Below are 102,760 nucleotides of genomic sequence, written 5' to 3'. Positions count from 1 at the left end.
TTGTGGATATGCCATAAATGACTGAAATGTGAATACTCCTCCTTTTAAGTGTAGTTATAGCTAGTTTTGTATAGTAAAACAGCAGTACATGTGAATATAAGGAACTTTAAAACAAAAAAAGTTTAGTACCGTGTTAGCCAGTAGAGCAAAGATTGTTCTCAGTGAGAGAAACCAAGTAATCTTGTAGATATGATACCTTTTTAATGGCTAACAAAAATACATGATGTTACAGCGAGCTTTCAGACCTAAGGATGCATTTATGTGAATACATACACATATGATCACATGGAAGGGCACAAACATGGTAAGATTAATTTGCACTTCAAACGAATCCCGGACAGGATGAGAAGGCACAGGCATGATGTGATTAATCGTACTATGATAAATACCAGAAAGGGATGGGCGGAAGAATAAATACTTAATTAGTCCGATGACAAGGGATGTGAAAGTTTTATGGTCTCTAAATTGATGTTAGAGGGCCACCAGGCCAGAGTGTTACCTCTGCTTTAGATTCTCATATCTCCACTGATGCGAAAAAACACCTCCGAGATTCCCTCCGTTTTCGATAGTACCAAAGATGGTTATAACTTGTATTCCCAAATTTTTCTGTGACATTGGGACTTGAAATTGCCTTTTAAGTATAATACCTTTCATATGTTGTGGCCGTGACTAGAAAAATGCTGGGGCACAGGTAATTCTGTCTTCCTCTGCTTAATTGGGTGGTGGTGAGATCTCATTCTTGTTTTCAGTTTCTGTCCTATTTCTCCAACATAAAGACCCCCAACAAGATATTTACTGTACAGAATCAGATACACAACATTGGACATGGAACATGTGGATATCCCCGGGATCTTTGGATGTCCCCGGGAAACCCTACCCACTAAGGCAGCCTGGAGATAGAATGTACTGTATCTTTATACAGGGAAGAAAAAAGCCCCTGACTTGGGATACTTCTTCAAATTATAAAATAAACACACATAGGGGTCCTACCCACTTGCAATTTTTTTAACACTACGGGTTTTTTTACACAAATGTCAATGGACTTTCTAATGTTAAAAACGCATCGCACAAAAATCGCAAAGCACAAATTTGCGATGCGTTTTTACCATTAGAAAGTCCCATTGACATTTGCGCAAAAAAAAAAACCGCAGCAATATCAGTGTTTAAAAAAAACAAAACAAAACTCAAGTGGGTAGGAGCCCAAAGGGTAAAATGTTGGAAGGGGTGACTTAAAAACTCTAATCTTTGATGACCGTGAATTCTAAATCGGTGCAGGACGACGCTGCTGTGATGAGTGAACAATGTACATGCATTTCTGTAACAGTGAAAACTTTTGTGTTAAGATGAAGCTCTGCTTTAAGACTTTATTCATCTCTGCATTGAGTCTTCTGTTGTGCCAAATCTGTCAAACAATGGACCCCTTTCTATTCGAATCCAGCCCATCAGCCTGCTTTGACGGGATAAATAGCGCTGCATGCTGCAAAAATGACAGATTCTGCGCCAAAGTCTCCAACGTGGATGTGGACAGGGCGTAACCCTTTCACTGCCAGTGGCACCTTCGAGACATACTAGCATTAATAAAATTAAGTAATGAAATCTCCCTTTATATATAATTGCTGATGTACCAGCATGGGGATTCTCTCACCTGCTATCCCTTTGATGCTTATTAGAAACCAAGATGTGTAAAACAACTGAAAATAGCTAGCTGCTATTTCCAAGCCATGGATCCAAACATAATTAAATCAAATTAACTTTTTTTTTACCAGGTTGGTCCTCGGGGGTTTGCCATAGCAAATTGATCCGTAGTTACCCACCTCTGTACCCACTGTAGTTTAGCTCTGTTCTTCTTCTACTCAAGGCCCCATAATTATATGGAAAATTTCAAAAGAAAATCTACACAAAGTCCAACATTATGCTTTAAGGGCCAACAAAAATACCAACATTGAATGCATGAGTTTTGAATGGCATTACTGCTATATTTGCTATGCATATAAACTTGACATTTGAGCAGCTTTCTATTGCCTCCTTTGTGTATGCTCTTGCATTCCAGGCGCAGTATTGTGCACCTACACACATTTATTTCACGCTGTTGAAGCTGGTTTTCTGTATTGTACACAATATTCCATGTGTAGTTAGACTAGTATTGTATATAGAAGCAATATATGATCTTCTCATGACTATCTATGCCTCTTCTGCCACTGGTTGCTAAAGTTAAAGGACTATTCTCATGTTCATCAGTGAACAACTCCATCCCTCCTCGCTATGCCCCGCTGGCCACCTCATCCATGCTGCGAGAGATAGCCAGCTTTATGGAAACAACTGAGTATCCGGTCTTACATCTCTGTATTTTATAAGTCACTGAAATTTTACTGTGCATATACCATTGAGAAGACCTCTAAAGAAAGATACCCATCTTGCAAATCCAAAAATCAAGCACTCACCAGAAGCCCTATTCTGCAAAGAAACAGCTGAGAGCCACGGTAGCTGGGGGCCGGGATGGCATCTATTGCACATGCGCTTCAGAGATCCCGGCCACCCCAGCAGATGGTCATGCGCAGAGTTAGAAACACACAAGCATCAGCCAAGTCCGCTCCATAGCAGAGGTAGTCGGTTACCCTAGTAATGAGCAGGAAAGAACTTCAATCAAGTTTGAGGCTTTTTAAGAAAATGCGCCACTTTTCACACATGCATGTAATTGGTGAATTCTTTATTTTTGAATTTGCACTACATTGGAATGGGGTTCCCTTTCATAGATTGGCCTGTTCCACCTTGTCTTCCACCATTAGATACAGTTTTTTTTTTTTTTAGTAAGACAACATTCTCAGTTTTAAGTTTATCAATTATGTAAGTAAAATATTTTTAGATAATTTACTTTCTTTAATTTTCTCTCTATTTGAAGCGTTGTCATCTAATTTGCCTTATACTTTCTAAATGTCCTAATTCAGTAGGCCAATAGATGTGCAACTGCTCCAAAGATTCCATAAATGTAATCAATATCCTCTCTGATTATTAAGTGGGGGAAAAACCTGATGAAAAACTTCTGGATCATCTCAGCCGCAGATGCCCAACAGGTAGTCCTAGTGATGATCGTTCCTATCCTTTTACACAGGTAAGGTCATCGCTCAAGGAATGGGACGGAGCTGCCCAGGGATCATTCTAGCCCACCTGCCTCCATTCACAGTAAATAGTCATTTGATCATAGATGCACGGGCTGATTGTCGTTCAGTTTTTATACATACATAAACTAAACCATAAGAGAATCAATTGTCATTCATCGCTCCGTCGGTGCATGAAATTACACTGTTTGGACCACAGAAGAATACTGTATATATGTTACAGACAATGTGTGAAAAGCAGGCATTGTATTGAATACCTAGGAAATATCTATAGCATGCCTGAGCTTTTTAGGGTTAGGAAATGTGTTTCGAACACGCTAAAGACACTCATCCATTCCCGACTCGACTACTGCAAGTCGCTGCTCATTAGCGTTTCCCGCACCAGACTCTCTCCTCTCCAATCCATACTAAATGCGGCAGCTAGAATCCTCTTCCTATCCAGCTGCTTCTCAGACGCCAACTGCACTATGTCAGTCGCTGCCCGGGCTGCCCATACACTACAGAACTCAATTCAAACTCCTCACCCTGCCACTGCGACAACGTAAATCACTTCCCTCCTGTCCATACACCGTACGATCTGATCCGCTAACACACTCAGGCTAAACACACCTCTAATACGAATCTCGCGTGCTCGCCTCCAGGACTTCTCTAGAGCAGCACCAATCTTCTGGAATGCTCTACCCCAAAAAATCTGGATAATCCTGAACCGACGGAACTTCAGACTCGCCTTAAAGACGCACCTCTTCAAAGTAGCATACCAAACCTCCTGATCTAGTCCACCACACACACAATTTCCCCCCCCCCTCCTTATGGCTTTCCACTTTTGCCTATCATGTACACTTCCTGACCCACACCTCCTTCCTACCCCCTTTGTGTCCTAAAATCTGTATATCACATGTTATTGTGCATTGCTGTGTTCCCCTTTTCTACCACCTGCCCCTGTATCTTCTATATCACCCCCACCCCCTTCGTTTCCAAATAATAGATTACCGCATGTAACTATTTGTAAATTCTGTGTTTTCCGTATTGTGTGTTCCCCATGTGCCTCGAAAGCTCTGCGGAATAAGTTGGCGCTGTACAAATAAAGGTTATTATGATTATTTAACTTTGCTATATACTTTCCTCAGGTGTTGTATAGAATACCTAGGCCTTATACAGGACAAGTACTATTTAAGTAAAGTACGAAAAGAGAGTCATGAAAAGGCCCTTATTGAAGAAAAAGACACATGGAAATGCAACAAGATATACAAAAGTGAAAGCACAGGCCTTTCTTACTGAAAAAGAAAACTATTGGTCTACCGGCGTGCAGTGCCTATATTTCCAAATCCTTTGGGGCCCCATTGTTGTGGTAAGTGAGCTCTACTCTGTCTCTCTCTTTCTGACTAAATCAGTCAGTAAGTCAAATTGGAAGTGGTGGTAGCCGTGGAGGTGAGGAGCTGGATGAATCCTGACTCCTGTCCTACTGAGCCCTGGTAGCAACCACAGCACTCCAGGAGACACAGGTTCATGTGTTTGCAGAATGGGCACTTAGTGAATTAATCTGAAGAGGCCCCACGTCCTGATACCATGAGCTGGTGGCATCATTTTGATAGAGGGCCAGACTTGCATGTAACCTGCAGGTGCTGTGGTCTGGAGTCTGAGACATTGGAGTCTCAGTGTGAGTACAGTGGAGAAACGAGACAGCTGGGGGCCCGGGTGACTGTGGGACATTGGAAGAAGATGTTGGATTGTGAGTCCTTGAAAGACAATGGGAGTTGAATTGTAGGACATTGAAAGACAATGGGGTTGAGTGTGAGACATTGTAAGAGGATGGGGATTAATGGAGAGAAGGGTGGAATCATATATTTTGGCGTAGGGAAAAAATGGGGTACCTTGGGTGAAAGGGTCCCAGCATAGGTGTAGCGTCAGGGGTCGCAGTGGCAACTTGGCCCCTGAGCTCAGGAGGGCCCAGAGGCCGCCCTCTGCCATATGCATATGCACATTCAGTGCATTACTGGCTTGTTGCTCTGTCTGCCGCACCGCACCGATCATGCAGCAGGCAGAGCGGCCAGCCTGGGAGGAAGCAGAGAAGAGCAGGCGGGGGGAGGAGGAGGGATGCAGCCACACGGGCCAGCAGGGCATAGTGGTGATGTAATCATGTGCTGTCCCTGCTACTGCTGATCGGAAGCTGCTTTGTCTGCCTGTCCTGCTGCTACCACATGGAGGAGAAGTGGTCCGGGCCTCGGGGTATGTGTATATATGTCTGTCTGTCTATCTGTCTGTCTGTCAATCTATCTATCTCCAGTCTCTCTATCTATCTATCTCACCTCATATCTGTCAGTCTGTCTGTCTGGCTACAGCTGGTATAAATTATACATCTCCCTGTGTATATTGTATATAATTTTACACTTTACACACAATTAAAAAACACATCAAAACCACAGGCAGTTTCTAATAGTGTCTGCAGTTCCTTAATAACGTTTGTTGTCTTTAAATGTCGCATGAAGTTTTTTTTTGTGATTTTCTTAATTGTGGTTCTAAAGTACAACAAAAACATGAACCACCCTAAGGCCGCTCTCACACGTACATTCAGAAAATGCAGCTTGAAATCATGGCAATTTTACTGGAATTTTGAGCTGTGTTTTTCAACACATGGTACAGCGTTTGACAGCGCTTCTTAATGCACCCCATCATTGTGATAGGTGATGAGATGTGTTAAAAAAACACACGAAAATGCAAAAATAGAACAGACAGTTCTCGAAAATCGCGGCGTTAGGAACACTGCATTCGAGCGCAGGTTTGAATAATCCCATTATAATCAATGGGAGTATTGTACTGTGGTTAGTACGGCGCTCGGGACACCGCGATAAAAGCGGTAAAAAACAGTGTGTGTGTGAGAGTGACCTGCTGGGCTACAAACAAATTTTCTTGTAGTGCAGGAAATGCATCATGTTTGGAAAGATTACGCTGAAGGGCTAGATTATATATGCAGCACGATCTAGGTATGGGTATGGGGGAGTGTGGGGTGGAGGCCCGGGGGAAAGCCCTGAGCTGAACTTTTGCACCCGGGCCCCTGAGCCTTTAGGTACGCCCCTGGGTCCCAGTACATTGCTACTGTGTTTCCCTGAAAATAAGACACTGTCTTATATTAATTTTTGCCCCAAAAGAGGCACAGTGCTTTATTTTCAGGGGGTGTCTTAAAACTCACCTAGCTGGTGGTGTCTGGGGTCCTTCCCGCTGGGCTGCGGTGCTCTGGCAATCTTCCGTGTAGTCCTCGGCGCTAAGAGGACATTCTCAATGAGCTAATCACAGCCATTCAATGATGCAATTCAATCAATCCCTGTGATTGGTTAAGGAACACCGCCTCAGCCAATCAGAGCCGGCGCTTGATGGTCCAATCACAGCAATCTCTTGCGGAAAGTGGGGTATTCAAGCGCTGAAGACTACACAGAAGCCCGCTGGGACTCAGTGTGACCCGGCTGCCACCTGCTAGGTGAGGTTTTTTTCCATGTAGTGTATTAAGGGCTTATTTTGGGGGGAGAGCTTATATTTTAAGCCCCCCCCCCCCCCACTTCCCCCTGAAAATCAGGGAAGGGCTTATTATCTGTGTAGGTTCTATTTTGGGGGAAACATGGTAGCATGGGGATTTTATACTATGCCAGTTCACCTTTTGGTATTGTACAGAATGTCTATGAAATGTGAGAAATACTCATCATTTCATAGTTTGTTGACTCTTTTTGGACATTCTATGGATTGCCTAAACATTCTATACAATGACTCATTTCACACATTGCCCCTAACATAAACTCTATGATAAAATATATGCTGTGAACCGCCCTATTGGTGACATCAGGAGAATTATAGCTGTCATTGCTACGTTTTCAGTTTATATTTGATGTGTGAAAGGTATTTACCTTTCCTTTCTCCCTCTGCCTGAATTCCAAGAACACCTCACTAGGTAGGACAGGGGTGGGGGGGACCCCTATTCTATAGATACATTCACTGAAAACGGCCATATACTTACTAACACAGGGGGGCAAACGTGCACCACCTCAACATGCAGGCAGCCAAAACTGCCAAAAGAGGGAGCCAACTCACACCTGTGGAGGACACTGATAAGACAGCCACTCACACAACCTCTTAGTATGGAGGGGGGTGGCTGCTTGATGTTTACTCCAGCACAGTGTAGATACAAAGTGTCAGTCCATTCTGGTATATGTAGTGCACCATGCAGACTAGCAACCTATTAATGACGCCATAATACTTCGGCGGGCTGCGCTGCACTTCAAAGTGAACAACATTGGTACTGTCACCCAGGGCTCCCCCAGCATTTTAAATGCCGCATAATACATAATAAATGCTTGAAATGTTTATTTCTCTTTCAATTTTAATTATAGTAAAAAAAACTTCCAGATTTATTGTAGAGTTTTAAAGACTTTTGTATATTATATTCTCTTCAAAGTGTAAATAAGGAAATAAAAAAGGCCTTCAACCCTTTCCAATCCACTGTCTGACGTCTAAAGACATTTGGATTGAAGGCTGTACAGCTTCCGATGTCGTAAGACGTCAAACAGGGTATTCTTACTGTATATTACTGGCTGCTCTGTTGTCAGGGGCCTCTCTGGCATGTCACATACCGCAGTACTGTCTCTAGCCAGCAGATGGTGCCATTGTAAAATGGCAGAACGAGAAAGCCCCCTAGGAAACCCTGAAGCAAAAATTGGATTGCAAAGGGTTAAGTAATTACAATCTAAAACCCAAAAATTTCAACTAGATGCTCTCAGGTGACAAAATAAATGTTTTCCTTTGTAACCCACACTGTCTATCCCTGTATATAAATGGATGCATTGTAATTTTAAAAAATTAAGTACCACGTTTTTATAGAGCATGAAGATATGGCTCAAGCTCCAGCAAAGAGATACAGAGAGAGGCTCAAATGTTTAACTCAAGACACTTCTGAAAAAACCTTCAGCTAAAATATTCTTAAATAAGAATTAAAACTGACCAAAAAGATAAATATCACATGCTGTTCATAAAAAAAAATTACTATTGTTAACCCCTAGATAGATGGCAGGAGAGGAAGACAATAGTGGAACGGCAATATAAAATACATTCCTTGTAAAAAAAAAATTAAAAATCAAGCACTTAGAAAGAGTTTCCGCTTTGCTGAAAAACACGGCATGAAGTTGCATCTCCTGTACATTGCTGTCTGTGTACGGTCTTCTGGCTTTTGTTCAATTCCCAATCAATGTTATAAAGACTTGTATAAAGGGTCTGGGGTTTGGTAGCACTCCCTCATGCAGACCGGCTGTGGTGCAGTGTCCCAGAGTCCCGACGTCCCAGACTCTATAGGTATCAAAAATAAATGGTTTGGACAGCAAAATCTTGTATTTTGAATGCACGTAAAAATTTATTTTTCAGTCCAGATGTTCCCATAAGCTAATTATGGGAACATCTGGACTGGCAAATACATTTTTACGTGTATTCAAAATACAAGTGTGTGCTGTCCAAACCATTTATTTTTGTATAAAGGGTCTGACATTGATTTGCAGAAATACTGTCATTCAATAGGTGGCGCTGCAGAGGTATTGTTCTATCTTACCAATTTGCATATATTTCCCAGAGAAGCTTGCATTGACTTATAGGTCTCCTAACTCACCTTGTCGATGGCCTCCTTAAGGAGAGATGATACCCTTCCCGACACAGACCAGTATAGCGCATACTGCAATTTTCTTCACACAGACTGATGGTGTCAGATCTGAATAGACTAATTGGCTGTGATGGGTCTGTGTACTGTCTACTAAATACATCGACCTGGACAGCTGTATGTGTATGATTTTCTGGCTTTTGGGCAATTCCCAATCATTGTTATATAGATTTCTATAAAGGGTCTGGCATTGATTTGCAGGAATGCTGACATCCAATAAGTGGCGTTGCAGAGGTATTGTTCTATCTTTCTTATTTGCATACTGGTCTCTATCACGGACTAGAATTGGACATGCAATGTTCTCTGACTGTAAATATCAAGCAGCATACACACGTGTGTCTGTGTGCTCTCCGATGCAAGTTGTGCTTGAGATTCTTGGGAGCAGCTCGCATACATCTGTGTGAATGGGCTCTTGGAGCAGCTTGACACACAGTGTAAATGCTGTGGATTTTTCACAGCTGAATCTGCTGTGGAAATCTACAGCATTTACAGTACAAGCCATGTGGAGAAGATAATATAAATACGGCACCAGAACCAAGCTCAGTACATAGTAGCAGCTCCAAATCGAAGATCAATAAAGGGATAAACTGTAAAGTCAAGTTAGCCCCTGTTAGTTAAGTTTATTCGACCTAATAGGACTTGAACTATGGTAAAGTATGATGGGAGTTGTCAGTTCACAAACAGGAATTCTACTACCCATCATCACTCTACAGACAATACAGTGATTACAAGTCTGATCAGACGGCCAGTGGCAGAATAAAAAGCGACATTCTGATATGTGACTCACAAGTCATCTCTAATTAGCATTGTCGTTTTCTTCTCCATCCACTCCAGACCAACATGATAACTTCTCTTAGACACAACTTGTCTCTTCAGAGGTTGCCATACAGATGTCTTTGGCTCTTTGCTTTTTCATATCCTTAATCCCTATGTTAAGATAAACTAATAATAATGTCAAACATGACTTCCCTTAAATACTGTATTAGAGTACAACTCACAGTTCCCCCTGAGGAATCGACAACATGCCGCACTGACCCCCTGTAATAATGTCCCATATAGTAACCATAATGTTCCCTTTAGTAAAAGACATAATGTCCCCTACAAGAATAGCCAGTTTCCTGTAGTAGCCATAATGTCTCCCTGTAGTAATAAATAGCAATATTGATCTTCTGTAGTAATAATTAGCCATAATGTCCCTCTGTAGTAGTAAATAGGCATAATGTCCCATTTAGTAATAGCTATACGGCCTCCTGTAGTACCCCGTTTCCCTGAAAATAAGACATACGCTGAAAATAAGACATAGCATAATTTTCCAGGATTTTTGAGGATGCAAAATGATTTTTAAGGCTTTTTGAGGATGCCTGAAATATAAGCCCTACTCCAAAATTAAGCCCTGCTAACAGTTAATTAAAAAAAGTCAATTTAAATAGTGTCCAGGCAGCTATACATGTAAAAAAGTTAAACCTTTTTTGAACAAAAATTAATATAAGACACTGTCTTATTTTGGGGGAAACACGGTAGTAGCCATAATGTAGAAATAAATTGGCATAATATTCCCTTTAAAAATAACCATACTGCCCTTTCAGTAAGACCTATTATGTCCCGTTTAGGAATAGCTATAATGTCCTCTGTAGTAATAGCAGTACTGTCACCTATTGTAGCATTAATATCCCCTTCCATAGTAGTCATAATGTCCTCCTATAGTAATAAACAGCCATATTGTTCTTTTGTAGTAATAGCCATAATGTCCCCCTATAGTAATAAATCGGCATAATGTCTTTTTTAGTAATAGCCATAGTGTCCCCTCTAGTAGCCATACTATCCCCTTTAGTAGCTATAATGTCCCCTTCAGTAGTAGTCATATTATCCCCTGTAATAGTCATAACATGCCTTTTAGTAATAGCCATAACGTCCCATTCAGTAGTAGCCATAATATCCCCTGCAGTACCTATAATGTCCCGCATATTAAAATAATAAACTTACCTCTCTCATGGTGCCTTCCATCCTCTGCTTAGCTTCTTCTGGTTGACGTTTTGTGGAAGGATGCAGGCAATGTAATAACTAGAGATGAGCGAACGTGTTCGTCCGAGCTTGATATTCGTGCGAATATTAGGGTGTTCGGGATGTTCGTTATTCGTAACGAACACCATGCGGTGTTCGGGTTACTTTCACTTCCTTCCCTGAGACGTTAGCGCGCTTTTCTGGCCAATTGAAAGACAGGGAAGGCATTACAACTTCCCCCTGTGTTGTTCCAGCCCTATACCACCCCCCTGCTGTGAGTGGCTGGGGTGATCAGGTGTCCGCCGAATATAAAAGTCGGCCCCTCCCGCGGCTCGCCTCAGATGCCGTGTGAGTTAGATGAGGGACAGTGCTGTTTGTACCGGAGCTGCTGTAGGGAAAGAATTGGTAGTTAGTGTAGGCTTCAAGACCCCCCAAAGGTCCTTATTAGGGCCACTGATAGCTGTGTGTTGGCTGCTGTTAGCAGTGGCAATTTTTTTTTTCTCAAAATCGCCTCTGCAGAGCGTTGCACCCGGCATTAGGGACAGAAGTGCTGCATAGGCAGGGAGAGTGTTAGGAGTGAGTGTAGCCTTCAAGAACCTCAACGGTCCTTTCTAGGGCCATATTTAACCGTGTGCAGTACTGTGCTGGCTGCTGTTAGCTGTGCTGCATTTTTTTTTTCTTCTCAAAATCGCCTCTACAGAGCATTGCACCCTCCATTGATACTGCAGGGAAAGAATTGTGTAGGCAGGGCCACAACACAGTTATTATTCATTGAATATACGCAGTGCTGCCTTTTGGTGGAAAAAAACTGAAAATAATTCTATTTGTCCTGCCTCTGTCCGTCCTAAGGGCGGTGGACACGTGTCGGCTGCGTGTGCAACGTTTAAAAATCAGACGCACCCAGCTACGTTTTACTCCTGGCTTCGCCATTTGCTTTCCTTAATTGGGAAAAAAAATACCTGCTCTGCCAGAGTTAATAACTCTGCTACCCTCACGTTCTGTGACACATTAGCAGGGACACAGCACAGTTATTAAACTTCTCATGTTCATTGAATATACGCAGTGCTGCCTTTTGGTGGAAAAAAACTGAAAATAATTCTATTTGTCCTGCCTCTGTCCGTCCTAAGGGCGGTGGACACGTGTCGGCTGCGTGTGCAACGTTTAAAAATCAGACGCACCCAGCTACGTTTTACTCCTGGCTTCGCCATTTGCTTTCCTTAATTGGGAAAAAAAATACCTGCTCTGCCAGAGTTAATAACTCTGCTACCCTCACGTTCTGTGCCACATTAGCAGGGCCACAGCACAGTTATTAAACTTCTCATGTTCATTGAATATACGCAGTGCTGCCTTTTGGTGGAAAAAAACTGAAAATAATTCTATTTGTCCTGCCTCTGTCCGTCCTAAGGGCGGTGGACACGTGTCGGCTGCGTGTGCAACGTTTAAAAATCAGACGCACCCAGCTACGTTTTACTCCTGGCTTCGCCATTTGCTTTCCTTAATTGGGAAAAAAAATACCTGCTCTGCCAGAGTTAATAACTCTGCTACCCTCACGTTCTGTGACACATTAGCAGGGCCACAGCACAGTTATTAAACATAGATTATTCATTCACTAGAGGCAGTGGGGCCTTTCGTTTTCAAAAAAGGGAAAAAATTATATTTGGCTGCAGTCTTGCGCAAATTTATTTCCTGCCTGTGAAATCAAATCACTGGTAATACAGCATGCTGAGGGGTAGGGGTAGGCCTAGAGGACGTGGACGCTGCCGAGGACGCGGAGGGCCAAGTCAGGGTGTGGGCACAGGCCGAGCTCCTGATCCAGGTGTGTCGCAGCCGACTGCTGCGCGATTAGGAGAGAGGCACGTTTCTGGCGTCCCCACATTCATCGCCCAATTAATGGGTCCACGCGGGAGACGGTTATTAGAAAATGAGCAGTGTGAGCAGGTCCTGTCCTGGATGGCAGAAAGTGCTTCGAGCAACCTATCGTCAACACGCAGTTCTGCGCTGTCCACTGCTGCAAATCCGAATCCTCTGTCTGCTGCTCCTCCTTCCTCCCAGCCTCCTCACTCCACTACAATGACACCTGCTCAGGAGCGGGAACACTCCCAGGAACTGTTCTCGAGCCCCTGCTTAGATTGGGCAGCAGCGGTTCCTCTCCCACCAGAGGAGTTTATCGTCACTGATGCCCAACCATTCGAAAGTTCCCGGGGTCCGGGGGAAGAGGCTGGGGACTTCCGCCAACTGTCTCAACAACTTTCTGTGGGTGAGGAGGACGATGACGATCAGACACAGTTGTCTTGCAGTGAGGTAGTAGTAAGGGCAGTAAGTCCGAGGGAGCAGCGCACAGAGGATTCGGAGGAAGAGCAGCAGGACGATGAGGTGACTGACCCCACCTGGTGTGCAACGCTTACTCAGGAGGACAGGTCTTCAGAGGGGAAGTCAAGGGCATCAGCAGGGCAGTTGCAAGAGGCAGTGCGGTGGCCAGGGGTAGAGGCAGGGCCAGACCGAATAATCCACCAACTGTTTCCCAAAGCGCCCCCTCGCGCCATGCCACCCTGCAGAGGCCGAGGTGCTCTAAGGTCTGGCAGTTTTTCACAGAGACGCCTGACGACCGACGAACAGTGGTGTGCAACCTTTGTCGCGCAAAGCTCAGCCGGGGAGCCAACACCAACAGCCTCACCACCACCACCATGCGCAGACATATGATGGCCAAGCACCCCACAAGGTGGGACGAAGGCCGTTCAGCGCCTCCGGTTTGCACCACTGCCTCTCCCCCTGTGCCCCAACCTGCCACTGAGATGCAACCCCCCTCTCAGGACACAGGCACTACCACCTCATGGCCTGCACCCACACCCTCATCTCCGCTGTCCTCGGCCCCATCCAGCAGTGTAGTTCAGCGCACCGTCCAGCCGTCGCTTGCGCAACTGTTGGAGCGCAAGCGCAAGTACGCCGCCACGCACCCGCACGCTCAAACGTTAACCGTCCGCATAGCAAAATTCATCAGCCTTGAGATGCTGCCGTATAGGGTTGTGGAAACGGAGTCCTTCAAAAGTATCATGGAGGCGGCGGCCCCGCGCTACTCAGTTCCCAGTCGCCACTACTTTTCCCGATGTGCCGTCCCAGCCCTGCACGACCACGTCTCCCGCAACATTGTACGCGCCCTCACCAACGCGGTTACTGCCACGGTCCACTTAACAACGGACACGTGGACAAGCACAGGCGGGCAGGGCCACTACATCTCCCTGACGGCACATTGGGTGAATTTAGTGGAGGCTGGGACAGAGTCAGAGCCTGGGACCGCTCACGTCCTACCCACCCCCAGAATTGCGGGCCCCAGCTCGGTGGTGGTATCTGCGGAGGTGTATGCTTCCTCCACTAAAGCACCCTCCTCCTCCTCCTCCTCCTCTGTCTCGCAATCAAGATGTGTTAGCAGCAGCATGTCGCCAGCAGTCGGTGTCGCGCGGTGTGGCAGCACAGCGGTGGGCAAGCTTCAGCAGGCCGTGCTGAAACTACTCAGCTTAGGCGATAAGAGGCACACGGCCCACGAACTGCTGCAGGGTCTGACACAGCAGACCGACCGCTGGCTTGCGCCGCTGAGCCTCCAACAGGGCATGGTCGTGTGTGACAACGGCCGTAACCTGGTGGCGGCTCTGCAGCTCGGCAGCCTCACGCACGTGCCATGCCTGGCCCACGTCTTTAATTTGGTGGTTCAGCGCTTTCTGAAAAGCTACCCACGCTTGTCAGACCTGCTCGTAAAGGCGCGCCGGCTCTGCGCACATTTCCGCAAGTCCCACACGGACGCTGCCACCCTGCGCACCCTGCAACATCGGTTTCATCTGCCAGTGCACCGACTGCTGTGCGACGTGCCCACACGGTGGAACTCTACGCTCCACATGTTGGCCAGGCTCTATGAACAACGTAGAGCTATAGTCGAATACCAACTCCAACATGGGCGGCGCAGTGGGAGTCAGCCTCCTCAATTCCTTTCAGAAGAGTGGGCCTGGTTGGCAGACATCTGCCATGTCCTTGGTAATTTTGAGGAGTCTACCCAGGTGGTGAGCGGCGATGCTACAATCATTAGCGTCACCATTCATCTGCTATGCATCTTGAGAAATTCCCTGCAAACCATAAAGGCAGCTGCTTTGCGCTCGGAAACGGGGGCGGGGGAAGACAGTATGCCGCTGGATAGTCAGGGCACCCTCCTGTCTATTTCTCAGCGCGTACAGGAGGAGGAGGAGGAGCATGAGGAGGATGGGAGGAGGGGGAAGAGACAGCTTGGCCCGCTGCTGACGGTACACCGGCTGATTGCCTGTCATCCTTTCAGCGTGTATGGCCTGCGGAGGAGGAGGAGGAGGAGGATACTGAAAGTGATCTTCCTAGTGAAGACAGCCATGTGTTGCGTACTGGTACCCTGGCACACATGGCTGACTTCATGTTAGGATGCCTTTCTCGTGACCCTCGCGTTGCACGCATTCTGGCCACAACGGATTACTGGGTGTACACACTGCTCGACCCACGCTATAAGGAGAACCTGCCCACTCTCATTCCCGAAGAGGAAAGGGGTTCGAGAGTGTTGCTATACCACAGGACCCTTGCGGACAAGCTGATGGTAAAATTCCCAGCCGACAGCGCTAGTGGCAGAAGGCGCAGTACCGAGGGCAAGGTAGCAGGGGAGGTGCGGAGATCGAGCAGCATGTACATCCCAGGCAGTGCAACAGTCTTTAAGGGCCTGGACAGCTTTATGGCTCCCCACCAAGACTGTGTCACCGCTCCCCAGTCAAGGCTGAGTCGGCGGGAGCACTGTAAAAGGATGGTGAGGGAGTACGTAGCCGATCGCACGACCATCCTCGGTGACGCCTCTGCCCCCTACAACTACTGGGTGTCGAAGCTGGACACGTGGCCTGAACTAGCGCTGTATGCCCTGGAGGTGCTTGCTTGTCCTGCGGCTAGCGTCTTGTCGGAGAGGGTGTTTAGTGCGGCTGGGGGAATCATCACAGATAAGCGTAGCCGCTTGTCAACCGACAGTGCCGACAGGCTAACACTCATCAAGATGAACAAAGGCTGGATTTCCCCAGACTTCTGTTCTCCACCAGCGGACAGCAGCGATACGTAAGCAATACGTAGGCTGCACCCACGGATGGAAGCTACGTTCTCTCTCACCATCCAAAACGGGGACATTTCTGCTTCATCAATCTGTGTCTAATATTCCTCCTCCTCCTGCTCCTCCTCCTGAAACCTCACGTAATCACGCTGAACGGGCAATTTTTCTTAGGGCCACAAGGCTCACTCAAATAATTTTTCTGAACAATTTTTATAAGTTTCAATGCGCTTAAAAGCGTTGGAACTGTAACTTGAACCAATTTTTCGTTACACTGGGCTGCCTCCAGGCCTAGTTACCACTTAAGCCACATTAACCAAAGCGATTAATGGGTTTCACCTGCCCTCTTGGCTGGCCATGGCCAATTTTTGGGATGTACATTAGTACTGTTGATACAGCAATTTTTGTGGGCCCTCGCCTACAGTGTAATCAAATTAATTTTTAGCCCACCTGCATTCCAGCTGACGTTACCTCAGCTGTGTTGGGCAATGCAATGGGATATTTCTATGTACTGCCGGTGGCTTCCTGGCACCCACCCAGGCAGTGGGTCCACAGGGAATTATAAATGCATCTGTTTCCACTTGTAAAGAACCCCAGTCTGACTGGGGCATGCAGTGTGGGCCGAAGCCCACCTGTATTACGCACGACATTACTACCTCAGCTGTGTTGGGCAATGCAATGGGATATTTCTATGTACCGCTGGTGGCTTCCTGGCACCCACCCAGGCAGTGGGTCCACAGGGAGTTTAACCTACATGTGTCCACTTGTAAAGAACCCCAGTCTGACTGGGGCATGCAGTGTGGACCGAAGCCCACCTGTATTACGCACGGCATTACTACCTCAGCTGTGTTGGGCAATGCAATGGGATATTTTTGTGTACCGCCGGTGGGTTCCAGGGAGCCACCCATGCTGTAGGTGCACACGGAGTGTAACCTACATGTGTCCACTTGTAAAGAACCCCAGTCTGACTGGGGCATGCAGTGTGGGCCGAAGCCCACCTGTATTACGCACGACATTACTACCTCAGCTGTGTTGGGCAATGCAATGGGATATTTTTGTGTACCGCCGGTGGGTTCCAGGGAGCCACCCATGCTGTCGGTCGACAGGGACTTCACAATAGGGAGTTGTACCTGCCTGTGTCTATGAATTAAAAAGCCCGGTCTAACTGGGGCATGCAGACACCTTGACAGAATGAATAGTGTGTGGCACATAGGTTCCCCATTGCTATGCCCACGTGTGCAGCTCCTGATGGCGGGGGCACAGGATTCTATTTCTCATTGCTTCTGTACAGCATTGTGGGCTATCGCCCCGCCCCTTTTAAAGAGGGTCGCTGCCTAGCCGTGCCAACCCTGTGCAGTGTGTGCCTGCGGTCCCTCGTCATGGCAGACGCACTTCTAAATAGGCATGAGGGTGGTGTGGCATGAGGGCAGCTGAAGGCTGCGCAGGGACACTTTGGTGTGCGCTGTGGGGGGGAGGGGGGGGGGCGGTTGGGCAGCATGTAACCCAGTAGAAGTGGCAGTGGAGTGTCATGCAGGCGGTGATTGTGCTTTGTTGGAGGTAGTGTGGTGCTTAGCAAAGGTATGCCATGCTAATGATGGCTTTTCAGAAGTAAAAGTTGTTGGGAGGGGGGGGGGGCCCACTCTTGCTGGTATTCTGGCTTAATAGTGGGACCTGTGAACTTGAGATGCAGCCCAACACGTAGCCCCTCGCCTGCCCTATCCGTTGCTGTGTCGTTCCCATCACTTTCTTGAATTGGCCAGATTTTCACACATGAAAACCTTAGCGAGCATCGGCGAAATCCAAAAATGCTCTGGTCGCCCATTGACTTCAATGGGGTTCGTTATTCGAAACGAACCCTCGAACATCGCGGGAAGTTCGTTTCGAATAACGAACACCCGAACATTTTGGTGTTCGCTCATCTCTAGTAATAACACTTGCGTCACATAGAAGGTTCCGAGCAGTGGTGCATGGATCTCTCGTGACTTCCAGCACTTGCGCTGCGTCTTGTATCTGCGTCTTGAAGACGCGGATACAATTAACTACAGATTCAGCCGTAGGGGACTACCAGGCAGTGTCGGCAGCCCACAAAGCCCAGGAAGCAGCATAGTCCATTGGGAATCTGCCCGGTTGAGCAGATTGCCAATCTGGCCTTTTAGCGCCCCTTCATTTCAGTGGAGTGATGTGTCCTGTGCAGTCACACAGATCGCACATCCCAAAGGCTGGCCCTTTTTAGATACCCCTACCAACAGAATAGATTGTGTTTTATTAGCATGTCACGTAAGCCATTGCTATGTAAGATGCAGACTCTTGGAGATGTCAGCCAAAGTTTGCAATGGGAACTACACGCTATTAAATATGTGGTTATGCCGCTGCACACAAGCCATCCATCATGAAGTGCAATGCGTCAGCCCATTTACAATGATGTCAGTGGACAGCTGAACAATGGAGACTGTTCTATGGAGTGACAAATTATGCTACTCCATCTCTATTCAGATGGACGTACCTGGGTGTGGAGAATGCTTGGAGAATACCTTTTGCCTAGTGTACTGTGCCAACAGTTAAGTACGCGGAGATTCTGTTACTGTGTGGGGATGTTTTATTTGACATCATCTCAGTCTCAGTTGGTTGTAGTAGCAATGACCACGAATACGGAGATGTACCTTGACGTTCTAGTCAATAATGTGCTGCTGACAATGTGGCAATATTCTGTAAATGGTCAGAAACCCTTCCGACAAGACAAGGCGCCTTGTCACAAATCCAATGCTGTTTTTCGTTGGTTTGAGGATATGGATGTTCCACAATTGGACTGACCTGAACCCTACTGAACATCTTTGGGATAAACTGCAACATTGGGTCAGGAAATATGAACAGTGACCATCTTCTTTGAGAGAACTCATCAGATATTTGTAGGACGAATGCAGGGAAATACCAGCTGAAGTGTATCAGACTTACTAGAAAGTATGCCATGGAGAGTATCCGATGTTATTAGGGCTAAAGGAGCTCTACTAAGTATTAACATATGGAAATAAATACCACTTTTGATTCTTGCTCAGGTGTCCTTTTGGTAGTATAGTGTATTTCAATTTGCAATGAGAGACCCTGAGGAACCCTTTATTATCAATTAGGGGGAAACATGTCAGAATATAGTTTTTGATTATATGGAGGACAATTGATATTGATAACTTTTTTTATAGTGATGAGTCTTTGGATTTTAGGAACGCTCTTTTTAGGGTAAGCACCCTGCTATTAGGTAGGAGCATTGCAGAACTATAATAGGTTTATCCAAAAATCCTATTTTCTTCTTCTTCCTATGTTCATCTGTATCCTTTGTGGGATATGGGGATATTTGGTGTTCTTTCTGAGTATTTTGCAACATTTCTGCAATTGCGTTCTGTGAAGCATTTCCAGCAGTGCCACACTTGTGGACCATATTATGTACCACTTTAAATGAATATTGTATGGTGCTTTTCCCCTATTGTTTGTCTCCTTTGCCATGTATTTACGAGTTAAGGCCAGCTGCACACAAACAGGTCAGATTTTACATGCGGGAGCCCGCATCAGAATCCAACCTTGTGCCCGGCTGGCGTCCGTGCAGAACTCTATTTCTCATTGCAGATAATCCAGACGGCTCACTGTCGGATATGCGCGGTACAGTTTTTGTTTTTGTAATCCCGTGCGGGCACTAGGCAATTACGCGGAGTCCGCAACCTTTTTGCAATGTCAATTGCGGAAGGGCCACTGGTCGGTCGGCTTCCATTGACTTCAGTACAGGCCGTCCGTGCGAATCCATGCAAAAAAAGAACATGCTGCAATTTTTTTCCTATGAGCGGAAATCGCAATCATTGTCCGCTTATGTGAACGAACATGCAAATGTTCTATTTTTGCTAATGGATGCGGAATGCCGTGGATTGTCCACGCAGGTGACGATCACAGATTCCGCAATCCACATCCGGCCATGTGCAGTAGCTCTTGGTTATAAACAAAGTGTGAGATGTATGTTTGTATCAGAGTCTTAACTTTCATTTGATAATATATTTTATGAGATTTTCTTTTTACAGAAATGTTTTAGCAGCTAAATAGCCTGATGAACGGTCGATAATAAGCACCCGAAAGCTCACTATAACATCATGTATTTTTGTTAGCCATTAAAAGGTATCATATCTACAAGATTACTTGGTTTCTCTCACTGAGAAAAATCACACTTTGCTCTACTGGCTAACATGGCACCAAACCTTTTTTTTTCTTCACATGACTTTTGATTAAACTCGGCTGCATGGGTTAATTCCTGTAACCTGCACCCTCTGTTAATTTTGTCATGCGTTTTAACTACTATTTATACTTATAGCTAAAGCCATTTTACCTTGCAACTTTTTATTTGGCCTGTAATAACGCCACTCTGTCACAAGGTGGCACAACATAGTTTCTAGTATGAAAATCTGCCTTGAAGTGCTAAAAGAAAAAATATCCTTATACGATGTTAGCTGGCAGATAGAAAAGAAGAAAAGTGAGAGTCTTTGGTTGTTGATACCTTTAAATGGTTAACTGAAACAATGATGACAAATATTACGTTTTCAAGACTTCTTAGGTCTCTTCATCAAGCAAGCTTGAAAAAGTCACATATGAGGGCATTCATTAAAGATTTCCCCTGACTCACTTCTATTTATCGCAGAATGCTGAAACTGCACATGTGTAATAATATAAGGGTCTATAGCAGTGGCGAAACTTGAAGCTTCCGGGCCCCAATGCAAAACCAGTAACAGGGCCCCCAACTATAAAGCTTTATTCATAGTACTAGGTTCCCTATATTGAGAAGAGAGGCCTTATGGGCCCCCTAAGGCTCCTGGGCCCGGGTGCAGCCGCATCCCCTGCATCCTCTATAGTTACGTCCCTGGTCTATAGGTTATGTGCCAATTTGCAAGTCTGAACTAATAACAGTCTTTCTTTTACAGGTGGTGAAATGGTGCGAGGTGTAATAATGGACCCAGTGGCATACAGAGTCATCAAGTTCCTTTACTTGAAAGGCTGCACACCAAGGGAGACGTTCGATGAGATGAGAGAGGTTTATGGGGAGGATTCCCCATCATATGATGTAGTTAAGAACTAGCATAGTCAATTCATATGTGGTCAGACTTAGGTGGAAAAAGCTCCAATTCCAGGACGACCCCACTCCGCTATTGATGAACACACCATCCAGCAAGTGGAGGCTGCCATTTTGGAAAATCGACGCATAAGCATTCGTGACCTAGCCCAAAATGTCAAGATTAGTGTGGGGTCCGTGGAAAAAATCATCCAAGACTATCTTCATATACATAAGGTAGCCCTTCGTTGGGTTTCCCAGCTGCTCACACCTTTCCAAAAGCAGGAATGAGTCGAATGTTCCCAGGCTCTTTTTACAATGTGCCAAGCAAAGCAGTAGGACTTTTTCGACAGACTGAACACACAGGATGAATGCTGGGTCCATCACTATGATCTCGAGCCTAAAGTCCAGTCAATGCAATGGAAGTATCCAAAGAAGGCACGTGCCCAACCCTCAGCAGGCAAGGTCATGCTCACAGTGTTTTGGGATGAGCATGGAGTAGTCCTGATGGGTTTCCTAGTAAAGGGTACCATGATTACTGGTGCATACTATGCTTCGTTGCTGCAGAAATTGTGGGTGGCCATCAAAACCAAGAGACGTGGCATGCTCACAAAGATGTCCACCTTCTGCAAGACAATGCCCCAGTTCACAACTCACATGTTGCCCGGATAGAAGCACACTGCTGCGGGTATGAAATTCTACCGCATCCCTCATATTCACCCAACCTCGCACCATCCACCTATTTCCAACAATTAAGTTATTTTTAATGGGCAAACATTTTCCAGATGATGAGACTTTGATTTCCGAAGTCACAATGTGGCTTTTTGAGCAACCTGTCGACTTCTACAAGCGAGGTGTCTACAGTTGCATAAAGAAATGTAAGAAGTGCGTGTTCCTTGGTGGCACGTATTTAGAGAAGGACTAATAACTGTGCCAAATTTTATTGCTCTCAGTCCACAAGAAGTAATCACTGTGACAGTAGGGTTCTTTTTAAACTTAATTATTTACACTGGGAAGAGCCCACTAACTAATTTTAAACATAAAATATAACTTTTATTCACTGTTAAAAATTGAGCTCACTGACAAACATACACAGATATATATCAATCTAAATGATCAATTTACGATCAGTAAAGTATCAACACTGTAGTTCCAATATTAATAGATTCTGTTGGTGGACAAAAAGTATATAAATTATGCACGATCAACTTGTTTTTGTGTATCGTGCAGAAATTAATTTAATTTCTGCACGATACACAAAAACAAGTTGATCGTGCATAATTTATATACTTTTTGTCCACCAACAGAATCTATTAATATTGGAACTACAGTGTTGATACTTTACTGATCGTAAATTGATCATTTAGATTGATATATATCTGTGTATGTTTGTCAGTGAGCTCAATTTTTAACAGAGTGAATAAAAGTTATATTTTATGTTTAAAATTAGTTAGTGGGCTCTTCCCAGTGTAAACAGTCCACAAGAAGTGGGTCAGGGGAAATCTTTAATGAGCACCCCTCTTATTTGTATACAAAGGGACATAGGAATAGTGCAGTGAATATTTCTATGTGCTTTTGTGTAGAAACAGTGTATGTGATTCTTCAGAGTTTGTGTTAAACCAAGTCTGATGAAGAGACCTAAGTAAGCTTGTTATTTGTTACCATCTTTTCAGTTAACCATTAGGCCTCCCTCACACAGGCGTTTGCAGAAGCGCAGTGTTTTTCAATGCTGAGTTCACTGCAGTTTCAGCAGCCCCTGCATGCGTTTTAACAGCTTTTTGGCTGCGTTTATTTAGCGCAGCTAAAAACACAGCCAAGAAAGCTGAAAACAAAAAAAAAAACAATACTCATCAAGCAGCCACTGTCCAGGTCTCTCACGCTGCTCTCCGAAGCTCCGGGCAGGCTTTGAAGACCCCGCCTCCAGCAAGAGATTGTTCTGATTGGTTCTTCAAGCGCTGGCTCAGCTAATCAACCATTCATTGAATCGCTGTGATTGGTTCATCGAGCGCTGGCTCTGATTGGCTGAGCCAGCACTTGATGAACCAATCAGAGCAATCTCTTGCTGTAGGTGGGGATTTCAATCCCTATTACCAATAAGAGATGCTTTGTCCGCGCTGACAAGTGCAGGGAAGCCTGCCCAGAGCTCCGGAGAGCAGCTGGAGGGACCCGGATGGCACCTGCTAAGGGAGTATTTCATTTGTTACCATCTAGTGTAGCTAGGGCTGATTTTCAGAGTAGATTTAATATTTCAAGCACCCCCTCTCCCCAAAAAAATCAGGGTGCGTTTAACGCTGCCAAAAAAGAGCTACCAAGTTGTGCCGTGTTTTCAGCAGGGCTGAAACCAATCCCCACTCATTTAAATGGGTGACAAACAGCTGGAGACGGCCAAAAATAGAACATATATCTCTTTTGTTTTGTGAGCAGCCCTATTGAAATGAATGGGAGCATTGTACAGCGTTTAGCGCAGCGCTAAACGCTGTACAAAAACGCCTATTTGAGGAAGGCCTTAGTCTCTCTTAGCTTTTCTTATAACACTAAACATACAAATGCAGCTTTGTCAAATACATTACTTAAAAATAATAGTATTTTTCCTTAAGATGTAAAATGAAAGTTTTAGGTAAATGCCCAGAGCGGATGTTGCCCAGATTTCATGAACTCCAAAATTGCACATCTGTCTAGCCAAGCACTGGTAGATTTCTTAGCATTGGATAACTAGACAGAGTTTGCCATTCATGACTCTGTGAAAGCTCAGTGAGCACTCTTGTTGATCTGTATGCACGGAAAACCTAGGTGCCTCAAGTATAAGCCGGCAACCCCCGCAGTGATTTTCGGGGAAGGACTTTAAATATAAGCTCTTCCCTGAAAATCAACCCTAGTTGTAGTAAAAAAAATTTAAAAAAATCTATACTTGCCTCTCCGCCGCTGCCAGGGCTCAGGCGCATATAGCTGCTTGGGTCCCATCACTGTAATGAAGTTCTTTCAGCAGGCAGGGATTTAAAATCCCTACCTGCTGAAAGGGCTGCACGTGGTTGGCTGAGCGCTCAGCCAATCACAGGCAGCGCTCAGCCTTTCATTGAATGACAGCTGAGCACTGCCTGTGATTGGTTACAGTGCTCAGCCAATCACAGGCAGCGCTCGGCCATTCAATCAATTTACCCATGTGGTGGATTCACTGCCCTATTTTTTTTCCTTCCGCTACTAACATTATTTGTGCTGCGTTTTTTCCCTGACATAAAGGGCTATTTTTTATATCTTTTTTCATTGACTTTTTTCCTGTATTTTAGTCTTATTTTAGTCGTTTTGTTTTAAACATTTTGACAAATAATTTGTATAGTCTTGGATTAAAATGGCAACGGCTTGGTTGGCGTTGGAGGTTGTAATTACACTAGAAAACAGCATTTTTGCATGTAATGTGTGATACATCAATTCTTTTGGGTGTAGAATCCGAATCTGTCTTTAAAAATGATGTGTCACGTAAGGTTTTTATGTAATTTAGATTTTTCAACTTTTTAAAAGGGTTTTTGTGTTTGTGCTCTCCTTTTCTGGTGAATTACGTATATAAAAATTAAGCTAAACTGTTCATTTGTATGTGATATACAGTGGATGAAGTTCTAAAAATGGTCACTACAGAATACTGTAGTTGTGCGGGAAGGGCACCAGCTTTAACCTATAGAGGTTCTACTGTATAGTGTGTGTTGTAACTTGCATGAAGCACTTCTCTTCATTGCTACCTCAGCGTATCAGTATTTTTTACGTTTCTGTTACCCCAGTTTGTGTTTATCTGTGTTTTTTGTGCTCCCTGTGTGAGCTAGTGAAACGTTCTGACATATCAGAGTTATAGTTAGTACTATCGCAACTGGTAAACTTCGTTGGGAAAACCACCCTGACAAATTCTGTTATGTGTAAAAGAATTCAATTTAGTTAAAAAGACTTTGAAACTGTATTTTGATTGTGCTTTTGGGGATCAGGATAAAAGCTTTGCACCTCATATTGCTTGCATCAGCTGCACAACTACTCTAACAGAATGGATAAAAAAGGAAAGCACTGAGCCATACCGTTTGCTGTTCCACTGGTGTGGTGTGGATGCAAGACCGGTAGAAGAGTGCAACCCTGAATCTCATGACAGATCACCTCTTCTCATAGAACAGAAGGAACTGAGTGATTTGGATTGTTGTTTATTTTTGATACTGGAGGCAATTAACCCTTTCCAATCCACTGTCTGACACCTTTAGACATTCTGTTTGAAGGCTGTATAGCTCCGATGTCAGAAGACATCCGGCAGGGTATTCTTACTGTATATTACTGGCCGCTCTGTCATCGGGGGCCTCTCCAGCATGTCCCATACTGCAGTACTGGCTCTAGCCAGCAGATGGCGCCATTGTATAATGGCAGAAAGAGAAATCCCCCTAGGAAACCTTGAATCCAAAATTGAATTGCAAAGGGTTAAACATAAATGTGTGGCAGATATGCTGTGATTTAAAAGTTGGAGCACTGCTTACAGGTTTACATTTTTTACATTCGCACCTTGATTTCTTCCCGGAAAATGTGCGTGCCTTCAGTAATAAACGGGGCGAATGCTTTCACCAAGATATCCTTAGTATAGAGCATTGTTATTAAGGACACTGAGATGATGGGGGATTACTGTTGGCTTCCGGTTAGGGAGACTAATGAAACACCATACAAGAGAAAAGCTTCAGCATTTTATTTTCCCAAACCAAATCAGTTTGTATGTTGCCATATGTAAATCTTAGTGCTTTTGTTCGCCTCACGTTCACAAATACATTACCAGAAAAACATTTGTTCTGAGCGTAATTTTTAAAAAAATGTAAAACCAGTCAATATTTGCCAATAGTGTGTTGTTGTCTCTGTATTAGTACTGCCTATCTCAGAAATGTGACATGATAGATAGAATCTGATTCTTCCACTGAATTCAGCACTCTAAAATTAGGCGCATCCAGCTATTTGCAAACCATATACAGAGAAAAAGTTAATATTTGTTCACTAGTGTTATTTTTTTTATATCTTTGCCCCTCATGACATCATATAAGACCTCTGGGGGTCATTCACATTGTCTTTTTTTTTTTATTTCACACTTATCACTGTAGCTGGGGCATCCATAGGAGCCAAGTTACAAGGGAAAGCATCTCCCTGTTGTGATAATAGCCACTAGCAGATGTGATCTGGGTCTGCTGGGACCCTGCAACTCTGCCATGGCATGGGGCACCCAGCGCTCACGTGATTGTTGAGTCGAATAGCAGAAGTAACACTTCTACTTCCTCCCTTCACTACATCACCCTCATTGAGTGCTATGTAGCCTCAGGAGCCTTGGATGTTAATCACAGCCAAGGATCCAACCTGCTTCTGCTAAATTACATCAGATTAAAGCCCAGGACCAAGCACCGTAAATTTATGGTGCTTGGTCCTTAAAGGGGTTGTCCCGCGCCGAAACGGGTTGTTTTTTTTTGCATAGGCCCCCCGTTCAGCGCAGGACAAACCCAAGGGATGTGTTGAAATTAAAAAAAAAATTTTACTTACCCGAATCCCCTCTCTGCAACTTCTTCCTTCTTTTCCTCCAAGATGGCCACCGGGATCTTCACCCACGATGCACCGCGGGTCTTCTCCCATGGTGCACTGTGGGCTCTGTGCGGTCCATTGCCGATTCCAGCCTCCTGATTGGCTGAAATCGGCACACGTGATGGGGCGGAGCTACGCGTTGATGCGTAGAAGGGGCGGAGCCAGAACGCCGCTCGTGCCCGGACCGACCAGAAGGGAGAAGACCCTTCTGCGCAAGCGCGTCTAATCGGGCGATTAGACGCTGAAATTAGAAGGCACCATGGAGACGGGGACGCCAGCGCAGGGAAGGTGAGTATATAACTTCTGTATGGCACATATTTCATGCACGATGTATATTACAAAGTGCATGTATATGGCCATACAGAAGTGTTTAACTTAACTTGTCATCGCGGGACAACCCCTTTAAGGCTTTAAAACTAAAAGAGACACAAATACACCAGATAGAATGACCAAAATCCAGAATTTATTTTTATAAAATGTACAGATTTATGCAAAATATAATTTTGATGGTCTAAAAATAAAGGATATAAACCACAAAGTATCATGTGACAAGTAATCCATTGTCCCACAGTTCTAGTTTTAAAGCTAAAAAGCACGATGCTCACCAGAATAAGACTATCTTAGTGGTATGGTTAGCAATTCTGAAAATGTGCCTGTTTTTTTTCCAAAGCCACTCATTTTTGGGGATTCCCAATCTTTTCATTGGACATTGACTTTACATGAGCAGCCGTTGATCGCTGGAGTAAAAAACAACCTATTCTCAAGATTGGGAGGCGGAACCTAATGCCCCACCACCAGTGAGACATGTCACTATCAACTATTTGGGTTGTCTGTGCCTTTGCTTACACTTATGGCTTTAGACGATAATTCCGAAAAAGATTTGGTTTTAACAATGGCCAGATCCTTGGGAAGGTGAAGGGAACAGATTGATCATTTCTGTAATAATATTTCAAAGGGAACTTGATGCAGAAATATCTCAGACCTTTTCTGCAGGATGTTTTGCCAAGGATATAGACACTTATACAGAATCATCCCATCAAAGTAAGGCCTAATGCCCATGGCTGGGTCGGATCCTGACCCGGCACCCCCCAGAGACCCTAGACTCACGCATGGTGCGCCAGCACTGGGCTGTGACGCAAATTCCCACGATACTCTGCATGCAGTGCCCACAGTGCAGAATATCGCGGGACGGACGGCTTCCATTGACTGCAATGGAAGCCGTCCATACGATTTTCCGCACAAAATAGAACATGCGACGATTCTCCCCTGTGAGCGGAAATTTGCAGATGATTTCCATTCATGGGCAGGGGAGAATCTTTTACAGAGCATGTCTATGGATGGTCTTTGCTGTGGAATTCATGGCAGGCATCAGGCTGTGAATTCCGCAGCGCTAATCCGTCCGTGGGCATTAGCCCTTAAGATAGAAGATTGCATTGGAGGCTATGTGGGAAAAAGAAAAACATTTCAATAATAGCACCGTGGAAAAATGTAACTTCATCTTCAGTCTGGAGACATGTTCATCTCACATCTTCTTTTAGTCAGTTTTAGTCACCTTAAGTCTCCTTCACTCGGGCAACACGACATCGCTGTGATAATATCGCAGCAGTATCGCATAGCTGGTCCATGCGATATCACTGCGTCTTCTCGCGGCAATACCATGATCTTATAGCGCTTCAAAGTCACACGACTTTGTAGCATCACATGTGAGGATTTTCGGGGGGGCTTGAAATATAAGCCCTACCCCGAAAATAAGCTGTAGTTGAAGAAGAGAGAAAAAAATCCACATACATCACCTTAGACGCGCTGTCAACCCGGCCGCATCTTCTCCCCAGGTCCCGGCACTGATCTTCTTTTCCTGTACTGGCCGGGGATTGAAAAATCCCCACCTTCTGGGAGCGCTGGCTATGATTGGCTGAAGCTTAGCCAATCACAGACAGCACTTGATGAATGGCTGTGATTGAACCAATCTGAGGATTCTGTATAAACTTACTTTGTTATGCAGAACTGCTTCCTTCCTGTTCGCAGTCTGGCACTGCCCAAGTCTTGGTCTTTACTATTATTTTGCTGTTCTACTTATTAACTATATGAATAGTGCAATGGGCTCGGAACTAAGAAGAACAGAGTTTAAAAAGTTTGTGATCAGTCATGTAGTATAAAGCAAGTAACGGTGGGGTCAGCAGCAATAGTCCTAGTTCAGTGTGTAGGTCGCAGGGCAGTGGTCTCCATCCTGTACTTTTCCAGTTGTTGCTAATGAGGTTTAAACTTTTTTGATATATAAATAAAGCTATTTTATAAACCTTGTTTATGTTGTGCACCATTTTTCCCTTCTCCAGATGCAGGCAGCAGTGTAAAGAATGGAGGTTTACTATAATTACTTCCAGGACTATTACCAATCAATGGTTGTGAGATACCATTGAAATAACCTGGTTTAGCCAATAATTATCTTTATTACCCCAGACTCTATTCTATGATACAGTTTCTGGCATGTGCTGGCAGTATTTTATCGTGAAGTGCTGTTCTAAATGCAGTTGGTTATGAGCCACTGCTCTCTGTTATCAGCCTGTCCTCTATTATCACTACTTACATGTTAATGTAAGATATTAGCAGCTGTTTTTGGAGGATTTTTCTTTTGTAATGTGTACTTTAGGTTTATTTGGTCCTCAAAAGAGCATTTCTCTTAAAATCACCAGTAAATATAAGCCCTTCATCTTTTGCGCTGATTTAATGGAAACAAGAGTGACACTCAGAATGGCAGCCAATACTGCAACCTTAGGGCGCCCACCCACTGGCGATTTTTTTTTCCCTGCGAAATTCGCAGCATTTTTTTCTCTGCAGGGGTCTATGGGACTTGTAATGTTAAAATCGCGATCGCGCCCTCAAGGTTGTCACTCAGCTTCACTGGAGTCCTGAATAAAAAAGTCCAACTATCTTGTTTCCCCGAAAATAAGACAGTGTCTTATATTAATTTTTGTTCAAAAATGTTTAACTTTTTTACATGTATAGCTGCCTGGACACTATTTAAATTGACTTTCTAAAATAACTGTTAGCAGGGCTTAATTTTGGAGTAGGGCTTATATTTCAAGCATCCTCAAAAAGCCTGAAAAATCATTTTGCATCCTCAAAAATTCTGGAAAATCATGCTATGTCTTATTTTCAGGGTATGTCATATTTTCAGGGAAACAGGGTAGTAATGTATATTACAGCGCCACACTGCTAAATAATATGGGTGATTTACCCTTAAGGAGTTAACACTGGATGGTAACCCCCTTGAAAGCAGCCATACTGGTTGTCACATATCCACAGCAACTGACTAGAAATTTTAACAACAAGGTACATAACTTAAAAGAGTTTAATTTACTAGTGATATCTTGATTTTAAGAGTATGATCTGTTTGAAAGTAGACCTAGGAATACTAATTGATGACCTATGCTAAGGATAGGCAATTAGTGATTATTCCTAGACTCTACCTTTAGAGACCATCACCATGATATCTACACAAAAAAATAAATAAAAAGAGCTAAACATTTTTGTGTGTAGTTTTACGGGCTCAGTCCAATTCTGAAAAGTTCTCATTGTATATATGCATCATCATAGTCTCATAAATCCCATCCCACTGTACAATAAACACAGACAGACAACTTTAATATCTAGTTTTACATTCTGGAAAAATGTCATTTTAAAATGCAGCTTGGTCCCAACTGCAGCCCATTATGTTATATAATAACCTTCTGATATTTGTCAAATGTAAAGATTTCAACTACAAGCTCGTTTTACAATCATTGTATGTACAACTTGTAGGTACAGAAGTCAACCTTGGCTCCACCTTTTTAACTAATTCCTTGTCTTGATTCCACTTTTTTTAACCAGTGTGCCACTTTGACTCCACCCTTTCAACCAAGGCCCCACGCTGGCTCCGCCTTATCTTGTCACCAACTCATAAACTAAGGTTCTTTTTTGCCAATATTTTCTACATCTCTAATGTAGATCTACAATAATAATCTCCCATTTTAAAATGATACATGTTCCATCTTGAGATTGACATAAAAGCTTATGATCCATGCTTCAAATGTGCAATATAAATTGTCAATGAAGGCCACCATTTGGCTACTTCTCTTTGAAGACATCATCAGTAGTTCTGAAGACTGGACAACTAAATAGAGTTCAACTAGTGCTAACCAGTCCTGTGATGGCTCCAAGCAGCCATAATTTGTTTTTCCCCTCAGCCCTTCGAATAATGAAGGAGGGGACGTTAAGTGGAAGACAATTTAGTGGTAAACAAAGTGACAGAGGAGTCCGAGAGCTTAAACAGGACTCTCCAAACACTTTAGTTTGTCTACGTCAGTGTGACAACTGCGGAGACTCTATAGCTGTCAATATCAAACGGCTGATCTCATCCAGTTTTTTGTCCAGTTGGTCGATCCTCTTCTCCAGGTTTTGGTGTGAAGAGCTAAAGTTGCAGTCAAGGTCGGTCATAATCATCTGCATCTGGAGAACAGAGCATATCATTGAAAGACACCCATACAATCCGGTGTAAAGGACATCGCTATATAGTGGTTACTATCACCCTCCACTCATTACCCAACTTCTGCTTACTTTGGATATGTCGACCATGGCATTGACCTGATCCTTCAAATTTTTGTGCTTTATTCTTCTGCGACGAAATCTGCATAAGTGAATGTATAAGTTATAAAAATTCCATCTACCAAAACCTGTTCAAAGTTAATAATAAAACAACTACATTTGTATGTTAAAAATCCTACATTAATTTCTATTGAAACCCAAGTAAGAAGAAGTTAGCTAAGTCCTCCCTCACTGATGTCTTTACTGAACAACCCAGTTTGTAAAAAGACTTCTAATTTGTTTGGTTATGACTTAGGGCGCTCACCCACTGGCGTTTGCGATTTTCGTGCGTGAAAGACGCAGCGTTTCGGCGCGGTTTCCGCGCGTTTTTCGCGGCATTTTCGCGGCTTTTTCCGTTAATTTCCATTGACATTCATGGGTGCATTAAGAGAAAAATAAGGACACATATGCAACTGACAGTTCCTATGTTAAAAATTGCAACGGACTGAAAAAAAAAACGCCAGTGGACAGGAGTACATTCAAAACTAATTGCTCTTGAGAAAAAACGCAAAACGCAAAGGAAAAAAAATCGCCAGTGGGTGGGCGCCCTAATGGTGAAGGCTCTGGTCTGTTGGACACCTCCTAAATGGACAAATAAACATTTGGTCACTTATCTCAAATCCTGTCTTACACTTTACAGCTATATCTAGTGGTGTACATAGAAGAGGGTGGGCCCTGTAGTAAAGAAAAATTGGCCCCATAATAAAAGTACCAGATTTTGGTGCCCAGAAGAGAAGGGTCTGGCATTTGTTTCCCCTCCACCCCCTTTCCATGACCCATGAGACATTTCCCAAACTCCTTGTTTTTTAGCAAGTCAGTTCCTCTGGAGCCCTGCACTGGTTCCGGCCACCCCGTAGAGAAAGGGGTGGATCTATACATTGCTGGGCCCCCCTCTCCATGTGCTCCATAGCAACTGCATGGTCTGCACTATAGTACATTTGTCCTTGATTATGTCTATAAACAGTGAGAGTGTTTAAAGGGATTGTCTAGTTGTAAACTATCGATGACCTGTCTACAGGCCATGCCATCAAAAAAAGATCGGTGGTTGTCTGCCACACAGAACTCCACCAATCAGCTGTTCACTGGGCTAGTGCGCTTCTGTACTAAGCTGTGTTCTGCAGCAAGAAGACAGCTCTGTTCCCACTACAGTGACCAGGTTTGGTACTGCAGGCTAATTTCTAATTGAAGTGAATGGAAGCTTTACTTGTAATACCAAGCCTGGCAACTGCAGTAGCAACTGCAGAAATCAACTCAGTGCATGAGCACAGCGGCCTATAGAAAAGCTGATTGGCAGGGGTCCCAAGTGGCGGATTCCCACTGATCTACTATTGATGGCCAATCTTGAGGGTGGACCATCAAGAGATTATAACTGGAAAACTCATTTAAAAAGGGAGAGTTTTCTCACTGTAACTGACTGCCAAGGAGATCTGACAGAGTGAGGAGGAGGGTGAGACTTTCTTGATGACCATGTGACAGAGAAATATACCACATGATAACTAATAGTGCTGGCAGTAGTATCTGCCAGACAGCTACTTCCTGTCCCAAAATCCACGCATTGACTTAAGTTATGAACAATATACAGTAGGTTGAGTTTTCCTCCATTTTACACCACTTAGACATTTTTAGAAGTTTTTCAATACATTACATGAAACATTAAATACTGACAATAAAAAGTACTTCTTCCTGGAAAAAAAAAGTCATCATATAGTCCTGTCGATGGAAAAATAAAAAAAGTTATGGCTCTTGGGAGGTAAGAAAGAATACAGGGAAACGAAAAAATCTAAATTGACTGTGTCCTTAAGGGGTTAAGTATTAGACAATCAGATGTTTGTGGGGTTGGACTTACATATGAATAGCTCCCAACAGTTCCCGCTGGTGCAGGTGTATTTTGGCCATGTCCCCCTGCAGAGTGTGTCTGTGGAGCAGCCAGGCCTCTCCCAGTACGTCGGCCGCTGCACGTTTAATCTAAAAGGCAAAGCGAATGTAAACTAGACATACAGTAAGGAAAGAAAAACATCAAAATATAAATAAATACACCTCAACACAAAACAGGAAGAACATAATTACATCCTTCCTCCACGCTTTTCCCATCCTATGCCCAGATGGCATGACCATTACAACCATGGCAGAAACAACAGGCTGTGACTGCCTGAAAGAGGGTTGCCCGCCAAGATTTATCACCTATCCATAATAGGTGATAAATGTATGATTGTTGGGAATGCAAATGCTTGGGAATCCAAGTTGGATTCGCAAGAGGTCAAATCTGGTAAGACTTAGTACTGGCTGATAGACATAAATGCCCCGATATCTCCCCATTGTGAATCTGCTACAACACGATTCATAAAGGTCTCTTTTCCTGTATGGAAATCTTAATTGCTTCCTGTGAGGAAGTTCAAGTCTTCTGACTTAACTATAATAAGAAACTGAAGGTCACTCCCTCTATGCCTCCCTCCCTGTATTGTGTGACTACGAAAGGCACCTTTGGGACCTTGACTGATTTGGAGATGGATAAAACCCTCCATTGCCTGTATGAATAAAATAGCAAGGCCATTATCAGAAGGTCACAATATACACTGTCGCCCTGGGCCGTTTTGGTTGCATAACTTTCCTTAACTACTATACAATTTTACAAGACAATGCTTTGATGTGTATTTTGTGGGTATTTTCTTGTGCAAATCACAGAAAAAGGACATTTCAATTCAAAAAGCACAGAAAGCGGCCATACATACTGACATACTAATACAAAAATAAAAGGACAGGTATAGACACCACATCCTAACAGTGTGTAGACAGGAAAATTGCTATATGGGAGGAGCTTATACAGGTTCAAAATACTGATGAACGACCACTCAAACAAACCACCACATATGTGGCTGCTTAGTATATACATAGCTGAGACATATAAATGGTGCAGGTCCCACCGATATGTGTAGTTCACCACGCAGGCTTACAGCTTATTATTCACACCCCATATGTTAAAGCCTGGCGGTCTATGCACCTCAACAGTGAAACACATGTGTACTGACACTCTGGGCTCCGACAGCTTTTTAAAACCAGACAGCTTATTGCAAAAATTAATGATAAATACGAGGTATTAGTTAATATTTCTAGCAAAATATGCAAGCTCGCAACCCACGTCAAGGGTCCTTGTTATCTTGTAGGTCCCTACATTAACATTACAAACAAATCTACATGTATCCATGGGACTGGCACCTTTTGTATGCCTTATCTATGTGCAAATATAATGCTAAGCAGTCACCCACCTCTTAAAATGTGGAGAGTGTGTCAATGGTTGTTCACCAGTATTTTGCATATAAGCAAGCTTCTCAATACAGCAATTTGCATGTCTTCATGCTGTTGGATGTAGTGTTTTCACCTGCCATTGTATTTTTGTATCTGTATACGAGTATGTAAGTGTATATTGCTATGCTGGGCACAAGAAAGTAACCAGCAGGGTAAATGCCGAGTTTATGTACAGTATTTTTACTGAAATTACGTGTAAGGTTTCTCCTGGAGCTTAGCCTTCATTTTCTGATGAAGGTAGGCACAATGACTGCATAAGCCCAGAAGATGTGAAGACAAGTAGATCCAAGGGGCCCTGAATGGTACTTTTAATCTGGGCACTCTATTGGGAAATATTTGTCTGGGCACCATTTGATACTATTGTTCTTGTTATTGTATGGCATTATTAGGCTGGATACTTTATTATGCTATTGATTTGGGCCCTGTTAAGCACCATAGGTCTTGACATATCCAGGCGCAAGTTGACCAGAAACAAAACAGGAAATTTAAAGAGACACTACAACTGTACTTTATAGTACCATTGATCTGGGCATTCAAAAGAACTATTGGTCCCAGCACTACATTAGCACTGTATTACACTGTGGGACAGAGCTCTTTATAACACTATTGGTCTAGGCATTTCCCAATACAAGGTTGCTTAGAATCAGAAGCAAGGATGGGTAAGTCAAAAGGGAACTGCTTCAGTAATTCACTGCATGACACTATTAATCTGGGCACAGTTGGGTATCCAGGCTCTCTATGGACAATACTTTTTCACTGAACAGTACATTATATGGTATACCTTGGAGGTGTGGCTTATTTATTGTTAGGGTGTGTTTAGAGTACAGAGAGTGAGGATTTGATGATTCTTGATTCCAATTAGTACCCCTTTGGCATTGTAAATGTAATATGTAACAGTGGTTGTATCACAGGATACTGCCACTTACAGCAAGGACTCAATTTCCAATCTGCAGTGCAGTTTTCTGTATGAAGCAGGTAGAGTGTGGTCAACAACCTGCTGGCCGATGAATTTGTTACTGTATTTAGTAAGGTTGTTCCTGCAGATTACGGATCCCACTGGTCCCAGCAACGGATGTATATAGTTTTCTAAGCCCACCACATACAATCTATGCTCAGTATGTTGTTCCAACTATGATCGCTGAGTTCATATCCAAAAGAGCAGAATTTAAAGGTGTTATCCGTCGATTTAAATTTATTTCCTGGAACGCACAGTCAGACCCATCACTTTCGATTGCGTTCTGACAAGAGGTCACACGGTATTGCGGCCTTAATTGTTAGCAATATCATAGGAGAGTGATGGGCTGTCGACTATTAAAATAATTAGGCAAGTCCCTTTTTTCCTACCGCCTATGCAATGATTGAAAGAAGGTCTTGCGTAATAATTTTAATGAGCCGACAGACTGAGGCTATTCTTTAATGTCACCGACAATACAGGTCGCGATACCATATGACGTCTTGTCGGAACAAAACCGGATGTGACAGGGCCGACTCTGGGCATTCTGGTAAGAAATTTAAATCGCCGGATAACCCTTTTAATAGTACACGACTGAAATAAAATTTATAAGAGTTAATGCAATTAAGAGCAGTGCATATGCCCATTGCAATTTTTCATACCGTATAGGAGCAAGGTAGCAAATTGGCAATGTAAAGATGTGTTGCAATTCACTGAAGGCAAGCAAAAAGTTTCAAAATGGTGGCATAACTTCTTTTTAATTACATACTGATTAAAAGGGCTCTTGGAGACTATAACAACATGGCTCATGGCTAATTTTATACAAAAACAAGAGCACCACACCTCCCCATAGGTTCTATGTGGTATTGCAACTAAGCCTTGTTCACTTCAATGTAGCTAGACTGTGGAAAAGACTGGAAAACCCTTCAAAGGGATAGTCTAGAGCAGTGGTTCTCAACCTTTTTTAGCCCAGCGCCCCCTTTAGGTATCGGGATGGTGGCCAGCGCCCCCCAAGCCTTACTAGTTTAAACACAGTCAAAGTTCACCTTGTTTGCAAAGTTAAAAGTACAAATTAAAACAGTGAATTTTTTTTTTGGAAAGTTTGATAGTGTTTAACAGATTAGCATTAGAGATGAGCGAACGTACTCGGTAAGGGCGATTTCGCAATCGAGCACCACGATTTTCGAGTACTTCACTACTCGGGTGAAAAGTACTCGGGTGCGCTGTGGGGCGGGGGGTTGCAGAGGGGAGTGGGGGGTAGCAGCGGGGAACAGGGGGGAGCCCTCTCTCTCTCCCTCTCCCCCCCACTCCCTGCTGCAACCCCCTGCTCACCCACAGCGCACCCGAGTACTTTTCACCCGAGTAGTGAAGTACTCGAAAATTGCGGTGCTCGATTGCGAAATCGCCCTTACCGAGTATGTTCGCTCATCTCTAATTAGCATTAATTGTGAAAACACGTCTCTAAGGATTTTAGTCAGCTAAATTTTAGCTGCTAAAATGTAGGTGATAAATATTTAAAAACAGGTTAATAGTGGATATAATAATAATAATAAATAGTTTTTATTGCAGAAGATAATTTATTTTTGGAAGCAAGCAATAATGCCATCTTTAATTATCATTCGATAGAAACGTACAATGTATAAAGAAAATGCAAGATACACCTTAATCCTTAATGATCAGAAGACTAAAGGCCCATTTACACAGGACGAGTGTTGGGCAAACGATGCCAGACACTCGTCTCTGTGTCTCCGCGCTCCCGTGCTCCTGTACACGAGCTAGCAGGGCTGGCTCGCACATGGAGCGGCCTGCAGGGGGGCGGGGCAGTGCAGGAGATTTTTCTCCTCTCACTCCCCCTTCCCTCTCCATTGAGATAACACAGCAGCCGTTCACTACTGAACAGCCGCTGTTTAAACTGCAAGATGAGCAATGAGCTTCATCGTTCATCTTTTATGCAGCATAAAAGATGAGCGATGAAGCTCATGGCTCATCGTTCAGCTTAAACAGCGGCTGTTCAGTAGTGAACGGCCGCTGTGTTATTTCAATGGAGAGGGGCGGGGGAGCAAGAGGAGAGAAATCTCCTGCACTGCCCCGGCCCCCTGCAGGCCGCTCTGTGAACCAGCCTGCTCAGCTAGCTCTCATGCAGGAGCACGGGAGCACGGAGACACAGAGACAAGTGTCCAGCATCGTTTGCCCAACACTCGTCCTGTGTAAATGGGCCTTAAGTCACTGAAGAGAACCAACAACAAAATAAATATAAAACTTGAACTTTATTATCGTATATACTTGGAAGGCTTAAAAAAAACCCCTCCATACTCACCTCCCAGACGGCATCTGTGTCTCTGGCGGCGGTGCGGCAGGCTGCTTGAATTCTTTCCTCTCTCCATCCGTCCTGTGATACTTCTGAAGCGAGCACTGCAAAAGTATTGGCGGGAAATCGCGCCACACCCAGCATGTTATGCACTGCACTGCACATGCGAGCTGACTCCCCTGCTGAGACACTCGCGGCGGATCTGGGCAGGTGAGTATAGGGTCTCTCCGGGGCGCCGGGTCTGATTCCGCTGCGATATTTCGCAGGCAAAATCCAATCCGGCTGTGGGCAGGAGGCCTAACAGTCCCTAACATCTATACAAATTTATTTATTTAGAAGGGGCGGAGAAGACAGAATTTCATTTATTTTGTCTCTGCCTTTGGTATTTGTAAACCTATTTTTGAGTATCCCTTTCCCCCTGGATAGCTAGAGATCACTCAGATGATTAACTAAGATTAATATTGCATATAAAGCACTTTCTGTCAGATAGAGATTTCTATAAATATCTATATACTTCCTTCCAGAAGGATATTACTGCCTTCCAGCAATTCCTGGTGATCAATTTGTCAGCTATACCCGGTATAAAGTGCTGTAGTGCATGTAATTCAGATAGTCACTTTATATAGACATTCATTTGTCACATGTAAGTCTAATATACAAGTGGGTAAAATTATGCATTCGAGTAGGGCACATTTAATACCCACTTACATTGTGCGCATTATTATATCTAACGCACATGAATGTGGGCAGTATGTATGCAAAGGTAAGTGATTTATTACCAGTTTATGAAATCGTGTTGGATCTCCAAGAAAGCGCATGGATTTATCAGTTAAAATCGTCATATTCATATCTATATATATATGATTTGTAAAACTTGGAGATCTGTCCAAGAATCAAACCCTGTTTTGATGTATACGTTCTTTCTAATGTACTAAACGTATATGTCGAAAAATTGGATGGATTTGTGACATTATGTATTGACCACAAATGGCTCTTCCCTCTACATTTGGATTGGCAGTAAATTTCCTCCATACTGCTGTGCTATATCATCTTTCTTATACTATCTGTATGAGCGGTTATAGTTCAAAAAATGCAATAAGGATATGATAAAAGATTAAAATCAAAACTTTATTGATAGTTCTGAATGAATGTTGTGCAATGAACGCAATATCTGAAATAGGGAATGATCCATCCGACAGCTTCATTAACCAGGTCAGCGGCTGTTTTTTCTGGCTGATGCACTCTGCATTCACGATCCAACATGTCCTTTGTGACTGCTGGTGGTTTGTCTGCAGCATATCTTCTTTTCCGGCCCCCGCTCTCTCCCGTTACAATGCAAAGGCGTCCTCGTTGACGTGACAGTTCGGCCATGGCTCGTGTCTTCTGGCCTAGACCCTCATTGGAGCAAGAAGGACGAGCCCCCAAAGGAGGGGAGATGGAGCTATGGCTTTATAAACCTAGGCAATCCCAATGCCTAGCAGTACACTATCAGTAATGACAAGCCACACATCATGACTGCCCAAATGAAGAGTTGTGTAGCATACAGTTTTCTTATTTGTCCTGATGAATCGCGTAGACATTAGAAAGATAGAAGACTTCAATGATATATATTGGAAAGATAGAGATAGAGAAACGATAGAGAAAGAATAGAAAAAGAACAACTACAGATAGAAAAAGAAAATATAAAGTGGTGAATTTGTCATAAGGCTTGATGCTAGTAGAAGATTCTAATGGATAGAGAGGGGATTAGAAAAGAAAATAATTGAAAAGATCTAGAGATGACCTAGTATCTTAGACACTATAAGGCCTTAGTCAGACGGGCGTTTTTAGCCGCGATTTGCGCATGCGCATGCGTCCGGCGATTTTATAAAACCATTGCTTTGCAATGGTATCGGACACATGAGCGCTTTTTATGCGCTCGTCCGATAAATTATAGAACAGAAATCGCAGATCGCACCTATCTGCGATCTGCGATTCCTGTCCTCTTCTCTATATGCGCTCAATGGGGCCGGCGGCAGCAGCGCCGACCCCATTGAGAACATATAGAAGACAAATCATTCTTCTCTGCCACAGCTGTAACAGCTGTGACAGAGAATAACGATGTTTGCCCATTGAATTCAATGGAGCCGGCAATACAGCCGCTCCATTGAAAGCAATGGGCTGCCGGCGTGCGCGGGGTGAATTGTCGGGAAGGGCTTAAATATATAAGCCCTTCCCTGCAATTCATCCTAAAATGTGTTAAAATAAAAAAAAATTGTATACTCACCTTTCCGCTGCAGCCGGAGTCCAGCCGCGGCCGCTGTCAGTTCTCCTGAACTGTTTCTCGGCACTATTTAGCCGGCGGGGCTTTAAAATCCCCGCCTGCTGAATGATCTGCCTCTGATTGGTCACAGCCCTGACCAATCAGAGGCAGGTTTCACTCACACACCCATTCATGAATTCATGAATGGGTGAGTGACTGCTGCCTCTCAGCGCTGAGCCAATCAGGGGCAGGTCTGACTCACATCCATTCATGAATTCATGAATGGGTGTGAGTGAGACATGCCTCTGATTGGCTCAGCGCTGAGCCAATCAGGGGGCAGGTCTGACTCACACCCCCTTCACACCCACTGCAGGACGGCCGCGCGGAGCTCCGGCTGCCGGGAGAAGGTGAGTATACATATACTTTTTATTTTTACACATTTTAGGATGAATTGCAGGGAAGGGCTTATATATTTAAGCCCTTCCCGACAATTCATCCCGGGCTCGCCCGCAGCGCATTGCTTTAAATGGAGCCGGCTCTATTGCCGTCTCCATTGAATGCAATGCGCTGGACAGCTCCAGCCCGTTTCTAATGAAACGCGGCTAGGAGCAGATTTTCGGGTGATTTGCGGGCGACTTGCGCGCACCGGTCACGCGATTTGCGGATGCGCATCCGTCATGCGATCCGCAAATCGCGTGAAAAAACGCCCGTGTGACTAAGGCCTAAGGAGTCAGCATTGTATGGAGGGTTGAACATTGGAAAGGGTATTTGAAGACCATCACAGTTAGGTCAGAGATAGCTGAACTAAGGTGTTTTTGATCTGGTATACTGGGAGGCAGACGGTATTTGACATTCAGGAAACGGTTATCCCTTGTTATCCCGAAAATATCACTTTTTTAAGTCCATCAGACACGATTTCAAAAACTGGTAATAAATCACTTACCTTTGCATACATACTGCCCACATTCATGTGCGTTACATATATTAATTCACACAATGTAAGTGGGTATTAAATTTGCCCTTCTCGAATGCATCATTTTACCCACTTGTATATTAGACATACATGTGACAAATGAATGTCTATATAAAGTGACTATCTGAATTACATGCACTACAGCACTTTATACCGAGTATATCTGACAAATTGATCACCAGGAATTGCTGGAAGGTAGTAATATCCTTCTGGAAGGAAGGCAGTAATATCCTTCTGGAAGGAAGGCAGTAATATCCTTCTGGAAGGAAGTATACAGATATTTATAGAAATCCCTATCTCACAGAAAGTGCTTTATATGCAATATTAATCTTAGTTAATCATTGTAATCGTCTGAGTGATCTCTAGCAATTCTGGGGGAAATGGATACTCAAAAATAGATTTACAAATACAAAAGGCAGAGACAAAATAAATGAAATTCTGTCTTCTCCGTCCCTTCTAAATAAGTAAATCTATATAGATGCTAGGGCCTGTTAGGGTTCTATGAGGTCTCTGACATAAGATTCAGATTCCTACATAGTATTCTATCTGTAAATATTACTCAGTGAAATAGTATTAAATAAACTGAATGATATATAGTCACATTGAGAGAAACCACCTCCCAGAGATAGGCTCTATGAATATATAGTAGGAAAAAATGGGGAGGAAATAAATGTTTACTCTTTCACCTGTCTCTCCACCTGAGTAAATATCCAGAAGCTTTGGGGGACTACAAGGGCTATATGTATGTCCGTGTTTGTGCTAGCTATGTCTCTATAGAATTTTAATATTAATTATTAAAGTTCAAATTTCATATATATTTTATTGTTGGTTCTCTTCAGTGACTTAGATTTCTGAATTTGAGAACTACACTGTCTCTGTGACTTAATGGTCAGAAGACTAAATAAAATGCAAGAACAATGAAATTTGACTTATAATAATAATAATAATGTTTGCCACAATCAATCTGTGTCATTAATGGCTGACTTGAACCTGATGTGCGGACGCCAATTTCGCGATATCTGGTTATATCTTCATCAACCACAGTCTCAAATGGCCCCTTACATATATCTGAAGTTTGTTTTTCGATTTTGCCTGGAGCTGCTGAACCACTCTGAAGCCCCTCTCTACTAAGTATGTAGATGGAAAAGCTAACATGAACAACTTAACTTCCTGCCACAGGATAGGATAGGAATGCTTCACTTTCACCCCAAAACATTCATAGTCACATTGTTGGAAAAGTGCTTGGGCTTCGCTATCGTGTTTCAAGTCAATCAACTGCTCTTGTAATCTGGGATGAAATTTTCCTGCGTCTGCTGAAAATGGATTGAGTACCCACGTTGGTATTTCAAAGGTACATAGATCAGGAAACCTAGTTTGCATGTCTTCTTTGGCTTGTTTTTAGGTGTGAGCAAAAAAATTTTTTCTTGGAAAAATTGTTCAACTCTTTTCTATATATAGGAGCCTTGCGTTTCGGTGTTTACATTTCTGGTAAACAACAGTTCCTCCACTACCTCATCATTCCGATTAATGAATCGGACGTAAGCTAGCAGCAATGCTTCATTGTGTCTAACCGTTGACTCGTCATTTTGCATTACAAATTCTGTAATACGTCCAAAAGCGTTTCCTCTACATCAGCAGCCATTTCGTCAATCTTGAAATTGTGTCATTACTCAAAAGAATCGATTTCACCAAGGCACATGTGTCAGGCCCCAGCAGAGTACTGACAATCTCTTTAACTGCAGGTAACTCAAGTGTTTCCCCAATAGTATGTAATTTGCCACATTGCGCTATTAATAAAGAGACTTTTTAGGAAGCAAGGAGGCCTTTGACAGCATTAACAGCAGATTTTCCAAATAGTTTGCATACAGTGCTGCGGTTCTCAAACTTTGACTTTAAACCTTGGAAAAATTAAATGGGCTTAGCTACTTTGAATGCATTTTTGCAAGGTGATCACTCTGTCTTGAAGGCTTCATAGCTTCATTCGAAAATGCCTTTTCACAAATGAGGCACCAGGGAAGCCGTCCGTTTGTAGGAGAAGGGATGAATCCATATTTCAAGTATTCATTTGAATATTGACAGCATTTCTTCTCAGCCATTTTTATAAAGTATGCTTCAAGAATGCACAGCTTATGTCTCTCTATCATATAATCATGTATGACTTTTATAACTCTATGACTCCGCTACAGATCAATCACACTGGATAACCTAAAGAACAACCTAAGCCGCTATATTCCATAATGCTGCTGATTGGCTAGAACTTTCAATTATGTTGGTCTCTGGGAGTTATAGTTTATATCAGTGTTCTGAAAAGATACTTGGCATCCACAAGGACTACAACTCCCAGAGACCCGCACAAGTGAAAGTTTGAAGTGGTTCCAGCCAATCAGCGGCATTATGGAATACAGTGGGTTAGGTTGTGCTGTAGGTTATCCAGTGTTATGAAGTGTGATTGATCTGTAGTGTAGTTATGGAGTTATAAAAGTTATACATTATATGCTAGAGGCGCACAAGCTGCACACTACTCCCATTACATGTAAGTAATTCATATGGAAAGAATTGCCTCGGTTTTCGTCGGTTTTGGATTTCCCTGATTGTTTTCGGGCAGATAATTGACAAAAACAGAGGTATCTCTACTAATTTTTAGAAAACTGTGGTTACTAGATAAAAAAAAATCAACAAAGCAAACACAGAACGCTCCCCTACCACCACCTTTATGTTCCAACGTCCCCCTACCAACCCTTTTCATTCCACCGCCCCCTTGGGAATTAAAAACATCTCCCAGGGGACAATAACGCCCACGTTGAGAACCACTGGTCTAAACGGTCTTTATTTTGGCCGTTCCCTCAAGATAGATATAATAAGACTGAACACTCATTCTTTTCCTCCTGATTTGTGGACATGTGGGAGAAATTAATTTCCAAGGACACTATTTTTAAGCTAAATGGGCCCCTGCCCCCTCTTTTAAACAACTGTGTCTTTCCTCCTGGTTGGAATATTGAGGGCTTCCTGTGTTGAAAAGCTGCAAATAATATTAGAATGCACCAGATTGTCCAGGGGTCGTCCCTTCCCTCTTTGTCAGACCTCAGAATGATGTCGCCTGATACTCCGTTGTCATGGTTCTTCTACCTACAGCTCTGCTCATTCAATAAATCTGATAGTCCCACTGACAACTTTTTTGTCCCTTTCACATTGTTGGAGCCAATCCTTGTCTCCTTTTACCCTCAAGCTCAGAGTCTCTCACAACTGTGTGGATTGATACTGGATTCGGTTAATTAAGGAGACTCTGCCTTTGTCAGTGTGTGGGAGAGAGAACGTAATTTCACAATGCATCAAGACAAATCTTTTATCCTGTCCTACAAACTACCGATCGCCTGTGGAGCTCAGGAAAAGAATTCTAAATTACTGACCATATGGGATTGGTGTCCAACTCTGCTTCACCAACTCTATCCCTCGATGCCCTCGGTTTGCTGTATGTGTGGATCAGGTGGTGTGGGGGGAGTATGCTGCATGAGTAGTGGGACTGTCTTATGTTCCAGCCCTTTAAGAGTCAAGTCTTATCTACATACACAAAACTTAGTGGTTGTGACAGCAGACCCATAGATTGTGCTACTTTCGATGCTAACTGAATGTTTAATCATAATTACAAAAGGGCCTTCTTCACCATTTCCTCATGGCTGCCCGTGTTGTCATACTACGACACTGAAAATTTCCTCAAATCCCTTCACTTGTGAAATGGGTCCAGGAAGTGAATAGCCTTATGAGAAAGAGGAACTGGTGGCTGAGGACACAGGTGACCCTTGTAAATTCTATACGATATGGCAGCCCTGGCTCGATTTTAGGACTCTCAAACTTGCAGTCCCTAAGCACATAGGGTATTTTTCACCAGCATTTGTGGTTTCAATCCCCCCCCCCCCCCCCCACATACAGAAATTGCTGCTTCTTTCCTCTCTCCTTTTTTTATTTTTTCCTTTCTTTCTCTCTGTTCTTGTTTCTCCTCACCTCCTCTCCTCCTTGTCCCTTTGGGTTTTTCCCCTCCTGGTTGTGCCATGTGTCTGTTTTTATGTTAGGTGCTTGTCCCTTCCTTGCTTACGGTATATTATAGGTGTTACAGTCTTTAGGGCTGACTTTGACTGTTTATGCTGGTTTTGTGCTCCACTAGTACCTGTTTGTTGGAAGCTGCTATTATGGACATTCAACACGTCTTACGGTGGTTGTGTATTATGCAATGTCCTGTTCCTATGCCTCAGGGGGATATAATGCCCTACATGAAACAGTGGTTTTGTATACCATTGATATGGACTTTCTTTGTGCCTTTCCTGTTATTGTTTTTTCATGGTTTTGTACTTGCTTATACTTTGAAAACTTAATAAAACTTGATTAAACGCAAAGGGGTAGGCTAGAAATGCACAAAATTGTAGGTGTCTACAGCCAGTGAAAAGAAACATCTTAGAATGTAATTAGGATGGATTGATGAGACCTGAGACCAAGGGGAGAAGGGTGAATTTTGTTCATTCCCTAGACAACCCCTTTGAAGGGGTTTTCCGGCCAAAAACTATTGATGACTTATCCTCAGGATAGGTCATTAATAGTAAATTGTTGGGGACCCAATCACCTGATTGCCTTGCTCGGCTGTCAGTGCAGCAGGCTGGACATACATCATAGGAAACAAGGGAGAAAGCGATATAACTGGCTTCAGTCCCACTGAAATCAATGGAAGCTGAAGCAGCTATTAACATGTCCAGCACTTCTGCCTGCAACACAAGGGATGGCCATTGTATCGACAGCCAGGTCAAGAGATCAGGTGATTGTTGGGGATCCTGTACAGCAGGTCCACTGTGATTAACTATTGATGACCTATCCTGAGGATAGGTCATCAATAGTTTTTGCCTCGAAAACCCCTTCAAGGAAGAGCGTCCTCCATAGAGTACACACTTGGTTAGATCATTTGAAAGTAACATCTTTTTAAAGGAATATTAACACTTCAGACATTTATGGCATATCTACAGGCATTGGAAATGAGGTGAAAGCAGCTGATGGGCAGCAGTAGTAGGAATGGAAGTCAATGTGGGTGAAGGTGCAAGGTTTGCTTGTTAAGGCCTCTTAAGGGATGTGTAAGAGAAGTCCAGCTTTTTCTAATCTTCCTATGGAGCCCCCTAGATGATCCAGGAAATGTATTATTCAGTGCTCTGGTGCAGATACCCAGGAAAACAGAATAGCACCCAGTTCTATGTAAAGTTGCAAAATTATGGTTCTACAATGTGATGCTTACCTGTTTTGTATAGTGTATATCCATCATAAAGTTATGTACATGCTTTTCTGCCTTAGTAAATTCCAGTTTCTGAGCAGCTACAGCAACGATCAGAGCTGTACATCCCACTCCCTGCAACAGATGCACAAGTTAAGATCCTACATAGGCACTCTATTCCAAATGGGCCTGTAAAGCTGAGGGTAAGGTAGGGCACAGGGTTGTCAAGAACAAAGGTAAATGGCTTGGCATTTGCAACAAACAATTTTTACCAGCAATCTGGCCACAGGGAAAAACACAGTAAGGCAATATTGTACACAATAATACAAGGATCTGTATGCCAAGTTGGCAGCAGTGGTATCTCTGTTCCGCTGGCATAGTTCTTCAATAATGGTACCAGTGGTTACATAATAATGATGCAATAATGCCTCTACTCTGGCCCTGCTTAGTAGCTGCCCCCTCTGTGGCCCCATTTTGTAAGAGTGCTCTGTCTGTGGCCCTAAGTAACAATAGTGCCCCCTTTGTGGCCCTAAATATTAATAGTGCAATTTCTGTGGCTCTAATTAGAAATAATGCCCCCTTCTGTGGCACCACTCAGTAATGTTGTTCCCTATGTGGCCCTGGCTGCTTCGCCACTCTATGAGGCATATCATCTGACTCCTTCCCCAGCTCCTGTATGTGCTGCACTTTAGAACAGGAGATGAGTGGGAGGAGTTAGGGTATTCTCCCCATATAGCACCTGGACCTTGTGATAGCGTGAGTGAAGAATCTCTGCTTGTTAACTCTTTGCTACCCAGCCAGAAAAGTGGAAGCGAAACCTGGTGAGTCAGAAATGAGATGAGACCATTTGGCCTTTGCTCCATTGCAGCTTAAAGGGGTTGTCCCGCGCCGAAACGGGTTTTTTTTTTGCATAGGCCCCCCGTTCAGCGCAGGACAAACCCAAGGGATGTGTTGAAATAAAAAAAAAAATTTTACTTACCCGAATCCCCTCTCTGCAATTTCTTCCTTCTTATCCTCCAAGATGGCCGCCGGGATCTTCACCCACGATGCACCGTGGGTCTTCTCCCATGGTGCACCATGGGCTCTGTGCGGTCCATTGCCGATTCCAGCCTCCTGATTGGCTGGAACCGGCACACGTGACAGGGCGGAGCTACGCGAAGATGCGTAGAAGGGGCGGAGCCAGAATGCCGCTCGTGCCCGGACCGACCAGAAGGGAGAAGACCCTTCTGCGCAAGCGCGTCTAATCGGGCGATTAGACGCTGAAATTAGACGGAGCCATGGAGACGGGGACGCCAGCAACGGAGGGGGTAAGTGAATAACTTCTGTATGGCTCATATTTAATGCACGATGTATATTACAAAGTGCATTAATATGGCCATACAGAAGTGCTTAACCCCACTTGCTTTCGCGAGACAACCCCTTTAATCGTTTTTTACCAACAATTAATATTGCTGTTAAACAAAAAAATACCACTACCAGCCTCGGGACATAATTACCGCCTGAGCTAGTCATTTACTGTCCGGATGGCAATCCTAAGCATGGTGCCTGTAGCCCAGCCACAGACCTGCACACTCTTCTGCATCACACCCTTCAGACTTTCTCTACAAGTCATTGTATCAGGGCTTTGCCAGAACTACGCCCAGCCAACACAGGGTGGAAGTAGAGCTCTCTTTTTATATCTTGCTCTCGGCATACATGAGCCATGCTCTTTTATACTCACTGTGTCCCAACATTTTCAGTGGATTTCATTTCACCAATTATAACAAATTAAATTGGGCCATATCTTCCCTGCGCCTGATCTACAGGGCTCTACCTTATAAAAGATACCAGCATGCCTTACAATGGAAGCAGTGCTAAAACATAACTCAATAAAACAATTGTTTTCTTTAACAACCATAAGAGGCAGCAAGGAGAGCATTCCCATGGTGGTCTCCTTCCATACCTTACAGGCCCTTACGCTACTCGGTAATTGCTGATAAAAAAAATTGCAAGTTCTAAAAGTGCCGAAAGCAGATTTGCCATTCAGGAGTATAAAAAACATTTGAGGCACACATCCTGGCTGCTGTTTTGGTTTTGCCCAGCTTTCCTAGATACAGATACATCCCATATTCAAATAAAGCAAATAGGGCTAAAATGGAGAAAAAGTCTTATCCAGTGTGGCTTTGGGATATTACTAAAAACCTCTTCTTTTGACAAACAGGAAAGTGTATAATGACATAGCTTGAATTCTATCCAACCCCCCTCTCTTTTGTTCTACAGTTTCCCTGTCCACCGAGAATCTGAGACTTGGTCTTACCATAACTCCAGTGAAAAGGCACAGTATCTTTCCGCAGACAGTTCCAGGTACCATATCCCCATAACCAATAGTTAAAAAGGTGATAGGAATCAGCCACATAGCATTGGTCAGATTAGTCGCCCCGTGTATGTCTCTGAGGAAGTAAACATATATGCTGTTACTTCCATTGCATAATAATATGAATATTTACAGTAAAATTGCCTATGTACAATAATATAACTACAATACTACTGCCCCTATGTGCAAGAATATAACTACTATAATACTGCACCCTATGTACAAGAATATAACTACTATAATACTGCCCCCTATGTACAAGAATATAACTACTATAATACTGCTCCCTATGTACCAAAATATAACTACTATAATACTGCACCCTATGTACAAGAATATAACTACTATAATACTGCCTCCCTATGTACAAGAATATAACTACTATAATACTGCCACCCTATGTACAAGAATATAACTACTATAATACCGCTTCCTATGTACAAGAATATATCTACTATAATACTGCCCCTATGTGCAAGAATATAACTACTATAATACTGCCCCTATGTACAAGAATATAACTACTATAATACTGCTCATATGTACAAGAATATAACTACTACAATACTGCCCCTATGTGCAAGAATGTAACTACTCTAATACTGCCCCTTATGAGCAAGAATAAAACTACTATAATACTGTCTCAAATGTACAAGAATATGACTACTATAATGCTGCCTCCTATGTACAAGTATTGAACTACTGTAATACAGCTCCCTATGTACAAGAATATTACTACTATAATACTGCCCCCTATGTACAAGAATATAACTACTATGATACTGCCTCCTATGTACAAGAATATATCTACTATAATACTGCCTCCTATGTACAAGAATATAACTACTATAATACCATCCCCTATGTACAAGTATATAATTACTATAATACTGCCCTCTTTGTACAAGAATATAACTACTATAAAACTGCCTCCTCTGTACAAGTATATAACTACTATAATACTACTTTCTATGTACAAAAATACACCAGCTATAACACTGCCTCCTGTTTACAAGAATATAATTACTATAATACTGCCCCTATGTACAAGAATATAACTACTATAATACTGCCCCCTATATATAAGAATATAACTACTATAATACTGTATCCTTTGTACAAGTATATTACTACTATAATACTGTCTGAAATGTACAAGAATATAACTACTATACTACTACCTGATATGTACAAAAAATAACTACTATAATACTGCCCCCTATGTACAAAAATATAACTACAATAACAGTGCCCTATGTATAAATATATAATTACTGTAATACTGCCCCCTGTGTACAAGAATTGAACTACTATAATTCTGCCTCCTATGTACAAGTATTGAACTACTGTAATACAGCTCCCTATGTACAAGAATATAACTACTATAATACTGCCCCCTATATATAAGAATATAACTACTATAATACTGTATCCTTTGTACAAGTATATTACTACTATAATACTGTCTGAAATGTACAAGAATATAACTACTATACTACTACCTAATATGTACAAAAAATAACTACTATAATACTGCCCCCTGTGTACAAGAATTGAACTACTATAATTCTGCCTCATATGTACAAGTATTGAACTACTGTAATACAGCTCCCTATGTACAAGAATATAACTACTATAATACTGCTCCCTATGTACAAGAATATAACTACTATGATACTGCTCCTATGTACAAGAATATAACTACTATAATATTGCCTACTATGTACAAGAATATAACTACTATAATACTGCACCTATGTACAAGAATATAACTACTATAATACTGCTCCTATGTACAAGAATATAACTACTATAATATTGCCCCTTATGTACAAGAATATAACTACTATAATACAGCTCCCTATGTACAAGAATATAACTACTATAATATTATCCCCTATGTACAAGACTATAACTACTATAATACTGCCTCCTGTGTACAAGAATATAACTACTATAATATTGCCCCCTATGTACAAGAATATAACTATGATAATACTGCCTCCTATGTACAAGAATATAACTACTATAATACTGCTCCTATATACAAGAATATAGCTACTATAATGCTGCCACCTATGTACAAGAATATAACTACTATAATACTGCCTCCTATGTACAAGAATATAACTACTATAATACTGCCTCCTTTGTACAAGAATATAACTACTATAATACTGCCTCCTATGTACAAGACTATAACTACTATAATATTGTCCCCTATGTACAATAATATAACTACTATAATACTACTCCTATGTACAAGAATATAACTACTATAATACTGTCCCCTATGTACAATAATATAACTACTATAATACTACTCCTATGTACAAGAATATAACTACTATAATACTGCCTCCTATGTACAAGAATATAACTATTATAATACTACCTCCTATGTACAGGAATATAACTAGTATAATACTGCCTCCTATGTACAGGAATATAACTACTATAATACTGCCTCCCATATACAAGAAGGTAACTATAACACTGCCCCAATGTACAAGAATATAACTACTATAGTACTGCCCCTATGTACAAGAATATAACTACTATAATACTGCCCCCTATGTACAAGAATATAACTACTATAATACTGCCCACTATGTACAAGAATATAACTACTATAATACTGTCTCCTATATACAAAAATATAGCTACTACGGTATAATACTGCTCCTATGTACAAGAATATAACTACTATAATACTGCCAGGAATATAACTACTAGTGTTGAGAGAACTTTGCTAAATGTTTGGTCCCGCACAAACCAAACTTTGGTCAGTTCTTCTCATCCAAACCCACCTGTTTTTATGATAATTCACAGAAAAAACCCTACAGAAGGAAAACTTAAAACAAACATTTCATTGATAAATAATTAAAGCCTTGGGGTGTGAAGGAACAAAGACACACACCTAAATACTATGGCAGAGAAGAAACCATAGTACAAAGGTTAACAAAACCGCTAAGATGTACAAAAGGGGATAATAAGGCCCTGATGGATGGTAGGGCCCAGCAAAAGGGGATTATTAGCTGGAAAGACCCCCCACATAAATATTACCAGCCTAGCTAGTACCCTCAGATATTTATCAATAAGACGGTTGTTTTAGGTTTTCCTTTTGTAGGGTTTTTCTCTATGAATTATAATTTAACGTTTTCTTAAGCCTTTCTGCAGGTTTTTATGACATTCGAGGTAAAGTAAAAAGGATATGTTATCTGTATTCAGTGGGTCACTGGGATTATGAGCGCAGACCTATATGCTTTTTTTTGTGCTACGGCTTACAAAATAAAATTAGCTTTCTGACGCCATCTTTTGACTGCAAATGTTTCCTTTTTCTTTGATGGGGTTGATTTTTCCTTTTATGAGGTCTTTTGAAGACTTTTTTTTTTTTGCAAGTTGACCTGTAGTTTTTATTAATGCCACTCCGGGGTACATATGAATCTTTGATCACTTTTAGACAATTTCTTCTTGGAGACGGAGTAACCAAAAAAGCGCAGTTCTGGCACTTTATCAGAGATTAATAATGTAACATTTTAATAAATTGGGCTTTTATGGATGGCATTTTCTTATGACAACTGGGAAGTGGGAGGGATTTTTCAGCTTTTCATTTGTGGGAAAAAAAATTCTTCACTCTGCAGGATGCCAATCCTGTTGTTACTCCCCAAAAAGGGATCATTTTTAGACCCCTTCCATTTCTATTATTAATGTGTAAACAACATTTGCTACCAATAAGGGTTCATTTTTGGACCTTTTTTTACTTTTTAAAATCATAAAAAATCCACTAGTGCAGTTTACAAGCAGTTCACCATCGGCTACCATCCTTTTACCCATAGCCATACATATTGCCATAATTTTGACATTAACTTTGCCTTACAAACAACTCAAAAGTAGTAAAATACACTCCTAGTAGACGTAAGAGTGTTATACAGGCCTTTAATGGGTCTTAGACAGTGTTAGGCTTCATTCACACGAGCGTACATCAGCCTGTTTTCACGAACCCGGGCCGTCTGTACGGGCGCATAAACGGGAGATGAAGCCGTGACTTCGTCATGGCTGCCAGTTTGCTCACGCGATTTTCAGTCACGCTGTGGCCGTGACACGACCGACCGAAAATCCCCTATGCTCATGTAAAAAAGCCCTTAAAGTGCTTTTAGGCATAAAGACCATTGTTAAGAAAAATTGTTCAGTTGAGAGAAAGTAAACAATAATCGTTCGGTCTAAATGAGGGCCAATGACATTGAAGAATTGCTCACTTTTTGTTTGGCGTTCATTTTATGCTGGCATAAAAATCATTGTTGGCTTGCCGCTTATTGTTTGGTTTAATCAGCAATCGTCCAGTTCCTGTATCCACTTACACAGGGACTGAACGATTCTAGGCAGTTCTCATTTGAACGAGCCAACAATGTATTGGCCTGTCTAAACAGATTGCCTGAATGTGAACAAGTTAGTGGTGACGTACTTCGCTCGTTCGTCATTCAAATGAAAATTGGCTTGTCTAAAGTGCATTATACACCAGTCTTAGGGGTAATGGTGAAGTTCGGGTTCACTTTGAACTAATTTGGACCAAAGCAAATGTTTGCTCAAATTCAGTGAAGCGGCCAAACCAAACTTTTGAAAAGCTCACTGAACACTAGTACTACTATAATACTGCTTATGTAGAAACATAACTACGCTAATACTGCCTCCATTGGACAGGAATATCACTACCTTGATATCCAGGGATATTACTAAGAGCCTTTTCACAATCTCAGACCACTGCGAATGTTAAAATTAATTACTTTACTACCCTAGACCACCAGGGATATTAACATTAATCCCTTAAAGAAAGCCTCTTAGACTGTTGGCACTGTCTGAGACACGCTGATTTCTGTAATGTATACTGATTACTTCAGAATTTTTTGAAAGTCACAGGGGCGAAGGAAGTCCCAATGGATTGTGTACAATGTCACAGGAGAGGACCCCTTTAAAATATAACCTTTATTAAATACAATTTAAAAACTTTAAATGTTTTTTAGGACCAGTAGCAAAAGACAAACAAACATGTATCAAATCAAGTGAGGCTGATGCAAGAAAATTGCATCACCCACGTGCATATATACTAGCGGTAGGCTATGTACTATCTTGAGCACCTACAATAAAGGTGCTGACAATAGCCTACAGAACTTGTTTCTGGCAGCATAAAAGAGGTGATCAATATATAGGTCTCCACCTCTCTAAAAGTGCAAAATCGTGAGTAACCACCCTGCCGCGTAAAAAATGGCAATGTGCGAAGATATTACTCAGCAATCGTATATAGAGACTGCACGACTTATCATAGCTGTGAGGTGTTGCAATGCTTAAATATGGGCATTGGAGGTCTGGTAGATAACCCCTTTGTTTAGAAATATTCAGGACTGGGTATACCGACACAAGTGTGGGGTCAGCATATTACACGACCTAAAGCGGTTTAACTCCTAGTCTAAGAAGCCAACTCCAAATGGAGATAAGGAAAAGGTTTGAGTGGCGAATTGAATTTCTGGTTCAAACTCAACATGGATGATGGGTTCAGTGAGTTGGACCAGCAAGTCGGTTCGCTAAAGGGTTCAGATTTGGTTACAAAATTTAATTCATATTCAGATCTTGGTTCAGTTCGTGGTTTTACGCGTTTCGTCGCGAGAGCGACTCATCAGGAACCCATGAAAAAATAGAACCTTTGGAAAGTTTTACAAATGGCTCAAAAGGAGGATGCTTGGAGTACTGGTTGTCTAAAAATGAAAAGTGACACTTGTAAGCCTCTAGAACAACTGTAAAAAAGGAGAGTAGTATGGAGTAGCTGGAGGTCACCATCATGTAATCAGTTACTCTGCCCCCTGATCACATGATGGTGATGCCATCACAGGTCCTTTATCATCCTTGTGCACTGAATAAGGGATTATGTATCCATGTGCTATGGATACAGCAGTACTCAGTCTGGCAGTTTGCAGCCTGTTGTCAGACAGCTGCACACCTGTGTGGAGACTCCAATAACTGACACCTCAGAAATGTCCACATACATAGGTGGCGGTGAATATTGACCAACAACATTGAAGCAAAGTCCATCACCACTATCTTCACATCTCCTGAACGTGATATCATGTCATCACAAGTGCTAATGCTGCCAACACCAGTCCAGCCTTCAACTAATTGTCAACCATTGTCAAATGTTGAAGCAAACCGTCGCTGTCATGCAAACATGTCAGCATAGAGGGTTTAACGCTACCGTGAAGCTAATGCGGCTTACATGACACAGTGACAATCCACGATTTCACTTCCACCACCAGCTGAAGTTTGTAAACCTCATGCAGGAGATATTCAAAAGCTACGAGCGAACTTGTCTCCTCAGCGAGCAGCTGAAGTTCGTAAATCACATGAAGTTTATATGCGAAAGCAAGCCAACATGTCTCTTCAGCAAGCTGCTGAAGTTCATAAATCATGTGCAGCTCCTATGCGAAAGCAACAAGCCAACATGTCTCCTCAATGAGTTGTTGAAGTTCGTAAATCACGTGCAGCTCAAATGCGAAAGCAACTCAGCAGAGTACACTTGTACTAGAATTTCCCAATAATTACTAGTATCTGTATATTAATGAGCTGCACCTTACCCAGCTATACTGCTTGCTGTAAACTTTTAAATTTCAGTTTTCAAATCTCCTGAAACAATCAGTACAAGTAACAAACCACTGAATTATGTGTGTCTGTCTATACTATAATGCCTGCAGCAGCCCTGATACCATAAGGAACCTGACAGTCTCCCTTTAACTAAGTTAGAATGCCAAGGAAAACATGTATTAACTTCTAACCCACTCTAGACCACCAAAATATAACTTACCTTGGACCGCAATAGATATTATGCATCAATCATAAATATGTGACCAACTTCAAGGGACATCCAAGAACCTCTATGCCACCTTGATCAATGAGGATTGAGGTGCTGTTAACATATTCACGTGGCATGGAAATAATGAAAAGATTTTCTGTAATGCATGTAATTTTGCTCCCCCCCCCCCCCCCCCCAGGCCTCCTGGACCAAATGCTTATATTGAAATTTTTATGTATTTTATTTGCCTCTTTATGAGGTATCATTAGATGCCCGCTTACCTTTCGCACACTGACAGGACCCAAGAAGAAACAATCCAGAGACTGATGGTCAGTATGAGCAGGACCCAACCTGGGCAAGTGTTCATCAGGATTTTTATGACAAACTGGTACTGAAATTTGATCTTGTTTAGGGCCCCAATGCTCCTATAAGAGGCATCTGCCAGCATCTTGCTATGAAGCAGCACAGTCCGGGGCAACAGATAAACACGTAGGAACATCAGGATGGACAAGAATATGTCGGTTTGTGAAAGGAAGACCAGGGTTGTTTCTTCACACCGCTGCTCATAGGGGAATGGGTGAATGGCACAAACCAGAATTTCCAGAAAAATCCACGCCAACTTCTTGGCATTCACAGCAATGCGCCAGTGCACTAAAGAATTGTCCGTCATGAAGAGCTGAGAGAACAACATAAGACATTGTTTTAGCTCATGTCTAAGAAAACCTCATTAATCTGAGCTCTTAAAGTATTAGAAGTATAGGTGTACATACCATAGAAATAGCTACTATGGAGCCTGTGGAAAGTAGGGTTAAGCTAAGAGTGGACCTATCCTTGTTGACTAATATGTAGTGAGCACCTACACAAGACCAGGTCTGCCTGCAGCCACCACTAGGAGGAGCTTAGGAGCTTACTGCATACTGTTTTCTTATAGAATTCAATGTATAGACAGTATGCAGTGAGCTCTTAAGCTCCTCCTAGTGGTGGCAGCAGGCAGGCAGAATTTTATCATTTGATCCAATGTCTGCAGGAAATTTGAAGCTCTGAATCAGAAAAGCGGAGCTCCAACCACTACTAAAGATATATTATATAATTAACAAGCACAGAATATTTAAATTAGATTACAAGAATGAAAACATACAGATATCTATTTCTGCTGAAGTTTAATATATGAGGTTGTCAGCCAACTTTTTTGCACTCCTGTATAATAGATCTGCAGATACAGTCATACATGCCTCTTCTAATATTATTGTATGACTAGATAGATTTTCACTTCAGGAGTCCTACAAAGTTGGGTAGCACCCCTGTGGAGCAGTATATATTGTCATCACTCAGCTTTCCCACAAACAGAAATTATATCTTAAGAGAAAATGTTAATATCATTCCATATTTTCCTCTTCCTACACTTAGTCAAATGAAGATATGGTTGAATCCTATCATAAACACACAGTTAGACTGTAGGTGCGGTTAACGGATCTTCCCAGCAACCAGTAAATACATTGTGAAGGAACTGCCCAACTGTTTACGTTGTACCAATAAACCCAACGGCAGGGTAACCAGAAAACAGAGGTAATGACACATCTTGTATAATAGCTTTACTGCCAAAATATCCTTCTTTACATAAAAAGAAGACAGGAATGACTACAAAGTGACAGACATCTGAGTCACTGGGATGGGTGTGCTACGGGGAAACCGTTAATGCCTTACACATGACTGTCGGATTGAACTGTAAATGTCATGCATGCTGTATCAAAAAAGGAGAATAATCCAGAATGCATTTATGTAGAATTTATGAAATAGTCTCTTACATGCGTGAAATAGTGGTGTAGATATATCAGGTGCAGAGGTTGTAGCTGCACGCAGACCATGGTGGCAGACAGAGCCCTTCTGCAATATTGGAAGGCAGCAGTACTATAAATGGCACATGATTAATGAGGCAGGGAAGAGGGGAAGCTGGTAGATTGATTGATCGATCTATCTACTTTTCTATCTATCGGTCTGTCGTGACCAGACGTCCCTACTGAGATGGGACATCCAAACTGTGCTTTGGACCCTGTATCCTTCAGTTCCCAGGGTCCCTAAGTGGAACAGCCTTTCATCCCGCTTTTGTCGTGGGTCACCATGAAAGTGATTACTATCTGGGGTACCGCGGGTCCCTGTCTGGTAATCACTCAGTGGGCATTGTTACGGATGCATAAACTGACGGCAGTGTGTGCACCTGGTTTCCTCCTCCCCTGACTACTTCTCCTTGGTTCTGCAGGAGGAGAGGAGAAGGGAGGAGGAATCCAGGCACACATACTTATGCCTGCAGCAGCGCAGAGCAGGGAAGCAGCGGCGCTTTGAAAGTAAGGAGGAGGTAAGTATATCGGTCTCAAGTGGGTGCTATTACTACTGGGGCTACTGTGGGGCTCACTATTACTACTGGGGTTGATACAATTAGTAATAGTGTCCCCTATATCGGCCCCAGTAGTAGTAGTAGAATTAGTACTGAGGGCAATATGGGGACACTATTACTACTGGGGCCACTGTGGGGGACACTATTATTACTGAGGCCACTGTGGGGGACACTATTACTACTGGGCCTGACATACGGGACACTATTAATACTGAGGTCACTCTGCACATGGCAACATACCTCAAACTGACTTAGAGTATGGCGGAAATGCTGCGGAATGACCACAGCGGAAATTTCCACTGCAAATTCCGCAACATTTCTGCATCGAAAAAACAGTCAGAATCTGTATCTTTGGAGCGGACTATTCACAGCTTATTTCATACTATGCAGCACTCCCCTCACCTCCTCGGATGGCTTATCCCAGTCAGCGCTCCCCAGCTTCCGGTTACCAGCGGACTGGTCAGGTGCAATGTCTCAGGTCAGGTGAGGCCACTACAGGCCCCTGGGAATCAGATGCTGGGGAGCGCTGACAGCTGGAATCCTTCGGAGGAGGTGAGGGGAGCACCGTATAGTATGACATCAGCTGCAGATACGCAGCTGATTTTCAGTCAAAATCCATTGACACATTTTTTGGATGCGGAAATACTGCAGAATTGCAATCATAAGAAGAATTAGAAAGTAGGCCTATAAGGTGCTACAAGGGTATATCAATAGCCCATCTAGTGCTCCAGCTAGGAAAAAAACCATAGGGCATTCCTCCATGTCTTTTTTAAAATGGCGAGGACCATGTGCATGTATGGCCATCCTTCCCACATGTAACACATGTAGTAAACTGACTCTAAGCAATTGGGAGTAATTAGGAATAAATACTTATGAAAATTGGAAATAGGGGTTAAAAAGAGACCCAAAATCAGAAAGTAAAGTGCCACATATGATGAATATGCAACCTATATCTGAATTATATATAATAAAGGAATGGAGGCTCACCAATCAGTAGAGATAAGAGGACATATCAAATAGATCAATCTATATTGGAAAAACAGTGGACAATGCTGCTGCCATTGCAAAGCCTACCAGGAAAGAATGCCAACTCCCTATAAGTGCTAAAGAACCAGTAATGGGACTGAACCCAATGCACACAAGGCATGGAGACCACCGCTTATAATCCAATTTTATTAAACGTATAACAGAAATAGCTCTAGAATATCGGCAATGTGTTTCAGGGACATGCGTTCCTTTTTTCAAGCTTTAAAAAATTGGTATCATAAGTGATGGTTTCAGTGCCTTGTGTGCATTCGATTCAGTCCCATACTGGTACTTATGAAAATTGAATGTTGCTGTATATTATAGGAAAAATGTTGTCAAGCCTAGCTGCAAGGGTAGATGGACACTTGAATGACAAAGTCACAATGGGGCCACAGAAGGGACACTTTTATTTTGAGAAGCACAGAAGATGCATTATTACTTTGTGTGGGCACAGAGATCACATTATTAATTTGTGAGGCCATAGAGAGGAAATTATTACTTTGGGAAGCCACAGAGGACAGATGATTATTTTATGGGGCCATAGAAGAAGCACTATTACTTTGTGGAGACATATAGGAGCATTATCATTTTGTGCAGCCACAAAGGACAGATTATTAGTTTGGGGACTTCAGAAGGGGCACTTTTGCTTTTCTGTGCCATAGAAGGTACACTATTATTTCGCAGAGCCATGGAGAGGGCATTATTTCTTTGGGAGGCTATAGAGGGTACATTGCTATGTTGTGTGGCCACAGAGGAAGTACCATTACTTTGTGGTACCATAGAGGGAGCACTATTACTTTGTGCAGCCATATAGAGGCAGTACTACTTTGTGGGACCACAGAGGGAGCACTATTTCTTTGTAGGGGCCACAGAGGAGGCACTATTACCTTATGGGGCCATAGATGGGCAGTGTTATTTTGTGGGGTCAAAAAGGGAGCACTATTACTATGAATTAATTTGGTGACTGCATTATTTAGAGGTACACAAGGGATGAGCCTTTTTAAAAAGCCTGCTGTGTCATAAAAGTTCTCTTACAGATATGCTGTTTCCAATATATATATATTTTTTCTGGCAAAGGTAGGAGCCTGGAGGGTGCAATTCTGAGTTTGGCTATGGTGCTCCATAAATTCTACGTATGTCTCTGGCCCTGACATTTACCCTGGACTGTGGTTTGGATAGTCAAAGACAATTATGGTCATGAATGTAATAAAATTTTTACTCCCCCATTACCACCCTCCTACCCCTTGATTACTCCATAACACTTCGCCGGCACCTCAGCATATAGCAAGACCTCTGATTCTACTATAAACCATATAGGGTCCAAGGAATAGATCAAATCGAAGCTAATCACAAGATCTCCTAGTTTTCCTTGCTCATGAACGGAATTTCAGAACTGCAGTGAAGACTGTTACGGAGCAACGAAGTAGAAGAGCTGGAGGCAAGGAAATCTGACTTTGCAAACCAATGCAGATTTATATACCATTCAGGATCTATAGAAAGCTGGGTACTAGTCTCTACATGTACTATAATGGCTGTTATACAAGATCAACATAACTGAGGAATGACTGAGTAGGATATTAAAAGACACAGTTTTCCCTGAAACGCCACTCAGCACTCAACCTTTGCAGACGTGCACTTTCCATCCACCCACTAATAACGATATTCTTAAAAAGCCACAGAACTTCATCTGATCCTCTGCCCTGTTATTTTGCAGTGTCCATTTCTAGCAGCGAGAATTTGGCAGCGCAGGGAGCTGTCTGTGCCCCACCTGCTAAGCACACAGAGTTGTTCGAGTTAATGGCTCACTCACATCCGGCTTTATAATGACTGCAGGGACTGTCTGAAGCGGTCAGATTAATCACACGTGCCTGTAGTGGAGGTACTCTGGATCTGGTACAATATCCATCAGCATCGTGCTTAATAAAATACATAGCCCGCTTGGCAGTGATCATGCAATAATAGGAAGGTGTATGTTTAGGAGACCAAGTGTAGGTAAAGGGATTATAGGGTAATTGTAGGGATTACCAAATCTATAAACGCAGTATGTTTGAGAAGTCGTCTTGATCTGATATAATCTCTTCACATTGATCGTGACAGCAATCCTTGGCCATATGTCCTTGATGCATGGGACGTCAATCAAGGCAGAATGCTAACGGCAGCACCACCCAGATGGCAATGGGTGAGCGGAACCTGCTGTTTTACAACTTCAATTTCTCCGTCATAGTAAAATGAACCCAACGCAAATGTCATGGACAGCACGTAGCAGATAAGACAAAGGTTCTCTTTAATCCAACATGCAATGTTATGGCTGACAATGAGCCTTTATCAAGCATCGGCAGCCAAAATGATGCACATTGGACTCAAGAGGAATTTTTCCTAAAAAAGCTATCGGAATGATTTTTTTTAACATGGCTACAAATGTGTTAAAACAATAAGAGCAGCCTTAATCACCCATTCGTGTTCCTCGCGATCCAGCGGTCCTCTGGGTCTTTGTTGGCTATCACCTGACTTCTGCAGCCATGACTGCAGCAGTCATGTGCCGATCTCCTGATGTTGTGGCCCCCAATATTTGATATGTGATGTCAGCAGAACGGCATGTGACCACTCTGGTCTTTGATTGACTTTGTTGGTCAGATGGTAGCCGTCCATAAACAAAGACCCGGAGGACTGTGGAAGCTGTAGCACTGGATCGCCATGAGCACGAATGGGTGAGTAAGGCTGCTTTGGTTCTTTTAACACATTTGCTTCCATTTATAAAAAATTGTCCATGGCTGGACAACCCCTTTAACCTTGGCTTATCTTCTGTGTGTTGTTGCTGAACTTTGCATTAGACCGTAAATATTTGTGTGGGTAATATGGACCAAGCCCAGCAAATTACTGGCAGCAATGGGTGAGTAAGGCTGCTTTTGTTGTTTTAACACACTTGCTTCCATTTATAAAAAATTGTCCATGGCTGGACGACCCCTTTAACCTTGGCTTATCTTCTGTGTGTTGTGGCCGAACTTTGCATTAGACTGTACATATTTGTATGGGTGACATGGACCAAGCCCAGCAAATTACTGGCAGCAAATTGCTAGACTATACAATGCTGCTTAGACACCATTAGTTGTCATTGCAAAATTAGCAATTTCAACAGGGAAACATCAATCTTGCATTAGGATATCGCATCCCTTAATATAAGCATCATGTTATCCGACACAGACCCCTATCTCTCTGACATGGACATCTCTACTGGATACCAGATAACATAAAATAGTTCTAGAGCAGCTCAGGAGAGGGTATAGGATTGCATTTGCCTTTACCATGTATTGGGAAAATTGGCTTCTACCTCATTGGTTTTTTTTTTGCCTTCCTCTGGATCAACATTGGGGGGTAATAGGCTGAACTGGATGGGCATGTGTCTTTTTCTTGGCCTTACTTACTATGTTACCATGTAACCAGCTGCTTGTCTTTGCATGCTCAAGGAGGATATAAAGTGGAAGACAATGGCACTGTTAGTGGCGTGATTAATAAATAATAAAGAATTCCTACAGTGCCCTTTCGTAAAGAAAAGGTTAGTGGCGAGGTTCTTCATTCCTTTGCCCTAAGCAAGTCAATTAATTCTCAAAAAGTCAATATGAAACATTGAATCTCTGCCAGTTCCTTAAGTACCTTAATAATTATACACAAATATACCGAGCAGGTCTCCTGGCACAGCCGCCGCCTCTCGCCTCCAAACATAATAGGACACTTCATTTTTTATAATCTGTAAAGGGTTTTAGTACAATTAGATAGAAAAAAGCTACCATGTAACAATAGCAGTAAATGTTAGGCCAAAGAAAACAGCGAAGAATTCAATGGTTCTTTTGGCCTCATTGCACAAATTTGAAACTGTGCTAATTGCCTATTTTTCTTTTGCTGGGAATTTTTCTCAAATGACTTTTCCTACCAAATTAAAAGGTCATACGTTGAAATAGGGTGCAGGTTGTGTAAACACTTGTACACAATATTAAAGGAATTCTTCAGATGCAACTCACACTGGGTAATGCTTAAAGCAGGACAAGAGGAGCAGAGCGTGATGCAAGGATTCTCTATTTAGTGTTCTTTAGGCATTGTACAGTGTAGAGGTTAGCTGGAGAGTTTCTTTAGAGGGATCCAGTCTCTATGAACATGCCGTCCAATCTACTGGCATCTTGTTATAGAGCAGGAACAGATTAATATATACTGTAGTTTTATGGGAGAAAGAAAACAGTTTAACTTGTAACTTTTTGATTGAAACTTCTGCTCGCTTTGTGCTTAAGAGTCCAGTGGGCGGAGTGACTCAGTGATTGACAGCTGTCCCTTTATGAATTTGCATACACAGATTGCTGTCAATCATAGAGCAGAACCGCCCGCTGGACACCTAAACAAAGAAAGGGCAGGGATTTCAATCAAACATCAGATCGGACTGTGTTCATTGTCACAGTTACCTTTTAAAACCTAAAGTGCACATTCAGTAATATGCAAATTGTACCTGAATTCCACATACCCCAACAATCTTCTTCAAATTTGTTTCCACCACTAGGTGGTCCAATCTACCCTGTTTCTTCAAAAATAAGATGGGGTCTTATATTAATTTTTGCTCCAAAAGATTTACTTTTTTACATGCATAGCTGCCTGGACACTATTTACATTGTCTTTTTTTATCAACTGTATTTGGAGCTTAATTTTGGAATACAACTGATAGTTCAAGCATCCTTAAAAATCCTGAAAATCATTTCGCTTTCGCAAAAATCCTGAAAAAGCATGCTAGGGTTTATTTTCGGGGTAGGTCTTATTTTTAGGGAAACTAAACTGACTTCCTGTGCTATGTATAGGATCTAAAGCTGAAACATTTATAGACTAGCCCAGCATCTGGTAAGGCTGGGCAAATGTCATGGCTCACAGAATAAAAGAGTATCCATTAATCCTTTGTATAGGGCCCCCAGGTACTGAATATAAGCCAAGGAACAATGTCTGGCCTCTGTGGAAAGCTGCAGGTCAGTGAGTGAATCCAATGGTCCTTTTAGACCGGCCAAATTCTTGGCTCGATGTAACAATGACTGATCAACACACATTCCAATTGGCACGCGTTTCTTTTACACAAGCCGAGAATCGGCTTATAGGGACGAACAATTGCTATTACGGCCGGCTGAACATCTCCCTGCTCTCATGGAGAGATGTACTGCTGATAAGTGAGCATATTTATGCTTCCTGAAACTGAACAATCAGACGATGGACAAGCGTTCGATTGTTCACCGGTTGATCATTGGTCCCTTTACACAGCTCAATTGTTGGGCAAACAAACATTTGGAGGACTGTTCAGGCCCAATAATTGGTTCGTGTAAAAGGACCTTAAGAGGGTGGAGCAAACATTGACCAAGAGCTGCGCCATGCCTCACCCTGCAAATATTTAACTAAATGTTATAGCAGAAAATTTCCAATATTTCTCCAATCAAATACCTGGATCTCCTTGACATGGAAGCCAATGATGAGAATGAGAAGAATGACGGTGGAGATGCTGATGGTGCATTTCATCAAGTATAGGTAGACAAACCACTAAAAAAAATAGAAAAACAGAATTTATTAGAAGAGGAGGAGGATACCATAAACAGTGAGTATAGAGAATACAGTGAGTATCTCCGATACGTCCAAGCTCTGATAGAATAATAGGCCTCAAAGGTCCAGTAGAAGATACTGCACATGGAGGTGACTTTGGACCAATCACTTGTCACTAGAGTCACAAATAATGTTTTAGAACTTACTGATAATATACAAGTGTGGTTGTGATGTCATTAGAAGAAGACGTGCACATGCACTGTAGAAATGGAGGATGCGTGCTTAGAAAATGTCAGATGGTCCAGGGAACCAAAGTCGATACTATTAGCACTGATCTTTGGCACAAAAACTACTATTGGTTAACTTAACTAGCAATCAGGTTTAGATTGATCCACCAGAAGTTCTGAGGATCCTCCTACCATTTCCCCTTAGTCAGAGGTTTGCACCCCAGTATGATGTCCACTGGTACTCAGGTCCAACACTGAGATTAAATTTGAGTATCTGAGAATAATACATCATGATCCTTTATGTCTATCTTGGCACAATCTTTGTTTCTACAAGTGTAAAACTAGAATATGGATGTTGATATGGCATGACATTTACTCTGGATTTAAATTATAGCCCATGCTTTGTCTATGAGTCATAGGATGAAATAGGAGATAAATATGGGAGCCTATTCTGTTGACCAGACCTAGGTTTATATGAAACATTTACTGCTGGAATGTAAGCCACCAGAGGGCACCTTTTTGATGTGCCATGATGCTGTGTGGTGGCATATGAAGAGATATCTGCAGGTAGAGTGGTACATGACACTCTTTTTCAAAGCCACCAAATTGTGGTCTGTTTATGGCTACTTAATGTCCTCACCCCCATAAGGTCATGTATATTCAGCAATTAAACTACAGGAAATATCTAGCCTGGTCAAACAGCTTTACACATAACTTTCTGCGGTTACGTCTTTGTGGTTGGCACTAAATATAAAGTTGCTGAATAAGATTGTTTATGGTTCTGCCGATAGCCACTATAAAGCCATTGCCAAAAACCATCAGTAACCTCAAAGCCACTCACAGCAACTCCCACATACGAGCAACCAAGCGAGTAGGGCCACCAACATAGCAGCTCATTATGTGCATTTTGTTTAATATGAACGATACTTTCTAATATTAATCACAACATACAGGCAAAATAATGCCACATGATGCCCAGATAATGTTATACACGGCATAGATACATAATGCATGCATACAGTACCCAGATAATGTCACACAGTCCTGAGATGGTGTTATACAGGACCCAGCTAAATAGTGCATGCATACAGTACCCAGACAATGCGACACAATGCTCACATGGTGTTATACAGCACCCAGATAAATAGTACATGCATACAGTACCCAGATAATGCCACACAATGCCCGGATGGTGTTATAGAGGACCCAGATAAATAGTGCATGCATATAGTGCTCAGATAATGCCACACAATGCCGAGATGGTGTTATACACGACCCAGATAAATAGTGCATGCATATAGTGCCCAGATAATGCCACGCAATGCACAGATGGTGTTATTCACTACCCTGATAAATAGTGCATACATATAGTGCTCAGATATTGCCGTACAATGCCCAAATTATGTTGTTCACCAACCGGATAAATAGTGCATGCATATAGTGCCCAGATAATGCCACACAATACCGAGATGGTGTTATACAGGACCCAGATAAATAGTGCATGCATATAGCGCCCAGATAATACCACACAATGCCGAGATGGTGCTATTCAGTACCCTGATAAATAGTGCATACATATAGTGCCCAGATAATGCCACACAATGCCCAGATGGTGTTATACAGGACCCAGATAAATAGTGCATGCATATAGCGCCCAGATAATACCACACAATGCCCAGATGGTGTTATTCAGTACCCTGATAAATAGTGCATGCATATAGTGCCCAGATAATGCCACACAATGCCAAGATGGTGTTATACAGGACCCAGATAAATAGTGCATACATATAGTGCCCAGATAATGCCACACAATGACCAGATGGTGTTATTCAGTACCCTGATAAATAGTGCATACATATAGTGCCCAGATAATGCCACACAATGCCCAGATGGTGTTATACAGGACCCAGATAAATAGTGCATGCATATAGTGCCCAGATAATGCCACACAATGACCAGATGGTGTTATTCAGTACCCTGATAAATAGTGCATACATATAGTGCCCAGATAATGCCACACAATGACCAGATGGTGTTATTCAGTACCCTGATAAATAGTGCATATATATAGTGCCCAGATAATGCCAACAATGCCCAGATGGTGTTATTCACCACCCAGATAAAAAGTGCATGCACATAGTGCTCAAATAATGTCACACAATGTCCAGATAAATAGTGTATGCATAAATAAGGGAATACAGTAGCAGTATAAATACAGCGTAAACTGTGTCCTATTAGTACTGATCTGAGTTACCTCACTGCTGACCCTTGCTTGCCTCATTCCATTGTCATGAAACATAAAACACGTATATACAACTATTCTAGCTGCAGGCCAAAGGAGGATCTCTCCAACTACCAATTGCTTTTCTGAAGGCAAAATATCCTGGCCCCAACAACTAGAAACCCCTGAAGTATGAAAAATATATGTGTGTCCTTACTAACTAATATAGTATATAATTACATGTGCGTCATAGAACTACATAAGGCAGTGTTCACACCATGTTCATTTTGCATATGCACCAGGAACGTTTACAGGGGCATACAGGTTTCTGGTCCAACTCATGCCAAAATTGTGTCCCCTTGGCATCCCTATGACTGGTATATTTCAGGATACTGTAATAAAAGTGCACTGCAAAACATTCGACCATCTTGTATCCTGTTTGGGGTCTTCATCTACATCTGAAAAAGTGGAATTTGCATGATGCCCTTAAAGAATTAAACTGAGGGGTAATGTGATGGTGCATTGTACTTCAAATACCCTATAATAACACCTACAAGGTCTGTGTATTTTAAACAGCCCACCTGTATAAATACATTAGGGGACAATACAAGGATCTCTCCTCCATCTGTTTAAACCCAGCACTGCAAAGGTAACAAGAGGGGATCTGCTATGTCTATAGGAAAGCAGGTTTCATGACCAACATAGAAGGGGGTTCTTTACTGTAAGAGCAGTGAGACTGTGGAACTCCCTGCCTGAGGATGTGGTGATGCAAAATCCATAGAGGAGTTTAAGAGGGGACTAGATGCCTTTCCAGAGCGCTATGATATTGCAGGATATAGACATTAGGTGACCAGCGGGGTTGATGATCTCAAATGTTGATCCAGGGATTATTCTGGCTTCCATTATGGAGTCAGGAAAGAATTTTTTTCCTACATAGGAGCTAATTGGCTCGCTGTGTTTTGTTTTCTTTTGCCTTCCTCTTGACCAACAAGGGGAAGGTTAAAACAGGCTGCACTAGATGGACATTGTCTTCATTCAGCCTAACATACTATGTTACCAACAACTAGCCAAAACTTTTGAGCCCATTTCTAGCTTTACTAACCCAGTTAGTAGTCAGCCCCTCCCTTAAAAATGGCATTATGTGGACCACTGTAGTGGGCTATAACCAATATAGCCAGCTTCACATTTCCTACTTGGTTACCTGAAGTCCTGAAGGGCTAATGGGTCCAGTAATACAGTACATAGGGGCTGCAATGGCCTCTGTTCTGGCGTTCAGCAAGCTTTCCCGGAAACAGATATAAAATAGAAATGGTGAATAGAGAAAAGTCCCGCTGGTGATTATTTTTTCATCTAAAGGGAAGGTTCTCTTTAAATATATATATTTTATCTTAATATTTTACCAGACTAATCTCTATTCATCTGATGGTGGAGGACTTTCTCAAGTAAAAGGAAGAGACATTCCTTCCTGATACCATCAAGGTAAACACTTTGTTTGCTGACTAACAAAATTGCTTCCCCTGTCATTCCGCCTCTCCACCCTTCCTGTTAATAAATCCTGTATGTACATCCCCCAGTCACATATAGCAGCGCTGGATGACAAGGAATTTTAGTCGTTGCTCATCAAACCTTTCAAGAACTTCTTCTATACCCGATTCTTCTATGAATGTTGTATATAGACGATCACTCCAGGCAATAAGTGGCGGAGCAGGAGACATTCCTCAATGATATCAGAATGCTCATACATAGCTATTATACCTATAACATATTTAAATAGCTCTTAAAACAACATATTCCCTATAAAAGGCCATCATACAAAAGAATGACCATAAATCCAAGAGTGTAACTTAATATATACACAATGTAACGTCTTCATTTTCTCCCAGTGCCTGCATCTTATGACTGGAGGATCCTCGATTAGTGATTTGGTCAAGTAATCCTGAAGTTTTACGAGATCAAGAATAATCTACCATGAAGTATTGTTTTTGGTTGAGGAATTCATGTGTTTCTATCAGCAATATTTGGACCTGGACTGTAATACATTCACTTTCCTTATTGTGAATGGGGCGCTGACTTGTTGGTGATACGGATAGCTCTGTTGTTTTATCAGTTATGTATTTCTGTATTTTTATTTTACATTATTTGCTTCCTATGAAGACCTTTATTATATCACATATTTTGGACCTTGTTAAGGGGTTTATGGGATGTACTATTGAGCTATTGTTTTCACTTTTATTCCCCAGGATGTTTCACCGCATGTTGTACTTCTAAAGTTTATTGACTTTTACATTTATAGTATGTTAACAGGTATATAATATATGACTTTTTTCTGTAATTATTGAACACTGCTACAGTATAATATATATTTGTTGAATATATTTGTATTTTCTTTGTGATGTCACTTATTAGCACTTTAAAACCTCATCGCATAATTACATTTCTTCTCTTGGCCTGATACACTGTTCCAATTTGTATATTTATTATTTTAGGCACGTAGCCCATACCTTCTCATTACCGCTTTATATTTTAATCCCCAAATTAAATTTCTTCTGGTTGATATACTACCTTCATTAATATATATATATATATAATTTTTTGACACATAATACGATTCTTCGGCGTAATGCACATACGTGGCTGTTGCCCTCTTGGTTTGCGGGGTCTGCTGTGATGGTATGGTGCTATTATTTTAGTGAACTGTGAGCTGAAATGAAGCAGCCAGTGCATACAAGTCGAACACAAGGCCTGTGAGTCGAATCCAGCCCGCCATCTCATTGTATGTAACCCGCCAGCCACGCAGCATTCCACTCACCCAGTCTACAGGTTCAGCAGCGGCAGTGCAGTCTGTGACTGCTGACCTCCATCTCCCCGCTGTATGTGTTTGCCATCCAGTACACAGGACAGACTGCACTGCTGCTGCCAGACTGCAGTTGCAGGCTGGGTGAGTGGAATGCCTGTAGGTGTGCTGGTCGGCCCGAGGTTAATAGGGGGGTCTCTATTACTGCTGGAACATCTATGGGGGTCATTTATTACTGCTGCGTCCAACCTAGGGGCCACAACATTTGGGGGCACTATTCCTACTGGGGCCACTATGCGGGGCACTGTTACTACTGGGACCACTATGGGCGTTGCTTTTGTTACTGGGCTCACTATGCGGTACCCTATTATTGCTGGGGTCACTATGGGGGTCACTATTACTGGAGCCCTTATGGAGACACTATTACTACTAGGGCCACTTATTACTACTGGGGCCACTATGGGGGGTCACTGTTATTACTGGGGCCACTATTGGGGTTCCTATTGTTACTGGGGTAACTATGGGGTACCCTATTATTGCTGGGGTCACAATTACTGGAGCCATTGGGGGGACACTATTGCTACTGCGACCACTATGGTGGACACCATTAATACTGTGGCCACTACGGGGGACACTATTAGGGCTTGTTCACAGAGGTGTAAGTACATTTCAGTTGTGCAAATACGTCGCGTATGTACGTAACCAAAAATCGCTGAAAATACAATACATATTTTCACACACAAAAAAAGAACGCACATGGGCCCATTGAAATGGTGCACAAATACTCATTAAATATGCGGGTTTCCTGCATATTCACTGCGTATTTGCACTGGGCCATTCACTTCCATGGTCTGTTGCAGTGCGTAATATGCACCAAATAGGTCATACCACGCATTTTTTCACGCGATCGCACATCTCGTGAAAAAAATACGCTCATGTGAACGAATCTATTAAAAGCAATAGGTTCTATTCACTGCGTTTAACACACAAAAATTGTGTATGTAAAACCCTGCGCAAATACGCTCATGTGAACAAGCCCTTACTATACAGTCTTAAGGCCCTTTTATAGGGGATGATTATTGTTAGTACCGGTAGTTGTTTAAAACCGTGCACTCCCGCGGTGTTTTTAACGATAATCATCCTGTGTAAATGCATGCAGAGACTGAACGGCTGAGCGAGGCCGCTCCATCGTTCAGTTTCAGCTTGCATGAAAACCGACCGACAAGCTGTTCAGTGTAAACAGCAGCTGTTCAGTACTGAACGACTGCTGCTTACAGTGAATGGAGGTAGGCGGGGGAAGAGAACTCTCCTCCAGCCGTCCCGCCTCCCTGCTGGCCGCCCAGTCAGCGATCCAGGGATACTCGCTCCTGTGCAGAGTGAGCATCACAGGGATGAGTATCGGGCTTCCTTTGCCCAACCATAAGGCTGATGTGCCCTCAGTAAAAATACAGGTGTGACACCCCTGAGCTAGTGAAAGAATTGTCACTCGTCACCCGGTTTACAGGGAACAACTGTTGTTTATATTTTCTGTATTAAGCAACTAATCAGATGACATTTGTCCTATGTAAAGCCATCTTAAGACTTTATATTCTCTGCAGAGAACTCAAGAGCCTGCAGAATATCCTCCGCACAATACAATGGCATCTTTGTGGCAGCGCACTGTTTAAACAGGGCCCTGTTGGATAATCTGTGATCAGTGGATCAGGATGCAGAATGCTGGTGATGAGCCAAGGCATTGTCTATAGAAATGTATATATTTGCTCACAGAGAGAACATGTTCGTGTGCCATATGTCAACATTCCCTGAGTGACTGTGGGAACCGTGATGAAAGTTAAAGCTCTGCTCAAAACTTGCAAGGGAAAAAACAAAGCTGCGCGTCACTAGTAAGACTGGGGTGACAATGTGGCATCTGCTACACGGCACATTTAGCTCTGGAACCAGAGAAAACCCAACTGGTGTGAGAATTAAAACAGAACCTGTCATATGCTTTGTGTTGCTCTTACTGTGGGCTGCAAAAAGTAGTGAGAAACGCTGATTTCAGCGGGCTGCCACTTATGGGAAAAAGTCCATGTGTTTTTAAAGAGTTTTACAGGAAAATACCATTGATGACCTATCCTCAGGATAGGTCATCAATAGTTGATTGGCTAGGGTTCGTCACTCGAGATCCTGACTGATCAGCTGATTGGGCACCCGCTGTCAGCACCACTGTACACAGGGTACAGAGTGGGAGCTGCACTCCAATCCGTGCAGTGGCCGGGGCTTGTAACTGCAGGCTGGAGCCTCATTGAATTGAATGGGAGCTGCACCTGTTGTTGCAAGTGCTGGCCACTACACAGGGGTTGGAGTGCAGCTTCCACTCTGTACCCCTCTGTGTAGCGGCACTGACAGCAGATGACCAATCAGCTAATTGACTGGGGTCCTGCGGAAAGGACTCTAGCTCATCAATTACTATGCCAAGGAAAGGTCATCTATAACAACTGCCTGGAAAGCCCCTTTAAGAATTGGCAGCTTATTTTTACAGCTTCCAGCAAGAGAGGAATACAATTTATTAATGGGGTTCTGGTAGCCCTGCCCACCATCCGTGACTGGCAGTTTTCTCACTATGCAGTGTAATAGCTAGAAGTCTATCAGTCAGAATGCATGGGCGGGCCAAGCAGCACGTCATTAATAAGATAGATTTATCTCTTGCTGGGAGCTGCAGGAACAAGCTGTAAGTTCTTAAAAACACTGCACATTACCCCATAAATGGCAGACTGTTGCATTCACTCCTGCTGTGTGTACATGAGGAATAGCGCTATTTGTAGCCATCATTTGATTTCTTTCCTTCATTTTTCTCAATTTCACCCTCTTCAGGGTAAACATCCGATTTTGAATCCTCTCTGGCCTGGAGGGAGGAGCCTGACTATTGTACTGTGTTCTATAGACTGTACTCAGCAAACTGTAACACATACAGACATAAAATCATGTCGTAGTACAATGTACAATAAGACTGAGCAGTGAATATGTGATTTCTGTAGCTAAAACGCAGTAAAACATGACTATTAGCTTGCAGGCCATGTCTATGCAAGTCTCTCTTTCTTTCCTCCCCCTACTCTTTGCTCTCTATATATTTCATTGAGTATGATAAGTCATCTCCCTCCTCTACCCCTATTCTAATATCCTCAGTCTCCTGCCAATCATTTGACAGCAGGCAGTAGACAGCAAGTTAAGAGTTAGGGAAGAGTGATTTTTTTCCGGCACAGAAACTTCAATTTAGGTAAATAAAGAATATTGCACTTTTGGTAGTTATCATATTGGCTATCATCTAAGCATAAGTTGTTTGAAAAGTTTAGTGACCATTTAAGACATTGAATTTCACTGTATCCTCTGCTGTTTCACTATCTGCATGGAAATAGCAAGACTACAATTTAACCGCTGTTCCATGTTATGTCACTATTAACGTCAGACACAGCACTTGAAAACGAAAGTCTAGTGGCTACTAGCTATTTTGGAGGAGAGGCAGGGGTTAAAATATAAGCACTAACACCCTTGAGATTATGATTATTTGCATCTACAGATCTGCTCATTAAGTCAGCAAAAATGTTTGCTATCCCAAGATAAGGCTTCAAAGCCACAAAGTGACATATAGATAGCAGTTGTAGCAAGCCAGTCCCACCTAAAGTAAGGCCATAGTACTGTTCACACTATATCTACACCTTCTGCATGTCTCTGTCAGGCCACAAGGAAGATAACACAGTCTTCAGTTCATGCTATAAGACAAGAAAAACAGTCTCAGGAGACAGTCTTCAGGGGTTGCTCTCTTTTTGGTGTCTCTTTTGAGTATCTCCTGTCAAGACAAAGAGTAGCATTCATTCTAGGAGATCGCTGGCATGCATTTATTACAGACTCCTATTGATTTTAGTGGGTATTGATCTGCTACATTGAGACGTGGCATTGACAGTAGGCATCTAATGTCTGACAGCAGGCAATGTACAGAGAAACAGTAATGTCTCTCACAAAGAGTGCAAGTAAAGTAAGAAGAAATGGGCAGAGCAACCTTGAGGCAGAGATAGGCTAGGAGTAGAGATGAGCGAGCATACTCGATAAGGCAAACTACTCGAGTGAGTAGTGCCTTATTCGAGTACCTGCCTGCTCGTCTCTAAAGATTTGGCTGCCGGCGCGGGTGAGAGGTGAGTTACGGCAGTGAGCAGGGGGAGTGGGGGGGGGATCTCCCCTCCGTTCCTCCCCGCCGCTCCTCGCCCCCTGCCAGCACCCGAATCTTTAGAGACGAGCGGGCAGGTACTTGAATAAGGCACTACTCGCTCGAGTAGTTTGCCTTATCGAGTATGCTCGCTCATCTCTAGCTAGGAGTATAATGTGCCAAGATAATCATCGCGAGTAGGTACTTCCAGCCTAGTGTAATGGTTGACCAAAGGTTGTGTTAGCGCTGCAAGCTGGGGTGGAAGAGGTCTGAAAGCACTTGGATTCTGGCATGACCTTCCCTTAGGTGGTAGGTCTAATGAGAATAGAAGTCGATGGTGCTGGTCCTGAATCAAGACTTCCATAAATTAAAGGGGCGCCATATACCTTGATGGACTGAGCATGTAGAACCTGCACCACTGATCCCATATATTGTGCCATGTCTTATTTGGGCACTGTATGATTGCATTATTTGGGCACCATAAGAGGGGATTGGTGTTGATAAAAGGTATTGCTTAAGAATGCAGCTCTCGACAATAGTGAATGGGAAAACATGATGTAACTCAAGATCAGTGTAAAGATAAATAATGGAAAGTATGTGCAAAGTTACTCAATATACAGTAATAGGTGGGTTTAGATGCACTAAGTAAAATATGGAGATTCACTTCAAAAGGGGGACTCTGATAGAAACTTGGGTTTTCCACTCTTATCAATAACTTTGACCACACCCCTGTTACCCCTTGAATTGCACAGGGAGCATGCCGGCCTGTCCCCTATGTGGAGTTTAAGTTAGGTCCTTTTGTGTCTATTTATTATCCTTTCTTACTTTTCAAAAACTTCATAAAAAGTCCTCAGACTGATGCAGTTGCCATTGAACGTTAGGATTTGAATTCATCCAGTTCACATAGAGTAAGTTTAATTTGCCTCCACTCCCTGCGGGCACTTTCTGATTTCACACATTTCGGCTTCCTGTGTATCTAAATAAACCCTGCTGGTTCTATAACAAACGTTATCTCTCCCGTAAGATCTAAAACAATGGGGAGTTCCTGCTTCCGAGGAGAGTTAAAAACAGAAGCTTTCCAATGCAGAGATAGATGACGTCATCAAAACAAGGGCCGTGTTTCACAAGCAGAACGGAGACCTGGCTCTGACATGGGGTGATCCAACAATGGACAGCAGACTCTGGGGACATGGAAATTAGAGAAAGTCAGAGAGTATTATTATTATTTTTCCTCATTATCTAATTTAACCAGTGCCAATTTTATTAGGTTGTACTTAGAAACTGGATTGACTTCCTCTGGTGCTCATAGATCTCCACCATCAGGAGGTCTACAACACCTACCATAGAATTGTTTATAGCAGAGACTAACTACAAGTCTTTGATTCATCAGATTTGATAGACTTTGTAAACCCGGTTCCTCAATACTGTTACTTGAGTAGTGTATGTGACTATCATATGGCTGGTAGGTACAATGACTGTGTTAGCCAGCGTAAAACGCCCAAAGGTTAGGTCAGTGCCTGCCTTTTTGCGTGCTGGAAATTCCACCAACAAATATGCTATACTATTGATAAATACCGTAACTTTGTTATCTATTGTTTAACTTTTTTTCCATCTTGACTAAAGGCCCATTTACACGCAAGGACAATCTTTCAAATGATTATAAGATTGTCAGTTTTAGCGATCATTTTGCATAGTGTTAATGGACACTGGTATTAGTGTATCTTGACGCCACCAGGAAGTCCTGGTGGAGTCAAGATTGACAGGGTGGTGACACCCCCTGCACCTGATTGGCTGGACAGCTGCCAAGTCAAGTAGGTCCTGGAAGGCGATTAAACCAGTGTGAAGAAAGGCATACAGTGTCGGCCTGTGCTGTGCCAGGCTAGTATGCAGTGAGGCGAAAGAACCGTGAAGCGGCTTCTCCTGCAGCCCACTAGCGGACCCCCCCATGTAACTTACTGATGGCGACCACAGCAGGGAGGGCACCGCGGCAGCGGGAGCCACTGTCAGACGCAGCCGGACCGCGGGACCGCAGCACGATGGTAAGCGCTGGCACATTCTCCCACTAGTCGCCTTATCCTCCAGGCCACTTGCGGGCCCCAGCACATTAGTTACTCATGACAGGCACAGCAGGGAAGGCCCCGCGGGGGTGGGAAGACACTGTGACAGCAGCCCGGAATCACAGTGCAGCAGCAGACCAGGGATCATAGTGCGCTGAGGGACCGCTGCAGCATCGTCAGCAGCGGTGCCGACACATGGCCACTGGGTGTGCGGGGGGGAGCCGCCTTAAGGGAGCACACAGGACCAAGGATGCTCGCAGCAGGTAGTTGGGTGGCAGAACGGAATACACAGCATGTGTCCTTCGATCAGTCCTCATCCTCCCTGCGGCTGGGAGCCATTACAGACCAGCAGTGGTGACAGCAACAGGTGCACCCTGTAGATTAGTTTTTGACAGCCCTGGTGGCTTATGGTGAGGGTTACTTTTCTGGTTGCAGCTGATAATGTATGACTCAATAGAAAAGTGATCCTCACCCTAAGCCACCACAGCTGGCAAGAAGCAATGCACACTGTGCTGCTAGGAACTTTGTCTCTTCACCCTATCGGGAGCTGAGGGTGTGAGAGGGGCGTTCTTCCTGTCAAATCCCTAGTTTCCAGTGGCGTCAAGATACACTAATACCATGGACACTAATTTCCATTAACACTTTATGACCTTCAGTTGTTTGTAAAAGGGCCTCCATGAGCTGTTTGCAGAGCAATGTGTGCTGGGCTCTGCACACAGCTATATTGATCTTGCAAGGGCTGTCGGCAGAATACAATGTAGTCTCCGGAACCCGCTAAGATTACAGCATGCAGTCTGTGTTATCTTTCTCCAGCTAAACAATGGATTTTAAGATCACCTTAAAATCATCGTTTAGACGAAAAGTGAACAATTGCAGCGTTTAGACACAACGATTATTGCTCATTTGCCATAGTTTGAACGAATTTTGAGAGTTAATCATTGCATGTAAATGGGACTTAAAACACGCAGAGTACAGTAACAAATTTGTTAGGGGGTAGAGGGTGGATGGGCTAAGGGGGCAGGATTTGATGGGGATGATGTTGCCACTGTTTATAATCTGTATACTGCATTTGATCTGTTTAATTTTAATTGCTTACATAAGGTGCTACACAGGTATTGCTAATCTAAGGGTGGCTTTACACGGGATAACTATCGCCTGTATAGTCGCTCAAAAATAGTCATTAACCCTTTCCAATCCAATTTGTATCTTGGTTTTCCTAGGGGGCTTATTTTTTTCCTGCCGTTATAAAACGGCACTATCTGCTGGCTAAAGTCAGTACTGCATGAGGTGACACGTTGGATAGGCACCGACAGCAGCAAGGCTGGCAATATACAGTAAGAGAACTCCGTACGGACGCCTTCCAACATCAGAGCTGTACAGCCTTAAATCATAGTGTCTTTAGATGTCAGACAGTGGATTGGAAAGGGTTAAATCATATAAATAACTTTGTTTGTCTGATTTTACACCAAAAGTTTGTTATTCACTTGTTCAATTTCAGGGCCGCTAAAAGTTGTTGGGAGCATTTACATTGGTCGAAATACTGTTTGTCGACTGGTTAGGGGGCACAATATTCTTTGGCAGGAATATATTTGAAATTTCCATCCCAGCAATAAATCGGTGCTGAAAAGTAGACCTATCCTGCAAAGCAGCCCAGGTAATAAAACTATATTCATAGCCTAAGTGTTCAACATTCTAGAAAAACTTTGCATTCTAGGATGGAGCTGGAACTTTCAGAATAGTGATTAATGGTAAGCAGCTGTAATTAGCTGAAGTCCGGTCAAACTGAAGCTTAAATACAGGATATCCTGCAATGCATTGGCTAGCGGGGAGCACACAGCAGCGTGGGGTACGCTTGTAAGCAGACGACTACTGCCTGATAAACAAGAAAAATTAACCCGTGCCTTTTGCCAAAAACAAGGGCAAGCTTTTATTTTATCGATGCAATAACAAAAAAAAGGGGGAGTAGTAGACATATGTATAAATACAGTCATGCACAGACATACAGACATAACCTAATTAAAGGGGTTTGGTCATTAAAAAAAAAAATAATCTAATGGATAATTACTAGAGATGAGCGAACGTACTCGGTAAAGCACTACTTGTCCGAGTAATGTGCTTTATCCGAGTACCTCCCCGCTCGTCCTGAAAGATTCAGGGAGCGCCGCTGCTGACAGGTGAGTTGCGGCGGGGAGCAGGGGAGAGCGGGCGGGAGAGAAGGAGAGAGAGATCTTACCTCCGTTCCTCCCCGCTCTCCCCTGCAGCTCCCCGCTCCCCGAATCTTTCAGGACGAGCGGGGAGATACTCGGATAAAGCACATTACTCGGACGAGTAGTGCTTTACCGAGTACGTTCGCTCATCTCTAATAATTACCTATTCCTTCCCTGTCTGTCTCCTTATCACATCTTCTCCTGGTTGAGCTTCTCCAGTGCCCCAGGCCAGCTCACTGCAGGCTGGGCCCAGCTTGTTATGAGGGCTGCTTATCACAAATTCCTTTCGGCTGGGTTAGTGAAGGTCACATCCCTGTGCTGTAGCTTCACTGCCTAGGAAGGAATTGTAATCTATTTCAGAGACAGCTCGCATGAGCAATTTTTGAAGAAGATAGGCAGTCCTCCTGCTGGCCTGTGAGCTGTGATGTAACGTACAATGGAAGACTGCCAACCAAATGTACGTAACCTCACAGGAAGGAGCAGAATCAGGCAGCTGGAGCTGAAGTGACCCCCTGGACTGCAGGAGATAGGAGAAGATAAGGGAGGTGAAGATCTGGTAAGTAGACTGATGGGGAAGGAATAGGTAAGTTTAGAATTTTTCTTTTATAGTGACAGAACCCCTTTAACCCCTTGGTGACAATGGCTATACATGTACAGAAAATGTGCGCAGGGATTGTATGGAGAGGGCTCAGAAGCAAGTGCCCACTCCATAGGTGGAGGGTGTCAGCTGTCATTGATAGCTGCCACCCTAACACAGCAGCTGCAATCGGAGATAATGCAGATTGTGGTAGTTAATCACTTTAGGACCTGAGATTTTAATTTTTTAAATTTAAGTTTTTTTCATCTCCGACTTCCAAGAGCCATAACTTTTTAATTTTTCCACGGTTTTTGTGGTACGAGTTGTATTTTCTTAATAGTACCATTTAATGTAAAGGGTTGTTAATCCAGGGATATTTCTGCTTGCCAGATTGGAGTCGGGAAGGAATTTTTTTCCATTAAGGGCTCATTCACATGAGGGACCTAATCGCGCAAAAATTCTGTGTCCAAAAAATCGTAGCTAACTGCGCAAAAAAATCACGGGAATGGACAATTTTCCTCAATCAAGTCCCGAGCTTCATTAGCATGAAAATCACCCATTCACACGATCTGGAGCTGCATATTGAAGAAAAAATGCGCTGCTGCTTGGAATTCTCTCGGTCGGTAGAAATCCTGCTAATTATTTCTAATGTCTTAAATACAGGCACCTGTCTTCGTTTCTGAGCGTTGGACGCAGCTAAACTCCCTTCCACCTTTTTTTCAAGCTCCCATAGGAGTCTATGGACACTCCTACATTTTGCACGCCAAAGATAGGTCAAGACAGCAGGGAATGACATTCGCTGATATCCTACTTTTTAAGTGCGATTTTTTTTTTTTTCTTTACGCACCTAGAATTTCTTTCGTCTGAATGTTTCAATAAGAAACCTTTGGTTCTAAAAGTCACAATTTTTTTGTGCAGCTAACTTAGCCGCGCAAATACCATTGTGTGAAGGAGCCCTAAGTGAGGAATATTTGCTTTAACCTCATTGGTTGTTTTCTTTTTGCCTTCCTCTGGATCCACAATGGGGCATAATGCTAGGTTGAACTGGATGACTTATAGGTCATTTTTCAATTGCACAATTGTTTAGGGGGTGGGGTTGTTATGTTTTATAGCCTTAACAATGCAGTAAAAATAATATGAACTTTCTTCTATGGTCAGAACGATTACTATGATACCAAACGTATATAGTTTTTTAATGTTTTTCTATTTTTGAAAACATTTTTTTCAAACAAAAATTGCTTCTAAGATCATAAGATAATACTTTTATTTTTTCGTTGATTGGGCTGTGTGAGGGCTTGTTTTTGTGGGGTGAGCTGTCGTTTGTATTAGTACCATTTTGGGAAACATGTCTTTTTGATCACTTTATTCAATGCAGGGAGGAGAAAACAAAAATGAAAAAATATCCATGTGCATGTCTTGGGGGCTTAAAGGGGTTGTCCCGCGAAAGCAAGTGGGTCTATACACTTCTGTATGGCCATATTAATGCACTTTGTAATGTACATTGTGCATTAATTATGAGCCATACAGAAGTTATCAGAAGTTATTCACTTACCTGTTCCGTTGCTAGCGTCCTCGTCTCCATGGTGCCGTCTAATTTTCAGCGTCTAATCGCCGGATTAGACGCGCTTGCGCAGTCCTGTCTTCTTCTTTTCTGAATGGGGCCGCTCGTGCCGGAGAGCGGCTCCTTGTAGCTCCGCCCCGTCACGTGCCGATTCCAGCCAATCAGGAGGCTGGAATCGGCAATGGACCGCACAGAAGACCTGCGGTCCACCGAGGGAGAAGATCCCGGCGGCCATCTTCAGCAGGTAAATAAGAAGTCACCGGAGCGCGGGGATTCAGGTAAGCACTATCCCGTTTTCTTTTTTAACCCCTGCATCGGGTTTGTCTCCCGCCGAACGGGGGGGCTATTGAAAAAAAAAAAAAACCCGTTTCGGCGCGGGACAACCCCTTTAAAGGTCCCAGGTCCCTGTAGCACGGCAGTTTACAACTGTCATGGATCCTGTAGGACTACCAGAAATGGATCACGCTAGCAAGCGGACTTGTATATGCCGCCAAATACCTGTCCGGATTCTTCTTATTTTGCACATGTGCAGTACAGATTATGCTGCGCCATCGCTAGGCGATGACACGGATCCCGCAACCTTTTTGCAATGATGATTCAATGAATCATTACAGTATAAGTAATGTAGAGGAGTCTTCAAGAAATCTCATCCACACACTATGGGAAAAAAAAACTCGGATTTTAAATCTTCAGTCTGTCAATTTATGCTGTGGATTTTCACTGCAGATTTCACCTCCTTCAAATCAGGTGGTGAAATCTGTGGAGAATCCACATCAAAATGTGTGCAAATCTGGATATAACACATACAGATTTTTCCACAAATTTATTGCGTACTGTGCTGCAGAATTGTGAATAACCTGCAGCAGACATTCCTTTGCAAACACTATGTCCTTATGATATGCTCACATGTGATTTTCTGTACAGTAATTCGCAGCATTTACAGTACAAGCCATGTAGATCAGGTCCGAAAAATCTTGTGCACATGGTGCAGGAAAATTCTGTGCAGCAGACCTGACATGCACCGTGGATTTTAAGGAAACTTTCACACGTGCAGAATATTTCTGCAAGATGCACCTGTGAAAACTGAATTATACTTTGTGCAGTAGTATCGTATGCATAATATTTGTGCAGTGTGCATATCAAGACGTGCATGCACAAAAGACACACATTAAAGTGATTTTTTTTTTAATTACAGGGTATCAAATGCTGAGCATGTAGCCTTGTCATAATTAATCACACAAACACAGATGAGAGTTATCATACTAAAGGACAACTTCAAGTCACAGCTTCACTAAAGAATTTGGGAGTATAAATTTATCGCCATTTTTGATGTCCTCAAGAATGGAATGAACCTCGGAGCGGGGTTCTTGCATCAGTGGAGAATATGAAAGGCCTGAAGAAGGTCAAAAGGGGTGTCCTTAGGTGTGTGTGTGTGGGGGGGGGGCTGAGACGCATTGGGGGGGTGAGTGAGTTGGGGGATGGCATCATCTCTCCCCAAGGAAAGCTCCCAGAAGGGGTGCAATTCCCAATGATTGTTTTACAGACTTGGTAAAAAGTTATACATTGATTTGAAGGAATGCTGCCATCCAATAGGTGTTGCTACATTTCATATACATACATAGGCATACTTTTACTTACTTAAGCACACATACATAGATACATACATACCTACACAGCCACCTTGGAGTGATCAGCCTCAGCAGAGGACACTACATCTTAATTTGAAAGCAGTCACTGCAGCTGGGAACGCCTGAGGCCACCATCCTTACCCAGCTGTTAGTTATATGCCCTACTATAGAGGAACCATGGCAGGCACTGGCTACAGCTGTAGCTGGCCAGCCAGCCTAAACAAGCAGAAATCAAGGCCAGGGAAACTTTCAGGCCGGGATGTATTCCCGGCGGAAATCTTGTGGTTTTGGCGCAGCGGAAAACCACAAGATTTCCGCAGGGAAAGCGCTGCTTCAAAACTAAAATCTAAGTTCTGCGGGTTTTGGAGCGGCTTGGCTGAACGCTTTTCCGTTGCGGCCAGCGCTCCCATAGAAGAGAGCGCGGTTGCAATGGAAAAAAAATTGACATACTGCGGCCGGGGGAATCCGCGCCGCAGCACTGGCTTCTGCCAGCTTTGCTGCGACGGATTGGCTGTGCCGTTTGGATAAGATTTTTCACAAATCTCGTCCACATGGCTCTAGAGTGATTTAATGTGCTTATTATTTATATTTTACTAAAGTTTATTATTCCTGCATTAAATATGCCTTCACCTCTGTCTGTCACCAACATGCCATCACATACCATCAACCTGCTTCGTATAGCAGTAGTAATGATTTTGCTGATTTCAGTAGACACAGTGTGTTGGGTGTGGGTTGATTGGTGACATTCTGCAGTGACGCCAGTGCTCGCAGCTCTGGGGTTTTAGTTTAGTGCACAGCAGAAAAATGAAATCTGATTAAGAAATGACTATGATGTAAAGAACTCAACACAAAAGCCAAAACCTCACTCTCCCACCGCCATTCTCTGCATTAAAAATTATTGAGAAGACTACCCACTAAATCGTCACAACCTCTCCACTAAAGGAAACTTGTCAGCACCTGGTGCTGCAGGAGATGAATCCTGAACTCATCTCTGTTAAGTTATAACATCATTTTATAGATAATGGGGGAATTGACGATTTTCAAAATGGACTCATAGCACTATGGTGGTGGCTTAGTGCCTAAAATATGCTGACAAGTTCCTTTTAAAGCAGGAGAAACATTACCATATATTTATGATTTTACCAGAAACAACCGCCATAGTGCTTAAGGCTACAGTTGTCCAAACCTGTCAATTTTGGCAAGACTGGACAACTCGTATGTGTATGTGGGCCTCTTGACCTTCCCCCAACAGATGATGTTGGGAGGGAAAAAAGATCGGACAGATTGAATTTCAATGCCCGATCCTTTTGTTCCTCCTGGAGATAAGTTGCCATCAAAGCTGACTAGTTCCGTTTTTTTTTCATTGCCCATTATAAAACACATGAATGCTCAGTAGAATGAGCATTCATGTGTATGGGAAAGTCGGACGAAATAGCTGTTGGTCGAATCAAGGTTTGGCCTACAGCTACTGAAGGTGTACAGGCATCATTAGTTTCCAATGTCCCATAAAAAGAATATACAATTGTCCACCGATAACAGATGTCACCTGTGCTATCAGTAGTGGAATTCCCCTGCAAGCTTCTTATCATGGGTGGTTCTGGCCAGCAAAAATAGGACGTACAAAGCAGATAATATGGTGAAGCTTAGTGCTACTGGAAACCTGAAACTTCAGGTATGACTAGTTAACTCCAGTATTCTTCTGCCACTTATATCACACTCATAAGGGTAGCAGGAGGCTGAGGTATAGCTGTCTGGGCGTCTTTAAACTGAAGCATTGCTTTAGCTGTCCGCGTGCCGGCTATGACATAAAAGGAATACTGTGGTTATCTGTGCTATTGTTTCAATTACTAAATGACAGCTTTATAGGGTCCGTTAAGGCCCTTTTACATGAGAAGGTTATTGTGCAAATAATAATTCGATCAAGTGCTTTCTACGATAATTGTTAGGTGTAAACGCTTGCAGTGACCGAAATCTCGCCGATTTCATGCGCACCTAAAAATCTTCTGCTGCAAATCCTTTGGTATAAACAGGTGTCGTAATTATTTGCTAAATACAGTAGAAAGCAGTGGCAGTAGGGCTGACTAGAGGAGCGGTACAGTAGAAAGCAGTGGCAGTAGGGCTGACTAGAGGAGCGGTACAGTAGAAAGCAGTGGCAGTAGGGCTGATTAGAGGAGCGGTACAGTAGAAAGCAGTGGCAGTAGGGCTGACTAGAGGAACGGTACAGTAGAAAGCAGTGGCAGTAGGGCTGACTAGAGGAGCGGTACAGTAGAAAGCAGTGGCAGTAGGGCTGACTAGAGGAGCGGTACAGTAGAAAGCAGTGGCAGTAGGGCTGACTAGAGGAGCGGTTATGTTCCAGTGACCAATCAAACCTATCCAGTTATTGTTCATAGTAAATGCATGCCAAGCAAATGATATACGATCTCTACGTTACTTTATGGTGCTTTAGGCAAGTGAGGGGGTTTCTTTTAAAAAGATTAAAATAGACAAATCGCTGCATGGGTTAGAATTGGTGTGGAATGCTGCAGATCATCCGCATGGAAGACGATTGCAGATTACGCAATTCAAACACGATCGTGTGCAGACGGCCTCTCTGTCTATCGATCTCTGTCTCTCTCTCTATCGCTCTTTGTCGTTCCTCACTGCTTACCGTGTGTGTGTATATGTCTCTTCTCCCCTCACATTCAGCTCCACTCTTCACCTAGTCTTACCGCTTCCCCTTGCAGCTTCAGTCTTTGCCGTGTCTCCCCCTCCCCTTTGCACCTTCACTCTTTGCCTTGTCTCCCCCCTCCCCCTTGCAGCTTTTGCTATTTGCCTTTTCTCACCCTTCCTCTTTGCAGCTTTTCACTTTGCCTTGTCTAACCCCTTTCCCTTGCAGCTTCCCTCTTTGCCTTGCCTCACCCCTCCCCCTTGCAGCTTCATTCTTTACCTTGCCTCCCCCTCCCCCTTGCAGCTTCACTCTATGCCTTCTCACCCCTCCCCTTGCAGCTTCACTCTGTGCCTTTTCTCACCACTCCCCTTGCAGCTTCATTCTTTGCCTTTTGTCACCCCTCCCCCTTGCAGCTTCATTCTTTGCCTTGTCTTCCACCTCCCTCTTGCAGCTTCACTCTTTGCCTTTTCTCACCCCTCCCCTTTGCAGCTTCACTCTTTGCCTTGTCTCCCCATTGCAGTTTCACTCATTGTCATCTCACTGTTTACTGGCTACGGCTTCCTATCAACGTCACTTAGCAACGCAACGCTGCTCTCTTTCTTGGGCTGACACAGGAGTGCTGCTATAGACTTAACATTGTAACTTTACAAACTAGACTAGCTGAAAATAACCTTTTATTAATATAATATATAAACACATATATGGAGTACTTAAGACAAACACCTAAATGTAAATAGTACCAATAGAAATTGATGCCTTAAGTAAACCTGAGACAGCCACTATCAATGAGTAGTGGGAGAAACCTATCCCGGTTTCAAAAATAGAATGATATTTAGATATGATTAGAATTTAAAACTAGAATCATGTTAGCTCTGGAAGTAACTGAATGAAATAAATATGATTGTAAACATCTCGATGGCAACTTCATCTTTGCTACATCTGCAAGGGGGATCCAATGTTGTTTTGATATTTTTACAATAATCAGGATTTCCGGACGCTATCCGCTCTTGTGCATGAAATGAGATTTAATGCTTCGGGTGCAGCAAGCCTCTGTTATCAGGGTGTGCCAGATTTCAACAAGAGTGACAAGGATCTTAAAGGCTCTGGCCACCAAGGTCTTTATTGTGGTCATAAAATAGCTGATAATGTGTAGGAGAGGAGAAAGCAGAACGAAACTGAAAAATAAAACCGTCAGTCTGGCCTTACGGACAGATCTCTTATTGAGACTTTAGACTGCAGTGTCTATATACAGTGATATGCAGAAGCTGCAGAAAGCAAGAGGTTAAACAATTCTAATTAAACCCAATTTTAAAAATGGTTGTCAGCCCAAAATATATGTATTCAAGGCCGCCTGCAGACGGCCAGGTCGGATCCTGCTGCGAGAATTCTCGCAGCAGGATGCGGTCCTGTGCCCCTGCAGAGGCCTGCAGCTTACCCGCTCCCAACGTCTTCCGTCTCTGCTATGCGCCGACTGCTGGCCAGCCAGCACATGCGCAGAGCAGAGCCGGTCCGTCACTACTGACATTTCTGTGCGGATCTCTGCTAGACCCGCAGAAAAATAGAACTTGCCGCGATTTGTTTTCCGCATTTGTTTTCATGCAAAGAAATTGTGGCAGTGTGTATAGGATTGCGTTTTGCAATGCAATCCTATGCAGGCGGGCACGGGCGTAAATTCTGCAGAAAATCCCGCTGCAGAATTTCCACCTGTGTGCAAGGGGCCTAAGTGGAAAATGTCCCCCCAAAGATGTCCATAGCCTTTAACCCCTTATTGGCTTATGATGCATATATTCATCATGCGTCACAGTGGAAGGTATGGAGCAGGCTCAGGAACCGTGCTTGTTTCATACATGGTGGACATCTTTTCTGACAGTTGAGAGGTACAATTGCAGCTAGCTGTGATCATGGCCATTTAACTAACTAAATGCCATGTCCAATGCCAAGCGCAGGCTCTAAACAGCTAGCCAGAGGAAGGGGCCCTCTGGCATCCTGTTCCAGAGGGTGGCCATGGTACCTTGAGGTTTGCCATGGATTTCAGCCTATTAAGCCCTGACTGTGGTAGGGATAATAGGTTACTGGTAAAAGTACAATATACTGCAATACTGGCACAATTGCGATTCATTTTTTTTTTTTTTTTACATTTCATCCCACTTAGAAGGTATAATGTTTTTTTGTACATTATATGGTGCATTAAAAAATTCTATTAAAAAATAGAACTTGTTCCAAAAAAATCAACCCCCTATACAGCTTGACTGAAAAATAAAAAAGTTATAGCTCTTGGAATGTCAAGATGAACAAAATGTGGCTAGTCATTAGAAATTAAATATATGTTTATAAGACTTAAAGGGGTTGACCACTTTATAAACATTATTTTAAAGAGCGGCTAGAAATCATGTAGTAAGGCGCTTACTAATAGCTTTATATCTTCAGAGCAGTGCCAATGCCTCTGTGGAAGTCTTGCCCCGTTTCCTGTACACTGCCCACACAGTGTTGCCCTCCTAAATATGGCTGCTGATGTAAGCATATGTGACCAGACCACTCCATGTATGGTCTTGCGCAAAGTTGGGCTCACCTATCAAGAGTATTAGACAATCTTCCAGTAGGAGCACACTCCAAAACAATGATGGATCCTAAGGATCTCCAGCAGAAGACAACCCCATTCCGAGGTGACTTTAGAACCAATCACTTTCCAGTTGGTCTATTTCTTAGGTTATTCGTGAATCATCCCATATTAGGTTTTAATGATGATTTGTCCTGTGCGTAAAATTCTAACAACAAAGTTACTTGTAGTATTAGTGGACATGTTCTGTATTTCTGGAGGGTGCACACTCGAATCATGTCCTCTGGTGGGTCCAAGGAACTTTAGCCTGATGATAAATCTGACCCTATATGCTCTTGTAGACCAGGCACCCACTGTGAATCTGATTTTCTATCTAAAAGGCTGACGTTTTGTACAAGCCCCAACACATTCTCACTGCTGGTAGCTGATGAAAAGTAAGGCCCATTGTTTCCTATGAAGGGAAATGTATAAGCTATTTGTAGCTTTCCATATCAAACAATGAATTATTATCAGCTACAAGACGTTTTGGCTGTAATCGGGGACTGGGAATGGAAGATTATAAAGGCACCAGGGGCATAACTGAAAATATTCAGATTTCCGAGCACGGGCATGGCAGTCCGACCAAATATTTGGGAATCGGACAGAATCTAATTGGTCACTATTGCCAAAAAAACATTTCATTTGCTGCTGTTTTTATAAGTACTATTTTAGTTCAGCCAATGGAAATAACCAATACTAAAATGGATGCCCATCATTCTCCCAAACTTCACTCAGAGCTTAAAGTGGTATACTGAGACTCCAGTGACTCCTAGGATACCCCAGTATTCTGCTGACAATAGGGCATTTACTCTTCCTGTAGAATGCCCATGTTAACCAATCCGACTTGCTGGTCACACCTTTCTGGGACTTAACACAAGAGAGGATGCAAGGCAGTTGCAAGAGGATCTGGATAAGTTGGGGGATTGGGCAGAAAAGTGGCAAATGAGGTCTAGCACTAATAAATATAAGGTTCTGCACATGGCAGGCAAATACATGTGACCATTGCAACCATTGGGGAACACTGACATGGAAAAGGACTTGGGGGTTTTAGTTAACTGTAAGCTTAACTGGAGCAACCAGTGTCAGGCAGCTGCTGCCAAGACAGATGGCGTCATGGGACTCATCAAAACAGGTTTAGGGGCACATGATGAGAAAATTGTTCTTCCTCTTTACATGTCACTGATCAGACCACACATTGAATATTGTGTACAGTTTTGGGCACCGGTACTCAAGAATGACATATCAGAGCTTGAGCGGGTACAAGCCGGGAAAATAAAGTAATAAATGGAATGGGCGGACTACAATACCTAGAGAGGTTATCAAAATTGGGATTATTTTGTTTAGAAAAACGGCAGCCTAATAACTTTGTATAAATATATCAGGGGACTATACAGAGATCTCTCCAATGATCTGTTTATACCCAGGACTATGACTATAACTAGGGGACATCCTCTATGTCTAGAGAAAAGAAGGTTTCATCACTAAGATAGAAGGGGTTCTTTACTGTAAGAGCAGTGAGACTATGGAACTCTCTGCCTGAGAATGCTGTGATGGCAAATTCAATAAAAGAGTATAAGAGGGGCCTGGACACCTTTCTTGAGCGATACAATATTATATGTTATAGGAACTTCAGAAGCCTTGTTGATCCAGGAATTATTCTGATTGCCAGATTGAAGCCAGGAAGGATTTTTTTACCCTTAAATGGGGAAAATTGGCCTTTCATACTATGTTACTATGTGAGTGTAGTGACATCATATTACTGAATAGGAACAAAGTCTAGAAAGACCAAACACAGGCAGGGCCCTATCACATCTATGTTGATCCCTGCTGCTCAGTGATGCCTGTTTGCCTTATAACAGGTGGATAGAAATTTGATATGCATGTTTTATCATGAAGGTTTTCCTACATGATGCCAATGTCAATGGGCTGCCATGCAAATCCTGATTCATGCTAGCGGAAGACTTTCATCTCTGTCTCTTCCATTTGTAAATTGTCTTATATAAGAGAATGTGTGATTTACCTGTGACTGCATGGGGGGCAATATTACAGCACTGCAGAGTGCAGAACTCTACTGCATAGGCCAGTTAAAGGATCTGTCTGGGACTTTTACCACTGATAGGTCCCCCGGATAGGTCATTAATAGTTGATTGACATGGTTCGCCACACAGGATCCCTGCCGAGGAGCTGATCGTCAGGCCAACTGTCATGTAGACAGCACTGTTAACATTGCTTGGTACTACAGACACAGCTACTCCCATTGGATTCATGTGAAGCTGTGCCTGTAGCAGCAAATTAAGTCACTGCAGTATGGACAATGTTATATGCTACCAGCGCTGGCCACACTGACAGTGGGCCTGGTGGTCAGCTAACCGGTGGGGATTTTGAGCGGAGATCAACTACTGATAACCTAAAACAAAAAGAATTGTGCATAATGCCAATATACTGTAATTAAAAATAATCTTTATTAGGGTGCCCACCCACTAGCGTTTTTTTACTGCGAAATTCGCAGCGTTTTTTTTTTCTGCAGGGGTCTTTGGGCTATGGGACATGCAAAGCTAAAATCGCGATCGCGCAAAATCGCGATATCGCGGTAAATCGCGATTTTGCGCGATCGCGATTTTTACATTACAAGTCCCATAGACCCCCTGCAGAAAAAAAACCTGCGAATTTCGCAGTGAAAAAAAACGCCAGTGGGTGGGCGCCCTTGGACAGATTTTAAAATATTAAAAACAGCAAGTCACACTACAGGTCATCAATAGTGTTTGCCTGGAAAACTACTATAATAGTAAAAGTCCTGGAAAGCCCCTTTAACCCTTTTCCCACCTGCCTGTATCAATGAAGTATTCTCATTAATGGACTTTTTTACCTACTATTGTTCTAAGAAACATGTGATGCACAGAAATAGGTGCCAGCGTGGAAGTTGGCATTGCAAGGAAGCAAAAGAAATGAAGACTTCTTAAAATTGTAACTCATTAACAATCAAATCATTAGGTTCCTCCATGGGGATATATTCAGTCTTCATTCTTCTACAATATGTCTCAAGAGAGTAATTTTCTTTATAAAATAAGAGTAAAAAAAATCAAGCCAGCTAAAATCCCAAAAATCGCATAAATTCCCTTTCACTGGTATTTTAAATCTGATTATTGAAAAATATAAATAAGGGCTTATTCAGACGTCTGTATATCGGCTGTGTTTTCACGCTCGGCCGATCTACGGTGTCCCTTTTTGCAGGGGGAGGAGGCGGTCCGGGCCGGAAGCAGTGCACTGAGCTCTCGCCCCTCATTACTATGTGCAATGGGAGGGGCAGGATGGGGTGGAACTTGGCTCCGCTCCATCTCGCCCTCCCATTGCAAACAGTGGTGAGGGGGCTCAGTGCACTGCTCCCAGCCCGGGCCGCTTCCTCCCCCTGCAGAAAGGGGCACCGTATATCGGCCGAGCGTGAAAACACAGCCGATATACAGACATCTGAATAAGCCCTGTTATAAAATTGCATGATTTATGACTTAGGCCGCCTGCACACGGGCGGGGCAGACCCTGCAAGGCGGGATATCCACAGCGTAGTTCGACCCGATGCCAGGACGGTGACCCCTGTTTACCTGTCCGGCGTCTTCTCCTCTGCTGCTGATGTGCCGGCCGATGCTATGGTGATGATGTGGCTGCTGCAACCATTCTGCAATGATAATTGCAGAATGGCTGCGGTACGGATGGCTTCCATTGACTGCAATGGAAGCCGGCCGTGCGTAGCCCATACAAAATCGCAGCATGCCACGATTTCTGCCCTGCGAGCAGAAAAATCGCTACCGATTTTTGCCATAGCATACTATGGGCTGGATTTGCTGCAGAATCCGGAGGTGGAATCCTGCTCTGGATTTTGCAATGCAAATCTGCCCGTGTACGGGAGGCCTTATACTTCAGAGCTGCATTCACAACCCTGCCGGTTGTCATTGGGAACAATCAGGAAACTGTTTAACAGACATCCCCATAACAGATTAGCTGATCCTCTATCATGGAAGGGGGTCGCTAGCTTTTCCTAGTTCAGATTACTGAAAATTACCTGGTTTAAAAATGCTACTTCCTAAACAAAAATCACCAGAGCAAGCTCAGTGTAGACACTGAAAAAGCAAAGGGTTCTGGGACATTTCAACTCTGAAGCTTTCAGAATTGTGAAAGCAGCTCTGGAGTGTAATAAAGACTATACCTTAGGATCCTTTTACACGGGCGAGAAATCGATTACCCGCGCAAACGATGACAGTGTAAGCTTGTATAGCCAGATAAATCATCTAAATCTTGTTTGCTTGATCGTTCAGTTGTTCACATTCACTCCAGCAGTGAGTGTCAATGACTGAGCGTGCGCTGTGTGCACATAACGAATCGCGAACAATTATTTTTATGCCTGCATGAAATGAACACTGAGCGAAAAGTGAGCAAATTTGTTCAATCGTTGGTCGTGTTTACACTAAACGATTATTGTATATATTCGCACGATCTAGCGATATATATATTTTTTTTACCGATAATCGTTCCGTTTAATAGGGCTCTTAGGATCAAGATCAATACAAGATAATTAATGTTATTTATTTACACAGTGATTCCACCAGCAGAACAGTGAGTGCAGCTCTGGAGTATAATACAGGATGTAACTCAGGATCAGTACAGAATAATTAATTGTGTACACAGTAATTCCATCAGCAGAAAAGCGAGTGCAGCTCTGAAGTATAATCCATGCTGTAAAGGCCCATTTAGACACAATGATTATTGCTCACAATTCGCTCAAAAGCGTGCTGAAAGACAAGCATGAACCTTATCAGGGATTCACAGCGGGATACAGCTGATACTATTGTTTCAGCTGTATCCCGCTTCCTGATGACAGACTGGGTATGAAGAACAGCGGGGTCCAGCTCTGTTCTCCATACCCGGCACAGAGCACTCAGCTGTATAACAGCCGGGCGCTCCGTGCAGAAAACAGCTGGATGCAGAAGGCAAGTGGGGACACCTCGCTTGTCTTCTGCATCCTCCGCTCCAAGCGCTTGGCTGTATAACAGCTGGGCGCTCGGAGCGGGAAATAGCTGCATGCCGAAGACAAGTGAGGACACCCCACTTGTTTTCTGCATCCCCCACTGGCAGCGCAAGGTGGTCGCTAATCTAGAGCGATCATCTTGCGCTGTAAATGACACAAAGATTATCGCTCAAAAGTCGCTTGAGCGACATCTTTTGAGCAATAATCGTTGTGTCTAAATGGGCCTTTACTCAGGATCAGTACAGCATAAGTAATTCTGTACACAATTACTCCACTAGCAGAATAGAGAGTGCAGCTCTGAAGTATAATACACACTGTAACTCAGGATCAGTACAGAATAATTAATTGTGTACACAGTAATTCCATCAGCAAAATAGTGAGTGCAGCTCTGGAGTATAATACAGGATATTACTCAGGATCAGTAAAGGATAAGTAATTCTGTACACAGTGACTCCACCAGCAGAACAGTGAGTGCAGCTCTGGTGTAACTAATGCAGTATCAGTACAGCATAAGTAATGTAAAGTATGTCCACAGTGATTTAACTTTTTATGTAGATTAATTCTATATCTAAACAATTAAATATTTTCCGCTGGGACAAATGATTTTAGTTCTTCCAGCTATTTTATAGTGTTTGCCCCTTAAAGACGAGCATCCACATACAAGGAGCACGGTTGGACTGGGAGCAAATGGCCCTTGGGACTAGTATATGTCTGGCTGTTTTTCTGCAATGGTTTTCATTACTGTCTTTAATATTTTCAATAAGTGTCAAGCAGACACAATCAGCTGATTATATACCCTGACTACTGTATATGGTGGCGTCCAGCTGCCAAACAACCTCTTGTTCTATCCTCCTTTTCTGATGTCAGTTCCCATTGTTACTCCTGAAGTCCCAAGCAGTAACTGGGCAGGATTTCAAGAAGCACAATGGGGATTGTGTACAAGTGTTTTCCTCTGCCAGCCTGTTTATGTATAAACATCTATTGATAGCCTGATTTGGAACTTGGCTCCTCACCACAATCTGCTTTCACTAGACCATTACTTTCAATGCTGGCAACGCAAAGATCGCTCGGACTGCACTTGATTACTGATAAGAAGTCAGGAAAGATCTCCTTTTATCTGCAAGTCATTCTGATCTACTGAAGAAGATGTCACCATGAAGGACCTTTTTTACTGTAATGCCCATTCCATATGTGTCACTTTAAGATGCTCTTTCAGTGTATGCCCATCTAAAATACCCATTTAGTGTATGCCCCTTTAAGTTGTCCATTCATTCTGTGCTCCTTTTTCGCTGCCCCTTTAAGATGCCCATTCAGAGTATGCTTCTTTAAGATGCCTACTCAGTACATGCTTCTTAAAGATGCCAATTCACTTTATGCTCTTCTAAGATATCCAGTTGGGGCAAGGGGACAATTTTGTACAATATGCAAACAAAGTCATAGGTTCCACGACTCCTTTATATTGTCCTTTGAGGGGAAACTTCACCCATTAGTGGGCATCTTATAAAGGGGGTTGGCACATATTCCCCAGTATACTGCACCCCAGTACTTACTTGGTGGGGGAATAGGAGGCTCAGACCCCTGATCCTTTAATCCCATACTAAAACCAATTTATTTTAATAAGCAGTTTCTGTATATGTGTGGGCATCATCCCATTGATGTCTATGGGTTGTAGGAATCTACCAAAGCGTAAGGCCAAGGGGCACTGGTCCTTTGGCACATAGCAGCAGCCATTAATTCAGCTCCCAAAGCCTAACATGAATGGTATTTCCTGTCGTGATGGGACAACCCCTTTAATTAAAATTAATTCCTATAAGACCGGACATTGGTGGCTAGGGTTCATCCACACGGGCACATTTTCATTGTATATTACATTGTGGGGTATTCACACAAGCATATTTTTCAGGCCCTTTTTGGTTGCGTGAAACAGACCGCAGCATGTCCTATTTATGTGCGTATTTAAGTCTACAGGATTGAGTAAATACACAGCAAATATGTATTCACTGCGTATTTACACAGGAGGCAGTGGTTAAAATAGTGAAATTACAGGAGCCTTCTTGAGCGCTCCTGCAGACCAGCGTAGGTGTATGTATGCTTGAGAGGGGGTGATGTAATTGCGCTCTTGCCTTATCGCACGAGTATCCCCGCATTCTATTGTATTTTTCTACACTGCCGGGCCTGCTCACATTGGCACGGAAACAAAAATGCAGTGAATACATGTGCAAAAAAATTGCAGATGCACCAAATACACTTATATACATGCGGGAAAATGCTGCTTACATGAGAGACTGAACACACATATGTCCGTGTGAATGAGCCCTTAATCTGTCAGTGCATCTGGGTATAGGGGAAATTGTAGATATTCTCTGCACAGTATATTGGCTTTGTATAAGGATAATAAAAGGAACCTGCAGCTCATAATATCTAATATTATACATTGTATTATGAAGAGTAGGCAACTTTTTAACCCTTAATTTTCAAGATCTCTGCTTGCTGCCAGTGAATGTAAAAGAGGCTGAAAACATATCCTAATCCAAAGTGCATAACTTGTTCTAGTGAATCAGAAGATGCTTTTTGTGAGCCAGATGTGGAATAGGTTTTAGCCTCAAGAATATTACTGTCAGCAGAGATGATGGAAATGGTGAAGAAGTGAAACAAAGTATAATAGAAGGTATGTAATGATTGAACACATCTGGATGACCTCTGACTGGGCAGTATGTGATGTACCAATACATATAAAGTAAGTTTGTAGTGTTTTGTGTTACATTATTGCGCTACATAACAATATCTAACAATATCCATTTCTCTAGGAGCCGGATAGCATACAATACAGGTAGAGAGTGGGATGTGCCGAAATCACATCAGGAGGTCATCAGCAAGAAAAATGCCTAACAGCTGGATGATCCTGGCAGAAACAGCGGTGAAAGCTCTAGACATTTGTAATAGATTTATATACAGATGGAGCGGGCTAAATGTGTCTCTTCTGTTGATTTTAATACAGTAACTCAATAAGTCAAAGTTAAGTAACAAGTTTCCTTGAAGTTCTGAGTCATCCCAAATGACAAACTCACCACTACTCCATCTAACAGACACAAATCTGCTGCATCTGTAGTATAGGAATCAATGGCTTTTGCAAACCTTGTTGTATAACATAATGAGTTGGGGATATTTTTAGTCCTCGTGACAAGTTAGTAAATATACTTGTACTCAAGTGGCTACTTCACACATGAAGTGATACAGATGTAGCAGAGCTTAGTTTAGGTCAAGGCTGCAACATCTATGGGTTACCTGCAGACATGTAAGACCTCACACAGTGACCAAGTGGCAATTCCGCTGTGCTACACCTGGTTTGTATTGAGAACCTGAGTCACGGATTTTATTTGGATGCCGCGTCATGTCGCGTTTACAAGGTGCTTGTTCTGCCTTTGTTATAATGAGTTACAGATAATTTGCCTGTATGTAGCGATCTGCAGATTAGCGTTGGCACCGCCTGTGTCACCATTACATGGACAGAATGCAGTGTGTCAGGCACAGCTGGACACTCTTGTACTCTTAGGCCGCTCTCACACATGCACACGGCAAAGTGTCGCAATTTCAATCACGGCGCTCTGCAGCGTTTTTACTTTCGCCTTCGGCTGCTGGTTCCTGCAGCTGACAACGGGTTTTAGCGCACTCTGTCATTGTGATGGGTGATGAGGTGCGCTAAACGCCAAAAAATAGAGGAGACAGTGTTCGCAAATCACAGCACTGGAAAGTGACGCACAGTGCTGTGATCGAACGCATGTCGGCGAGGCTCCATTGAAATCAATGGGAGTATTATACAGCGATTTGAACGCTGTGGGAATTGCAGTAAAAAACACCTGTGTGAGAGAGTCCTTAGAGGGAGCCACACGCTTGATCTCAGTGGGTTCTGTGACATTTTGCGCAAGTGAAAATATACATGGCATGCTCTATATTTGCGCACCCAAAGCACAACAGGAGTCTATGGGGGTGCAAAAATACGCACCCCGTCTGCAATAAATCACGTACTGATCTGCAGGGTTTTGCAGTGGTAATCGATAACACCGGCAACTAATTGGGCTGCACAGCCTATTATATCACGGCAAAGGAGTGTCCCGCTCCGATGGGAACGGCTCGGGCAGGACAGAAAAGTACAGTACAAAACGCGGGGAGCCCGCAATAGCGCTCCCTTCACAGTGCTATTACGTCACGCTTTTTGCAAGCGTATGTACACATAGGCTCATGTGCAGGAGCCCGTAGGTCATATTCTGCAATGCTGCTGCGGAATATTTTGTCCTGCGTGAAAGGTCCCTCAGGTTATGTTTCCACACCTTGGATTAAATCCAACATTTGGGTTTCTACTGTTGATGCGGTGTGGATTTGTACAGTAATTTGCTTTATCGTCATTCAGTGGGGTAATCGCGGCATTTCCATGCTTCATTCAAAAACACTTGACATCACTTCTGTGAAATTGCAATCCTCAAGCACCTGTTTCACGTGCGTCAGAGGATCACAACTGCTGCGCACTGAGTTCAATGGGAAGCATTGCATCGCACTCGCATGCACATCGCACGGCATGCCATGCAATGTCTTTTAAGGTCCCATTGAAAACAATCGGCGAGGCGATCCGAGGAAACGCCCAATGATAGAACGTGCCGCGTTTTTTTGTTTTTTTTTCTGCAATGCAAAAATCACTCATGTGAAGCCCATTCAAAAGAATGGATTTCATATTCGTGTGAGGTTTGTACGTCTCACAACACACAAAACTCAAGCGAGATTTTCACCTGTGTGAATAAGCCCTAAGGGAGATCCATAGGGGACCTTTCCACCGGGATGGAATAGGCCGCACGATCTACTGCAAGGCACGGAAAATTTTGCACCAAAATCCGCAGGCTACTTGCAGATTTTGATGCAGAATTGAAAATGGTTTAAAACCTGCTTGCAATTCTGCAACAAAATCTGCAGTTTGGGCCCCTTTCACACAAGCAAATTAGCGCACGCAAAATGTTATGCACGCAATACGCAGCGAATAGAACCCATTGACTTCAGTGGGTTTATTCTCATTACTCTTTTTTACGTGTGCATCAAAAAACACATCATGCTCTATGTTTGTGTGCATTTTCACACCAAAGGTCTCCACAAAAGTCTATGAGAGGTGCGCACTCAATACACGTGCAATTGCGCAATACAGTGCAGAATTCGGGAGGAAAAGGAACACATCTGGAACTCATTGGGCTAAATAGTCCAGCACCCATTGGAACTGGCCCCGTGAGTGCAAAACAGACAGTAATATGTGCAAAATCGTTCATCGCACAAAAGTGTTGCCTTTATGCAAGTGTTTTTGTGTGTACGCCTGTGTGAAGGAGCCCTTAGACCTGTGGATTTTGGTGTGGAATTCTACACATGCAGATTTGGCTGCGTCCTGCGGCATAGTTTCATCCCGTCTGAAGGGTCCCTTAGGGATCTTTCACACGTGCGGAATATTTCTGCAAGACACATCTATAATTCAGAAAATTCTGCAGCAGCTGCGTCCTTAGGTGCGTCTTACATCCATATCCCACACGTGTGACAGGTCCCTTAGAGGACAGGTGATTATTGAGGCTGGCCACCTGCTAGCAGCCCACTCTGAAGATTCTTAGGGTTAAATTGCCATCCACAGGAGAAAAGATTCCGATCGCCTTACCTGACAGCTGGCAAAGTAGAGCAGTTCGGTGTGTATCACCATCAACACGATGCCAAATAGCGCCAAAAACAGAATCCAAGCAGACAACCTCTTCTTCTGCTCCACCAGAACTTTCCTCTTCTTCAACTTTCTCAAGTTCTCTGAGGGGTGCTGCCCTAGGATGTCTATCTTGGGTTTGGAGTTGAGGATGGAGATCTCGGTGAGCTCCTTGGTCTGCATGTCGCTGCGGGCTGATTTCCCTCGGGATGCAGGAAGGCATGTTGTAAACAGAGGCCAGTCGCTCTTTCCCATGTGCTGCTTTGGCAGTGACTCCTGAGCCCCGGCCCAGTTACCAGAGACAGCTAAGGAAACCACAGTTTCCTGTGTTCTCGCTTGGCAACAGGGAGGGGAAAGTAGACTCCTTCACTCCGACCACTTGTTACCTGCCTTCTCCTTACTCCTTCTTTTCCAAAATTTATCTTCCTCTTCGATTTCGAATTTTTTGAAAAGTAAAAATGTAGATTTTTTTTCTCCCCTTCTTGCTCTAACTCTTCTTCATCTTGCAATCTACACTACTTATCAAAGTTTCTTCAACTCTTTTTTTTTTTACAGTAACTTTACAAATGTTAACTCCCTGAGATTTCTCTCGTCAGCTCTTGTTCTACCTTCCTTCGGCTTTATCTCCCTCTCTCATGCTATTTGCCCTGTAAAATATCTTATTTGTTTAGCTGCAGGGGGTGGGAGGGGAGGAGGCGGCGCAGAAAAAAAAACAACTTGCAATAATTTTGAGTCTGGTTTATTATGTGTTGGAGAGAAGTTTATGATAAGTAGCTGCCTATGTGGGGTCTATAGACTGAACCCTTGTATGTGGTGGCACTATTCTGCAGCAGGACATACGTGCACTGCACTCACTGCCAGTTATAATCTACAGATGCATGATATCATCAGACTTTCTAGATTATCAAATACTGGGTGAAAGAAATGTCACAATTTTCTAGAATCTATCTATTAGAGAGGCAGTCAGAAACCTGTGGCTCTCCAGCTGTTGTGGAACTACAAATCCCATTGTGCCCTGCCAGCTGTTGTCTACCTGTTTGTCCCAATACATGTTTTCCTGATGAACTATAAAGGGGTAACAGAATGTGTTGGTAGGCATGGCTGTATTCTGGAAACAGAAGGGTTAAGTAGCCATGTTCAGGAGAATTACATTCTCAATGCAATCTTGTACAATAAAATTCCGTTAATTCAGTGTATGATAATCCAGAAAGTCATTGCTCTGATTCTTAATACAAAGGGTTAACAGTAAATATAATGTTGGTATCTTAATGTGCCGTTCTTGAAGGTTCTCTACCCTAACATCAAGTTTTTTCTTTTATCATTGCCTAGTGATCAACAATATTTGATCATCTGACATCTATTACAACTCATTGATGTCAGATTAAAGAAATTTCACTGTTACTTTTGATAATTTTTAGATTAGAAAAGCTAAAATTATTTCAGATGCTGGGCAGGTTTATAAAACATTATCACAGACAGTACTATGGTACTTATTAGCTCACCGATTTTTTTTCTTCCTTGAGGTTTCAGAAGTCAATAGAGATGACATTGTCCACAGCGCCATCTAGCGGAAATGGAGTAAATTACATGTAATACTGGGTTACTTTAAAGGGGTTTCAAACTATAAGCACCATACACTAAGGTATAGTGCTTAGAGTTTAGGCGACATGAAGTACTGGGATCCTCTTTTCATACTCACCCAGTCCCCCTATTCCCACGGTGTCCCCTGGCAAAGTCAGTGCGCACAGCAAGCTTGACTCTTTTTACAAGGCTGTGCACATATTCCCATTTATCTCTATGGGAGTGTGCATGCACAGCCTTATGAAGAGAGTCAGCCTTGCTCTGCGCACTGACTTTGTCGGGAGACTGAGCAAGTATGAAAAGGGGTTCCCCGGACTCCACATCATGTAAACTATAAGCACAAAAACTTAGTTCATTGTGCTTCTATTTGATGACAGGTTGCCTTTAAATACTTCCTTACCAAGTCAGCCCCCTCCCCTATTTTATAGCAAAATCAATTTATCCTTGAAGTGTCCCCATTTTGGAACTGTCCAATATAAGTATTATATTACCTCTCTGATTCCTAATTGCATATGAGCCTGCGTGTTTAAAGTGACAACCCCTTTTATTGATTTTAATAATAATAATATTGATTCCAACTCTACCATTCTATGATTCTATGAATGGAAAGTGAATCTATTGCTCAGTGGAGTCCCTTCTTAAGCATCCAAAAATAGTTGAAGGTATAGTTGTAAGAAAAGGTAAGTGAATGCCTTGAGTTATGTATTGATTGATAATTAGAGATGAGCGAACGTGTTCTAAACGAACACTTACGCACCCAGACACCGGCTTTACCGAGGACTTCAGTGTCCGCGCGTAAAGATTCGGCCGGCGCCGGGGGGCGGGGAGAGGCGCGGCGGCGCGGGCGGCAGCAGCGGGGAACAGGGGGGAGCCCTCTCTCTCTCCCTCTCCCCCCCACTCCCCGCCGCACCCCCCCGCGCTGCCACGGCGACCCCCGAACTTTTTTCGCCCGAGCACGGAATTGCTCGCAAAGTTCGTTGCTCGGGCGAAAAGGGGCGGAGCCGAACATGTTCGCTCATCTCTATTGATAATACAATGGCATCTGATATTAGGTCACAATTATAGACAAACACAATGTAATTGTTATGACGACTGGTTGTGGCCGACAGCATCCCTTACCTCCTCTTGCCGTCAGTCGCGGCTAGCTCTGTATCACCACGTTTTCTGTGGCAGACACAGCATCAGCTTTTAGTTTCCTAGTGCCCATAGGCTCCACGCACGTGGCCATCCCCCTCTTAATGGTCTAGTGCATACCCAGCTTTTCCATTCCCAACCAATCCGCACAAGTCTCAGATACGCGTTTTTAAGGCACCCTTCTCCACTGGGGAGTACCTGAGCAATTAGACTTGTCTGCCATGTAACAGTGTTGACTTGTTTTGACTGACTCCTGGATTGACTCATGCCTGTTCTACCCAGCTTTCCCTTCCATCTCCATGCCTGACCTTGTCTTGTTTCTGGACCACACTGTCTTACTTGCCAAGAGCAAGCAGTCACAGACCAGCTTTCATTTTGAAGAGCAGAATACACTGTGTTCTGGGTGCACCTGAATGCAATGCGAGGTCTCCCCAATGAAAACAATGAGAGGCACGTCACCACTGCTGAAGTGATGCTAGGCGGTTTTGATATAAGAACGCCTTGGATCCGTGGGGATATTGTACGCTGGCGAGCACAATATGGCACTCATTCATGTGAAGTTAGCATAAGAGGAGTAGAACAAAAAAGAACTATAGAAATTTAGTAACACTGCAGTCATATAGAATAAAGTTAACATATCATTTTTACTGCGCAGCGTATGTCGTATAAATAGTCCCACTAAAAAATGGCAATTTTTTTTCCATCTCATCCCACTTAAAAAATTTTATGATACATTAAAGGGGTTGTCCAGTTGTAAACTATTGGTCACCTATCTTCAATAGTCATCAATAGTCGATTGGCGAGGCTCCATTGCCAGGGCTCCTTGCCAATCAGCTGTTGGCCAGCTTGGTGTACTTTTGTGTCGAACTGAATTCTACAGGAAGCAGACAGCTCCATTCTTACTGTAGTGGCCAGGCTTGGTATTAAAATGAATTGGAGCTGTTCCTGCAATACCAACCCTGGCCACTACAGCAAGAATGGAGCTGTCTGCTTTCTGCAGAAATCAGCCCAATACACAGGCATGTCAGTCTGGCAAACAGACCCCAGCCAATCTACTATTGATAATTCATCCTGTGGATAGGCCATCAAAAGTTTACAACTGGACAACCCTTTTAAATGGTACCATTAAAAAATACAACTAGCCCTGCAAAAACAAGCTCTCATATAGCTATGAGGGGGCTAATACAGAATGATTTTTGGAATGCGAGGAGAAAACAAAAATGAAAAAGGGCCATGTCCTTAAGGGGTTAAACAGGATGATTTTTACGTATAGCTGTGTTTGTGTTAAAAAACAAAATCAGCGGTCAGGTGGTATCCATTCCCAAACAAAGAGCAGAAGGACCGCCGGGCTGCAGCGCTGGATCCCCGGGGGAGCAGATGGGTAAGTATCGCCGCTTTCGTTATTTTAACACATTTGTAGACATACTTAAAAAATAGTCCGGCAACCAAGTGACCCCTTCAGGCATGAAATGCTGGGACGTGTAGTTCTACAGTGACACAAATCAATGCAGCTGCAGCCTGGTGGATGTAAGAGTAAGATAAGACATCTTAATTACATAAACCCCCAAATATTTTCTCCACATTTCTAGGATTACACTTTCCTTACATAATGTATTTCAACTTTAGTTAGGGCGGCTCACACGAGCGTGTTGTAAAACGCTGAGAGGAAAACATAGCGATTATGCGCAGTATGACTTGTTCTTTCTTTTTTTTATTATTATTTCCCGCTGTGTCACTTAGGGCTAATTCACAAGAGCATGTTTGCGCAGACATTAGATCCCATTGTTTTCAATGAGTTCACTCTCACTTTTGCGCATGCATTTTGAGCGTGCAAAAATAAAGACGCAACATGCTCTACTTTTCTATGTATTTGGGCACCTATGGCTCCATAGAAGTCTATAGGTGTGTGCAAATAACACCTCATCCCTGCAAAATTGCATAATGAACTGCAAAATTTCACAGAAAAATTGAAAACATTGGAGACTTAGGCCTCATGTCATGGGGAAAATCAGGCCCGCCGCGGATTCTTTATGTAGAATCCGTAGCGGGTCCCTCCTTTCCCGCGGACATGAGGCCTAAAAATCAGAATAAACTCACCTGCTCCGGACGATGCGGATCTTCCTTCCTTCGCGGATGGATCTTCTTCTTCGGCGGATGTGCTCGGCACATCGGCAGCGTGCCGCGCGCATGCGCCGGGCCGAAGAAGAAGATCCATCCGCGAAGAAATGAAGATCCACATCGTCCAGAGCAGGTGAGCTTAATT

General features: G+C 43.0%; 1 protein-coding gene across 2 annotated transcripts; it reads right to left on the bottom strand.

Moving 5' to 3' along the window:
* Positions 1–26,987: 26,987 nt before the first annotated feature.
* On the bottom strand, positions 26,988–98,404 carry KCNN4 (potassium calcium-activated channel subfamily N member 4). 2 transcript variants are annotated; one of them, XR_010793151.1, is made up of 9 exons: positions 97,747–98,404; positions 64,259–64,354; positions 55,662–56,056; positions 48,486–48,618; positions 46,214–46,324; positions 33,013–33,131; positions 31,140–31,209; positions 29,127–31,031; positions 26,988–29,093 (listed from the first exon to the last, which is right to left on the bottom strand). XR_010793151.1 is itself a non-coding variant. In XM_066607071.1 (8 exons), exons 1-8 carry the CDS (start codon positions 98,035–98,037, stop codon positions 30,885–30,887), a joined length of 1,362 nt encoding a protein of 453 aa, XP_066463168.1. In that variant the 5' UTR covers positions 98,038–98,404; the 3' UTR covers positions 26,988–30,884. The 2 variants fall into 2 exon arrangements, 1 of the variants encoding a protein (XP_066463168.1); XM_066607071.1 differs by having other exon boundaries at positions 26,988–31,031.
* Between the last annotated feature and the right edge of the window lie 4,356 nt (positions 98,405–102,760).

This window comes from Eleutherodactylus coqui, chromosome 6 (assembly GCF_035609145.1).
Source record: "Eleutherodactylus coqui strain aEleCoq1 chromosome 6, aEleCoq1.hap1, whole genome shotgun sequence".
Classification (NCBI taxonomy): domain Eukaryota; kingdom Metazoa; phylum Chordata; class Amphibia; order Anura; family Eleutherodactylidae; genus Eleutherodactylus; species Eleutherodactylus coqui.
The sequence above is the reverse complement of the archived record's forward strand: the minus strand, read 5'-3'. Positions and strand labels throughout refer to the sequence as shown.

Excerpts from the sequence above, each read along its gene's own strand:
- KCNN4 (XM_066607071.1), bottom strand. The coding sequence starts at position 98,037 with ATGGGAAAGAGCGACTGGCCTCTGTTTACAACATGCCTTCCTGCATCC. Across the intron at positions 33,132-46,213 it reads ATATACACTATACAAAACAG|ATTAAACGTGCAGCGGCCGA; the intron begins GTAAGCATCACA and ends TTTGCCTTTTAG. Across the intron at positions 31,032-31,139 it reads CCATGGTCGACATATCCAAA|ATGCAGATGATTATGACCGA; the intron begins GTAAGCAGAAGT and ends TCTGTTCTCCAG.